At 36.3% G+C, this 129,587-nt stretch overlaps 9 protein-coding genes across 10 annotated transcripts; 5 read left to right on the top strand and 4 right to left on the bottom strand.

Moving 5' to 3' along the window:
• The first annotated feature begins 9,672 nt into the window (after window positions 1-9,672).
• LOC137410102 (probable glutathione S-transferase 7) lies at window positions 9,673-20,672 on the top strand. Its single transcript, XM_068095688.1, has 6 exons — window positions 9,673-10,078; window positions 13,415-13,552; window positions 14,796-14,888; window positions 18,531-18,646; window positions 18,745-18,846; window positions 20,347-20,672. The coding sequence occupies exons 1-6, from the start codon at window positions 9,898-9,900 to the stop codon at window positions 20,506-20,508; spliced, it is 792 nt and encodes a 263-aa protein (XP_067951789.1). The 5' UTR covers window positions 9,673-9,897; the 3' UTR covers window positions 20,509-20,672.
• Window positions 20,673-26,379: 5,707 nt separating this feature from the next.
• LOC137410577 (hematopoietic prostaglandin D synthase-like) lies at window positions 26,380-30,288 on the top strand. The gene is made up of 5 exons (XM_068096014.1): window positions 26,380-26,540; window positions 28,353-28,445; window positions 28,641-28,756; window positions 29,452-29,553; window positions 29,940-30,288. Exons 1-5 carry the CDS (start codon window positions 26,402-26,404, stop codon window positions 30,105-30,107), a joined length of 618 nt encoding a protein of 205 aa, XP_067952115.1. The 5' UTR covers window positions 26,380-26,401; the 3' UTR covers window positions 30,108-30,288.
• A 2,628-nt stretch (window positions 30,289-32,916) lies between these two features.
• On the top strand, window positions 32,917-45,819 carry LOC137388820 (PAT complex subunit Asterix-like). Its single transcript, XM_068075312.1, has 5 exons — window positions 32,917-32,991; window positions 37,627-37,691; window positions 43,328-43,424; window positions 43,923-44,020; window positions 45,614-45,819. The coding sequence occupies exons 2-5, from the start codon at window positions 37,648-37,650 to the stop codon at window positions 45,681-45,683; spliced, it is 309 nt and encodes a 102-aa protein (XP_067931413.1). The 5' UTR covers window positions 32,917-32,991; window positions 37,627-37,647; the 3' UTR covers window positions 45,684-45,819.
• LOC137386637 (prisilkin-39-like) lies at window positions 34,021-37,237 on the top strand. The gene is made up of 2 exons (XM_068072849.1): window positions 34,021-34,050; window positions 36,161-37,237. Exons 1-2 carry the CDS (start codon window positions 34,021-34,023, stop codon window positions 37,235-37,237), a joined length of 1,107 nt encoding a protein of 368 aa, XP_067928950.1.
• On the bottom strand, window positions 45,747-62,110 carry LOC137388661 (eukaryotic translation initiation factor 3 subunit M-like). Of its 2 annotated transcripts, none has more exons than XM_068075210.1 (10): window positions 62,074-62,110; window positions 57,925-57,982; window positions 55,731-55,869; window positions 55,196-55,331; window positions 53,752-53,875; window positions 53,111-53,205; window positions 51,702-51,885; window positions 49,274-49,355; window positions 47,727-47,870; window positions 45,747-46,027 (listed from the first exon to the last, which is right to left on the bottom strand). In XM_068075210.1, exons 2-10 carry the CDS (start codon window positions 57,967-57,969, stop codon window positions 45,834-45,836), a joined length of 1,143 nt encoding a protein of 380 aa, XP_067931311.1. In that variant the 5' UTR covers window positions 57,970-57,982; window positions 62,074-62,110; the 3' UTR covers window positions 45,747-45,833. The 2 variants fall into 2 exon arrangements, with proteins under 2 accessions (XP_067931311.1, XP_067931256.1); XM_068075155.1 differs by lacking the exon at window positions 62,074-62,110 and adding an exon at window positions 61,458-61,525.
• Window positions 62,111-68,177: 6,067 nt separating this feature from the next.
• Window positions 68,178-71,023, bottom strand: LOC137386621 (THAP domain-containing protein 1-like). The gene is made up of 3 exons (XM_068072848.1): window positions 70,994-71,023; window positions 70,391-70,610; window positions 68,178-68,437 (listed from the first exon to the last, which is right to left on the bottom strand). The coding sequence occupies exons 1-3, from the start codon at window positions 71,021-71,023 to the stop codon at window positions 68,178-68,180; spliced, it is 510 nt and encodes a 169-aa protein (XP_067928949.1).
• An 8,520-nt stretch (window positions 71,024-79,543) lies between these two features.
• Window positions 79,544-80,119, bottom strand: LOC137386605 (uncharacterized). Its single transcript, XM_068072847.1, has one exon. It carries the CDS (start codon window positions 80,117-80,119, stop codon window positions 79,544-79,546), a length of 576 nt encoding a protein of 191 aa, XP_067928948.1.
• Window positions 80,120-90,631: 10,512 nt separating this feature from the next.
• LOC137386574 (uncharacterized) lies at window positions 90,632-92,170 on the bottom strand. Its single transcript, XM_068072846.1, has one exon. The coding sequence runs from the start codon at window positions 92,168-92,170 to the stop codon at window positions 90,632-90,634; it is 1,539 nt and encodes a 512-aa protein (XP_067928947.1).
• A 4,546-nt stretch (window positions 92,171-96,716) lies between these two features.
• Window positions 96,717-128,564, top strand: LOC137386558 (uncharacterized). Its single transcript, XM_068072845.1, has 9 exons — window positions 96,717-97,401; window positions 99,700-99,926; window positions 102,214-102,364; window positions 107,309-107,535; window positions 112,826-112,988; window positions 115,233-115,459; window positions 119,251-119,413; window positions 128,100-128,326; window positions 128,547-128,564. The coding sequence occupies exons 1-9, from the start codon at window positions 96,717-96,719 to the stop codon at window positions 128,562-128,564; spliced, it is 2,088 nt and encodes a 695-aa protein (XP_067928946.1).
• The last annotated feature ends 1,023 nt before the right edge of the window (window positions 128,565-129,587 follow it).

Below are 129,587 nucleotides of genomic sequence, written 5' to 3'. Positions count from 1 at the left end.
TTGATCTTTTGACTGGGTTGGTTGTGGAAGCAGTCCACATTCGCGCAGCTGGATACAATGGAAATAAAAAGTACTTTGATGTAATCTCTGAGGATTTGGCTCTTGTTAACATAACACTGACCATGTCAAGAAATGGAGAAGTAACAGCGAGCAACGGGTGGGGTCAAATAGTTTTTAAGACAACTTCTCTTCTCGATAAAGGGCCATATTCCTTGACTCTCGCTGATCAAAGCGCACTCGGTGGATACAATGGCAGCAAGTTTCTCGATGAAAATCAGCAGGAGTTAAACTTTCAGATTGAGGGCATGAAAGTTGAGGACAATAAACAAATTTTTGACATCTTAGATGATGCATCAAATATGCGTGCCACAATTGAACCTTTTAATGAGAGTATCAAACTAAATATTGTCCAAGGACATGGTAATGACAACAGACTGAAAGCTTTGTTTTTATCCCACGCTTTTCGAGTGGCCATACAGGACTATGACTATCACATGCTGCCTATGCCTTGTATTACATACATATACAGGAACAGCTCTCAAGTTGATGTTGATTACCTATAAATTAAGTATTGCAAACGATTATTATTTTATCTCACTGAATTGTCTGCCTTGTATCCAAGAGATGAAAACTCAGCGTCATTTCTCGTCGTTCATGTATATGCATGTATATAGACTAAATCAGTAGGTTAAAGTTATGATGTGATTATGCTTTTACGCCAAAGTTATCTTTAAAAATAAACATATTCATGCACTCTCTTGAAAATAATTCTATTTCAGTGTAGAAGACAAAGCCCATCTATACTTTACGGATGCCTGCATATATATATATATATATACATGTGTATGTTGATATATGTATATACATGTACATATATATGAACTATTTGAATGCCTTGAGTTGAATGGGTAATAAAATAATTACCCAACGAGTTTGAGTAACTTACCTGGTGAGCTAGTTACCAAAAGCATATCTAAATCTACTATTATAACAGCCATGCTGAAACGGGGCTGAAGCCAGCTTAATAATCATTATGTTATGCATAATGATCAAGCGTGCTAGTTACTAACCAATAGTATTTTCCCAAGCACTTTAGGTGAACCTATTTTAACCGATGTAATGAATATGTACACTATTATTAATCCCCATGGCCAGTTGAACATGTAGTCTAATGGGTTGGCTCGCCTGTTTACATACCCGGAGGTTTTGAGTTCAAATCTTCGTCGAAGTGGATTTATAACACACGAATAACACTGGCAGACAGAAGCACACACAAGCTATGAGATTTATATGAATAGATGCACACACATTTATATATATACATCAATAAATCCTAATTTATCATTGTGTGAGCGTGTGGGTTCGTGTGGGGGCCCGTGTATGTATGCGTGTGAGTTTTAATGCGCATGCATATATTAGTTGGATTTAAAAGCTTTGTTTGATTCTTGAGAACCAGCTTCTTAAGCCCTCACCATTTAATTATCTATACAGCTAGATGACCAACGTTGCACTGGTAATAACAAAAAAGTTTTTGTACAGAAAATTTACTTTTGTTCAGCATATTCCACATCAACATTTACCATTCTAACTTTTAAATCAAGATGTTTGTTTATTTTTGTGAACTGTGCTATTTATGTTTACTGTGTTTATTTCTGTGTAATTCATACCGTACCAGCTGCAGTACCTGCTACAGCTTTATACTGATTGTAATAGTCTCGTTGGCTATACAAATTTAAGCATTTTTCTTCACTTATGGGCATGCATTTTTCTTCTGGTAAGGTTTCAAGGATTTTTCTTTTGGTATGGCTTCACACATAAAACTAGATGCAGTTTTTAACATGAAGCCATGAAAAATTGGCACATATTCCAAGTACGTGCCAAACTTATTTTAGGATATAGCAAGTTGGACAATGTAGGGTATTGGATAAAGACACTGTATTGACTATATTGGTGTATTTGCCGTCCGCAGAACTGGAGGTTGTGAGTGAGAATCCAGTTCACAGGGAATTTCTCATTCTTAAAACTTTACTGCTTGAACTGGACAGACGAATGTACAGATGGATGAGTGGATGAACAAACATTAAGATTTACCGATATATATATATATATATAAAATAAAAAAAATTGTTTCCTCACCCCGGTTAACCCGTATGGATGGTAGTTTCTGCTCTAACTCGGGTCTCCTACCAGAGAACTGGGAGTTTGAGCACTCGCCTCAAGATCTTAGCTGTTCCCAGTAGCGCACTTTTCTGCAACTCACCTGAGTTGATTGTTGTTGGTATTTGGGCAAGCCACATTTTATGCGCCGGTGTTATTGCGCCCAGTGTCCCAATGACTACTGGGATTACAGTGGTTCTTACATCCCTGCATTTTTCAATCTCTTCTCCAAGAGGGAGATATTTCTCTACCTTTTGTTTTTTTTGCTGGCTATATTGTAGTCATTGGGTACTGCGATATCTATTATAGTAGCCCTCTTGTTCTCCTTGTCCACCACCACTATATCTGGTTGGTTTGCTAGGACATGCTTGTCAGTCCGGATGTAGAAGTTCCAGAGGATCTTAGCGCGATCATTTTTATTGACCTTACCAGGAGTTTTCCACCAGTGTTGTGGTTTATTAAGGCCATACTCGTCACATAGACTTCTATACACAACACCTGCAACATGATTATGCCGCTCAGTGTATGCATTTCCTGCTAGCTGCTTGCATCCACTGATGATGTGTTGGATGGTCTCAGGTGCATCTTTGCACAGCCTGCATCTAGTATCATCTCTAGTGTGATAGATTTTTGTTTGGAGTTGCCTTGTTGGGTGCACTTGCTCCTGGGCTGCCATGATTAGCGACTCTGTATTGGCCGTTAGGTTTCCTTTGTTCAGCCACATATACGTCTGGTGAAGATCGCCAACCTTAGACATTTGTCGGTGGTAAGCACCATGAAGAGGTTTCGAGTGCCAGTCAATTTCCTCATCATCAGGGCGAAGGTCTATTGTAAGAGCAGCCGATTGAAATTCAGCTAGCAACTTATCTGAAGTGGCCATAGAGGCTGCATAGGCTTTGATGCTTTGCTCTTCCTCTTTCACTGTCTGCTGTACACTTTTGAGTCCCCTACCGCCATCTTTCCTATCGAGATACAATCTAGTAGTATCAGATTTTGGGTGGTGTGCTCCATGCATGGTCAGCAGTTTACGAGTTGCTATATATTTTTCTTTGATGGCTTCCTCAGTCCACTTTATTATGCCTGCTGGATATCTTATTACTGGCAGTGCGTAGGTATTTATTGCCACGACTTGGTTCTTGGCATTGACCTGGCTCCGTAGGACCTGCCGAAGGCGTTTCTTGTATTCAGTAATGGCTTTGTGACGTACCTCGGCTTCGTGGTTGATGTTGCTTTGCGTAATCCCCAAGTACTTGTACCCTTTTTGTATATCTTTGATGGTACCATTTGGCATTCTTAGGCCATCTGTGAGCATAGAATGGTTTTTCTTAAGAATTAGCCTTCCACATTTCTCAATACCGAAGGTCATATATATGTATATATATGTATATATATGTATATGTATATGTATATATATGTATATATATGTATATGTATATGTATATATATATATATATATATATATATACATATATATATATATACATATATATATAAAATACATATATATATATATATATATATATACATACATATATATATATATATATACATATATATATATAAAATACATATATATATATAAAATACATATATATATATATACTATATATATATAGCACAGCTAGTATATATATATACTAGCTGTGCCACCCGGCTTTGCCGTATAATAGAAGAGTCTTCAGACAGAAAATTGATTTGTATTTAACATATAACAACATTCTCCATTCTAACTTTCAAACTACATATCATGAGAGAAGTGTGTCCGTGTAGTTGAACTAAATTAAGAAAGAAATAAAAACAACTGTAAAGGTTTTAAAACTTTGTCAAACAACTGTACCTTTCAAGCTAGTGGCCTGGCATATTGCCAATGGAAACTCCACTAAGCTAGTTAATAAGGTTAGGCTTCCAATGACAGTAAGAATTCCATGAATTTCCATGAAATTCCATAAATTTGATTCTTTATTGTTTTCAAGCTCAGCTGTTCTAATAATAGCTATAGCCGGATTTCCAACCGACAGACATACAGACATACAGACTTTGAGAAATATATATATAGATATATAAGATATATATATATATATACTAGCTGTGCCACCCGGCGTTGCCCGTGTAATGGAAGAGTAGTTAGACAGAAAATTGTATTTAACATATAACAAAATTTGCCATTCTAACTTTCAAACTACGTATCATGAGAAAAGTTTATTGTCTTATAAACAATGAGAAGTAGTGAGAGTTTTGCTATTAGCAAGTTTAATAATGTGAGCGAACAGCTTCTCGTGACGTTATGCTATGACCCGTGTCACACGCAAAGCAGTTAGGTTTTGCTCTGATATAATGAGTTATATTGGCAGGCTAGGAATTCGACTTCTCCGTAGTCTTGTGGGCTAAGCGTAAGACTGGTGAACGGCTTGGTCCAAAATCGAAACCTCCTCGGTACGGAATACTTATTTCAAGATTTTAAGATCTATAGCCGGATTTCCAACGAGCACGCGTACACACGGACTTTGAGAAGTATATATATAGATATATATATAGATATATATCAGCTGGTAAATATATATGTATATATATATATATATATATATATATATATACCAGCTGAATGTCCGGCATTGCAAGGGTAATAAAAACAGCTCATAAACAGTCACAGTTAACATAGTTACCATTGGCCAAGTTTTACCATATTTTCACAAATTGGCGAACTGGCTAATTTGAGTAAATCAAGCTAGTATATTGCTAAACTTACTATAATAAAAGCGGAAAGTCGTTAACACAACGCCAGTATGCGTATTTTAAGCGATGTAATGAATAGGAGCACAATTAATCAATTTTATAGCAAATAACCAGTATAGCCTAATGGGTTAGCTTGCCCGCCTCAAAAACTGGAGGTGCTATGTTCAAATCCAGTGCAAAGCTAAACTTGTTGCTAAAACTTTGTGGCCATAACTCAACTAACAACAAATGCTGAGATTTATTATAGACACGTATATTCTATATATATATATATATATATATATATATATATATATATGTATATATGTATAAATATAGAATATATATATATATAGAATATATTTATATATATAATATATATAGAATATATAATATATGTATAAATATATAAATATAAATATATATATAAATATATATATAAATATATATAAATATATATATATATATATATATATATTTGATTTGAGCACTCTGGTGCCAGCACATTGACTTTCTTAAAGTCTGTGAAGCAACTTAGTTGTTTCGTGGCAGGAAGTCAACTCTCATTGGGAATGGGATTTGTGTCCCTTGCCTAAGCTCTGAGCTGCACTGATGAGGCTTCAATAGCCGAAACAGTACTGTCTGTAGCATGAGTATTATGCTCCCTCACTTCGGTTTGGTTGAGCGCTCTGTGAGAGGTGCGGCACTACTAGCCTTTGTGCAAAGCTCATCACTTTTGTGATTTGAGCACTCTGGTGCCAGCACATTGACTTTCTTAAAGTCTGGGAAGCAACTTAGTTGTTTCGTGGCAGGAAGTCAACTCTCATTGGGAATGGGATTTGTGTCCCTTGCCTAAGCTCTGAGCTGCACTGATGAGGCTTCAATAGCCGAAACAGTACTGTCTGTAGCATGAGTATATATATATATATATATATATATATATATATATATATATATATATATATATATATATATATATATATACATATATATTAAGGATTATTACACAGATATCAGCTATTCAGTTGATGGCTGTAAGGCTTAATTGGTAAGCAGTCTTACAATTTGACACTAAACACCAACTGAATTAAAAAGAACAGATTATATCTAAAAAGAATTAATCAACCAGTTTGAAAGAAAACCAACATTTCTTGAAGGTACTTGACTATAGAATTGGCCTGTTTTTTCATCATCATCTGATTTAAAAGAGCAAAGGGAATCGTGTTTATTAGTAAAAAATCTGTTACTAAGTCCTTTACTAGAATAGCTAAATTTAAACTCTCCAGATACGTAACCGAGATCAGGGATAACAGGCGTGCCACACTCTCACTTATTCAACTTTCACAAGCTAAATGTTGCTCATTCTTTACATTTCTTATCACACCATGACTTTGCATGTTTGTTCTTAATCTTATTGTTTGTTCATGAGTGGGCGTTGTATTTGATAAGTCTTTTCTAAAACTAGAAATTTTCTGAGCAATCATCTTATCAGCCTAGTTTATTCTCCAAGTGTCCGGTTATTATCAGAGTGGCAAACAAAGTGGTCAGTACTGCTCAGACTTGCCAACTTCACAAAAAGTCTATATTGTTTTATTCCAAAAAAGTTGTTATATTCCAATATTGTGTATTTAGCCAGTTTACTCAAAAGAATGAGTTGAATCAAAATTAAACATTTTTCACTCCTAGTAGTTCCAGCTATTTTTTTGTCTGTTTTCGGAGACAGAAAGAACAATATGGACAGTATGACAAATATGACAACAGGTACATATATCAACGCAGGCAGCAGCGGTACAGCCAACCGCACCTGCAAGGTGAAACTCACCAGCAATGAAAATGAGACAAAAACAAGGAATAACTAAGACTCACCTGTTTGTCATTACTATAGACTGTTTGAGACTATAGACCATGCATGGTCAACCTACGGCCCGCGGGCCAAATCTGGCCAGCGAAGGCTTTTCATCCGACCCACGGAGACCTTTGATAAATATAATTTTTATTCTTAAATTTAGAAAGTAAAAAAAAATGATCTCAAAAATAAAATTTCTCTTAATGACAATAAAACTCCCTCTATGAGAATCTCATCAGCCTCTGCATTCACGAGAAGTAATCACAAATAAATAAAAATCATCGTTTAGCATCCATATCCTGACGTCAAAATGATGTTTTGTTAAGTAATTTTCAGCAGTCAAGGACGATTTAGCGTGAAATCTCTACCAGTTTTCCACAAAGAAACAAATCTATATTTCTGATACATTTTTTGTTCTTTTAAATTTCTTGAACGCATCCAACCCAAAATGTCGTCATCAAAAAAGAGGAAAGTGGATAACGAATCTCGAGTGTTCAAGGAAAAGTGGATCAATGACTATTTTTTCACACAAATCATAGAAAAACCAATGTTTTTATTGTGTTCAGAGTCAGTTTCTGTCATGAAAGAATATAATGTGAGAAGACACTACATTTACAAACACTGATCTGTGTACGATAGTTTTCAAGGTGAACATAAAAAACAAAAGGTCGAAAAACTGATGAAAGAATTGAAAGAGCAGCAGACAATTTTCGTCATGAAACGTGATGATGCCGACAATGTTATTCGTGCTAGTTACACTGTTAGTGAGAAGATCGCAAAACATTCGAAAAATTATTCCGATGGCGAATTTGTGAAAGAGTGTCTACAAGCAGTAGTTGATATTTTGTGTCCAGATAGAAAAAAGAAATTGATAATATTAGCTTGCCTCGTAGAACTGTAACAAGACAGATTGATGAACTTGTTACCAATATAGAAACAGGCTTGAAAGAACTTGCTTCGAAATTTAAGTATTTTTCCTTGGTTAATGATCAAAGTTCTGACGTGGCAAATATAGCCCAACTTGCAGTTTTTGTACGTGGAGTTGATGCCAATTTCAATATCACAGAAGATATGCTTGGACTTCAAGCAATGAAAGACACTACTACTGGAGAGGATATTTTCCAAGAACTGAAATGTTAATGGCTAAATTTAATCTTCATCTTGATAAACTTCATGGTATATCAACAGATGATGCACTAGCAATGGTTGGTAGCAAAGCTGGCTTAACTTCTAAAATTAAGATGTAGTTAACTTCTATGAACATAGACACAAAAGATTTTTATGTGTTTCACTGCATAATTCACCAAAAGAATTTGTGTGCCAAATCCCTCAAATTTGAGCACGTCATGTCTAAAGTAGTTTCGAGTATCAATTTTATAAAATCTCGAGCATTAAACCACCGCCAGTTTAAAAAATTCCTTGAAGATATCGAGGCAGGACATGGAGATCTGGTTTACTACTGTGAGGTGCGAAGGTTGAGCAAAGGAAAAATGTTAAAACGATTTTATGATCTGAGGAGTGCAATTTTCACATTTATGGAAATGAAAGGCCTGAATTAAGTGATGATGGCTGGGTACGGGATCTCGCTTTTTTTGTTGATTTCACTTCATATCTGAACGAGTTGAATTCAAAACTGCAAGGAAAGGACCAATTTGTTCATCAGTTGTACAGTCATATCAGGACATTTCAAAACAAAATTAAACTGTGGGAAAAATAGCTGAGAACTGGTAATACTTTCCATTTTTTTACATTGGCAAATCATTGCAAAGCAGACTGTACTTCCAAAGATGATGAGCTTGTATTAATTCACAAAGAATTCATTAGTAGATTTCAAGATTTCAAATCGCAAGAAGCTAATCTACGTATTTTCTCTTCACCATTTGATGTCAATGTCGAAGAGGCTCCTGAAGAATTGCAGATGGAATTGATTGAACTCCAAGGAAATGAAGGCTTGAGACGAGAAATGAGAGATTATTTGTTACTGGAATTTTATAAAAATCTATGTAAAGAAGCTTTCCCCAGGATCACAGACTTTGCAAGAAAGAAAATGTCACTATTTGGGAGTACTTACAAATGTGAGCAGCTGTTTACGAAAATGAAACATGCAAAATCAAAAACAAAAACAAGGCTGACAGATAATCACCTTGAAAATAACCTTGATAAATAGAGTAGCCGCCTTCAGCATTTCACCAAACATTGAGGCACTGGTGAAGAAACACCAAGCCCAAATTTCCCATTAGAATAAGGTTTTGTTACAATTTTTCTCATTCGTAATTACAAGATTAATAAACTATGTGCTTCAATGTTTCTTTCTCATTTGTAATTATAAGATTAATAGTGTTTCCATAAAGTGTTTTTAATAAATATTTTAGCTTTTACAATTTTTGTTTTCTTACCTTTTCTATGTAAAGTATTAGAATTAGACAAATGAATAAAAAATCAGTAGTTTAATATATGTTTATCTGCGTATTATATATGAAATTATAAGTAGATATGTATACATATAGCCTATTGCAATTCTATAATTAGGACTCCTGGCCCGTGGTCAGTCTTGGAAAACATAGTCTGGCCCACATGTGAACAAAGGTTGCCTATGCATGCTATAGACTGTAGAGAGTTTGTCATTTTAGACTGACAAACATTTGTGGTTTTTTTCAAAAAGAATTACTGAAACAAAGTAGAAATGACAATGTGGCTTATCAACAAAGAAGTGGGCTGACAGGATTTTGACCTCACAGACATTGACTCTGACCTCACAGACATCGACTTTGACCTAAAAGAAGTCTAGTGTTTGTTGATGTGTTTTACGTAGTTACATGATTTTAAAACAGTTTTATGTTTTGCATGAAATTGCTTTGATTAGACATACAAGTACTTTATAGTAATACTGGAACCACAATTTGCGAGCGAGTTTGGAAACGTATGAGCTGAAATATCCTATTAAATATAATATTCAAAATAAGTAATTAAATAAAATGTAAGCTTAAAGTTTCACAATGAATAAACTTGACCATAATTTACAGTCTACAATCATGCCTCTTATGCTAGCCATCTCACCATTGTGGCACCGTCGAAGATCATTCGTTAAACTTTTGGCAAGTATGTATTCTTCAAGCGATGTGTATATAAGGTCATTGCTTGTTCATTAACCTTTATTTTTGTTTTCTATCCACGGATTCACCATGAATTGTCTTTACAGCCTCCTCCTCCTCCTTGTCACTGCGTGCACGGCGGAAATCATTGGCCGAGAGTGTATTGACTCGAGTGCACTCTGCACGATTAGGAAAGATGACTGCATGCTAGAGACCATCAAGGTTGTATGTCCAGCTACCTGTGGAGAATGTTCTAGAACACCAATAAAGGGTGAGTGCATCTGCTCAAACTTTCCATTTGTGCTGACTGTAAAGAACTGAAAGTATGAAAAAATGATACATGAATATAACATGGCAAGGGAAGGTGTTTATTATTAAATGTGCTAAAGGGGTAATGAGAGAATGCTAGAAATTTCAATGTTTGTCACCAATTTTATACAGTGACCAAAATCTGATTTGTCTCCCTTGACCTTACAATCACTCAACCCCTTTCAATAGCTGTCATTAATGCATTTTGATGGTAATATCATAACTAACCTTGAATGAATAAAAAGTTATGCTTTTTTTTATTACATTTTGTAAAATTAATTTTGAAACTTTATTTTAATTTACAACCAGGTAAACTACTGGACTGCGTGAAGAAGCTGCGCATAATTAATTAATGGTACTAAAGACGATACTAACAATGACTTGGCACTCTTCATACTGTCATAGCTACTTCTCACTCACTTTACCACAAAAATCTTGATTTCTGCCAATTAATATAATATCTCACAGAGTTGTGATTAGATTCAAAGATAGTATATTTTTACAAAAAACTTGATAACCACTGAGTTGGATTTAACATAAAATGCATAGCAGCTGCAGGAAATAAAAACACGCTACTTGCATTGCTGGCTTTAACAACCAGCTAGACTTAGAAGACAGATTGGGTTTTTAAGCAAATTATTACCCTTCTAATAATTGAAAAGTTTTGGGCAAAAGCTAGAAACACTAATGTTCAAATTTCTGGAATTTAATTATTTTAAACATGCTTGTTTGATCAAAAAACTTATAATATATGATAATGTTTATATAGCAAGTATCCAACTAGATACAGTTTACACTGAGAGAACTTATATCATATGATAATGGTTATATAGTGAGTATCCAACTAGATACAGTTTACACTGAGAGAACTTATATTATATGATAATGGTTATATAACGAGTATCCAACTAGATACAGTTCACACTGAGAGAACTTATATTATATGATAATGTTTATATAGCGAGTATCCAACTAGATACAGTTTACACTGAGAGAACTTATATCATATGATAATGGTTATATAGTGAGTATCCAACTAGATACAGTTTACACTGAGAGAACTTATATTATATGATAATGGTTATATAACGAGTATCCAACTGGATACAGTTCACACTGAGAGAACTTATATTATATGATAATGGTTATATAACGAGTATCCAACTGGATACAGTTCACACTGAGAGAACTTATATTATATGATAATGGTTATATAACGAGTATCCAACTAGATACAGTTGACACTGAGAGAACTTATATTATATGATAATGGTTATATAGCGAGTATCCAACTAGATACAGTTCACACTGAAAGAACTTATATTATATAATAATGGTTATATAACGAGTATCCAACTAGATACAGTTTACACTGAGAGAACTTATATTATATAATAATGGTTATATAACGAGTATCCAACTAGATACAGTTGACACTGAGAGAACTTATATTATATGATAATGGTTATATAGCGAGTATCCAACTAGATACAGTTCACACTGAAAGAACTTATATTATATGATAATGGTTATATAGCGAGTATCCAACTAGATACAGTTCACACTGAGAGAACTTATATTATATGATAATGGTTATATAGCGAGTATCCAACTAGATACAGTTCACACTGAAAGAACTTATATTATATGATAATGGTTATATAGCGAGTATCCAACTGGATACAGTTCACACTGAAAGAACTTATACTATATGATAATGTTTATATAGCGAGTATCCAACTAGATACAGTTTACACTGAGAGAACTTATGTTATATGATAATGGCTATATAGCGAGTATCCAACTAGATACAGTTTACACTGAGAGAACTTATATCATATGATAATGGTTATATAGCGAGTATCCAACTAGATACAGTTTACACTGAGAGAACTTATATTATATGATAATGGTTATGTAGCGAGTATCCAACTAGATACAGTTGACACTGAGAGAACTTATATTATATGATAATGGTTATATAGCGAGTATCCAACTAGATACAGTTTACACTGAGAGAACTTATATTATATGATAATGTTTATATAGCGAGTATCCAACTAGATACAGTTGACACTGAGAGAACTTATATTATATGATAATGGTTATATAGCGAGTATCCAACTAGATACAGTTTACACTGAGAGAACTTATATCATATGATAATGGTTATATAGCGAGTATCCAACTAGATACAGTTCACACTGAGAGAACTTATATTATATGATAATGTTTATATAGCGAGTATCCAACTGGATACAGTTTACACTGAGAGAACTTATATTATATGATAATGTTTATATAGCGAGTATCCAACTGGATACAGTTTACACTGAGAGAACTTATATCATATGATAATGGTTATATAGCGAGTATCCAACTAGATACAGTTTACACTGAGAGAACATATATTATATGATAATGGTTATATAGCGAGTATCCAACTAGATACAGTTCACACTGAGAGAACTTATATTATATGATAATGGTTATATAACGAGTATCCAACTAGATACAGTTCACACTGAGAGAACTTATATTATATAATAATGGTTATATAATGAGTATCCAACTAGATACAGTTCACACTGAGAGAACTTATATTATATGATAATGGTTATATAACGAGTATCCAACTAGATACAGTTTACACTGAGAGAACTTATATTATATAATAATGGTTATATAACGAGTATCCAACTAGATACAGTTCACACTGAGAGAACTTATATTATATAATAATGTTTATATAGCGAGTATCCAACTGGATACAGTTCACACTGAAAGAACTTATATTATATAATAATGGTTATATAACGAGTATCCAACTGGATACAGTTTACACTGAGAGAACTTATATTATATGATAATGGTTATATAGCGAGTATCCAACTAGATACATTTTACATTAGACGACTTCAGAAAAAGAACTAATGCTTATTCTTTTGCGCAATTTGAGCCAACTAGAAACTTAAAACTAGAAACCTAGAAACTAGGAGTACATTATTTCCAAAGAATTTTTTGCTAATGAATCTACTTTAAAAATGCCTAGTTCAAATGTTTAAACTAATTTTGAAGTCGTACTTCTTTCTTCGTATAGTCTAGTTGTACAAGTGCATCACCTAATCTTTGTCTTTTGTGTCTATGCCTTCGTAAATTATATATGTAACTTGACCTACTTGTACTTTATTTGATTTGCATTTTTAGACAGGATGCACAACTTGGCCTAATTTTTTCCGATTTTTGCTTCTAGACAAAGTGTATAACTTGACCTATTGTGTCTGATTTACACTTCTAGACAAAGTGTATAACTTGACCTACTTTGACCTCACCATCAGATCAAGAGGCGAACAGATAAGATGGATACTAGAGCAAGGAGATGCAAAGTGGATAGACACTCGAGTTCCAATTGCAGCGTGGGGTGCTCTCAAACCAAGTATGATTTTGTTACTGATGTTTTGAAATCTGTCTAGTAACTTTTCTTATTACAATAGAAAAACATCTTTAATGGCCAATAACGTAGCAAAAGATGCCCTGTAGCAAAGGTGAAGCTGCGGGGCTTAAAATAGTTGATATAAAGTGGCTGTCTTGGGGTCTTTGCGCTGTGTCTGCTCTCTCTTATTCGAGGTCATAAAAACATTTCTGATCAAGAATCCTGAGAATAATGGCTTGCTTACAGCTACCGGTGGGTAGATGTACGCTAGTTGTTTTACGAGCAGATATTGTAAGTAGAAAAGAATTCTGTCAAAATGTTCAATATGTAATTATATGCAAGTTATCATATTTTTGGCTACAGCGCTACATTGTATACATGTAAATTCAGTATAGACTTCTATTGACAGACAGTCCATAAAATGCGCACATCATGTTTGATAACACCTCCCCTGATATTCAACAGCCATGACAGTTAGGGCCTGCATGAGGGCAATTGGTCTTTAATATCTCTTATATCTTATAACACTAACATAATATGTTATAAGATATATTATATCTTTTATATAACATTCCATTGGAAATTATCAAAATACATTGTATATGCATTAGCAAAAAACCTTGCCAAATATATTATTTTGAAATTCGGTTTGCATTTCTAGCTATATACCGAACTTACAAAACAGTTTGCAAGCGTGCCACTCAAGGTGTATGGACAGTCCCACAAAGATTGAGTATTATATCTGCTTGTATTCTGCAAATGGCAATTTTAGTCTAAATGCTCTCTCTTTCACCAGCGTTTGCCTTTCTGTGGTGTTGAACCCCAAAACCATATTCTCAGAACAGGTGCTCCATACGAGGCTATGGGTGCTTTTTGTAGGTAGAGTTGAAATTTGTAGCAAACCAAATATAGCAATCTGGCTAAAATGTATTGACTGTCTGCTGTTAATTTTTTCAGTTTTATTGCGTTTATTGCCAACAATTCATGATAATAGGACCCTCTTCTGTAAATATCGTTGTCACTTATTTCAAAGACCCTTACAAAACACCGTCTTACTTTTCCTAAATATCATTACTCATTTTAGAGACACTTACAAAACACCTGTCTCACCCTTCATAAATATCACTACTCATTTCAAAGACACTCACAGGACACCTGTCTCACCTTTCATAAACATCACTACTCATTTCAGAGACCCTTACAAAACACCTGTCTTACCTTTCATAAATATCACTACTCATTTCAGAGACACTCACAGGACACCTGCCTTACCTTGAAGTTGAAGGACGCACAATCGCCGAATCAGGAGCCATTGCTCTTTACCTTGGCAGAGAATTAGGTACTTATATAAGAATTATCTATGGCTCTATAATTATACGGTCAACGCTCTACTGCAGCTAGTGAAATAGAGGCATTGTGTCCTTTTGTCTATATTTGTAAAGTGATGATAACTCCATTTGAGTCTTGCGATCAGTGCTTCAACCGATCTGATGTACATGTATAACCTGTCTGCTTGCGGGGAGCTATCAAATTAGAAAATTATTTAGTTTTATAATTAATATATTATATTTTCATATATTGTATATAAAGTATATAAAGTATATAATTACTGGTATGTATTACACAAAGTTAGGTCAGGGTCATAAATTGGGCGCTCAATGTTTAAAATAGATAAGTGTATATAGTGATATAAAATAATTCATACTGAAACTAGGAAAATCACTATATTATATTTAAAAGTTTCAAACATTTTCTTTGCACTCTTCCTGCATTTTATCTAGAAGGTGCAGAGTAACTGCCATAATTTGTAACAACTAAATAGCTTTTTTTCATTATTATATTGTTGCTATTATTATATACCAGGTACTTATAGTTAGAATTATATTATTAACTATTATTATATACCAGGTACTTATAGTTAGAATTGTATTATTAACTATTATTATATACCAGGTACTTATAGTTAGAATTATAATATTAACTATTATTATATACCAGGTACTTATAGTTAGAATTGTATTATTAACTATTATTATATACCAGGTACTTATAGTTAGAATTATAATATTAACTATTATTATATACCAGGTACTTGTAATTAGAATTATATTATTAACTATTATTATATACCAGGTACTTATAGTTAGAATTATATTATTAACTATTATTATATACCAGGTACTTATAGTTAGAATTATATTATTAACTATTATTATATACCAGGTACTTATAGTTAGAATTGTATTATTAACTATTATTATATACCAGGTACTTATAGTTAGAATTATATTATTAACTATTATTATATACCAGGTACTTATAGTTAGAATTATATTATTAACTATTATTATATACCAGGTATCTATAGTTAGAATTATAATATTAACTATTATTATATACCAGGTACTTATAGTTAGAATTATATTATTAACTATTATTATATACCAGGTACTTATAGTTAGAATTATATTATTAACTATTATTATATACCAGGTACTTATAGTTAGAATTATATTATTAACTATTATTATATACCAGGTACTTATAGTTAGAATTATATTATTAACTATTATTATATACCAGGTACTTATAGTTAGAATTATATTATTAACTATTATTATATACCAGGTATCTATAGTTAGAATTATAATATTAACTATTATTATATACCAGGTACTTATAGTTAGAATTATAATATTAACTATTATTATATACCAGGTACTTGTAATTAGAATTATATTATTAACTATTATTATATACCAGGTACTTATAGTTAGAATTATAATATTAACTATTATTATATACCAGGTACTTATAGTTAGAATTATATTATTAACTATTATTATATACCAGGTACTTATAGTTAGAATTATATTATTAACTATTATTATATACCAGGTACTTATAGTTAGAATTATAATATTAACTATTATTATATACCAGGTACTTATAGTTAGAATTGTATTATTAACTATTATTATATACCAGGTACTTATAGTTAGAATTATATTATTAACTATTATTATATACCAGATACTTATAGTTAGAATTATATTATTAACTATTATTATATACCAGGTACTTATAGTTAGAATTATATTATTAACTATTATTATATACCAGATACTTATAGTTAGAATTATATTATTAACTATTATTATATACCAGGTACTTATAGTTAGAATTATATTATTAACTATTATTATATACCAGGTACTTATAGTTAGAATTGTATTATTAACTATTATTATATACCAGGTACTTATAGTTAGAATTGTATTATTAACTATTATTATATACCAGGTACTTATAGTTAGAATTATATTATTAACTATTATTATATACCAGGTACTTATAGTTAGAATTATATTATTAACTATTATTATATACCAGGTACTTATAGTTAGAATTATATTATTAACTATTATTATATACCAGGTACTTATAGTTAGAATTATATTATTAACTATTATTATATACCAGGTACTTATAGTTAGAATTATATTATTAACTATTATTATATACCAGGTACTTATAGTTAGAATTATATTATTAACTATTATTATATACCAGGTACTTATAGTTAGAATTATAATATTAACTATTATTATATACCAGGTACTTATAGTTAGAATTGTATTATTAACTATTATTATATACCAGGTACTTATAGTTAGAATTATATTATTAACTATTATTATATACCAGATACTTATAGTTAGAATTATATTATTAACTATTATTATATACCAGGTACTTATAGTTAGAATTATATTATTAACTATTATTATATACCAGATACTTATAGTTAGAATTATATTATTAACTATTATTATATACCAGGTACTTATAGTTAGAATTATATTATTAACTATTATTATATACCAGGTACTTATAGTTAGAATTGTATTATTAACTATTATTATATACCAGGTACTTATAGTTAGAATTGTATTATTAACTATTATTATATACCAGGTACTTATAGTTAGAATTATATTATTAACTATTATTATATACCAGGTACTTATAGTTAGAATTATATTATTAACTATTATTATATACCAGGTACTTATAGTTAGAATTATATTATTAACTATTATTATATACCAGATACTTATAGTTAGAATTATATTATTAACTATTATTATATACCAGGTACTTATAGTTAGAATTATATTATTAACTATTATTATATACCAGGTACTTATAGTTAGAATTTTATTATTAACTATTATTATATACCAGGTACTTATAGTTAGAATTGTATTATTAACTATTATTATATACCAGGTACTTATAGTTAGAATTATATTATTAACTATTATTATATACCAGGTACTTATAGTTAGAATTATATTATTAACTATTATTATATACCAGATACTTATAGTTAGAATTATATTATTAACTATTATTATATACCAGGTACTTATAGTTAGAATTATATTATTAACTATTATTATATACCAGGTACTTATAGTTAGAATTATATTATTAACTATTATTATATACCAGATACTTATAGTTAGAATTATATTATTAACTATTATTATATACCAGGTACTTATAGTTAGAATTATATTATTAACTATTATTATATACCAGATACTTATAGTTAGAATTATATTATTAACTATTATTATATACCAGATACTTATAGTTAGAATTATATTATTAACTATTATTATATACCAGGTACTTATAGTTAGAATTATATTATTAACTATTATTATATACCAGATACTTATAATTAGAATTATATTATTAACTATTATTATATACCAGATACTTATAGTTAGAATTATATTATTAACTATTATTATATACCAGGTACTTATAGTTAGAATTATATTATTAACTATTATTATATACCAGGTACTTATAGTTAGAATTATATTATTAACTATTATTATATACCAGGTATTTATAGTTAGAATTATATTATTAACTATTATTATATAGTTCATCTTATTCACAGGTCTGGCTGGACGTGACAACTGGGAAACTGCTGAGGTTCATATGCTCTGGGATATGACTCAAGATGCATTTAATGAAATCGTTAATCTGGCCTTTGTACAAGACGCAGTGGCTAAGGTAAGAATTATGTATTAATAAAGACTCATTCATATAAACCCTCCAATTTTGACGGCTCATATATTATACATCCTTCAAATGTCCTATAATATATTCAGGCAGCCGGCTTAAAGAAATTCCACGAGCAATCGCTACCATTTCTCCTTAACTTCATTGCCACCAGATTATCATCAGGGCAGGAGTGGCTGGTTGGCAACAAGGTACATAATATTTATCACATCTTTTGCATCGCTTTACGACTTGTGTTCTAGAAAGTTCTTTTACGAGTGACATGTGAAGCTTGCTTAAAAGCTGGAGAGTAAACATACAATATAACGTGTAATATATATTGTCATCAGATCAGATCTAATTTGGTTTCCTGTTGGCTAAGAAAAAAATTTAGTCTCACATTTGGTGTTTTTATTATTTCATTATTCCACTAATATTTTATTTCATGTCTTTGTAAGGTTATACTGGTCAAATTATTTAAGCGCTGCAGATATAAGACTTAGCGATGTTTTGTACAATATATAGTTTTAGAAATCAGGGACTACTAAAATAATATTTTAAAACAAAGTTTTATGAAAAAGGATTTCTTCGTGAGAGCTGATAACGCTGAAGTGAACTTGTTTCTCACATGGTTGTGAAACCCATCAACTGCCCCCTTATTCTATGTATATTTAACTCAGAACTCGTCAATAGAGGTTTTTTGCTTTAATGATCATACATGTACATAGTAATTACAAATGATTATATGTATTAACCTCTAAGTGCTGACAATGTTCATGTAAATACATTTATATGATCTTTGTTTTACATGTTTCAAATTGTTCTAAATTTTCTTGTTCTTGAATTTGAAGTATTTTTTTAATACGGCTATGTGATTATGAAGTTTTGAGCTTATTAAAAAACTTGTAGCTTGCATGTTAATATAAGTTATCAGAAATATCAAATGATTGTTTTATTTAAATTGTCTGAGACAAGAGGTGTTGAAGCATCTCTGAAACACAGGCTTGATGACATACTCACTACATTGTGTAGCTACTCACTAAACTTGCCCCCAGCCTCCTCTCCCTTATCTCCACCCCCACCCTTCACTAGCTTCAGCTGTTGACCTACAGATCAATGTTATACATAGAGATCAATATTATGCTAAAAAACAGAAAAATTATTTCACTTTGTAATTTAAGTATATCCATTAAACATGAATTGTAAAAAGTAAATACTGTCAGGTCAAATGACAAATAAGAAATGCATTTAATACAATTATAAAATCTATGGTTTGAGCTGAAGAACTATTGTTTGTTCCATTAAGAGAAAATCTCCTGCACCGACATACCACACCCGCTTGAAACTCCCTTTTGTTACGGGTGTTAGTAGTTTTTATACATGAACAAGTAAGCTGAACAGATAAAGTATCCTCAGGTCTGCCATTATTTAGTCCATCTAATCGTATGCTTGGTCTTTCATAAATTGAAATGGCAGTAGATTTTAAGTGCGCACAGTTAATGAGGCGGCCAAGTTCTGATGGGACACAATACTAATACTAAACAAATTTATGCCAAGCTTGCCTCGTGCAACCATACATGTACATAGCTTGAAAATAACACCTAGTTAAGCCGTGTAAGTTAAAACCGTAGTATACTTGCCTTGTTAGTATTCCCTAGTGGTGTGTTTACCTACTGCCTAGTTCAATGACTTTGCTTGTTATCTGTTTATAGCTGACTCTCGCTGACATAGTCGTAGCTCATCTTTATGATTTCCAAGTTGGCAAAGCAAAGGAGCTCATCAAGAACTCTTCTCTGAATGCTGCCCTTTATGATAGAGTTGTCGCTTTGCCTAAAATAAAGCACTGGCTTGACACCCGACCACCGAGTCCCTAAATACTCGCTGGAGTTGTCTCACTTTGATAAAAAAATCATTTAGAATCTTCTGTTACTTTTTATCAATACAACTTCAAGCTTTCTAACATGATGAAATATTACTGTGGAATAATTACCTTCATGTTTTCAGCTTGTCAAAATACAGAGATACCTTTCAAACATGATGAGCATTTCTTGTGTTTATATGCTACAATATCTTTGTGGCCAGCTGCAAAAGTATCATAAGAGGCCATGCTTTGTAAATACATGCAGCCAATGCTTGACATCTATTGACATCATCACATGACATCTATTGACATCATCGCATGAAATCTATTGACATCATCACAGGACATCTATTGACATCATCACATGACATCTATTGATATCAACGTGTGACATCTATTGACATCATCACATGACATCTATTGACATCATTACATGACATCTATTGACATCATCATGTGACATCTATTGACATCATCGCATGATACTTATTGACATCATCGCATGACATCTATTGACATCATCACATGACATCTGTTGACATCATCATGTGACATCTATTGACATCATCGCATGATACTTATTGACATCATCGCATGACATCTATTGACATCATCATATGACATCTATTAATGTCATCACATGACATCTATTGGCATCATCACATGACATCTATTGACATCATTACATGACATCTATTGACATCATCATGTGACATCTATTGACATCATCGCATGATACTTATTGACATCATCGCATGACATCTATTGACATCGTCATATGACATCTATTAATGTCATCACATGACATCTATTAACAACATCGCATGACATCTATTGATATCAACGTGTGACATCTATTGACATCATCACATGACATCTATTGACATCATTACATGACATCTATTGACATCATGTGACATCTATTGACATCATCGCATGATACTTATTGACATCATCGCATGACATCTATTGACATCATCACATGACATCTGTTGACATCATCATGTGACATCTATTGACATCATCGCATGATACTTATTGACATCATCGCATGACATCTATTGACATCATCATATGACATCTATTAATGTCATCACATGACATCTATTGGCATCATCACATGACATCTATTGACATCATTACATGACATCTATTGACATCATCATGTGACATCTATTGACATCATCGCATGATACTTATTGACATCATCGCATGACATCTATTGACATCGTCATATGACATCTATTAATGTCATCACATGACATCTATTAACAACATCGCATGACATCTATTGACAACATCGCATGACATCTATTGACATCATCACGTGACATCTATTGACATCATCACATGATACTTATTGACGTCAGCGCATGACATCTATTGACATCATCATGTGACATCTATTGACATCATCGCATGATACTTATTGACATCATCGCATGACATCTATTGACATCATCACATGACATCTGTTGACATCATCATGTGACATCTATTGACATCATCGCATGATACTTATTGACATCATCGCATGACATCTATTGACATCATCATATGACATCTATTAATGTCATCACATGACATCTATTGGCATCATCACATGACATCTATTGACATCATTACATGACATCTATTGACATCATCATGTGACATCTATTGACATCATCGCATGATACTTATTGACATCATCGCATGACATCTATTGACATCGTCATATGACATCTATTAATGTCATCACATGACATCTATTAACAACATCGCATGACATCTATTGACAACATCGCATGACATCTATTGACATCATCACGTGACATCTATTGACATCATCACATGATACTTATTGACGTCAGCGCATGACATCTATTGACATCATCACATGACATCTGTTGACATCATCATGTGACATCTATTGACATCGTCATATGACATCTATTAATGTCATCACATGACATCTATTGACATCCTCACATGACATCTATTGACATCATCATGTGACATCTATTGACATCATCGCATGATACTTATTGACATCATCGCATGACATCTATTGACATCGTCATATGACATCTATTAATGTCATCACATGACATCTATTGACATCCTCACATGACATCTATTGACATCATCACGTGACATCTATTGACATCATTGCATGATACCTATTGACATCATCGCATGACATCTATTGACATCATCATGTGACATCTATTGACATCATCGCATTATACTTATTGACATCATCGCATGACATCTATTGACATCATTACATGACATCTATTGACATCATCGCATGACATCTATTGACATCATCATGTGACATCTATTGACATCATCGCATTATACTTATTGACATCATCGCATGACATCTATTGACATCATCATGTGACGTCTATTGACATCATCACATGACATCTATTGACATCAACCCAGGACATCTATTGACATCATCACATGACATCTATTAATGTCATCACATGACATCTATTGGCATCATCACATGACATCTATTGACATCGTCACATGACATCTATTGACATCGTCACATGACATCTATTGCCTCTGCAGTAGGTTCTTGCTTTGCTTTTCTCTTCTCATAATCACATTGCAAATGATGGCTGATGCGAGTGCATGCAGAAACTTTTTAAAGTGGGGATAAATCAGCAGGTAGTGGTTGTTGTAATGGCATGATGTGTAATCCCACAATACTTCGGTGATCCTCTTTGATAACAGTGTTAAGACTATCGCAGACCCATCCACGTTTACATCAGCGAATAGTTCACAGCATATTTCACTCTTTATACACTGCAGTCACGAAAATGAAGAAAGGCTAGTCCCGCAACAACTGTCCTTAAATTAAATATAGATCACGCAATCTGTGAGAGCCAATCACCATGTACGTACATATGCACATACATATGTACGTACGTATGTACATACGTTTACATATATGTACTTATGTATGTATGTACATAATTTATGTATTTAATTTTGTCAGGAGCTCAAACGGAGCTGCTGAGTGAATGGTGCAATCATTTAAACAAGCTTTGAGGAAGTCTAGCTTACCATCTAATGCAGCATTATTAGAATTCTTGATGCATTATAGAAGAACACCTTTAGAGATTGGATATTTACCAAGCCAACTGCTACATGGAAGGCAAATCCGATGCAAAATTGACACAACTATTCCATCACCAGCCCATTCAACTCAAGGGAGAGAATCTAGAAGTGCACAGCTTCTGAATGACACAGTAAACAAGATTCACAGCTATCAAGTTAGAGATCCATGTTAAGTGTTATGCTGTGGCCCTAGAAGATCTAATCAGCCTCGATGGGTTCCAGCATTAGTGACTAAAGTCTATGACCAGCGAAGTTTTAATGTCAGAGTATGGCCAAGTAGACCTACATGGAGAAGACATGTAAAACAACTACAACCTAGATTTAGCACAAAAGAAGATCTAGACTTTGGAAATATATCTCACACTTCAGATAAAGATACTGACAGACTACAGTACCTATTCCTGTACCTCCTGAAGAACCAGTGCATCAACTGAACAGACCAAATCTTAGACACTTTCTGGACAGTGATTATGGACCAGATAATCCACGTAGATCATCCAGAAGGACACAGCAAACACAATTTTTTTCCGTAACATTTCGTCTGTTTATTTTATATCCAGACTAATGAGGAGGTGATATATTGCTATAATAAAAAGCTTTGGTCAAGTTAACTTTGCCCTATGTATCTAATACAAGTTATGCTTTGTTTAGCTATTTATTAAATAGCCATAGCCAATGGTTATATAAACTACTGTAGGTTTTGAAGGCAACAGTTCCTTGCATACTATAATTGAGAGTGAATTAAACCACATTTGCTATAGCTTGTGTTCTTGTGTTATTATTCATACATAAACATAACAGTATGTATGTACTTATGTATGTACGTATGTATGTATATACATATGTTATGTATATACGTACATATGTTATGTACATACATAACATATGTACATACATAGATACGTATGTACATATGTATTTATGTACATAGATACGTGTGTACATATGTATGTACGTATGTACATTTGTATGTAAGCACCTACATACATATGTACATGTGTACGTATGTATGTACATATGTATATATGTACCTGCCTACATGCGTATGTACATATGTATGTACATATGTATGCTATACGAGAATGCTATGCAATAATCATAAAAAATATATATATATTTCTGCTCTTTTGCTCTCTAGAAATAAACAAACTAGACATTATATGGGTAGTGCTTCCCAACTTCATTGTTGTTTCATTGAAACTATTCTGTGCTTGGCTAAACCATTGTAGAAGCAATTTTGTTCGAGAACTCATCACCACTGAGATTGCAAGGTCACGCGCCTTGCTTCCAAACTGGGTGATAATGTCATTCACTGCTATTTCCATCAACTACGGTAAATGATGACAGCATCAGCAAGTTTGGAATTTGTAAGCTCAGCTGTGATTGAAATTTGGAACAAAAACAGCCCGCATCTTTAGGTTCATGGCTAGGAGAATAGAGCTATTAGTCAAAAACATCTTTAGGTTCATGGCTAGGAGAATAGAGCTATTAGTCAAAAATATCTTTAGGTTCATGGCTAGGAGAATAGAGCTATTAGTCAAAAATATCTTTAGGTTCATGGCTAGGAGAATAGAGCTATTAGTCAAAAACATCTTTAGGTTCGCTGTTAGGAGAATAGAGCTATTGGTCAAAAATATCTTTAGGTTCATGACTAGGAGAATAGAGCTATTAGTCAAAAACATGTTTAGGTTCGCGGTTAGGAGAATAGAGCTATTGGTCAAAAATATCTTTAGGTTCATGACTAGGAGAATAGAGCTATTAGTCAAAAACATCTTTAGGTTGATGGCTAGGAGAATAGAGCTATTAGTAAAAAATATATTGTTTTAATTCACTTTTTAGCAGCGTTTTAACTAAATACATACATATAAATTTCACATACCAAGCAGCATACATTGTAAATATTGACTTATATAGTAAGCAAAGGAGATTATGGTAGGGTGGGGTAAGAATAAATCTTCTACACCTCATGATACCTAGCTGGTTCGGCAATTGCCAGATAACTCTATGTTTTTATTTTATGACCAGTCATTTGTTGAATCAACATGGAAATATTTTAATAATTGTCAATCCAAATGAACTACCTAATACAAAAATACAATATTCATATCATCCTCAAATACTTTTCAACAAAATAAACTCTAGTAATATTTTTTATTTTTTATAGCAACTACCTACATGTAAATTACTGGCACCTTCTATGCGCATTGTTTTGTTTGTCTGCTGTACCCTAATCTAAATCGAGTTATGCATTCCTAAGAGTTAATCATTGCGCAAGTCACAGATATACCAACAGTGAAACTTACAAAACGCCATTATCTAGGAGCTCTAGTAAACGATCCTTGCTCTATTTACTTGTTGCTTGGTTACGTATAACTTAATACGCTTTTAATTGGCTAAACAAGCTTTCTTTTCTTTCTACAAATGTTGTGAATAATGCTGATGTTACTATGTACATTAGCTTTGCTGTGGTTTAGAAAAATGGCTAGTCATGGTTTTGCCAATCTAGCTGCTCAACCCTCCGTCTAATCTATTGTCAATATTGACAAGAAAGCCAGTTTTTGGTCTGTTGTGCTTTTGAATAATGGGGCGCGGTATTGCAATCTGAAAGACTGCGTCAGATCACGCCAGAGTCCTCTATCTTAAAATCAATGCTAATCTAGGATACTCAAATATTAGCTAAGAGCTAAGCCTTTCTATGTCAGGGTTTTGTTACTGGTAACACAAAAACACGTAACATTTTAAAGAGGTCATTTTGTCAGCAGCTGAATATCAATACACACGCTAGCATGGCTCCACCAAAGTGCAGCTTCACCTATTTTAATGGACGGGGACGAGGAGAACAGATCCGTTGGCTCTTTGTACAGGCGGGAGCAGAGTGGGAGGACAGACGGATAGAGCAAGATGCCTGGCCTGAGCTTAAGCCCAGTAAGACAAATTACAAGCAGCACATAAATATGCTTTAAGATTTCATTTGACAAGAAAATAGAACTAAAAAGAATCTTTTTTAACAGTTTTTAGATTTTTTTTGCGCTTCATTGAAAGCGTACAAATTATATCAGTTTTAGAGTGTGGTGGAATTTGTGTACTCATTGAACATCAATCAACTTTTCTGTTATCACAAACTTATATTTTTATAGAAAATTCTAGAAAATGAGTGTACTGTTTCTGTATCAATTATTAAAACAAAGCATATATTTATAAATTGTAATGAAAATAATATTTTGAATCTGGTATCTTTGAATCAAAATTTCTTTAAATAGGCTATATTTAAATTGTAGTTTGTGACATGTGTCATGTAATCTTACATAAACATCTGGTTTCTGGGTAGAGGAACTACAACCTTGTATAAAGGAGGCAGAAGAAAATAGAACTTAACAAAGCAGCCATGGTATGGGATAGTTATAGGATATGTATGGGATGGGTATAGGGTAGGTATGGGATAGTTATGGGATGGGTATAGAATAGGTATGGGATAGTTATGGGATGGGTATAGGATAAGTATGGGATAGTTATGGGTTGGGTATAGGATAGGTATGGGATAGTTATGGGATGGGTATAGAATAAGTATGGGATAGTTATGGGATGGGTATAGGATAGGTATGAGATATTTATGGGATGGGTATAGAATAGGTATGGGATAGTTATTGGATGGGTATAGGATAAGTATGGGATAGTTATTGGATGGGTATAGGATATATGCAAAATAGATATAGGAGGAATTTGGGACAAATATGGGATGGTTAATTGATGGGCATAAGATGATAATGCGACGTAGGATGGGTATGAGATGGGGGTAGACCTAATATGAAAAAAATATACAAAATATTGAATGATTAAGGAATATAAACATAACAGGTTTAGGATAGAATGCTGGATTTGGGATGTGCATAGAAAATGTTTAGGTTGAATGTAAGTGAGTACAGAATATTCTAGTTCTATTCTAATAATTCTAGTGTAGAATATTCTATGTATAGAATAAACATAAAAGGTGTTGTCGACGGTTCAAAAACAAAGTGATAAGTTCCTAAAGGAGTGAAAGTTCTAGAAGAAATGAATGTTATCTAAGATTGACCTGAAGTTGCAACATGCTGAAGTAGCAATGCATAGAGGTGATTAGATACAATGTACATTAAACACCTTATCTTTGTTCTTCTCATGCAACAGATTCTCAAATACCGTATACGTAGGTCAATTCAAAACTTCAGAATACATTACTTCCATCATTGAATACCCTTGGAGTAAATTGCTTAGAAATCATTTTATTTCAAACATGAGTTTGTGAATACGTAAACTTTGCACATTATCTTCTACAAAGTAATGGGTTTTGTGTTTAAATATAAACTATGAAAAAACAAAGTTAACTAACCAATCGGAAGTTCCTAAATGTATGCGCTGAGCTTGAGGTCTAATCTTTCACGTACGTTCCCTCTAATTGCAATGCACCCGATCTTCGCATTATGAAAAAATAAATCTTTCCTTTTCAGCTAGATTTCAGCAGACTCATACTGTTTGACATTACTCACATTTTTTTACTATAATAAAGCCGTGTCTGTAGGTCTGTCTGAACCACACTAAAAGTGCCACTTGCCATATCATGGAATAATTGTGCACATATAGCTTATACATGATGATCTCTCATGGCGTGTGGAACTGCCATCGTGCTAAGATACATTGTAATATAATACATTATTATATTGTTAGATGCTGTTCGTTATATACATAAACATTTGTTGACAGAGGCTCCTACTGGAGCACTGCCATTCATTGAAGTCGCTGGCAAGGCTATTGGACAGTCTGGAGCAGTGGCTATGTATGTAGCTCGAGAAAATGGTGAGCAACATTTACCATATCCACTGACAGTTCTTGTATAGGAACAGACACCTTCAATATTTATTCACCTATTACCTTGTGATAGCAAGCTAATTACGTATATAAAATTTACTAGTTAGGTGTAAACAAGTACAGTACTTATATATAAAACTCTAAGAGTGGTGCCAGTTACTGTGAATCATATAATTATTGCAGGTTTACTTGGCAGCTCAAATTTAGAGGCAGCACAAATTCACATGCTGTGGGAATGCACGCAAGATGCTCTCAATGCCATGTTTAAAGCCATGTTTTGCAAAGACTCAGACAAGCAGGTATTTTTACATTTAAAAAAAAATCATTATTTATACGACTAAAAGAAACTTAAAAAGAAGCAGACTATAAAGTTACGTTACAGATAAGTTAGACACACTAAAATAAAAATTACTTTTAACTTTCTCTGTTATTTTATACAACTGTGCATGATTTCAGCAATTACATACTCTAAGTCACCCCTCTAAGGGTGGCATTTTTAGTATTTAAATTCAAGCAAAAAATTCCTTAGCTGTTTCCAAAAATAAAATTTGTGTTTAATGACTGCCAGTTTACCAATAATCCATTACAATGGCATTTTTTGATTTACCTTGTTAATCCTTTAGCAAAAAGACTAAAATATTTTTGCATTTCTCAAGCTGTAGTAACAGATATGTAATCTTCAAAAATACTTTGTAATTTTTATCTACTCTGTTCTATTCATGCGTAGAACTCATTAAATTTATTATTGCATTATCAACCTTTTAAAATCTAAATGCACGGTCTAAATAAAATATATAAGCTATTTAAATATAAATTGGGAATGCAAATATGTAAAAATATGGCGCCATTTTTGGAACTGCCATTTCAGTGTACACCCAGGCAGTATCGCACCTCAAACCCTGAGTATTTGATACAGAATCAAAGGCTCTACTCGTACAGCCACAAACTCATAGCGTTTATTCCTAACTGATATCTTCACCTTTGCTATCTCCAGGCAGCCATGTTTAATGACTACTATACTCAATCGCTGCCAAAACTTATTAAACTGATGGCAGCTCATCTTAAGGGAGGCAGAGACTGGCTTATAGGAAATAAGGTTAGTTGTTTTCTTCTTGCTAAGTTTGTCTGGTACAATGCAAATAAAACAGTTTAAATTAATGCTAAAGCGTGTACAACGTATCACTGATCAGAACAATACGTTGTTGTAAAAACTGACGCCTTAGTTGTTGGTTTACAATGTATTGTCAAAGAATATGGCTTGTAAATACATATTTTCTGGCATATATTAAGTAACATGCTCAGTATTTTGCAAACAAAATAACTTTATAGAAGGCATACAGAGAATCGACAGCGCTGTTTTATACTAACCAACTATTTAGTAACAGTTAATGTTATCATTTTCTCATGAACCTTGTTTATGTACTCATCAGCTAGGAAAAAGTTGAAAAAACCAAACCTGAGGCGAACTCTTTCATGTTGCAGGTTTCCATGGCAGACTTAGTAACTGTTTGCTTACTTGAGAACTACACAGATGGACCAGGTCTAGCAGCTATCGAAGCAGAACCATCAGTCAAAGCTCTCATTGAGAGAGTTAAAAATCTTCCTAACATAAAGAAGTGGATAGCGACCCGACCTGCCTCACAGTTTTAAGCAAAGAAAACAGGCTATCGGTTAAAATTTCTCATATTCAACTAATTTGTCACTTGTTCCTTTTTAACAAAGCATTTTGTCACCCAAGTAAAATCTTATGTGGCATATATGTAAGTTTTGAAACATACATGTTAGTTATGTGACATACATGTAAGTTAATGTAATATACAATCAACTTGTACTTCTGTTTTATATTTCTTTAAAACTAAATCAAAAAACATAATCCTAAAATTAAACTCACTTGCACAGCAGATCAACACAACATCAAATTACACTGCAAATAACAATTGTGCAATTGAAGTTGTCTTTTCTCAATATAAACTATGGAAGGCTTATGAAATTACAGTGGCAAATTTTCAGTAAATTCTTGCCCTGCTAATTTTGGTGGTTTTTTGCTAATGTCTCATCGAAAAGCTATGTTTATTTTAATTTTATCCTAACAGACATATTCACTTTCTCTGAGGTCATTCAACAACTTACAGCATTATTCTGCCCTCAACCAGGTGGATAGCTCAAGTTTTGTGAGCAAAAAGAAAGTGACTCTTAATACTTTGCTAGCCTGCATTTCTCATTTATGTAATACTGAAATTGCATTAATAGGAAAACTTCTGTTAGTTACAAAGAAACTTCTAGAAGATCATAAATTTTCTTGACCAATTATCATTCTATGCTTTACGAGATTAGAAGCACAAGTGAAAGTTTAACTAAAATTACAAGTGCAGTACATATTAGAAAATATTATTAAAATACAATTAAGATACATAATTAGCAAGATTTTAAAACAATAATACTAATAACAAAAGGTTAAAAATAGTCAATGAGAGTTACACCCTTACTCAAATGGTCATCCATGTTCTTTCACTCATTCCCATATGCCTACGAGTCTCACGATCCATGACAGTCTAATGATAAAGAGGGTCAGCAGTTGTAATATAAAGAGCTTTAACAGTTGAAAGAGTAAGAGGCTCCAAGGTGGAGGCAAAAGAGGCTGACTCATTGGAGCTGTTTTCTTTTATAGATGTCTCTGTTAGTCTGTGAGCAGGTATTCAGGTACACAGGTTCTGTTCTTTATGTTGTACAGGGTTGATATTTGAGTGGACTTGTAGAACTGTACTAGCTGAAATGATGACTAGCTCCTGTTATTTTGGTTGTGTCTGATAGAAGTTGGCTGAGCAGTGTGCATGTAATTGCCACTAATTCCTTTTGAGAGTTTTCTGATAGGCCAAATAATGCTTATTTTCTTATGGATTACTTTCGCTGAAAGTTTCAAATCCACTTGTGAATGGGTGTAAGATGATTGCTTTCCTTGATAGTCCTTTGATCAATGATATACAGCCCCTCAGCCCCCACAGGTGGAGGCTGTATATCATTGCTTTGATGTACCAGCCGTCTTGTATTAGGTGTCTTGTTCGTTGTAATTTTGCGTATATCTCCTATGGTTTAGATGTTGCTCCCTCATGGTATCTGTGTTTGTTAATGTTTCCATGCAAAATTATAATACTGCAAACAAGATATATTCTTGTTTGCAAAGCAGATGCGCTGTTTATGAGCAAAATCTGACTGTCAACTGAACTATCATGTTCATAGTGCATTTATAAAACAACGATGCATTGTAAATGGGTGGCCCAATGGGTGATGTCTGAGCCAAATATACAAATACACGTATGATGCAGATACAGTGTAAATAGTTTGCGAGTAGATAACTCCCTCATCCTGCAAACTAGTACAATCATACAATGTACTGTACATGTACACTACGTACATGTATTTTTAGTAATTTACTCATATTGTTGTAGCTTATTTTGTTGTAAATGAGCTATCTACCTTCAGTATTAGTATGAGTCCAAATCTCCTTATATATGGATAGTCTTGGCTTCAGTTGTGTTTGTCGTTAGGTGCAGAGGACTCTGGTTAGCTTGTGCTATAGTGTTATTCACCGTCTATGTGAGTGTCGATGCCGAGGTGGGAGGTAGTCTAGGGATGGTCAGGTTACGGTTCTACAACAAGGCTAATCCAATGCTATAGTTCATGTAACGATGCCTCATATATACACTACTGTACATCCAACCAACCCTCTAAAGACTGGGTTGGGGTTAGATTAGCAGTCTAGACGTAAGATATTATGATACAATATACATGTTGATCGATCAACTATTAGTATACAATTAAATGATGTTGCTTCCTTAGTTGCTAGACATGGAATGAATATAACTATAAATCTGCTTCTATATAACTGGATAGACTGAATAGGAGTTGTGTTCCTACTATAGTGTTGCTATGGACTGAGTAAGTAATTCCCAACTCAACAATCATATGGTAAGAATATTGTACACGTATGCAGCGTGTAAACAATGGTTGTTGATGCATACTTGTTTCCGTTAGTGGGAGATAATATATGCTGTAGGAATGTATTGTAACTGCTAAGTTTCCTACCTATTAACTAATCTCTTGACATTTACGTTTGTGGGAACATTGCTAATATACAGCTATTTCAAAAACATGATTTTCAGCTATAACAATATGACAACTGACGAAATTATCGTATTTTATTCGTAAACTAACACCATAGACGTCAATTGCAACAATTAACGGCTTTGTAAGCCCAAATACGCGTACATAATTCGTTTCAAAAAGCTTCACGAGTGACAATTAGATAGACGCGTAGATATATAGACATACCCCTATTACGGTATATGCATACATACCAGAGCCATTGAGTGTTACACTCAATGGCTCTGATACATGCGTGCGTGCATTTAGTACGTATGATAATAGCCTTCGTAAATTATGGAAGTGGCGTACCGTATATCATGCGCGCTCCCAATTATTTCTTTTTTATTACTGCTTCCAATTGAAGGAAAGTAATGACTAAGAAATTGTTACGGTATGTAAACTGCTACTGTCGAATAGTTTGAGTAAAATTTAAACGTTACCTGACAGTGTTGTCAGCTATAAGGATTGTCATACAACTAATGGTAGTTTATATATTTATTGCTTGTAACGTTGTGACACAACATTGTAGATATGCGACAAACCTACGAACCACCTTACCAAAATAGTAAAAAACAACTTGAATAATTTCTAGAATAAAAAATAGTTTTCTGAATAGTGCTTTACTATTTTAATAGTTTGCTTTGTTTGTTTGCTTGTTTTATTTTACATTAAATCATAACATAACAAGACTTTGACTGAAATGTTTTGCTTTAACAATGCGCTATGGGTGGAACTTTATAAAGCTAAGTTTAAAGATTTTAGTAGTTGTAGGTTTTTGCTTACAAGACGTACTCTGTGTCTAAGTTTGTCCTTTTTCTATTTGAAGAAATAGTGTGTTGTCAAAATTGAAAATGTTTTCTACTCATAAAACCATTTGTAACCAATCATTCATTATTTCTCTGATAGAATATTTAAAAACTTAGCCTCGGTCTAAGCAATGATATACAGCCCCTATGTGGGGGCTGTATATTATTGGTTTGCTTATATATATTATTGCTTTAACATTAAATTATAAGATTTTTTAAATCTTAGCGTGTAATGTAGATAGACAGTCATAAGCTGTTTTTGAATTTTTATGGACTCTAAAAGGAGTAAAAAAGACAAAATTTATGCGTTTAGGCCAAATAGTTAGACATCTTTATCAACAGTTATCTCCTTGTGGAATAGTTCATTATTACTTGAGATGCTTGCACACAAACATTAGCACAGGTCGATGGCAACCACAAATTTTTTCATTATAGCAGACTATTCACTTCAAAACTTCGTTAGTTCTAACCTTATATTACCATCTTTGTGTTTAGTCTTTTGCAAAAGTTGATTTAAGATAACAAGATATTTTAATCATGAAAACAAATTTAAATATTAAAATGTAAATCATATACAAAGTGGAAAAATTCTCATTTTGCACCTTTGAAGCCATATGATATGGGTAGCGTATGATAGAGCTCAGGTTTGCTAGGTCACACCTTCAAAGCAGTATAATAAGAAATCTTTTAATGAAACAATAGACACTGCATAATGTGAAGTGTGCAAAGAGGGTAAATTAAAAACAAGCATTACACATGAATGCTTTAAATATCAGATATCAATATGCTTACAATAATCAATAAGCAGGTTGTCATTCAGAAAAAATTCCTATCCAGATATTCTTCATGTACCATGTCAAAAACTGCTGTGTTCCAGGAAGGATCATTTTATCATTCAACAAAGTCTAGAATGCCATTAATTCATGGTAGATGTAGATTGGTCATTAATTTACTGTGTGTTTCACTATATTGACACTAACATGGAACCAGAAAAGTGGGGCCATGAAAATGACAAAACTATTGAGGCCATCTTCCACTAGCATGAAACTTTTTCGTTTATACTTTTGGCATGAAGATAATTATAGTAATGCAAACAAATTTTAAGACAAAATGGTCAAAGAAAACTATTAAGCTGCTGGAAAATCTTTTGAGATGCAGAAAACTTTGTTGTTAGACCAGTCTTTCGCATACAAATTTGAAGAATTTGGAAAAAATAACGTTTTCAATAGCGAAACATTACAAAATATTTACTGAGTTTCCATGCTTCAAATAGATTCGGAATTTCTTCCACTCCGGAATCATAAAAATGGTAAAGTCCAAACGGATTTGACGCCGTTTCACTTTGCAGAATTTGTGCGAAACTTTCTGTGAAAGCGAAAACATTTGGAGTGAAACTGCTATTCAACGTCGCAGAAACATTTACTGCCGATGGATTCGAATCGATAATATCCAGTTAAGCTTTCTCCAGTGGAGGTAAACAAGTTCTGCGCATTTCATCACACTACCACACCAGTATATTCTAACTACTATTGTCAATGATAGGTTGCTCATACGACAATGATGAGACAATTACTTCTTTATTCATTCTATTAAATTATTCATTAAATAACTAAACTTACCAATTGTACAGATTCTCACTGCACTGGCGCCAGCCTCTTCTTATGCTTAACTCATCTAGCATAGAAAAAAGGTTTTTTATTAAAAGCAATTGCCGTTCATGCAACCTTTGAAGTAATAACTGTGTACCAAGTAGTAATTTCTGTTGCTGTTTTGTAATGTAGAGGGATATTAGGGGAATGCCTGGCATTGCACGGTATTAAAAAACAGCATATAAACCGTGGCAGGTAATGTAGTTGCCTCCCATTAGCCTGGCACATTGCTATTGGCTAATTTGAGCAAGCTAGTATCCGTATTGCTATACATACTAATAAGAGCCATGAGAGCAAGCTTTGGTGACATTGCGCCGTAACGCAATGCAGAGTTGCTATGCGTATTTTAACCTAGATAACCGCTCATATCACCCAATGAATTTAATGCATCTCGCGTAGCTCAATTAGTTAGCTTATCACCTGGTGAAAGGGAAGTGCCGAGATCGAATCTTCTGTGAAAGGATTTCTTCATTGTTAGATACTAATCAATATAGCCGAACAGAATTAATCACAGACCGAATCACAGACGGACAGATACTGAGATTTATATATATATAGATTAATATTATTAATAATAAAGAAAAATTTTATCAAGTATCCTGGCTGAGTTAGTGCAACAAACGTACGAAGCGTGAATTAAAAAATGACCGTTACCCAGAGCCAGTGCACTTTAACAAGTTCTATTTTGAAGAGTACATCACTAGTCTTGGCAAAATCGATAAAGTGCAATGCCGAATCATTGAAACGGTAGGGGGCAAATTTGTTGGCAGAGGTCAACTCCGAATCCATTTGAAGCGTGGAAACCCAGTGAATGTCTCAGCACATTTTTATAAGATTATCTTTTGAGATTGGAGTATAGTTTGAGAAGCTATAAAGCTCAACACTTTTATTAATATATGCTCAGGCAGATGTTTTCAAAATCCATATAGCCAATATAAACTGGCGCAATTGTATAAACAAATTCCTGGCTTATAACAATGCTTTTCAGACTTATGCAGATTGCTGGAGTTTTGACAGATTAACCTTGTTGTCTTTCTTAGACAACTTCAAGATTTTAAATGTTCCTTCATGGTCTTAGTAGCATTTTGAGGACATTCTAAAATAGGTTTCCTGTTTCACTTTGCACTTTGTTAAACTTGGCAAATATACCCATACTATATCGGGAGGTTCTGGCAAATATACCCATGCTATATCGGGAGGTTATGGCAAATATACCCATGCTATATCAGGAGGTTATGGCAAGTATACCCATGCTATATCAGGAGGTTATGGCAAATATACCCATGCTATATCAGGAGGTTATGGCAAATATACCCATGCTATATCGGGAGGTAATGGCAAATATACCCATGCTATATCGGGAGGTTATGGCAAGTATACCCATGCTGTATCGGGAGGTTATGGCAAATATACCCATGCTATATCAGGAGGTTATGGCAAATATACCCATGCTATATCGGGAGGTAATGGCAAATATACCCATGCTATATTGGGAGGTTATGGCAAATATACTCATGCTATATTGGGAGGTTATGGCAAATATACCCGTGCTATATCGGGAGGTTATGGCAAATATACCCATGCTATATCAGGAGGTTATGGCAAATATACCCATGCTATATCAGGAGGTAATGGCAAATATACCCACGCTATATCGGGAGGTTATGGCAAATATACCCATACTATATCGGGAGGTTATGGCAAATATACCCATGCTATATCGGGAGGTTATGGCAAATATACCCATGCTATATCGGGAGGTTATGGCAAATATACCCATGCTATATCAGGAGGTTATGGCAAATATACCCATGCTATATCGGGAGGTAATGGCAAATATACCCACGCTATATCGGGAGGTTATGGCAAATATACCCACGCTATATCGGGAGGTTATGGCAAATATACCCATACTATATCGGGAGGTTATGGCAAATATACCCATGCTATATCGGGAGGTTATGGCAAATATACCCATGCTATATCGGGAGGTTATGGCAAATATACCCATGCTATATCAGGAAGTTATGGCAAATATACCCATGCTATATCGGGAGGTTATGACAAATATACCCATGCTATATTGGGAGGTTATGGCAAATATACCCATGCTATATCGGGAGGTTATGGCAAATATACTCATGCTATATCGAGAGGTTATCCAGAATACGGCATGCCATAAATTGATTTGGGCATGAAAACAGCCTGGCAACAAACAATAAATTTATACCAAACCCAAACTACAGCTGCTACCATATAAATGTTAGGTTACAATGAGTTCTCCATCTTGCGACTCCACCTATCCAGCCCACCAGTACTGATAATATAATTCTAGCTTGACTGCACTCACCTACACTAGCATGATAGGTAAAGGAGAATGCGCCTCTTTGTTCCTCATCGTCTGAAAACTTGGAAGAGGCATGATTTATTTTGTTATTATGAATGAAAATGAAAACTTGATTAGAAAGACATTTAGTGTTCAATATAATTAGTTTCCTTTTTCATCAATTGATGCGATAGCATGAAGAGCTGATATGAAAAGATTAGCGTTGGACATTTGGTGTGCTGTAGATAGCCGATTGATCACTCAGCATGAATTCTCAGACAGACCCAAGAAGGCCAGACAAAGTTAGAAGGTAACCCTGTTCTGTATTTGTATTTATCATCCATAGCCATTCCTATGCTTCCATTTCCAGTAGCTTGGCATCTGGTGTCCATGAATGTGCAAATCTTGTGTGGTATGCGTTCTATCTGGACATTACTAGATGACCATTAACCTAGCGGATAACCACTTTTTCTAGGACTACTAACAAAAGAGTTTGATTAATTTTTATCTCAGGTTTTTCTCTCTCAATATTTCATACTTGTGTTTTAATTGTAACATTCTTACTCACCTACTTGCTTATATATTCCTGTATATCTTTCTACGTCACCAGGAAAACATTTGACCAATGCATGAGTTAATTAGATATATGGGCGTATCCATAAATAATAATTTTACATTTAGAGTTATTTGATGCCAACTACACATGCGTATTTACTCTCATTATAAAATTCTTTGAATTAATTGATGCAGTATTTTCTTGGCTTTCAGATAATATAAAATTTACTGCTTTCAAAATAGTAGTTCTTGAGCTATGAAGTGCAACATGTGATGTCCCATCATTTACGCATGTTTGTCCGTTGTTTTCCGTCATAGCCATAAAAATATAGCAATGAAAAACTGTATGGCACTGGAGTTGAACTCACCAATCGCAGGTCTGCTACCAGCCGAGCCAAACCACTAGGCTAAGCGGTTCTTATCCTTCTCCACCATCTTATTTATCATGTTGCGATTTATTATGAATTAGTATTACTTTTTGTATTTGTTCTTCTTTTGAAATTTTTTTAAAAGCCATTCCAAACTCCATTATTAATTTTTTTAAATTTTCAAATGTACGGTCTCAATTTCAAATTTGTCGTTATGCGGTGCCTTCAATTTCCTGTTCTTACTAATGTTATTCTGTAAAAGCTAAAAACATTTAACGTGGCCAGTTTTAAATTGTGTTATTTTGAGTAGGAATGGCCTCTACATTCTCTCTTCGTTTGGTCAGACAAATTAGCCTCTTGTGCTTCACTGCTATGCGTTTGTACCAGTATTGAGAGGTTCCAATATCGTCCATCAAAACTTTGAATACAACAAGCTGCTGCAAAAGTAATCTTTTTTATATACACACTTTACGTACTCATTGTTATTATTAGTTCAACATATGATTTTTATTTCGTTTTCTCAGTTCATATTAATTGTATTAGTATTAACAATGATATACAGCCCCACAGTGGGGGGGGGGGGGCTGTATATCATTGGTATTAAATCATTTTCATAGTAATTATTGTAGCTAAACGACCATCTGGCCATTACTTGCTAATTATTTTACATTTAAACACCTTTACAGTTGTTTCATTTTTTCTCAATTCATTTGAAGTGCACAAAACACTTTTCTCTTAATGTGAAGTTTGAAAGCTAGAATGGTAAATGCTGTATATGTTAAGTAAACATAAATATTCTGTGCAAAGACTTTTTTATCATCTCTTTACGTATTTATTACCTTTTTATTACCTGAGCATTCAGCTAGCACAGTCATACCTCTACATACAAGTGCCCCAACATATGAGAAAACTGAGATATGAGCTGACTTTCGCGCAAGTTTCTTCCTTGAGATACGAGTAATCTTTGAGATACGACCCGGTTGTCGATGGTCACTATATGACTGCTATATGGCCAAGTATGCGAGAGGCCACTTGTGAAAACAGCGTCACCTGGTCTTTCTCTCCGAGTCCATTTGAAAATTAAAGAAAAAGTTGGCTAAAAGTTATAGTCTATGCGAGGCAAAACCCAGCTGACCAGAAACAGATATTAAAAATAAGATGTCAAATTGTAGTAAATTTAGTGAAAGATTAAAACTTAGCTTCAAATGTGTGTTTAGTAAGCTAAATTCTTTAAAGTTAAATTCAAAGTTTCTATTACGTAGGGTCACAAAAGTTTAGTGTACCGAACGCATTGCTCTCGACTCTTTCTCAACTCTTTGCTCACTACTCAAGGTAAAAACTACATTAAGTAGTGTACATACGATTTAACATTTAATTGCATATCATAACAAATAAAAAGGATAGGTATTTGTTACTTTTTGAATGCATGTACCTCATTACCATAATTAAAAACACATTGTTCCCACTTTAATATACTGCTTAGGTGTCTTTTATCATGGTATGCTAAGGGATTTATTTGTAGGGGAGGGTGGGGCACGTTGCGACAAAAATGCATTTGTGGGTATAACGTTTTCTGAAAATATTGGAATATAATGTAGATAATCACAAAGGATGCAGAAGTATGTTTTCTATTTGTATGCCGAATGTCAATTCTGCTGGATGTATACTTTGGAAAATATCCCAAAAGTACTAATTGCATAATTGGTGTGTCAACGTGCCCCGGTAGGGGGCACGTTGACAAACCAATTACGCATTATTTCAATGTGCCCCACAGTTGAAACACTCTGTGGGACACGTTGAAACGTCTTTCATTTGCATAATAATTTTTTTGTTTTACAATTGTGTTTTCTTGAATTTATTTTTAGCCAAATAATTCAAATTTGTACCAATTATCTGAGCAAGAAAAACTTGAAAAGAATTTGCTATGAACTTCAAAACACTGTGTATAACAATCACAACAAACAAACTTCCACAGTAAAACAAAACCTATATACAGTACATTAATATATCTATCAAAGTTTATCTGTTTCTGTGTGTTTGTGTATGTCCATCTATTGCTATTAAAATCTTTGCATTTACAATTTCGCGTTCTGATGGATTTGAACTTGCGGAGATCGCAACCACAAGTTTTAAATTCAAGCGCTCTACCACTGAGCTATACAAGGCGTGTTGACCAAACACATCATATATTGTATCGCGTATGCACACGCTAAATGACGTATTATTCGATTATTGTTATTATTCGTATTATGAATTATATTACTCTGTGAAACACAATGCTTTTTCGTGTTTTCTTGAACTTCTAATTTTGGTTCAATTGTTAAAAATCGCAGTCAAAGCCGATTCTTTTCTCACGGACAATTTTATTATTTCCGGGAGAAGAGCCTCGACATTCTCTTTCTGTTCAGTCAGACAAAGAGAGTATGATATTTCATTTTTACATTTGTACCAGTATCGAGAGGTACCAGTATCGTCGTATTCAAAGTTTTGATGGATAGCTTCTGGTGGAACAGTAGTATTTTTTATACACGCACACTTTTATTTATGCAAGAAATATTATTACTAATTCGACATATTCAGGATTTTTATTTTGTTTTCTCAGGTCGTGTTAATTAATTACAATTGATAATTGTATCATTACCGAATCATCTTTTATTGTAATCATAGCAAAACAGACTTAATTTAGCGATTACTTGCTAATTATTTTACATTTACATTTAAACCCTTTTATATCTGTTTTATTTTTTTTTAAATTTATCTGCCCTACAAAAAACATTTTCTTCATGATATGAAGTTTGAAAGTTGCAGTTGTTTGACAAAGTTTGAAAACCTTTACAGTTGTTTGTATTTTCTCTCTCAATTTATTTCAACTACACAAAATACTGTTCTCATGATATGTAGTTTGAAAGTTAGAATGGCAAATGTTGAAATATGTTAAATACAAATCAATTTTTTGTCCAAAGGCTTTTTTTTATTACCCGGGCAATGCTGGGTAGTACAGCTAGTGTTAATATAAAGATGAAACTTTTCTTGCTATATGTTAGCATTTGCAGTCATGGTATCAATATTGTCCAGAAATTTAGGGGTTCATCGCGAGGATAAATTTTTTAGCTACTTCATCAAGGTTTGTATCAAACAACAGTTTCAATGCTACTCGAGCTGTTCCCTCTATAAGAATAGAGGGGTAAATTGCGACATGTTGCAACTTGCCCCCCTCTATTCTTATCATTAAAACGTGTTGCAACTTGCCCCATACCCTTTGCGTTTCAACGTGCCCCACTTGACACTGAGTAACCAAAATGTACATCTCAACTCAGGATGATGTAACATCATGAAGTTGCTGAGTGCATTGTGAAGAGAACATGTCTATAGCTGCCTCCACTGAATTTTGTTAACATGGGATGATGTACAAAACAGATATGCAATTTTCTAAATTTTGATATCGGTATAAAAATAAAAAGGGCAAAATATTACCATTAAATTTTACAAAATCTAAATTGCTCACCTAAATTGCTGTTCTTTTTATTTCATGTAATAGGATATCTCATAAGATGAGCTAGAAACTAGAAAGCTCTTTAATTAGTGAGATAAGACTTTAAAAGGATGTAAACAAGCAAGAAATTTGAGGAGTGTTTCAACGTGCCCCGTGTTGCAATGTGCCCCACTCTCCCCTACTTGATTATCTTATATAGGAAATAGTGCCTTAAGATGCAAGTAAGTTGACATACAAGCTCAGTCTAAAAAGCATTAAGCTGGCATGTTGAGATATGACTGTATATATATATATATAAATCTCAAAGTCTACAAATCTCAAATATCTAGCAAAAAAGAATTCTATACCGAAAATAGAATTTCTGTGGAGTAAAATTATAATATGGGTAAGATGAAAAAGTACAGAGCCATAAGTCACTACACATCTGCCTTGCGCAACTGCACTCTTTAGGTGACGAGTAGCAAAAATATCCTGGTAGAGTTATATATATATGTACATATGTTATATATACATATATATATGCATATGTTATATATATATATATATACATATATATTGATGAGAATGTAGATCATACAATTGTCCGCGTGAAAAGAATTGTCTTTGACCACGATTTAGCAATTGAACTCTACGAAAAACCGGAAACAGAAGTTCACGAAAACACCAAAAAGCATTGCGTTTCATAGAGCTAAAAGAGTTCATAGAGTTTCAATTAATACGTCATTTTGGGCGTGCAAACGGAAAAGGGTGTATACATTATGTATTAAGAGCTATGAATTGTAAGAGCTTTTGTAGTCTCGTGGTTAAAGAATTGGGTTGCAATCTTCGTGAGTTCAAATCAAGCAGAATGCAAAATTTTAATAACTATAGCTGGACATACCGAAAGACAGATGACAATCTGAGAAATATACCGTATATGAATCAGATAAAGATACATAAAATGTACATGTCAGGTTCATCAAATGTATTTAAACTGATTTTCTAATTAATTATATGGGAAAGGTAGTTCATACTTATGAAAAAAATAGAAGCTATCTCTCAAAAAGTAATTCTACGGAGTAGCCAACACACCAGAAATAGCAAAAAATGTTAGGAACCTGAATATATGGGACCAAAAATTATGAAGAATTTGTAATCCAAGGTTGCTCTTGTGCAAAGTTTACTATTAATGGTTAGTGCCCTAAGGTGATGGCATAGATATAGTGATGGCATAGATATAGTAGGGTTTACTATATCTATGGGTGATGGCTAGAAACATTGATGTGGTAGATTTATTATCTCATTAAGGAGTAATATATTGTATCAATTGACAGCTTATTAATGATAGAAACATCATGGATGCTTTTCACAGGTATTCCTGATTCAGTCACCCAATAACAATGTCGTGGCATCCCATGCTTTCAAATGCGCTGTTTAATAGGTGTTTATAAAGGAAGTATTTGTAGAACAATCACTAATAGATAACTAGTTATGTAGTATGCCAGCCACTATGAAGTAACTGATGTTATACAACTACATTTTATTTGGTAGGTTCAAGCCCATCCCAACAAATCCTTTAGATGATCCCGTCTCAGACTATATGAACCTGTTAGGCATGGTTCTCAGCATGTGCGGCCTCATGATGAAGGTTGGCTTGTATTGTTTGCCCATAATTTTGTTAACATGTTCATGTTACCTGTTTGAGGAGTCGTATTGACGCGTTGTCTTCTCATATAGTTTACACTATTTGCTAAGAGCACACAACTTATAGTTCAACTTATAGCACTTATTAAACATTGCATTTCAAACAAAGTGAAATTTCTAGTGCCAATCAAAGTAGATGCTTGGTGTGAACCAGCAGTTCCAGTGATGGTCAAGCCGCCATGCTTGGTGGCTTCCATCACTTCCTGTTGGTCAAGCCAGGAACTTCAGAGGTTACAATTGTGAAGCCGAGTATTACCACCCTTCTTGCATAAAAAGATGATTTTGTTTAAATTATTCTTTACCTGTGAACTTTGATTTTCTTACCCAACCCCTCTGGATGAGATAGTTTTTTTTACAACTATTCAACAACTATCACACTATTTCAAACTTGCCTCATCAGCACTGCTAATTTTAATTATCACACACTGCAAATATTCTGTAGATGAAATGGTGCTCCTGGTGTGCAATCTATTGCGCTCTTATCGGATTCGCCAACAACAAAACTTCAGATGATGCCAAACAAATCTTTAGCAGTTTTATGTGAGTAAATCCCAATTTATGGCATGTTTACTATCAGCGCTATTTGTGCTGTTTGCACATGCAAACCTTGACATATGCTGGAGCAAATATTCATAGAAGGATACACTGTAATTTGTTTAATTCCCTTCAAATACCTATAAGTATAAGCATTTGAAACAATTATATAAATAAAATTAAAATGTATTATATACAACTATGTAAAATTGAGTTATATTTGAAAAACTAAACGAATTAAGTAATAATCAGCATAGAGGTTTCTTATGGCCATTTCGCATAAATGTTAAAACCGGCATAATTCAAGGTGTAACCCTTCGCTTATACCAGTGCTGGGACGATATTACGATATTTCGGTATATCGTCGATATCACTTTCTGGTATCGACCGTACCGAGTGCGTTCTGCCCATATCGAAATATCGGATATCGTCGATATTTGACGATATCGACGATAATATAGATCCATCGGTTTTTTGACGTCATCGCCCTGTTTGCAATGCGCTCGTCTACGAAGAAGCCGCCATCTTTGTAGAAAACTATCGTCATTCTCTTGATTAATAGTATGTTAGTTGTAATATTTAATTTTGCTGATAACAAAATAACAAAAAGCTTCTATTTGCAAGCAAATAAAATGGAAACTGTGAAAGTATCCTGAATGCAAAATAGTAATGAACAATTCATGTTTAGTTTGAGATTATTATCGTAAAAATTAAAAGAAAATTTATATGAGATGATGACTTCAAGTAAGTAATGCAGGATAACTTTTACAAAAATAAATTGATTGATACTATATACAAGAGTTCAGGTCTGAAGAATAGATCTTCTATGAGTATTGATTGTGGCAAGATTGATTGTTATTAATAATTTGATGACTATAATATGGTCTGTACCATCTGACTGTGTAAGTATCGTTGATGTTTACATGATTAATAGTATTTTTCGATGTTGTTTTGATACTAAAATAAAACATTTGCAAACAAAAGCATTGTTTGCAATAACTAATTGCAGAAGCTTCGTGTTTTTAACGATAAAGGTTCTCCATAAAGATGGCGGACAGCGATAGAGTGACGTCACGAAAAACGAAGGATATTCCACTCTATTTGATACCCGATTCTTCAAAGAATTATACTAGTACAAAGATTCTTTAGGGAGTTGTCCTCCCATGTCAACTTTTTCTAGCAGACAAGACAACTCCAAATAACATAACCGATATTTCGATATATCGGTTCACTACGCCATCATATCGAAACGAATTTTTGATATCGTCCCAGCACTAGGTTATACAGAGGACAGTTTGACCAACATTTTATAAACATAATGTATCTACTTTTTGGTGTTATACTTCTCAATATTTTTATCTCTAACTATCAGGCCAACCTCTACACTTTTGTCTTTCTTTTTTGCATCACTTGTGTCTCTATGGGTATTTACCATACAAGCTGCATTACTATCCATACTATATTGTTGAAGCAGAAGCGTCTACAATATAGTATGGATAGTATACAGCTTCTCTACCTTATTATTCTTACAACATTTGCTCAGCAAATGGAGAGCCTCATCTGTTACCACCTTATAAGTGTCACTATGATTTATTACAGGTTGTCAATATCATCAGTGGTCATGTCCTATATGCACAACCCTGAACCTCTCACTCCTCCATGGCAGTAGCCCTGCCTTGTCCCCGAACATTAAAAGGAAGAATTGTGGACTTGTAAATTTTACTATCAACCATTAGTAAATTAGCTGTACAAATTTATTTGGACTGTATTTATTTACTGATAATAAATGACAGTTGGTTAAAGCATTGGAGAACCTTCATCATTGCTGAGCAGCTTGCTGCATAATGAGACGGAAGCTGTCACTTGTCTTTTCCAGATTGCTTCTCCATAGTTCCAGCTGATTGCCCAGTTCAAGCCAGTTCTGTTTTTCAAAGGTTCGGTGTGTCGAGGATGAGATGAGTACCTTTCGGTTCATTTGATCCAACTTAGCCGTCACAGTTTTCGTCTTCACCGCTGCAAGTCGACAGTTTCACAAATTCAAAACATGACAATTACCTAAAAGCTAACCATATGCCAGGAGATAGTGGTTTGATAAAGTTGGTCGATCTTGCATAGCTTCGCTAGTACAGTGCACCCTCAGGATACGATTACAATGATATACAATTTTTCCACCTTACAAATGTGGAACATGATTTTTTTCACCTCACCATAGAAATCTTTTTTAACCATACAAACTCACCAAAATTTTCACCCGAATTCAAACTTGGCAGTTGGTGTGATTATAATGTAGGTTAAAATAACAAAGACGCCAAAATGCCGTTCATTGAAAATGTTTTCACAATGCCTGAAAGGAACACGATGACCGGTTCCTTTGTGTTCTGCAATTCTCGTGTGTACTACGGTAATATTCTCTCTTTAAAACAAGTAGCAAAGTTGGAGTTGCGATCTCTTCAAACAGAAGATGAGCGGTCAGACAACTTCTTTCAACCTGCTAACAAAAATCCACTTCATGAAAATAGCATGAACATCAAAGTAAATAACTTATCTATTTTTTGGTGTTATACTTCTAGATATTTCTATCTTCAATTATCAGACCAACTCCCCTTGTGGCTTTTTTTTGCGTCACTTAGAACTGTCTCTTTTTTGACAGTCACTACTAGAGGGCTTTGTTGAAGTCTTTAAATATTTGACTTGGATGTTTGTTCCAGATTTCTATAATTTTTCCCATGTTTTTTCTGCCGCTCCCACTAGTCTTGGAATCCATATTATATAATCCCACTAGTCTTGGAATGTTTTTGTAAAAACAAGAACGTATGACACACTGCTTAGCTTCATTCAAACACCGAAAAGCCACAATATACATGTAGGAGAACGGTATAAACAGTATGCATATACAGGATGTATTGTATAACCATACGGCTAGTTCTCATACCCATACAGCTAGTACTCGTACCCATACCGTTCGGGCTTTCTTGCCGAATTGGTTGAAAAGGGTTTCAAACCGGTCCGCTAAAAGTTATAGTGAAAGCAAAGACAGAAAGTACTGTGATAAAATTTTAGTGATAAAAAGTTGCAATTCAGTTAAATAGTTAACAATACTTACTAAATTTAGCTTTATGCGTATTTTTAGTAAGCTATACTTATTTGAGGTGAATTCAAAGTTAATGTTATTACGTACGTCTGTCTTGAAGGTGAGAACTCCCTACAGTACATTCTAATGTTACATTTTATTGCAGATCATAACCAATAAATACAATAAAGTTACTGTAGGTAACTATAACTGTTAAGGTTAACATACTACTTTGTTACGAATTTTTAATATGTACTGCACGTATATAAAATTTTGGCGATTTCTACCAGGGGATGTTTGCATTATATAATTACTATGGTTTCTATACCCCTACATACGATTTTTTCACCATACGATGCCAACCCTGAAATGGATCAAAATTGTATTCTGAGGGTGCACTGTAACTCACAAATCCTTGACCAAGAACTGAATTGTATTGAATACGGTAACAACAGACAAAACTGAAAGTCATATTCCACCGTGATGATAATACCACCGACAGAAACCTGTACATTTGACAGGCAAAATTATTGGCACACCTGCAATTAAAAAGTCCTGGATGGAAGGTGACCATAACATTCTAAGCTGATGGTTAGCTAATTGCGAGACACATAAGACTCGGCCATAAGACATGTCACTAACCATCTATAATGAACTGCTCCACTTCTTCTGCTGGTATTTCAATTTCCTTCTGTATCGTCTGAAAGTCTATGCTGCTACGTCCTTCCGCCAAGTGCAAAAATGTTAGAAGCTTCATTTTCTGAACATTTTGCGCATCATCAAGACCTGAAAAAGCGCAGTTTTTTTCTATACTACAATAGTAACAATGCCTGCAAATATGCATCCAGCACTCTAATCCATAATATCGCATCACAGATAAATCACACAGCCAATACCATCACATTCCTTCAGTTCCATTACCTACTATTTGACAACTTGTTTCACGAAGCTCTCACCCACCCAAAACATTTTCATGAATTTATATTTGATACTTCTCCACTTCTTCAGCAATAATAGCAGCACTCATAAAATAAAGATGAACAGTTAGGTGCCATTTCCAGAGCAATCTGCCTGTATATGAACTCATAGTAACTGATATAGATAAATAACATATTGATTTGATGCTTCCAAAAAACTTACCTTTCAGGTAAGCAGGAACAAAATATTATTGCTCGGGGACACACAAACTCGGAATTATCCCAAACAATCCAGTTTAAACTCTCAAGTGATCGGCAAAGTAATCAACTTATCGTATGGAAGAAACCTGCTCATGAACCTCACAACACCTTCAGCATTTACCAAACCCTCAATTAAATAACAACTCACTTTAAGAGTTTAGTCATAGATGAATATTTCAGGCTGTCTTTCAATGATATGCAATGGCGACATGCAAATCCACTATCGACAAGGCTTCTAGGACCTTTTGCTCATGTCTTATCCACATCCCCTTATTATTGCAACAGCTAGAAGAATACTACTTACTACTAATAAGTAAAGAATAGACGATTGGCATCCCTTCAAGTGCAGGTAACTTTGAAACCTTAATAGACTTATGACAGTCATACATACATGTATAACCCAACCATCAACATTACTAGTGCTTTAACCACAACTACTGCTATAGATCTACTCCAATTCTCCCACCACTACATAGTTTTCACACAACATTCTGTCATCTACCAAATGCTAAAAATGTGCACATACACCATTCTTCTGCAATTTCTCTCTCTCTTCCTCTTTTTTCTCTCTCTAACATAAGCATGTCACCCAATCATTACAAACCAATGACATTTGATTTTTTAACTGTTATTACGTTATACCACTTATATATAGGCTATGGCTACATTGAAACACACTGATTGCCTCTCAAGACATCGACATAAAAATCAGGACTTTGTTGTATTTCGGAATGCTTTTTGCGACTGAACATAAGATACAATTGTTGAAAATAGCTTTGAATGCGTAACCTCGTCCAACAATATATTGCAAGTAGAGAATTATTCACAAATGTGTAGTAAAAATGTTAATGAAAACAGCGGAATGCATGATCAGTGAATGCGACTGATACAACTTCAGCCCTTTGTTCAACTTTAAAACAGCCTTACCATGAACATGAGGCACTAAAAATAAATTATGACTTGAGCTCGAAATTGAACATCTAGTCTCTATAAGCCTAATCAAAGTCCTACCTAATTTTTCTATGTAGTCCTTGTTTTTCTCTGAGAATGACAGGTAGTCAGAAAGCCTTCCAGTTACAAAGACCATCAGCAACTGTTCAACATAAACAAATATGCTTCAGTGTGGCAGATGTGAAACAAACAATGGCACATTTAGACCTAAAACATTAACTTGGACAATCAAATTCATCTCGTTCAGATTTTTGAAAGTGGTAGTGAAATGGCATTGTATGACACAGACTCTATCAGCTGTGGCACCACTGAAAATTACGCAAATACAACACCTTCACGCTTAAAGGTGTGAAAATTTTACAAACTTTATGCGGTAGTAATGTATTCATATTTTATTCACGCTAAAACAATGGTTTTCAGTATGATTAGTTAGAAAGTGAGAGTTTTTAATATGCTAATTAATTTGAATGGATAGTTTGAAACACCTGAGTGTGATATATATACCCCACTCAGGTTACATCCATGTACTAGGTGAATGCCCGCGTTATCCGAGTAATAAAAAAAATCTTTGCATAGAGAATTAATTTTTATTTAACATATAACAACAGTTACCATTCTAACTTTCAAACTTCATATCTTGAGAAAAGTGTTTTATGTTGAAAAAATTAAAAGAAAAAATTAAACTACTGTAAAGGTGTTTAAATGTAAATGTGAAATAATTAACAAGTAATGGCTAATACAATCTGTTTTGCTTTGAAAAATTATATGGGATACAATTACTGTAAAACCTCTAATTGATTGCCACCTCTATTTGAACGCCACCTCTAATTGGCCGCCAACCTGAGAGAAGAGTTGAAAAATAGACCGCCACTCTCCAATTGAACACCACCTCCATTTGACATTATTTGATCTTCACGAACCCATAATATCAACTGATCAATAAAAAAATGTCCACAAAATCATAATAATAATGAATCGTATAAATCAATAACAATTCATTTTCTCGTTGTCCAATTTTGAAACTTTTTGATTTTTGTTAAAACTTTAAAAGCAACACCATAGCAATAACCAATAACAGTCTCAGGCTAGCGGTAGCTCTCTGTCTAATACGATCTTTCTTTTTCGAAGTAGCCTACACATGTAAAAAAACTGCTTAAATTTACGATGGTAGATGAACTTTCAAAGCAACGCTATGGAAATAATTACTGTCTTAGGCTAATAGTGGTTTTTGTTTAACATGGTCGTAATACTTCGAAGGACATGCGTATAAAAAGCGGTTCGCAAGTTTTGAACCAAAGTTTACGTTTATTGTAAGCAAAACTTTTACGCGTTGCATTAGTGCTAAATGAAGAGATATTGAGTAGAGATATTTCTCGATTTCTTGATGCACATTTATTCAGAGATGTTTAACAAGTTGGTGGTAAGTTAGCAAATTTATTGCATTCAAAGTGCTTAATATAGATCCACCGGAAAAAGTAGGCAAAATATAGGCGACATTCACTTCACCTAGGATAGGGCTAAATTTATCTTCCACAAATTCTGACGAGCCAGTTGAAAAATAGACCGCCAGCCTCTATTTGACCGCCGCCTTCAATTGATCGCCACTATAGAGCAAAGGTTGAAAAATGGAGCGCCACGACGTTCAATTAGAGGTTTTACATTATATGTTTTTAAATTGTTTCAGTGTTGGCATCGTAAAGCGAAAATGTCGCACAGAGCGGTATGAAAATCCATAGTAATTATCTAATGCAAGCACTCACTGGCAAAAATCATCAAAATTTTATATAAGTACTGTACATATTAAAGATTAGTAACAAAACAATAGGTTAACCTTAGTAACTATAGTTACCTACAGTAACTTTAGTGTATTTAGTGGTTGTAATCTCCAAGAAAATGTAACACTACAATGTACTTCACTTCGTGCAGTATGTACAATTGGGAGTTCTTACCTTCGAGACAGACGTATAACATAAACGTTGAATTTAACTTGAAGGAGTTTAGCTTACTAAACACATACTCAAAGCTAAGTTTTAGTATGTATTTTACTAAACCAATTTACAACTTTGTCAGAGGCTAAAATTTTATCACTTACATGTAGGTATATCTGTTTTCGGCCTCGTTTTTACTATAACTTATAACGAATAACATTATAAGCTATAGTAAAAACGCTGAACTGAGATAACGAGCGTCGTATCTCTTTCAGGCGTTGTGGGAGAGAGTTTGGCGAATAGCACACAAGCATTTTCGTTATTTTGTTGTACGCAGTACGCCGACTTGCAAAATTTAATGGAAATGGTAAGCAGGGCTTAAGCCTTGTGGTTAGGTGCATGTGTTTACAAATTTCATGAGTTCATATCCAGTAGGGAGTTCATTTTTCATTCCTGGATTACTAGACCAACATATATAATAGATAAATACACAATGAATATAACTAGCATGACCATGCTTGATCATGCTAGTTATATTTACCCAAGTATGACCAACCAACCTCATATATTTGGAGTCCTTCCAGCAGCTTGACAGGCTTCAGAGTGAGGAGATGGTCGAGAAGGAAGGTCTGTGGATCGGCGATAGAAGACACAATGCACTGCACAGCGTCATCAACTGCTTGCGAAGCTGTATTTTCTGTGTAGGAGCTGAGCAGCTCAATCATAACCTTGCTTGCATTTTCTCTAGAATGAGACGATGGTGCAAGATGAGCTGTGCCAGAGTCATCTTCATCAAACCATATTTGCATCACACTAAGGTACTTGAGTGACTCTAAATGACTTCATGCTTGACTGGGCTTGACTTCATGCATCACACAAACGCTATGTTTCCATGGTGCGCAGTACTGCCATGCAGCCCCTTCCGAAGTCGAGGGGATTGTCCGTTTCCATGCTGCGCAGTGGTTTTCAGCAAATTAGCCACAGAAGAGAAATTGCATAAATCGAATCGCCTAATGGAGAAATTGAATCGTTCATGGATACCGAACGCCAGAAACGCTCTTTTTATGCTTCTGTCATCATTATACTTTTATTTACAATACACATTTACAAGGTTTTACAAACCTTAACACAATTTTTACAACGTGATATATTTTTAATAAGTATTTTTAAGCAATATATTATTTAAACGTTAACTTAGGAATTGCCACCTATTTTTCGAAAAGTGTTGGCATCAATAACAAAGTCTAGGAAAGTAATCACCTCATCATCTCCATGGGTGCAGGCCATAATTAAATTTAGGGGAAAGAAGATCGGAAGAATAGAAAAAAAAAACAAGATTAGCGGGATAACATTTGTATTAGTTCATGGCCCTCGAAGAATCCGTCTCCACGGCATGAGAGCTATGCGCAGCCACTGCGCAATTGCTGTTTCCTTGCTGCGAATTTGCACTGGCTTCGCACTGATCAGTGCGCAGTGATTTCAGTGCGAAGACGCCGTTTCTATGATTCGGAGAGGGCACAACTCTGAAGCGCTGTGCATCATGGAAACTAACCTCGTTATTTTCACTAACCATAGTGAAAATAACATCTGCTCACACCCTATGTATGCACCATACAAACTCAACTCTGCCCACATCCAATGCATGCGCCATACAAACTCAACTCTGCCCACAACATATGTATACACCCTACAAACTCACCTCTGCCCACACTCTATGTATGCACCATACAAACTCAACTCTGCCCACACCCTATGTACGTATGTACCATACAAACTCACATCTGCCCACACCCTATGTATGTACCATACAAACTCAACTCTGCCCACACCCTACAAATGCACCATACAAACTCACCTCTGCCCACACCCTATGTATGCACCATACAAACTCAACTCTGCCCACACCCTATGTATGCACTATACAAACTCACCTCTGCCCACACCCTATGTATGCACCATACAAACTCACCTCTGCCCAGACTCTACGTATGCATCATGCAAGCCTCGCAGAAGCTCTTGTGACTTCACCTTGGACAGGCCCCAAAGCTCTGAGAATTCTCTCACCTTTGAACATAACCAGCGTTAAATGTATCAGAAAAGGTTTTTTCCATACACAAATGCAAAAATTAAAAAAACAATACGAAAATGCTTTAGTGTGAAAGTTTGAAATAAATTTATACTGGCGAAAACAACACTGTTGTTAAATTTCCGTTAAATCCTTTTCAAAAGACTGTGTAAGCAAGCAGGATGAGATAGGGAATGTCAAGTTTGTCAATTGGTTCCTTGTCATACCACTTGCGAAATAATGTGTGCTAGAAGGGGGACTTTGGTGGTTTCTTAAGATTTATAAACCGTGAGGTGTAATGTTTTGTTGGACATGCTTGGCAGGACATACTTGAAGACATAACAAAAATATCAGACTGAACCACTCGCCATTAAAACAAAAGAGGCTGTGTCCAAGCGAAGGGTTGAATAATTCTTCAAATCTAATTTTATCAATTTTGCTATCTTTATCCAAGCTTGATGCCGCAGCATTGCTTGCAACTAAACCTCAATTTCAAAGGGCTCTGTTTGTGATGACAAAATAGAAGTGAATTAAATGTGAGCCACCTGCTTAATGTCAGCTGGAATCCAGCTCATGAGATTGATGTGGCCGGCAAACTTTACCATTGCGCTGTAGACAGGAAGTCTGTGGACTGACTTGTCACCGAAACCATTAAATAAACTTAGAAGTCTACAAAGTCCAACAGAAAGAATGGTTGACAATGTTGTAGATGACTAGAAACTGAAATAGAGGCAATGTACAGCAGTACACAGTAGTATGAGCCACAAGGTAGTAATAGATAACAATGAATTCTTAAGCTCTGGGAGCTCTTAGGAAGAAAACTATAGATAAATACATAGATATAATAAACCTTTACTATATCTATGGATTTATCTATGGGTTTACTATATCTATGGATAAGTACTTATGCTAGGAAAGACTAGGGAAACCCATTAATCCTGACCTATAATTTTAGGCGCTACAAGGGACACGACATTACAATAATCGTTATTAGGAGTCATCAAGGCAATTTTGGCAAGAAAATTTGCTATAAGAAGTTACATGCAAGACAATTCGCTAATATTATATTCTATAGAAAGCTAAAAGAGAGATAATTTACTAATATTATATTCAGTTGGAAAAGATGTTGCACCATACCGACAGGAGTTCTATTGTAAATGCAATGCCCAGCATTCATATAATATAGATCATCGAGAAACAGCATTAAAAAATTCTCGCTTTTCAGAGGCCGGTAAGCAGTGAGTGCAAATATGTGCAGTGCATGAAGGATGTCCAAGAAAAACACAGAAAGCAAACATGCATGAAAAAGTACTAACTTCGTAACGTTGTGCACGCTGTTCACAAGAATCTTAGGACACAAAGGGTGGCGCTGCGATATCTTCAAGAGTTAAAAAGCAATGCTTGTACGCTTCACAACCGCCATATTAGACATGAATGGCCAATGATGAGAGACCGTCATGCATCGCTTCAAGCAATACAATAGACATGCATAGCTTGTATGTCTATTGCGCCATGTTACAAATTATTTGTAAACCAAGCTCAACAGGAACACACTAATATGCCTCTACAATGTGTTGCTGTTACAGAGATGAAGCTGAGGATAGTGTGTGAAAGTTCAGCCAAAGTTATCGCAGCGGTAAAGTTGACTTATTGTTTGACCTCATGCTAAAAACTGCTTTGAAAATTTCAATCATTTTCTGACCTTGACCTATAGCTTCCACATTACTTATTTTGTAGATAGTAAGAGGGGAACCAATAAATTTTCACTAACCAAAACTCTACGACAGTTAACTGATCTCAACATGACTCTTTGTTCCTTATTATTATCATTGTTATTGTTACTTCCCTTGAAGCACTTGCAAAGGGAGAAATTATTTTGTCCACGATAAGACTCTCAGAAAACTCAAGATAATGCTAGTTTGTGCTGCAGGAAAGACCGCATGAATGTAGCTGGGTATAGGCCCTAGCCAACATAGGGGACTAACTCACACCCTGAGTCGAACTTCATCCCACTGGCTCTTCTTGTCTGTGGCAGCAACAGCCTGACAGAACAAGCTGACCATCTCATCACAGTCTGGTACGAGAATGACAAGTGATATCAGGCTGTTCATCACCGCTTCAATTTCTACAAAATTACAATAGAATTACAATCGCAAGATGTTCATACAGATTCACCCAAACAAAGGTGAACATCACAAGTAAATGTCACAAGAAAACGACGTCACAATTGAATGTCACAGGTGAACGACGTCACAAGTGAATGTCACAGGTGAACGTCACAGGTAAATATTAAAGATGAATGTCGGAACTGAATGTCACCTGCAAAGATGAATTCTGTGGCTAGGAATTTATGTGAAGCACGAGAAATGTCATGGATTGGTTAAAAGTCACAGTGAGTGAAAGAACACAAAAATAGCAGAGATACTCTTAAATAAGTTTATGTCAAGCAGCCTCTGCCAGTATCACAATGGAAGGAATATTCACCAATGATGGCAGCAGTACGAAAGTCTACACTAAATTGTACCTGCTTCTGATGCCTCAGTACTTTTCCATAAAATGGTGCAGTTTTTAATGAGCTGCTTCAGATCTGCTACAAAGTCCTCGGGCCCATCCTCACATATATCTGCACCTTTCGATTTTAAATGGCACCTCAGCTCCTTGGCCTAAAACGCCGGACAAGTTGTTCAATTTCATAGGCAGAGCGCATAAGATTTCTAACAGTTGAACCTTATAAATCATGGCGCACAGATAAAACCATAAAGTAAGGTTGACTTGAAATGGAAAACCCGCAATCAAGGTGATCTTGCCATCAGCATTCAGGTCACTGAATGATACAATCAGAAAAAAACATGTAATTATAGTGGTCTTAGCTGACCTTGACTTCAAGGTCAGTGAATACTAATGTATATTAACCCATTCAGGACTGTTCCCGGTTACTACGGGAAAAGTTGTGCTCTCCAGGGCCCGTTCCCGGAGTCTCCGGGTTAAACTTTGATTTGCTCTATTGCTTAGCTGTTTAGGTACATCGGTTTTATTCATTCAGCAAACGAAGTTTAAGAGTCTGGGCATCATTTTGATACCAAATATGTGATTGGACAAGAGTTTTAACTAACAAATTACGTGATAGATATCAACTGTTTTGAAATTTTGTTGATCGCCATTTTGGAAAAGGTTTATCCGAACGATGGCAAAATTTCTAAGTGAATTAGATGTAGTAATCAGCTCAGGGGAAGAAAATAGCAACAAAAGTAATGTTCAAGAAAATGAGAATTTTCTGATGGAAGAAGGTAAGTTTTATGTGGCTATTTATAGAATTTTACCAAAAAAAAACCGACATTTTTTGTGTGAATTTCTAACAAACTTTATTCTAACAGTGTAAGATATGGATTTTTTCATGATACACATGATTAAAACATTTTCAATCCAATAAAATTTAGATCTTTTTGCAGCATGAACTCATCGCTCTATTACCCCATAATAAATAATAGTTTTATGATTTCCTTGAAGAACTACAAGATAATAGAAATTTCTTATTTCATTTATATCCAATTGTTCAACCCACAGTTAGTCAAGCATATAGTTCTCAGCCTCAACATCTACTATAAACTAGCCCCAACCACTAGGCTCTAATATTGGTTGATAGGGGACACTTACCACAGTAATCATCTTCATGACTTTCTGTGTTTATGTCTACAGTATCAAAAAATATTTGCAATTTGTATTACCAATGGTTAGCTGCAGTAGACTACTTATTTTCAATTTTTTATCAGGTATTTACCCTGAAAAGCTACAAAAGCACAATTTTTTCTAGGCTGTACGAGAAGTTTGAAAGCAAATAGGCTGCTTACTACCGATCATATTTGCTACATGTAGGTGAAGACAGTCAAGGGCTTATGAGTGATGATGCCATTGATGATGAGCCTAGGGCTTCAACACCAATATCTGATGAATACTGCATCAACTAACTTATAATGGGAGCAAATATGCATGTGTAGTTGGCATCAAATAACTCTCACTGTGTCATCATTTTTTTTATGAACACACCCATATTATACATGTATATATTGTTTCGTTTTCATGCATATTCATTTTTACTGTATTTTTCACAATATATTTTACTGTATTTTTACACCTATTTTTTTGCTGGTGATTGTCTGTTAGCTGGTAACTTGAGTATCTTATTTTATGCATAATATATTCATAATAACCTCTTCAATGCATTTCAATATAAATTAACAAATTGTTTGATTATATAATTGATGAAACTGTCAGTGACGTAGTGTTGGTTAAAAGCTAGTAACACCTGTTCTATTGCTTGGAATTGAGAAATCTTTTTTTTATTTGCTGCTGATAAAGTTTGCTATCAATCTAACATAGGTCCAACAATGTCAGTACCAAAAAACGGCTTGTGAGCTGCTATAAAACAAAAGAAATAATTTTGACCAAAAAAAGTTCACGGAAGTATTAGAAATTGTGGTTAGTAGAATTTGTAAAGGTGCACAAAAATTTATATCAAATTGTAGCCTGGAATGTCTTTGTTAAGCTGCAAAAAACAAATCAAGATTATTTTAAAAAGAACTCTAGTTATACTCAATTTTGTGTAGCTCTATTTTAATTGTAAGGCTACTGAAAAATTAATTAGGCTGGGGGAGCAGTCAACCAATAACTAATTAGTCCTGAATGGGTTAATGAAGGAACTGTTATAATAATGGTCTTACCTGGTCTCGTTCGTTCAGGTCAATAAATGATAGATTAACACTCATATTGTCTTTGTATCTAAAATAAAATGATATGCGGTAGAATAAGATCACACACCGTAAAACCTCTATAATTGAACGCAACCTTTATTTGACCGCCACAATAGGAGAAGGGTTGAAAAATAGAGCGCTACCCTTTAATTGAACGTCACCTCCATTTGACCACCACTTTGACACTGTTTGATCTTTACGAACCCATAATAGCAAGTGATCAGTAGAAAAGTATACACAAATATTACTAATAATGACTGGGTTACATCAATAGCGCTAAATTCTTTTGCTGTTCAACTTCCAGGCTTATAGCTTTTTAATTAAAACTTTGAAAGCAACATCATTAATAGAAATAATCAGAAATAATTAATAACTGCATCAGACCAATATTAGTTCCTTGTTTAACGTGGTCTTGATACTTTGAGGTATGTGAAAACTGGTTTACATTTACATTGGTATATGAATGACCAGTTTTAGGTAGTGCTAAATGCGCCTGCGGCTAAAAGTATGATGATTTGTGCAAAATGCAATGCGTAAAAGTTTTATTGTGATAAAAAAACTTTTTGGATGCTAGTATCGACAAGTTCAGCAGTGCAAAAGAAGAGTTGAGGTTAGTAGACATTGTGGAAGGTATTGGACAACCAGAAGATGATCATTCCATCGAAAGCAACAATCAGAACGCAACTAGCCGAGCCAGCGATGCAAACACTTTTGTTTCAAAAATGTTAATTTTTGTTTCTGCATGTATTATATGTATGGTTTGTTCTTGAATATACATTTGTGGCATTTGATAGATTATTGTTACGTAACTTATAAATTTGCAGATTTATAGCACATTATTTGATAGCATCATTGCGGTAATCTGATCTTACAATAGATCGACGCTCGTAACCCCTCTTCTATTGCACATAAAAAGTCAGTTTTGGCTGCAAACTGTAGCAAACATTTCAATGAGTGAAATGAGCTTTTATGCAACATTGGTAAGTATAGATACAAAATAAAAGTATGTTTTCAAATTTAAAATAATATAAAAATTAAAATCTCCAACAAATTGCAAAGCAGTACGCAGGCCATAATATCATCGCAGGTTAATTGCAAGCAATAGATATCAACTGGTAGAGATATTTCTCTGCTTCCAAATGCATATTTATTAAGAGATCTTTGACAAGTTGGAGGTAAGTTAACAGATGTATTGCATCCAAAAGAGGTAATGTCGCTCTACCCGAGGAAGAGGGCAAAATGTAGATGACACTTGCTCCGCCCGTGAAACTGCTAAATTTATTTTCCCAAACTACTGACAAGCTATTTGGAAAATACTACGCCAGCCTTTATTTGAACGGCACATTTATTTAACCGCCGCTATAAAAGGATTGAAAAATAGAGTGCCATGGCATTCAAATAGAGGTTTGACGGTATAGGTACAACTTCTCTACTGGAGTAATCGTACCTAATGAAGAGTGCCTCTTGAATGGCCATTCCAAAATAGCAACATTCTTCCAGTGATTATTAAAATATTTGGGAACCTAGTTGGATAAATAGACCAGACAAATAATCAACAGATGTTTGATACAATGGCTCAAACCCATGGCAGCCTGCTGACGGAGCAAGTGTTCCGTTATCTTGTCGCCAGCTTCAGACCATTGGAGTTAGGCAAATAAAAAATGAGTGGTTTTTTATCAGAGTATAATCCACAGAAGAAACAGATTCAGAAGGGCACACTGAACGGTGACACAGACCATGTGTTAGTCTATCAGTATGGTTCAACAACTTGCCTTCTGAAAGAAATACTATAAACAAAAGCAGCTTTGATGCATCTTGCTGGTGCACTATAAAACAAAGCAAGTTTGAGTGCCGATAATGACCCTCTCGCTTCCTCCTCAAATCGAAGAATTTATTAGCACTTTGGCCACTTGAGAAATGTGATCCACGCATGGTCGCCCAGTTTCAAGCGACAACTGAAGAAAAATAAAAGTGAATTTAACTCTATTAATCACAACAGACTCAATAAAAAGGCGACAGTCTGATACACTTTTATTTCGCTAGTATTTCGTTTCGTGAGTAGCACACAGAGTAAAATTTCGCTGCAACTTAATTTCGCAGTTCTGATGAGTGCGAAAATATAGTGATGTGAAAATAAATGCAGTGAAAAAACAGATTACATTCCTCAAATCCAGTTTGCTAATAAGAAAAAAAATTCAAATTGGGACTAGTTCATATTTGTAAACCGCAGGTTGAAATGTGTGGGTGAGATCGATAATTCAATTTGATCACTTGCTGCCATTTGTTTCTTGGACTATCAATGTCGTTTAGGTCCCTCCTGCCGTGACTTTCACACTCGAATCCCAAGAAGAAGAAAATAGATAGGTAACAACCAACATCACAACCAAAACTGTATAAACCTTTCGCTGCTATAAACGCATTTATGCGTTTTCTAGGGGCCACTGCCATAAACGCATTTTTGGACTTTCTCAGCGTGGTAACCTGATTTTATTATTAGTTGACCACATAACCCACGGTCTTTAAGAGTTTTATGAAATTGACTGTGCTGTCCGGAGATTTCTCTATAAAATCAGCCTAAAATAACGAAGCAATTTCAAACTTTTGTTTGAGAATTTCTAATCTAAAAACGAACATTTTTTCTGTGAGTTCATTAACTACCGCGCGCGAGTCATAAAACAGGTAATTAGTTGTTGATGACAGTATAGCCAATCAATATTTAGATTTTTGTGATTATACAGATAATTAAAGTAGCAGCACTGTCTTTAATGTGTCTGTTCACAACCAAAACTGTATAATGTGGTTGGACCTGGTGAGGGTTGATATTTTTTTTTGTTGGTAATAAAATTCATCACTACAATAATCATTATTCAATTTTATGACTTCACCTACCAGACTTTCATCCTCATCAGTTACAAATTCGGTGACTAAACTGATATCATCTTAATTTGCTTTGCCATGCTGCTCAGTCGGTGTATTAGCTATAATGAGTTTACCAGAAACTTCCCAATGAGCCCAACCACAGACGAAAATTGCCTGCATTTTTAATATGAAGATTTTATTGTGGATATCAATGAACAAAGCTACTTAATTTCGCGTTTTCGCTCGTTTGTTATGATAGTTTAGTTTCGCTCATGAAATTTTCGCGAGAGGATGACACCGTGAAAATGCAAAAGTTAGATGACGCGAATACATAAGTGTCCTAGGGTACCAATTCTATCTACCATAAATTTTATTTAAAAAAAAGTTGATGGAAACCAAAATGCTGATGCAAATCACCGTTGTGCCATCAAAGCTGGTTTTATTGCTGTACACAACAATGATCTTCAACTGAATAAAAAATTGCCTAAAGTAGAATTACCAAAGGCGAGCTTATTTGGCAATGATATCTAAACTGATACAGAACTGTTTCACATGAGAAATTAGTTTTGTTTATGGGTGAAGGCTCATCACACAAGGCTGAACTATCTGTGTTATTAAAACGAGGTAATAGTTGTGAAACTCACTCCTTCAAAAATGACAGCGTTCTCACAGCCTCTGAGAACACCCTCTTGAAGAGAGCTCTGCGTGCTTAGTAGTAGAAATGGTTGAGATGGTGAAAATGAATACACTAAAAATACACACCACATTGGGCTATTCTACCAAAAGTGTTCGATTTTGTAAACCAGGTTGTTAGTATTCTCAACAAAGATGCCACTAAGTGCTTTGGATGCTGAGAATTACTCATAGTGGACAAAACATCAGCTAAAAGGTTAGTGTAAAGTGCACATTCTCTCTATTGAAACCAAAACCTCCAAAATTTTGACTATCTTCCCGATTTCTCGTCTTCTTTAATATCTCAGTTCAACAGCGCACATTTTACGACTTGTATGTCGATGTCTATATATATATGTACTTGTATATCAAATGTATATCTTGATGCAGGACCCAAGCCCTATTCTAAAAAAAACCATTAATCTGATCTATTTGTGTTAATACTTCAGGATTCCGGTCAAAAAATTAATGAATTGTCTCAATGCTATATTAAGAAGGCTAAATTCTGAACAAAGATTATAGCACAAAAAAGGACGTAAGCATTTAAAAAACGGTAGTATGACAATATTGGCGTATACTCAGCAGTACCAATACTAAAGCTAATATTAATTCCATTAAAGATAAGTGATTCTCCGGAAAACGTGACAAACGGAAACACTTGAGAAATGTTTTCACGTTGATGCGCCGTTACAACCGATTGAAGAGAGCCCTTCACGCGAATGGGTAATGCCAGTGTCGTATAGGAACAGTCCCTATACGACACTGGGTAATGCAGCTGCTATGGGATTATCCGAAGTGAAACACAGAAAAGTCTATGAATAGTCTACAAATAGTCTACGAATTCGACAAATAGCCTGTCGGCAACAACGGTTTCGTCCATATCCCACCATCAAGCGTATAATCGGAAACCTGTGTATCGACTGCGATTACGTATTGGCTTATTGTCAAAGCATTGTCGAATCAAAAGCTTAGTCTGTTAGGAACCTTTGTAGATTCAGAGCCGTATACCTAGTTTCACCATAGACCTATTAACCATGAAATAGAGTATAGGTTATAGTATAGTTAATAGGTCTGTGAGTTTCATATGAGTTTCTATGTGAAACTATACGACACTATGTAGATTCATTTCAAGGGATTTTCCAAAAGATGGAAGTTCAAACAGATACATGTATATAAGTATGTAAAAGACGCTACCCGGTCTTTCACGGCACACTAGCTAATTACACTTTTCAGGCTTCGAAATAATTATGCATAAGAGTAGAGTGCTTTAGTATTTATTTTCATATAACTGGCACATTCTCAGCCATACTGCCATCACAGATAAAGTGCTGTTATGAGTGGATGTGGAGAAATTATGTTAAGCATAACTAATCCGAATCCACACACAATATCAGTGTTGAAATTGTTTGTCATATTATTCTCTTCTGACTGTGTTTAGTTTGTGCACTTTTGCTTAGCTTGTGGGAACTAATTTGATTATTACTAGACACTAGTTCAAGAACAAATGAAGGTGTTAAGCTGTTGTAAGCAATACTGATATTTACCACTAGAAGTTAATACTTTATTCTATGTGTCCAACAATTAAAATACACAACTGACAAAATTCTACACAATAATATTAATGACAAGAAGTTAAAATAGCTACTAAAAGTTACACCCTTACACGAGCGGTCGTCCATGTTTGCTTGCTCGGTCCATACGGCTGAGAGTTTCAATAGTCAGATGAGAGTTATGGCAGTCCTTACGTAGAGGCTCGGTAGTTGAGATAGGGAAGTAGAAGAGGATCAGCTGATGATGGCGAAGGAGGCTCCATAGGTAGAGAAAGAGTAGAGGCTCCAGAGGCAGAGGGAAGAGAGAAGGAGGCTCTAGAGGCAGAGGGAAGAGAGAAGGAGGCTCCAGAGGCAGAGGGAAGAGAGAAGGAGGCTCCAGAAGCAGAGGGAAGAGAGAGGGAGGCTCCAGAGGCAGAGGAAGCCTCAGCAGGTCCTTGAGAAGGAGAGAGAAGTAGATCAACCGACAGATAGAGATGCTAAGTCGTTGAAGCTGTTCTCTTTTATAGATGTAGGTGTAGCTAGGGTGTAGGTTGTGTGAAGATATCTTAGTTGTGTGAGTCTTCAGCTGGTGCACGTGGTTTCGGCATGTAGGGCGAGCTTGTGACTTACTTCTGGTATTTAGGCCATGTTTGACAGGAGTGGCAGATCTGTATGTGACTCATTTGATTCGTCTCTAATGTTTCTCTGGTGGTTTTTTGGGGATGGTGGTTGGTATGTTTAATTGCTTTGATTTCCCTTTGACATGTTCTCCATCTGGTATTGACGCAATTTTTATGATTGATTCTTCCAATTTTGAAGTTTCTAATTTTCTTTCGACATTTTCTAATTATTGGATCTTTTGATGTCTTTGGGCGTCTTGCTGCTTGTACGTATTATATGCTTATCCTGTGGTCTGGCTGCATTACCTATTGGTATGTTGTTTTCGCCGTATTTTCATACAAAAGCGCCAACCTTTTGTATGGTTGGCCTACGACGACAACAAGTATTACAGAAGTTAGTGTGGTCAACACTCGTGATGGCGATTTCATGAGTCGTGGTAAGTGTTTTATAAGCACTCAGGACATCTTCACTAGCTAGGAGCAGGAAGAAAAATCTCCCCAATACATCTTTCTCTATATCTATTTAGCTTTTCCTTAGCTTTCTCAATAAGCTGAGAAAGCTACATAATCCTGCAAGCTTGTGTGAGAGGTTTTGCCTTCTAAAGCCCATCTGGCTTCCTTAGCCCAAGTTCCTATAACATAGTCAGGCGCTCGAGAGACGCATGTATATACAACAGTAAGGCATTATCTAATATACAAGGAAAATGATATGATTACATAAATTGAGGTAGATGTTATTTAATAGACAAAAAGATGATAATAAACGACTAAATACGTATATACATATAACTATTGCTACCGAAGATTACTAAAATAGAATATAAGTTTTTTCCTTAGATGCAGCCAGCAATGTCTATTTCACTATGGCCACCACACACACCCATTGGAGGTACCGAGGAGCCTTCAATCACAGCTCGGTAAAGGCCGTAGTAGTTTGGCTAGGTCGGCTTATCGTTTGCTCCAACTGTCTAAGTAGTCTAGTTCCTGGGTCGATAGTCGTTTATCGTCAAAGCTAAGTGTCTTGTCGTGATCGCGTATATCCTTAGTTGCTTCTCGAGCTTTTCTCTAATAGGTCGCGTTTTCCAGCAACTGTCTTCAGCGCCATCCGTGTCTTTCACCCATAGTCTGACTGGGCGATATTGTAGTATGGTAGTAAGTCTTTTGAGGAGCCGAAGAAACTGTCTTCTTCCGTAGCCTAATATGGCCCACTCTAGCCGGTTCTTCCGCTGCCACTTTTAAGGCAGGCTCTATACCACCTACCAATACCGCCACTTTTAAGGCAGGCTCAGGGCTGGCAGTGTCCCAGTCCTCCGAAAAGTTTGTGTCCTCGGCATGCATGATGGTATGGTTTGCCCAGTCTCTGTACTGATTGGGTTTTGCAGTAATCCGGTTGTTCTGCTCTTCAGTTTCTGGAGTTGTCTCTTATTTTTCAGAAGTGCTTGCTTCATCAGGCAAAGTCGGCATTGTCAACATCCACTCTCTTGCAGGCAGAGGGGCTCCTGGGCCTGCCGGGATGTCCTAGTTCCCTCTATTTTTGGTTTACTCCTCGGTTTCTTCTCTGCTGGTCCCATGGCAAGCTTGGCTACTTGGAGGAATTCATGTGCCTCTTTAACTTCTCAGTTTCTTTAGCACATGCTGAGATGTCGATCTCGCCTTGGTGATAACAACCCCGTCGATCTGGCAGCCGCAGTTCTCTCCCCTATGTCGTTCTTTGAGCGGTTTCCTCCATTGTTGAGCGTGAGGTTTCACGGCCAGCTTTCATCAGCCATGGTCACAGCTCTTTTTGTCCCTTTTGACGCCGGGGTCCCATTTGACAGGGGCCCGCCACTTTTAAGGCAGGCCCACCGCCAGGAACCGCCCTATTTAAAGGCCAATTTACACTATGTTGCTGTTTGTCAACGTTTCCTTTTCGGCGTTCATCGTCGATTATGGGAACCATGAATTGATGGCATCGACGAAGCATCGCGGACACGTCGGGAAGGTTTGCAGCTGTCAAACTTTCCTGATGCTTTGCCGAGCATAGACGACCGCCTTTCAAACGTGAACCATTTCCGCGAAGGTAATTCGTGGTCGTCGATAGTGTGATTTATTCATATCCGTTCATGATAGTCGCTGCGGGACTAGTTTTTGATTCCCGCATGCGAAAACAAAGAGGTTTCTTCGTGAAAACGAGAACTGTCACAGAGTATTTCCTGATGCAAATGCAGATGAGTTTGCGATAGTGTGAACATGGTTATCATCGACGATCACCGAAGTATGGTGGCACAAACGTTGAAATGCGGCGATATAGTGTGAACCATCCTTAAAGGTTGACTTGCAACAAAATTCACATTACAGTTATTTGGTATCAAGAGATTCACCATGTCTTACTCTGTTGTGTTGTAAATGCCAAATATGTGGAAATGTGATTACAATCTCTTGAAAGCTCAAAAACGAAAAGTGGCCGTAGATTGGAATCACTCTATTTCGATGACGTAGCCACGAAATTTGGTTATCGTCTTGTCGCGTGATATTCTCACGTGAATTGAAAGGCCAATAAAAAGCTCAATATAAAACTTATCGTAGCCCTAGTTTATGACACACACTTCGGGTTTTACCGAAGACCCCGTATCAAATATAGATGCTCGCAACTTTACAGTTTTGTTTCGGCATTATTCAATTGTCAAGTCGTAATCTGATCATGTGACCCAATACTTCGCAAATAGTTTTTGCAGCACGTTTCGATTATCACAGATGACCAACAGGCTCGTCATAATTATCAGACAATGATATGTACTCCTTCGAGCTAAGGTTAAAAAGTTGAACGATTTTTTATGGTAAGGTATAAGATATCAGTGCTAAAAGTTACAGCATTACAATGACGATAAAACAGACGCGTAAGAACAATAGACATAGTTTTATTGATTGCGTGAAGTATAATTGTGAAAATATTTCGATGAATAAGGTTGCAATAAAGTGTAAACAGAAACCATCTTTCACAACTACACCACATTTGAGCCGTTTTGGGAAGGGAATCCAAACTACGGCGGTCTCGTGTGGCTGCGATTTTCTGTTTGTTTTTGAGCTTTTAAGAACTTGTAATCACCTTTCCACATATTTTGCACCTACAACACAACAGAGTAAGGCATGGTGAATCTTTTCATATCAAATAACGGTAATGTGAATTTTGTTGCAAGTCAACCTTCAAGGTAAGTGTTCTTTAAGGATCAGTCAGGTGTCGTACCCAGTTCTTATTTCTTCGGGTTGGTTTGGGCATGGTTGGGTCTGTCCATAAGAGCTGAGCCTCAATTCTGTCAACTCCCCTCTAGGCTTCTTGCACTCCTTCCTCCTTAAAAGGCAACATGAACTATTCTGGATGATCTGGTGCAGGTGTGGCACCGCTCCTCGTTCTTTAGCTTGCAGTGGTGTTAGCTTGCTCGATTCTTGGGCTCTTCCTACAGATTCCTAGATGGCCTCAGTCGGCCTCAAGTTGACCGTTTCTACTGTTTTTAAAGCAGGACCGTGCCTCAGAGGGCCGACTATTTCGCGCACGGTTTTGGCAACCTCAACCCAGTTTCTTTGGAAACAAGGAATCTGGCCCTGCATACTCCAGGTCATCACCTGCCCAATGCCGGGGAAACTCAGCGTGGTTTCTGTCTGCGGCAGTTTTGGCTTACTCAGCTCTTGGGCTCTTCCTGCAGGTTTCAGGGGGACCTCAGCAGTCCTTGAGTCAACCGTTTTGTCAGCTGTTTCTAAAGCAGGACCGTGTTTCAGAGGGCTGAACATTAGGACCCAGGGTGGCCTTGGCCGGCCTCGAGTCAACCGTATCTGCCACTTTCAAAGGCAGAACTGAGTCTCAGAGAGCGGACCGTTTCTCGTGTGGTCCTAGCAGTCCCAGCCCAGTTTCTTTGTGGAGGAGGAGTCTGGCTTGGCATACTCCAGCGCATCACCTGCCCAATGCCGAGAGATCCCAGTGTGACCTTGGCCGGCCTCGAGTCGACCATGTCTGCTACTTTCAAGGCAGGATCGGGTCTCAAAAAGCTGACCATCCCGTGTGCGGTCCTGGTGATTTGGGGCTGAGCTTGGCTTCCTACTAAGTTTCTAGCTTTCTTTCCTATCATCTCTTGGGTAGTTTTTTGCCGGGAAGAGTACTTCTGGGTCCTTTCCGGCCGGTTCATATTGAGGGCCTTAGTGTGGCCAGTAGCAGATTCTACTGCCGCAGCCCCTGGCCGTTTCTTGGCACGGGTCTCTTCAAGCTAGGGCACTGTTTTCGTACGTGTCCCTTTCTTCTACACTCCCAACAGGGTGGGAGGGGTTTGTCTGCGTCATGCTTGGAAGGAGTCAGTCTAGCCTTCAATTTCTTAACCTGCTCTGTCGACTGCTTTATGACTAGCATCAGCTGTCCTAGCTTCGGGGTCTGACTGGCTTAGCCTCTACCACCTTTTCCTCTGGCTTCTACAGCACTCTAAGTGGTCATGCTGCAGGGATCCTGTTTAGCTTTATTAGCAAAAAAACCTCTTATGGCATTAGGTAGTGTCGGTGTCGGCACAGTCAGTAAGTGTTGTTAGAAAGCTGCCTTGTTCAAAGATTTTGTGAAGTGTTCCTTGGCCAGAATCCTCCTAAATGGCTCTGGCAGCTTGGGATATGTGACGCTCACCAGTCTTTCAATTTCCATTGGATGCTCCTGCACTGAGGTTTGGCTAGCCTTTTTCAGGGTACTGAGTTCGGCCTGTGCTTGTTGAGCAGACAGCTCGAACTGGGCCTGGATGGCATCGACGATGCCCTCGACTCCAAACGCTTGTCCGCAACTCTCAGCTTCCTCAGCTTCACGCAGATGTAAGGAAACCGCGGCCTCTGTTATTTATTGGCCCTTGCCACATAAAATCTATAAATAAAATAATCTGGGTCTCCTGTACCGGAGTACTGGGGTGCCCGGACCTGTGGTGCCGGCCTTCGTGGTGCCGCCGCCAACCTTTGCAAGGTGTCGGCTACCTGATCTGTCTCTCGGTCAGCACTGCGTGCCCTGCGGTACATCTCGTTCGAACTCCGTGGTTTTGTGTGGACACAGGTTACTACCAGCACACAGCTTCAATTCCATCCTTTGTCCGGTCACTCTCGGATTCGATGTTCCTACTCTAACTGGATCTCAACAAGTTCAGGGTACAGCCGCGCTTTTTCTTGGCTCTCAACCTTTTGTTCGAAAATCACTGTATGAGGGGGCTAGGTACTAGTTGGTCCTCGAAAACTGAACAGATGTTTAACCAGCGCGAAGCTTGGTCTCGTCATGTTTCGAGGTTTCAGCCCCATCAACTTCGATTTTCTCCCAACCGCCACTTTTAAGGCAGGCAAAGGATATTCATCGAAGCCGAATCGAATCGCTGCTAGTGCTAGATCCGACTTGATCCTACTGTTGCCACCAATGTAAAAGACGCTGCCCGGTTTTCACGGCACACCAGTTAATTTCCCTTTGTCAAGCTTCGAAATAACCACACATGAGAGTAGAGTGCTTTAGTATGTATTTTCATATAACTGGCACATTTTCGCAGCCAAAGGCTCCTCTACCACCACAAAAAAGTGCCAACCTGTTATATGGTTGGCCTACGATGACAACAAGTATTACATACATGTAAGTTTGTGTGGTCAAAACTCGTGATGGCGATTTCATAAGTCGTGGTAAGGTGGTCGTGGTAAGGCCGTCGTGGTAAGGCCGTCGTGGTAAGTTATCTAAGATATAAGGAAAATGATAGGATAACACATAGATATAGTAAAGCCTAGATATACGAATAATCAAAACAAGTGAGGCCTATAATTAGCATGACGCAACGTAATGGTGTGTAAAGTGAATCAGCTGCTCTATGAACTCCTATTGACTTAACACTAAAAACTGCTCAATTTTTTCATAGTTTGTGCATGTGAGACTGCATATTTTATTAATAATATATAAAACTGACTTTGGATGAGAAAGGTAAGAATCTTACACACATGGTAATGGATAATACCAATGATTTAGAAGCTTCTATTTCATTGATAATACAAAGAGTGACCAAATAGAAATTAAACTAATAACAAACTAATGAATCAAATGAGATTTAGAATCAGTTATCTGCGGATGGCAATCTTCAAATTCTTGATGACATCTATTAAAAAGCCAGGCTGGCACTCTACTGTTTCAAACCATGATCGGATAGTGCATGAATTTGGCAATGTAAATTGTGTCCGCAGGTATTCATAAGCTTTGGGAGAATAATTGAACAATGTTCTGGCAAACTCTTTTACCTTTTTGCTGTAAGTATCTTTAGTCTTTCTAGCTTTGTTTGTGGTTTCATTTGACAATAATTCTCCTAGACATTTATCCATCGATGTAAGCTCTATATTATTAAGTTTATTGTCCTTTTTCAGTATTGTGATCAAATTATTTTGAATCCTATTCCTCTGCTCTAATCGATTCGTCTTTTTAATATGGAGATACAAGTGACAGTAGTCTGTTTAGGTCTACCACCACATTGGCAGCTCATTGTGAAGGCTGTAGGTGTGTCCTGATTGTCAGAAGCTGCAGGTTGCTCATCATCATGGATAGTAGTATCACCAGGTGTAGTATTTTCAGGGTCAGGTATTTTGGTGCTGGCTGCTGTCTGAGATGTTCTTCCACGTTTCGGCAGGCTTTCTGTTCTTATGGTTGGTGTCCGTCTTTTCACAGCTTATGGCTGAATGTAGGTTGGATAAGCTGTAAATATTGTAAGTATCGCATCAGATTTTAGAATTGGTTTTTTCCAATACCTGGTGGAACCTTGTAGCAGTCTTTCTGAAAATATCCACTGCATAATACAGAGCTTGATGTTGGAGTCCAATCCTGTCTTCGCACCGCCTTTACCCAAGCATTACGGGTTTCAGATGATTTCTTGTTTGGAAAGCGGTGAAACGCTAGATCTGGGCATTTCTCAAGATTGCTTGAACATCCATAGGCACAGCACCAGCTGCGGCTTGACTTTTTCTTAGCCTAAACATTAACAATACATACATGTAGTAGAATGAATATCATTACATTACTCGGAATGAGACAAAAAAGGCATTCGATCAATCATGCCAAGCTAGATTACAACCTTATCAGCTGAGAGACAAGTTTGTAATATGTGTTGTTGTAATCAGTCTAGACACTCTTTCTTTTGATAGTCCAAAACATTCATTCACTTCACTTTCAATTCAGAATATTCATTGAAAGGTGTGTTCGTTGTTATGAGACCATGATAAGACAAGTAAGTTCAGTTGAGTTGGTAGTTGATTTGTTTCCAGTAGTTTCTTACAACGTGAACTGATGATATAGTGCACGTGCAAAGGTTACGTTTACCAAGTATTTAAAATTTGTATTGTGGGTTCACATACCTGGGGTGTTGTAGTCTCCTCTGATGACATTTCACCAAGAATTTCGTCTTATTGTAACGTTTATGACTTAAAAACTAGTTCGACAAGCATGCTTTCACTACTAAACTCATTGCTCAGCTGAAGGCTCTGTTGCAATGATGCACATCACTGTGACGTAACGTCGTGAAAACAACAGCCAATTATAGGCCTCACTTTTGCTCCATTTTAATGATAGCTATTCGCCAATCTAGGGTTTACTATATCTATGGGATAACATAAATTGAGGCAGATGTTATTTAATACACAAAAAACGATAATAGACGACTAAATAGATATATACATACAACTACTGCTACCAAAGATTACTAAAATAAAGTAGAAGTTTTTGTCCAAATTGTAGGCAGCAATGCTTATCTTACTACGGCCACCAAAAATTTAATATTTCTTGAGACAATGAAGCAAGACCATAAATGGTAAACAAAATTTGTAAATAATTTAAATCAGGATCATTAATTTTTTTGGTGTGAAGTTTTTTGCAATAATTACACCAAAAGTAAATACAAGCAGGTTTTATCTACAAGTATTTTCTATATCTGTACCTACAAAAACAATTGGAAACAACTTTCTGTATCTCAGAAGTAATCAGACAAGTTTACAGGCATGTTTTTAGGACAAATGCCACAAATTTGGCATTAGTAGGCAAACGTAGCATATTAGCTCTGTTATCTATGCTAAAATGGTGTCTAGAAATCTGGGAGATAGAGGGTGTGAGCAGGCATCTCTTGCTTTTGTTACCTAACAGTTTTTTGAAATCTTAAGCCTTTAGATAGTCTTTTATTGTCATGTTGTTATCAATACCATTTTAAGATGACATTAGCAAGTCTGATAGTGGTAATTACTAATGCTACAAAAAATGGTGAGCGAAAATCTAATAGTGAAATGGAACAGTAGCGCGATAATTTTCTTCTACTCCAACACCTGGTAAGTATTTACCTATTAATAATTGCAATCAGCATTTCTGATCATACATTTTGGCATAGTATCAAGTCAATAACGTAAAAATGGTATTTACGCTTGTCATATATTGCAAGAAGAAAAAGCCTTAGATAAAGCCATAGATATAATAAACTCTATTTACTATATCTATGGATAAAGCCCTCAGTAAGAATGTATTTGCTGTACTTCATTTAACAGCTTTTCTATTGTGAAAACCTGCTCTAAATCTTGCTCAACTTTTTTACCAGTTGGCTGTGGGTCAAGTGTTCAAAGTGTAATTGTTTTTTAAGGTTTTTAAGGTAATTGTAATAAGGTGTACGGTTTGAAGGCGAGGTTGGATTAGCAGTGTTTGGCAGGTCAATGTTGTACAGCTGACTTTTTTAATTTTTAGAACTGTAAAATGGAAAAGAATTATCAATTCAGAGTGTTGTACAGGTAGACAGATAGTTCAACTCGAAAAATCCTTATAGAACATTTTGAAAATGTATATTCAATTGACAGCAAGTGATTTTGCTGTCACATTCTGCATGCAATACGAGAATGTAAGCATGAGTATGTACTATATTAGATTAAAGAAAAAATGAACTTGTTATGAACCACTCATATGATGAAAATGGGCTTGACTTTTCTTTCCGACGATGTACTGCAGATATGATATTATTCAGAAATAATTGTTTCAAGTTTCTCAACTTTAGCATTGTAAAAAAATTTTAAGTTTTATTGTTAACTATGATGAGAAAGAAACTGCAAACTTTTTTATCAGCTACAACGATCAAGTGCTGGATTTATACTAATTCATACTAATCCAATTGTTTGAACTTCTCCGATCGTATTAAACTCAAAAGTGTAAAAAAAACAAAAACATTTTCACATTAGTATGAATTATTTATCAGTTTAGCTTACACTACAATCAAAAATCACAACCCTGGGTACTTTATCAGATTAAATACAGTTTTGGTTCATTTTCTAAGATACTCATAAACAGATACATGTTGCTCTTCTACCAATTAAGTTCATCTGAAAATGTTTCAGATTCACTGGTCTGCTCAAACGGTGCGAACTCATAAATTTGGAATCATTACAAATAAATCTCATTCATAACTTTTTGATACGCACTTAACTCGATAGCGCTAAAGATTGATAATACCTGTTTTATGTTAAGTCTAGGTAATTTCAGCACAAAATGTGGCATTTTACTGAGTGCCATAATATTGAGTGGTCTTTAACTCATTGCATACCACGAGCTGCGTTGTGCGGATTGGCACAGCGTTTGTGTTTGGCCAAGAGCCGCATGAGAAGGAGTTAATTAATTAGCCTATTTTTGTGTATGTACTTAAGCAGGAGGCAACAGATGAGCTAATAAAAAAATATTCACATCCCACCCTGAGCCGAGTTTCACTTTGCTGGATCGTTAACATTTTATCACAATTACTTTGCAATGACCAGCCGTGTCAGATGCATTACAGCTACTGAGGTTTCACAAAACAGATATCTATAGACTATAGTTGGTTTTCTATTTAATAATAGTATTAACAACAGTGATAATTTTATTTTTAATAATAGTAAGAGTGTCAAACCCATAGTAATAGTGAAAATAATAATAATAGTAATAATAATAGCAATGCCAAAACCTGTGGTAGTCGTGAAAACTATTGCGACTCAGAGCATGTTGGTAGTAGTATGTAGTAGGGTAGCGCGTGAAAAAAAGTCAGAGTTTATTCTACAGCACATTTGTAGATTTTTTATGGCATAAGCTGAAGTAAAAAAATGTTCTAGTTGATTTGACATTAAAATCTTTTTCATAGACCTTATAGTTCAAAAGTTATGACAACTTATATGAGCGCCATTGTCAAATATTAGGTTTTACCGAATATTTGAATACATCCAGGTATAAAAATTAATTGAGTACTTATTGTTGGTACCCATGAGAGTTAATCTCACACTATGGCTTTAAGCAACATTTCTCTTAACTTTCGGGATGTGTTAGTAAACACTAGAGAACATAAAAAAGGGTTTTGATTAAGGAGAAATGTATCAGATACATAATTTTGATAAATTTGAAAGGAGCACCATTCTGTTTATGTAAAAGTACCGTAGCAGTGAAAGGCTTGCATTTGACTAACAATCATGTCATTTGTGGTTTTTCTATTTTTCATCTTTGTTTATCATCACATATGCTCACCTACCGCACTTCTACCTTTTTAATAAATCTTTTTGAAATATTTCATAAAGATATCAGCTGTTTGTTGTTGGGTATATTATACTCATTCCTAGCAACCATGTTTTTTGGTGATAAAAATAACGTTGGATTTGCTCTGAAAACTCCGCTTGAGATAGGCAAATTTTGTCACGCAAATACATTAAGATATCATCATTCAAAATATATTGTCTGGAAACTGTTTCACTGCAACAAATCTCATTGGTTAACTTTTTAAGACATTTGTACTTGTAAATGTGTGCAAAAGTTGCTATCAAATATTCTTACTCCTCCTGCACCTCACTTGAGTCATTGAAGCATTTAACAAAAACGACAAGCTCACAATCGATCTCGTACTATATTTATCGCTTCAACTTTATTCGAGCATAATTAAATGAAATCTCTACAAAACCATTACTTTCTCTATGTAAATCCTATATGCTCACTTGTGTTGGTTTAGACTAGTATAAAAGTAAAGCTATGAGAAGATTTGTAGAACTGTATATCTTCAGTATGGACATTGTGAGAATGCATAATGCAGTAATAGTTGCACTCTAAAAGTAAAGTTAAAAGTATACATAGTATACCATGTGTACTGTATACATCTATATATATATTTCTCAAGGTATGTGGATGTGTGTGTTTCTCCAGCTATAGCGCATGCTGATTATTTTACAAATGCGGCCACGCGTTACGATGCCGCTGTTAAGAAATATTTTTCGTAAGGTTAAATTACTATATCTGGTGTCAAGGTCAATTCTTCTCATGCGGACATTTATATTGTTTCCGTGGGAAGAGCGTTGACATTATCTCTTCCTTCGGTCAGACAAAGACATGACGATATCTCATTTTTACATTTGCACCGGTATCGAGAGGTACTAGTATCGTCATATTCAAACTTTTGATGGGATAGCTTCTGGTGGAACAGTAACCATTCTCATACACACACACTTCTATGCAAAAATTGCTATTATTAATTCTACATATTCAACATTTTTATTTTGTTTTCTCAGTTCGTACTAATTGTATCATTATCGAATCATTTTTTATTGTAATCGAAGGAAAACCGACTTAATTTAGCTATTACTCGCTAATTATTTCACTGTTACATCTAAACCCTTTTATAGTTGTTTTATTTGTAAAATTTATTTGACCTGCATGAAACATTTTTCTCATGATATGAAGTTTAAAAGTTGTTTGACAAAGTAAGTTTGAAACTCTTTACAGTTGTTTTAGGTAGAATGGCAAATGTTGTTATATGTTAAACACAAATCAATTTTCTGTCCGAAGACTTTTTTATTACCCGGGCAATGCCGGGTGTACAGCTAGTAGTATACTGTGTATATGGTATACATATAGTATCGCTGCATTGATGCATTTTACCCTTCATCATTACTCACTATAGTTATTGATTCCCATGGTGTACTTTTGTAAAGTACTCTTTCATGTCCATGAGTATTATATATATTACCAATTATTTCTACAGAGCAAATAATGTTTTGCTCTAACATTTGGCAACATCTTGAAAGAGATTCACAGCGATTAGAGTTACCTAACTCCTATATTTTTGTGCATAAATATAATCATATTTCTTATTAATGCTGTGAAATTGATCAGCCAAGTTGAGCATATGTATATAATATATAAATGTAGGTCATGTGACTCAATTTAATACAAATAGTATTTTCGACACTTATGTTGCGATGGTTTCAGTCACCAACAAACGTCCTTCAGATTAAGTGATTTGCAGAAGGTTGTTCAGAGCTATACAAATTGCTTGTACCAATAGCCCTCATTTAATCTTAAGCTAGTTACCTTAAAGGTTGACTTGCAACAAAATTCACATTACAGTTATTTGGTATCAAAAGATTCACCTTGTCTTACTCTGCTGCATTGTAGGTGCAAAATATGTGGAAATGTGATTACAAGCTCTTAAAAGCTTAAAAGCGAACAGTTAATCGTGGCCATCACGAAACCGCCGTATATTGGAATCAATTTATTTATCTGACGTAGTCAAACGATTTGGTTATTATTGTGACACGTGATGTTATCAAATGAATTGAAAGGCCAATAAAAGGCTCAATATAAAACGTCTTGTAGCACTAGTTTATGACAAACACTTCGGGTTCTACAGCAATGCTATCAAATATAGATGCTCGCTACTTTACAGTTTTGTTTCGGCTTGGTCTAATCGTCTAGTCGTAATCTGATCATGTGACCCATACTTCTTACCAAACAGCGCGAATAATTTCTGCAGCAATGTTCGACTATCACAGGCGACCAACAGGCTCGTCGTGTTTATCAGGGAATGGTATGCACTCCTTCGAGCTAAGGTGAAAAGATTAAATGAATTTTCACAGTAGGTTTTGAGATATCAGTGCTCAATGTGACAGCATTACAACGATGATGAAACAGATGCGTAAGGACAATAGACATGGTTTTATTGAATGCGTGAAATATATTTGTGAAAATACTTTGATGAATGAGATTGCATGAAAGTGTAAACAGAAGCCATCTTGTTCAACTACGTCCCATTTGAGCCGTTTTGGAAATATTTTCCTACCTATGGCGTTTTTGTGATGACTGCCATTAACTGTTCATTTTTGGGCTTTTAAGAGCTTTTAATCACATTTCCACATATTTTGCACCTACAACACAGCAGAATGAGACATGGTGAACCTTTTAATACCAAATAACTGTAATGTGAATTTTGTTGCGAGTCAACCTTTAAAGGAGTAGCTATTCAAAAAGGAACAATTTTTGTTTTAAATGAAGATTTTTTATATTGCACATGTCTTTTATGGTTTTCGAATGATTATAACACCTGCAGTGACTTTTTGTTGCGAAACTATTAAAAGAACTGTGAAGATCATTGAAGAGCTTTTGCTCATATTTTTGGTGTAGTATGTTAGATACTCAGCGATATTGTTTTTACTTTCAGGAAATTTAGTGGACTTTCAGGAAAATGTAGTGGGCGGCCTTAAAACTGTTAATCTCAGCTCTGGTAATCAGGAAAATTACTTTAAAATACTTTGACTAGTGATTTAGCTGTTTGATGGGTTAATAATTTCTTGAAGCTGTGTCACTATCGTATCCTACACACCTACTTCTTTTTTTTTAGAAACAAATGTGAGCTGCCTTGAAGCTGTTTTAAGGGTAAACTATCCTATTTAGTTTTAAGAAGATGTTTGCCAATCCAGATAAAAGTTAAAGTCACATAAAATGTAAAGATGATTGGGCCAGCTGACAGAAGAAATATACCAAAACGTGATCAAAGTTTAGAAGGCTTTTGTCAAATATACGATCAGCAGTTAGAAGATGGTAGCTCAGTTCAGCTATCTTTTGAAAACGAATCGAGGTTTGATAAAGTTGTGGGCAAATTGAGGGATTTGCAAGAAGGAGACGAAGTGTGTCGTAAAGAAGACCATTCCCTCACCGGCACTGTTAAATGGATAGGACGTCATCACCCAACAACTTTTTCCCCTACAGCCGATACAGCAACCTTTATAATCGGAGTGAAGATGGTTCGTAACTCTCAGTCTCCTACTCTCATCTTATATAGTGCAAACTCTGACGAATATTATGTCGTAACATAATGTAGTTCTTACTTATCATAGTTCAGTGTCTCTATGACAATTATTAATATACTTACTATGATTTTACAGGACCCAGCATGTAGGAGCCGTATAAAATGTACTCATGGAGAGTTACATTCTGAACAACTTGTGCACACTCCACTACAAAACATAGTCTTTGCTTCTTTCAGCGATTGGGCAGCAGTTCGAAGTAAGTTGTCTTTTGTAGACATTATACTATACGAATGTCTGTGTCTTCCAGTTGTTCTGTGATTTAGAATTAGAAACTTGTTGTCCTCTAAGGCGCATTTACCTCATAATGATTTGTTAGGGTTGTTTTCATGTCGACAGCTGGTTTGGTGTAAAACAAAAAACCGGTTGAAAAATCGCTTTGTCACCAACACAAAATCGGTGAAACGCTTCATAGTATGTTTGTTATGTTTGTCCATTTTGACAGCCATCATTGACAGAATACAACATAGAATTTACCTTGCAATAGCCCTAAAAATACTAGTGTAATGGCAGTATATTCTGTTCTCCCAAAGGATCAGTGAAAAGGGTCACATTGAATGTTTACAATATGAATAGCATAAGCAAAGTATCAAAACTTTAATATACCTACTTGGTTTTCGTTGATTTCATCTGAAGCAATAACGGTTGTAGCTGCAGCGCAACACATTAGTAGGTTGTTGTCATGTTCAGTCATTGTAAAAGCCTATATTAGACTAAATTTTGCAATTTATATTAGTAGTTAATAGTTGCCTATTACTATAATTGTTACTCATTCATGTGCATGGCATGTAACAATGAAGTGACTTCTTCTTGTATTTGTGGTTATAACCGATCAAGATGGAATGGATATCATCAATGTTGTATTTCATAAACAAAAGAAGTGACCCGTTTTACTCTTTCACTATTGAGTATCAATCCTCTAATTTGTTACAGTTTTGTGCATCTGCAACAGTTGAATGCTTTACCAATATACTGTAAAGCAATTTTTCTTTCAGGTATTAAAATTTGTTTGCGAGTGTTATAAAGTCATCTCTACGATACTGTATGCCAACATTTTGTAACAAGGATTGCAAAGTGTCAAAGAATTTGTTTACCTACCAAAAACTTCATGTGTTTTGCAATGTATCCACCAGCCGAAAAGCTCACTTCACCACTCACTAAAGGAAATCCATCACCCAATCACTGGCTTCCAATTTTAATGTAAAAATTTAATGTGTATAGTACTAAAGCAGAGTTATATTTCTTTAATAATGTTTATTCATAGACAAAGAGTTTGCAAATATAATTGGTCATTATTAGGAGCTTAGAGAAACCACTTTGCATTCCTATGTGGAACTCTGTAGCAAAAAAATTCATCATTCAGGATAAAGACTTCAATTTACTTGTTTGCTTGAAGTCGTTGTTTTAGTTTGTCTGCTGCTTTCTAATGGCTGACTATAATTTATTCTATACATTGAATCCAATTGTGGGTACATTCAGCCTTCCTGACACATAAACCAAGCATTTTAACTATATGGCATACAGGAGTAGGTACTATAGCTACTGACCTGCATTGATTACACCATTGTTATGCAAACCAAATTGTTGAAAATGTTTTTTATTTAACGGAAAACTAATAAAAAATTCTGAAGTTTTGAAGCCTAGCCTTGTTTATAAAAGTAAGTCTCCTGATCCTAGACTATATTAATAACTCTCTATTGACTGTGGAAGCACTTTAAATAGCCTAATTCCTTTTGAACTGAAAATCATTTTGAAGCTCCGAGCTTGTAGAAATCAATGGAAAAACAGAAATCAAATATCACAAAGATATTTGATGGAAGACTGGCCCTGCCGTTCCACCAGATATGTGTGGTTCCCCCAGGCCTTCAGGACCTGGTATGGTCCCACGAACTTTGCCTGCAGCTTGGGATTTTCTCCCCGTCTCCGGCGTTTGTTCGTGAGCCATACCCAGTCGCCTTGGGCATACAAAGATGACTCTTTCCTGTCTTCTTGCCGCACCTCCATCTGGCTTTGCTGTAGTGCCTCGTGCACTGTCTGCAGTCTCCGCTGCACCTCCAGAGCGTGCTCGTGGGCAGGAAAGAACTCGGTCGGTGGTGGGTGGCTTTCCAGTTGGTCTGGCAACCTCAGCTCCCGTCCCAACATTAGCAAGTTAGCCGTTTCTCTAGTCGCAGAATGGGGGGTGCCTCTGTATGCCTTCATCAGCTGGGGGAGCCATAGGTCCCACTTGTCCTGTCCCCGAGCCAGGAGCAGCGCCCTCAAGGAGTCTCCAAGTCCCCGGCTATTCCGCTCCACGATTCCATTTGCCTGTGGATGATACGGAGCCGTGTGGGTCTTCCTCACGTTCCAGAGTTGGCACAGTTTGGCCATCAGTTGGCTCTCGAACTGCGCTCCCTGGTCTGTGTTGAGCTGCTCAGGCAATCTCAGGTAGCAGAAGACCCGCTCATCCAGTGCGTTGGCAACTACCAGGGCCGTGGCGTCAGGTAGTGCCAAGGCGTCCTGCCACCGGCTGAAGTGGTCGGTGAGAACCAGCACCCACTTGTTCCCCCGTGGCCTGACAGGAATTGGCCCCATCAGATCCACGGCCACCTTTTGTCAGGGTCGTCCTGCATAAAGCCTCCTTTTTCCTCCGGCCGCCTTTGTCCCTCCATGCTTTGCAGCCTGGCACACCTCGCAACTCTTGATGGGCCGTCTGACTGTGGACGTCAGTCCGGGCCAGTACCACGTCAGTTGGAGGCGACCTATCGTCCTTCCCACCCCAGAGTGAGCCAGGGGTGTGTTTGCCATACCGTGGTTTCTCGTATGGCCGGAGGGCAGATGGCGCACCATCTGGCGTGGCCCTGCGGGGCCACGCGTGCTTCCAGCACGCCGCCCTGTTGTATGCGCAGAGAGCCCCGCATGTGATGCAGGATGTCCAGCTCTCTGTTCCTGACCTCCAGGTGTTTTGCTGGCACCTCCTCTCCTGTGGCGATAGCATAGTACATGATGGCCACTGGTCCCTGTCCGGTAGCCTGTGTCCTTGCCAGTTTGCCTTTTGGTCCTGTCACTCCTGGCGGGACTGATAGCCCCTCGGGGAACCTCCGGCAACCAGGTTCACTCCTGCCATTGATGTAGTGGGAGTCCCATGTGGGTTGCCGGCCAGCCCCCCGGGGTATGCGACGTTGCTCAGGGTCGATCCCGCTCTATCGAGGGCGAAAGTCCCATTCAGGCAACTGGTCGGTACCCACGCGGCTAACGGCCCTTGTTCCCTTGCCAGCTCCTTCCGTGAGGGGCCCCCGTCTCTCTGTTCAATGCTTGCGCATTGCCGGCAGTCCTCGCAGGTTTGCTTGCTCAATCTATCCGCATTCCTGTGGCGAGTCCCTGACTGGTGCTCCAGGATGTAGCGGAACTCCGCCAAGATCTCAAGCCACCGGGCTACTTGGTTTGAGGGTTCCCTCCGGCATAACCACCGGAGTGACGCGTGGTCCGTCCGTAGGAGGAACTCCTGGCCATACAGATATGGCCGGAAGTGCTTGACCGCCTTCACCACCGCAAGTAGCTCCCATCGAGTGGCGCAGTAATTGCGTTTTGAGGGGTGAGGGTCTTGCTGTAGTAGGCAATGACCCTCTCGCAGCTCTCCTGTACTTGGGACAGCACGGCCCCCCACTCCACATCCGCTGGCGTCCGTGTCCAGGATGTACTGCCTCCGAGAATCCAGATAGCCTAAGATCGAAGCGGTGCTGATGCTTTCCTTCAGCGTGTCGAAAACGGCCTGTTCTCCCTCCGTCCATGTCCAGGGCTCTCTCTCTGCAGTCAGTCGGTACAAGGGGTGCGCTATAGTGGCGAACTCCAGGATATATTGCCGGTAGTAGTCGACCGTCCCGAGGAATCCTTGGAGTTCCCTCACTCCGCACGGACTCGGCCACTTTGTGACTGCCTCCACCTTGTCGGGGTCTGTAGAGACTCCGTCCTGGCTTACTATGTGACTCAGGTAGCGAACCTGGGATTGCAATAGTTTGCACTTGGAAGGTTTCAGCTTTAGTCCGGCTTTGTGGAATCTCTGGAAGACCTCCTCCAGCCGATGTAGATGCGTATCGAAATCCGGGGCGATGACGATAATATCATCCAGATATAGCAGCAGCGTTCTCCAGTGGAGGCCATGCAGAACGCGTTCCATAAGTCTTGGAAAGGTGGCGGGGGCAGACGTCAGTCTGAAAGGCAACACCTTCCATTTCCACAGTCTGGACCGTGTCGAGAAAGCCGACTTCTTCTGCGCCTCTGCATCCAGGGGTACCTGCCAATACCCGCTCACCAGGTCGAGCATGCTAAAATAGCGACCGCCGGACAGGGCATCCAGGATGTCATCAATCCTAGGTAGCGGGTAGGCGTCGTGCTCCGTGACGGCGTTGAGACACTGGTAGTCAATACAGAAGCGCCACTTCCCATCCTTCTTCCGGACCAACACCACGGGGGAGCTCCAAGATCCTCCGGCTGGCTCGATGAGCCCTCGTTTGAGCAGATCCTGGACCTGCCTCTCGGCCTCTGCCTCCTTCTCCGGTCCGAGTCTGTGAAGGGGTTGTTGGATTGACCGAGTGCCCTCTTTAAGTGGAATAGAATGTTCCACCTCCGAGGTCCTTCCCACGTCGTCGCTACCCATACTGAACACTGGCATACCGACGCAGCAGGGATGCCAACCTTGACATTTGTCCCATGTTCTCACAGTTCGGCCGGGCCGCCTGAAACAATTCCTCAAGGTGAGCCGGCACTCAGTTGATTGAAGTCGGACCGGCGTCACACAACAAGGGATCGTCCTCGACCTATGGGGTCTCCACTCCCGTGTAAGCGCCGATAATGGCTCCGGACCGGAAGGTCAAAGGTCGCTCCGTAGTGTTCATGCAACGGGTGATGACTTGTCCCTTGGTCCCGGCTGGTTCAGGCTACTGGCTACTAGAGGTCCGTCAGAAAGTCCTTCGATTAGTCCCATGAGGCTATAGTTCCGCGTGGTGATACAACAGTTTATCGCCATCTCTGTCCGGGCGGGAACCACTACCCCCTTTATCACCTGTACTTTGCTCTGCAGCAGTCGCCCATGCCGGTCCTTGCAGACTAGCTGTCTGCCATCTACTCGAACCACCGGTTGCTCAAACCCGAGAGCGCATTGATGGGCCACGAATAACGGCATTCCGAGTATGGCATATTTGTTCAGTCGGCTAACTACGAAGACTTCCTCTGTTTTCACATCCCTCAAGCAGATAGTCAGACAAATTATTCCATAGAAGGGGAGCCGTGTTCCGTCAGCCAGTAGTCCGTGGCTGTCACTCTCCTCGAGTTGGTCAAGCACGGTTCCTGGCAATCGATCAAATATTTATTTATTGATCAGATTGGTGGTGCATTCGGTGTCCAACAGGAACTAGATGGGCCGCCCCTCCACTTTTCTCGGGAGGAAATAGCTGGTGGAATGGGGTTGGCTGAGGGCTTGCGCCCTGGTGGGATCCTCAAGGACATCCTCCGTTAGGCCTGCAAGGCTTCCTTTTCGTGGCGGGGTGAGGTCGGTCCCTCGGGCCGTCCCACATCCGAAGTAAATCTGCTGCTCTCGTGATTGCCACCCCCAAGGTGAAGAAGGGATCGACCTTGCCGCTTTTAAGGCAGGCTTCCGACTGTCCGGTCTGGTGGAAATGGTTCTCAGTGTCTGGGGTGGAGGGGATTTGGGGGTCACCCTCCTGCGTTTTGGGTTACGTCCCTGCCATTCGCACGAAGGGGCGTAGGCTGTGTCTGGGACAGGTGGCTGTCCAGACTAGTCTCACCTAAGGACTGGTAATAGTTTCGTGTCACCACAGGCCCTTCCTGTGCACGAACTTCCCTTGGCCTACTCCTTGCTGGTTGAGACCAGTCGTCAGCCGCCGCCGAGTCCCGTGAAATCCTATTGTTTTTCTGTGTTTGCATGGCCTTAACACAACCAGTAGTCGGAGCTACTGCTGTGGCCGTCCTTCGTTTCCCGAAGCCGGTTTGTTGTGGCGAGGGCAATTTTTCCGTACGTGCCCCAGTTGACCACATCCCCAGCAAAGAGTAGCTGGCTGGCTCCTCTCGATTTGAGTGCGAATCTGCTCCTGGAGCCGTTCCACATTGTCCGCGAGAGTTTGGACCAGCTAGGCTATTTGTCCTATAACATCGGTCGTGGCTGAGTTCACCTGGTTAGAGGCTCCTTCTTCCAGGGCTCGTACTGAAGATCCGGTGAGTCTACGCTCGCCTCCTTGAATTTGGAGGTAGTCATTCCCGGCACGTACAGCGTCCGCCAGTGTGGGCGTAGGTACGGCCAACAGATGTCTCTGCTGGGCAGGGTCCCTCAGCGAGCTGCAGAAGGTCTCCATAGTCATGTTATTTCAGTGGCCATTCGGTAGGTTCCCATACGCAATGCGCACCAACCTCTCGACCTCCATAGCATGCTCCTGCAGCGTCGTCCCTTCCTCTTGCCTAAGGGTGTTGAGCTGGCTTAGCGCCTGCCTGGCGGATAGCCAGGAGGCAATCTTGCCCGGAGGGCATTGAAAATGGCCTCCTGGTCATCGGTCCGCCCGCAGTCCTCAGCCTGTTCGCCCAGTGTTTCCCGGAGGTGCAATAACGTTGCTCCGTCCGTCCACTGGTTAGCGTCGGCTACCTCTGTGAAGCGAGCAATTAAATACTCCACATCTCCTTTCCCAGAAACAGGGGAGTCCTGAAGTGTAGTGCCGGTTCCTCAGCTCTTGGCATCAGTAACACCCGCTCTAGTGCCTCGACTAGTCGGTCGGGTCTCGGGTCAGCGCTCCTGGCTCTCCTGTTGGCCATGTCTGGCTTCCAGTAGGTTTTTGCTTTTCTCCAAGAGCAGTGCCTCTACTGTGTCTGCGGCCGCTGGCTTCTTTCTGGGTTTCTTCCCGTAGGAAGTTCTTCCAGTAGGAGCACACCACTTCTTCAGGCAAGTCCTGTCGGAGCCCTCAGTAGGTTTCTGCTCCTGGAGCAGTGCATCTACTGAGTCCGATTGGCAGGCTTTCCACAGCTCTTCCTGGGTTTCTTTCGGTAGGAGGTTCTTCTAGTAGGAGCTTGCTGCCTCCTCAGATAAGTCCTGTCAGAGCCTTCAGTAGATTTCTGCTCCCAGAGCAGTGCATCTACTGAATCTGATCCTGTAGGGCTTTCCACAGCTCTCTCTGGGTTTCTTCCTGTTGCCAGGAAGTTCTTCCAGTAGGAGAAGTGTCGCCGTTTTTCAGACAGCCCAGTTCATCCAGAGTCCAGTGATCTAGATGCGAGTCCTGTGGTGCAGTTCTTGGGATCGTTACCAATCCCACTGCTGCCACCAGTGTAAAAGTTTTGTGCGACCTTCACTTTCCTCCACAATACCTATATTTCTGCTTAGTTCATCAAGGTGTACAAGAAAGAATCAAGTAACAGGCAATGAACAGGCCCAGAACAGCTCTGCTCTTCTACACAAATGTTCGAGCTTATATAGCTAGTAAGCTCCGCCTCCGTTCTACTTGGCTAGGACCCGGCATGGTTCTGAGCGGGCTTGGCTGAACTTCGACCTCTTTAACACGCCTGACTGAACACAGCTTGGCTCGGCTTGACTCAGCCCCCTATGAACCACATTCCACAACAATATATATATATTTACACTCTGAAAAGTGCAGAGTGGTATAACTAACTAGAGTGTTTGAATATTCCAACACTCTAATTATGTATATATAATCAAATCTATTTCAAATGTATTTATATTGATTTGATTATATATAATCAAATCAATATTTCTCAATTTTGGTTGTCTGTTGTCCATCCTTCTGTATGTCCAGCTATAGCTGTTAAAATTTTGGAAGTAAATTTTCACATTCTGCTGGACTTGACCTCACAAAGATTGCGGCCGCAGTTTTGCAATCCTGTTCACTAACCACAAGACCACATAAGCACTTGCTATTCAGCCCTGTTACTACATAACGTATACATCCTTTTTCGTTTTCACACCCAAAATGACGTATTAATTTAAACTTCATGTAATCTATGATGCTTTTTTGTCCTCGCCGTACTAGGGCTAATTTGTTTTCAGCAAAACGGTATCAACAATAGATTCTCCCAAAATTAAAATTTGGTGATTGTTGTACTGATTACGAACGAAATTGTTTGAAAAAGCTTGAAAACCTTCACAGTTGTTTTTTTTTCTTTTAATTCATTTGAGCTGTACAAAAATATTTTCTCATGATATGAAGTTTAAAAGTTAGAATGGTAAATGTTGTATATGGTATGTTAAATATAAATAAATTTTCTGTCCAAGGACTTTTTTATTACCCGAGCAACGCTGGGTAGTACAGCTAGTATTTATATATAACTAGTTGTGCTACCCTGCGTTGCCCAGGTATTAACAATCAGCTTATAAACAATGAAAGGTAATGAGAGTTATCTGCTACTTGCTATTAGCCTGGCATATTGTCAATGGATAATTTGAGTAAGCTTACTAATAAGAGCTACCGCCTTTCATTGCGTTACGCCATCAGGTCACGTCACGACGGAGAGCGGTAGCGTACTTGCTCCCATATAGTGACATATATTGCCTAATGAATACATCAAGCTCATGTTGCTGAATTGGTAAGGCAATTGCACTGGTGAGAAAAGGGTCTGAGATCAAACCTTCTGCGATACAGATTCTTTATTCCAAGATTTTAATAGCTATAGTTTAACAATCACAATGACAGATACACGAATACACAGAAGACAAATTGAGAAATATAAATATAGATATATGAATGTCTGGGTAATAAAAGAATCTTTACACAGAAAATTTATTTTCAGTTACCATATACAACATTTACCATTCTCACTTTTAAACTTCATGTTATGAGCAGAGTGTTTTGTTGTGCAGTTCAAATAAATTAAAATTATAAAACAACTGTAAAGGTTTTCAAATTTCTTCAAACAACTTTTAAACTTCATATCATGAGGAAAATGCTTCGTGCAGGTCAAATAAATTAAAAAAATACAACGACTATAAAAACGTTGAGATGTAAATGTGAAATAGCTATCAGGTAATAACTTATTTAAGTCTGTTTTGCTACGATTACAATAAGAGATGATTCAGTAATGATACAATTAATACAAACTGAGAAAACAAAATAAAAGTTCTAAATTAATAATGTTGAATTAATTATATAAATTAATAATAACAATTCTTGCATAAAAGTGTGTGTATAAAAAAGTTACTGTTCTACCAGCAGCTATCCATCAAAACTCTGAACACGACGATACTGGTACCTCTCGATCCTGGTACAAATGTAAAAATGAGATATTGTACTTCCTTTGTCTGACCGAACATGAGAGAATGTCTGACCGAACGTGAGAGAATGTAGATGCCATTCCTACTCGAGATAATACGATAGTCTCCGTGAAAAGTATGGACCTTCACTGCAATTTAGCAAGTGAACCTTATGAAAAGCCGGAAGTAGAAGTTCATGAAAACGCAAAAAGCATCGTGTTTCATAGAGTTAATAGAATTTAATCGCCAAATTTTAATTTCGAGAGATCTATTGTTGATATCGTTTTGCCGAAAACAGATTTGCCCCAATACTGCAAAGACGAAAAAGCATCGCGTTTCTTAGAGGTAAAAGAGTTCGTAGAGTTTAAATTAATACGTCATTTTGATGTGAAAACGGAAGAGGATGTATACATTATATAGTAAGAGCGAGGAATTGTAAGAGCTTTCGTGGTCTTGTGGTTAATTAAGCGCTGGATTAGCAAACTGCGCTTGCAATCTTCATGAAATCAAGTCCAACAAAATATGTAGTTTAAATTCCAAAACTTTTAGAGCTGTAGCTGGACATACCGAAAACAAAAAAAACAGACGACAAACTTAGAGAAATATATATATACTAGCCGCACCACCCGGCGTTGCCTGGGTAATGAAAAGTCTTTGGACAGAAAATTGATTTGTCCTTAACATATAACAACATTTACCATTCTAACTTTCAAACTACATATCATGAGAAAAGTGTTTTCTGTAGTTGAAAATAAATTAGGAGAGAAAATAAAAACAACTGTAAAAGTTTTCAAACTTTGTCAAACTGTAACTTTCAAACTTTATATCATGAGGGAACGATTTTGTACAGAACAGGTTCTTTTCTTTGGAGGTATTACACAATGTGTAACTTCTGAGAATACATGTATTTAACAGATTAAAAAAAGTATGACAGAATATGGTAGTATTTTGTGGTTGAAATTTTATTAGAACAATATCTGCCAAAAATGGTTGAATGAAAAATTAATATTAATAATAAAGGCCGGAAACTAACTAAGTAATAATAGGTAACAGTGATAGGACAATGAATAATGGTTAAACTTCAAACAGATATTAAACTCAATATATATATATATATATATATATATATATATATATATATAAGATATCCAGCAGGCATAATAAAGTGGACTGAGGAAGCCATCAAAGAAACAGATATAGCAACTCGTAAACTGCTGACCATGCATGGAGCACTCCACCCAAAATCTGATACTATTAGATTGTATCTTGATAGGAAAGATGGCGGTAGGGGACTCAAAAGTGTACAGCAGACAGTGAAAGAGGAGGAGCAAAGCATCAAAGCATATGCAGCCTCCATGGCCATCTCAGATAATTTGCTAGCTGAATTTCAATCGGCTGCTCTCACAACAGACCTACGCCCTGATGATGAGGAAATTGACTGGCATACGAAACCTCTTCATGGTGCTTACCACCAACAAATATCTAAGGTTGGCGATCTTCACCAGACATATATGTGGCTGAACAAAGGAAACCTAACGGCCAATACAGAGTCGCTAATCATGGCAGCCCAGGAGCAAGTGCTCCCAACAAGGCAACTCCAAACGAAAATCTATCACACTAGAGACGATCCTAGATGCAGACTGTGCAAAGATGCACCTGAGACCATCCAACACATCATCAGTGGATGCAGACAGCTAGCAGGGAACGCATACACTGAGCGGCATAATCATGTCGCAGGTGTTGTGTATAGAAGTCTATGTGATGAGTATGGCCTTAATAAACCACAACACTGGTGGGAAGCTCCTGGTAAGGTCAATGAAAATGACCGGGCTAAGATCCTCTGGGACTTCTACATCCAAACTGACAAGCATGTCCTAGCAAACCAACCAGATATAGTGGTGGTAGACAAGGAGAACAAGAGGGCTACTATAATAGATATAGCAGTACCCAATGACTACAATATAGCCAGCAAAGAAAAAGAAAAGGTAGAGAAATATCTCCCTCTTGGAGAAGAAATTGAAAAATGCTGGAATGTAAGAACAACCGTAATCCCAGTAGTCATTGGGGCACTGGGCGCAATAACACCGGCGCATAAAATGTGGCTTGCCCAAATACCAACAACAATCAACTCAGGTGAGTTGCAGAAAAGTGCGCTATTGGGAACAGCTACAATCTTGAGTGACGAGTGCTCAAACTCCCAGGTCTCTGGTAGGAGACCCAAGTTAGAGCAGAATTTACCACCCATACGGGGTATCCGGGGTGAGGAAACAATTTATATATATATATATATATATATATATAGACTAGGTGTGCTACCCAGCTTTGCTGGGCAATAAAAAAGGTTTTGGACAGAAAATTGATTTGTATTTAACATATAACAACATTTGCCATTCTAACTTTCAAACTACATGTCATGAAAGAAGTGTTTTGTGTAGTTGAAATAAATTAAGAGAGAAAATTAAAGCAACTGTAAAGGTTTTCAAACAACTAAGTTTAAAATTTCATAACTTGAAAGAAGTGTTTCATTGAAATAAATTAAAAGGAAAATAAAAATGTTAAGGCGTTTAAATGTAAATGTGAACTCATTAGAGAGTAATGGCTAAATATAGTCTATTTCGCTCTGATTACAATAAAAAATTATTCGGTATACAATTATATGATTTCAGTTCATTTCAGTGTTGGCATGCGAAAATTGGCATGCGAAAATTGTCATGCGAAAATATTGAAGGCTATAGATGTACATAGAATGGTATGTCCATAGTCATTATCTGATGCAATCACCTCCTAGTAAAAATCATCATCATTCAAAAAAGTACCAAAATACTATGTTAACCCTGGTAACTATAGGTACCTACAATGACTAGTGCATTTTGTGGTTACGATTTGCAAGATAGAACATTACAATGTACTACATGGAAAGTTCATACTTTCGATACAGATGTGCAACCTAAACGCTGAATTTAACTTGAATGAATTTAATTTACTAAACACATATTTGGAGGAAGTTTTAGTGTGTATTTTAGTAAACTTCAAACTTTTAAAAGAAGTTTATCATTTACGTTAGCGAATCGTGTTCATTATAACGGATACCAGATATACCGGATAACGAATATGGATAACTCGCCATGGCGAGTTCAGTGACGTGTATCTTTTAATAATGCCTATAATCGGTATACTAATAGGCAAATTTCAAGTTCGAGATAAATTATTGTTGATTTCGCGGGCCGAATTGTAGTTAGAATGCAACACGTTTATTACTGTACTCACTTCATTCGCTAGCCAGAGCAGTCTGCCTAGCCAGAGCCCAGCAATGCACAAAAATAGTAAATCAGTCTGACCAATCAGATACTAGTAAGCAAGCCAATATGCAACGGAAAAAAGGGAATCCCCTTCAAGCTAAACAGCAACACAAAATAGACTGGGTTAACAAATCATGCTAAAACATAAATCGTCACACCTCCCCTCGATTTCTAAATCAACAAGAACAGAATTAGTAAATTTCAAAACTTGAAATTCAACACTTAATACATATGATAGTCAGCAAGCCATGAAAGGGTTTGTTTGTTTCATGTTGGTCGCGCATAGTCACTGGAAACCACAACATTGTTAGCTAGATTATCACAGTCATCTGGGATCTGAAACTAATCTGGGGCGTATTGCAATTCATCATTGTCATGTTCTAGGCTATCGTCTTCTACTTGCTGTTCGGTGTCTGGCTCATGCACTTCTATGTATGTGTCGCCCCTCTCAGCTGCTGAATGTGGGTTGCAAAGCCTCAAATCACTAATGTGTGTGGATATTGAGTCCACTTTCACCGCCGTGTTTGACACTAATGATGTCACCTTGCCCTTTTGCCATTGTGTCGTACACCTTGCCTGAGGTGGCTTCACATACACAACATCTCCTGGTTTAAAAGGATTCAGCTCAGTACTCCTGGGCAGGAAGGAATTTCCAGAAACATCTGGTTTATGCTGTCCTTCATACTTGTACACCTCTTCAGCAGGAATGGCCCCATCAATCTTTGGAGAGAAATTATGCCAATATAACATCTCCTCAGCACTGCGACCTGTTCGAGCCATCATCCTTTTCACTGTTCTGTGCTGTCGTTCTGCGATGCCATTCCCTTGCTGTCGATAGGCACAAGAGAATATGTGTTCAATACCCCGCTTCTCTACCAGTTTTCTCATTACTTGGCTGCGATAGCATGGGCAGTTGTCTGACAGAAATTCCTTAGGAAGACCCCGTTCATAAAATATTTGTTCGAGCTCTTTCACCACCACCACCTCAGCTGTCTCATTTCTTAGTTGTCTCCACAAAGGGAACCTGCTAGGTCCACAGTCAACTACTGTCATGTAAGGGGTTCCTCGGTATTGAGTGATGTCTGATGCTAATCTTACCCACGTTTCCTCAACAGCCAGTTTACCACAATCCCATCTCACCGGTGAGGGATCTACCTGCCTACAGACCTGACACTCTTTGACCGCCTGTTCGACATCTTTCTTTGACACTGAGTCACCCCATTTTCGGCGGGCTAAATAAAAAGTCCTGTCGACTCCTAGGTGATTAGTGTCATGTAGGTCTCTAATTGCTTGGACTGGGTGCATACTGACAACAGCTGTGGCACACACTCGGGTCTTCAGCCATTTCTTGGAAACTCTCGTCAGCGTGTCTGCTAAGTTCTTTTCTGACTTTGCTAACTTCATTTTTACATCTAGGTCGTACAGTTCTACCAACTCGGCAATCATTCTGAGCCTCCTTCGTGTAAGCATTTTCTCCAGGCCGCATACTTTTGGTCGTTTACTGTTAATGATAATGGAGTTGACCCAACCATTCACTGTAGCTGAGTCGGGGATCACACATACTGATGTGAGGCCCCATTTCCCTCCACAACTAACACCTCGTATTACTGTGTTAGGAATTACTGTGACATTAATATGGTTGCCATCATCTTTGCGTAACCAGCAGCCATCTTCCACCTGTTGCCCATCAATCTCCACAGACACACCAATTGCCAGGTTACTTGCGTCACACCATATTGATCCACGTCTCTCGTCAGGTACTGATAACTGTCCACCTACGGGGTCTTTTTCCTTCAGCATCTCCATTGTATGATCTATCATCACCTGAACTGGCCCTGGAACTGTATCATCCCAGCCACAATCATTACTTTCTCTCTTCATATAACTACAGGCCACCTTCAATCAACCACCAACTGGGTAGTGGCCTATGAGCCTCCCACACAGGGAAAACAATTCCCTTTTTGTCATGCTCTCTGTCTTTTCACCAGTATCATTGTCTCTGCACCACTGAAGTCTACCAGACTCATCTCTTTTAACACAGAACCCCAGAACTCTAGCATCATCAATGCACTCCGGCTCCTTAGTCACTAAACCATACTTGGCGAGATGCTCCCTTACATGTGCGACTGAAACTTTATCGTTATCCACAATTATATTGCCTATGTAATGATCAGTACCAGCTTCAATCTTGCTATCCAATGAAAGTATCTTGCCTAGCACTTTTGACATGATCTTAGGCGCCACATTAAGCCCGAAGCCCATCCATGTCATCACAAAAAGCTTTTCTTTGTACCTTACAACTTGGAATTTCAAAAGCTCATTATTCACATACAGCTGCAAATAGGCTTTCTTCAAGTCGAGCATACAACAGTTGGGTCCAAACTTTCGCCATTTTAGCAGCTGTCTTGACAGACAGCTACATCTGCACCTGGATTGCAGTTTATATGCTTGTTCAATTCCCGACTGTAGTCCATCACAGGCCGAATTTCTCTCTCCTTGTTTGGTTGTTGTGCTGCCATGAGAGGTATAATGCCTTGCACTTTGCCGTGTACTGTTTCATCATGCTCTTCCAACCATCCACTGTCAATCCATGCTTCAACTTCCTGCTCATAGCCTTCTCTGCACTCATCTGAGATGCTGTACTGTCCACATTGATTTTTCAGAATGAGTTCTCCGTCCTTCCATCGCCATGCCACCGTCCACTTCTTTCCATCAAATGTGGCTATGAAATCAGTGTCCTCAACTTGTAATCCGACAAGTTTACTGCATACGCCTACTGCTACTGTTGGCTCTGAACCCTTGCAAAACCCAAAAGACGGCACACCTTCAGCGCTCACACTCATGCCGCCCAATCTTTTCACTGCATCCATCCCAATAATCGCTAAACAGTCGCACACTAAAGATATGGAAACCAAACAGCGGAGCCTAACTGTGTTTTTCCCTGTGCCAATGTACAAATCTACTTCCCCTAAGCACTCTGTGGTTTTACCACCCAACATCATCACAGTTGTACGACGTGCGCTGTATCTGACACTCAGCAGCTGCAGAGCCTGGGCACTCACTACAGATTGTTGACAACCAGTGTCTACTAATGATCGAATTTCTGCACCATTGATTAGGAGATTCATTATTGGGAGCGCCGTATCTATTGCTGTGGTGCGGGGCAAGAATCCGGCGCAAATGCTCCCCCTTTCGCATTTCCCGAGCACTCAGGACACCTGTTGGCCAGATGAGCGGTCGAGTCACAGACATAACACTTACGAACAGACTGGTCATGATTACTTGCAGATTTGTCAATTCTTCCTGTAGGGCACTGACGAGCCATGTGCCCGTTTCTAGAGCAATTGTAGCATAGCATGGCTCTACCTTGTTTCAACCCAGCACACACAAAGCTGGTCGTTGCTCCCCTTGACGCCAGCATAGCTCTGGCCTTACTCACGAGGGCAGGCAATTCCATACTATCAACATCTACATTTGATTTTAGTTGCAAAGCTATATCAGAAGGTAAGCCACCAACAAAAACACATCTGAGCAAAGGATCTGGATTTGTCTGTTCCATTAAATTTACCAATCGCCTCAGGTCAGCAAGATATACCTCCACAGACTTGCTTTCTGACAGCATCCTGCTTTTTAACTGCTCATATGAAGAAAAGACATCAATGCTGAATGCAGTCCTCAGTTCATGTTTCAGCTTATTATAATCAGCCTTTACTTCATCGCTCAACTGCTGATACAATGCAAACGCTGGTCCTGACAGGAACAATGGCAGAAACTTCAGTTTTTCAGTCACACCCTGCAGTTCTGCTACAAGCTCTAATTTTTTAATCCACACAGAGAATTCCCCACTAGTGTTGTAGTCCTCATAATTTTTTATAATGTCCGAAAATCTTACGCTCTTAGCCATTGTCTTCTTGTAGTATCGCCGAAATAGCTTGTAGTTAGAATGCAACACGTTCATTACTGTACTCACTTCATTCATTAGCCAGAGCAATCTGCCTAGCCAGAGCCCAGCAATGCACAAAAATAGTAAATCAGTCTGACCAATCAGATACTAGTAAGCAAGCCAATTCGAAACGGAAAAAAGGGAATTCCCTTCAAGCTAAACAGCAACACAAAATAGACTGGATTAACAAATCATGCTAAAACATAAATCCTCACACGAACAAATTTGCCCTAACGAAAAGAAGACGAAGAAGCATCGCATTGCTTTTACTTAAACCCCAAAATTTTTCTGAACAGAAGCATCGCAACGCGTTGCCGCCAGGCTAAAATAATTAGCATGCTCATGGGGTATACAGCATATGAAAACGTCATTGATTGATATGCCGTTCTAGCTCAGTGGTAGAGCGTCCGGATAAAAAACTTGTCAATGCATTCGTCATTAGTTCAAATCCATCAGAGAGCAAAATTTTAATAGCTATAGCTGAACAAACTAAACGACGAATTCACGAATACACACACACACGACCAACTTTGAGAAATATATATATATACATGTAGATTAATTAAAATGACAGTTTAAGTGCGGTTTAAAACAATTTTAATGAACTTAAACCTAATTTTATATCGCTTTATGTTGAGCACTTTCATGCAAGAGACTGTAAATACTACATTCATTGTGTGTATTTGTATATACAGACCAAGAGAGTAAATTCAAAACCACTAATATCATTTTATTAAGAAAGAGTTTTCTACATTTCTATGACCTATTAATATAGGCCCAATAAGCTCAAATAAACAACTGTGCCAGTAATAAAAATATCAACCTTTTAAAGTCTCTTTTTACAACTACAGATAATATTTACAGTATAGTACAGATCTGCTTTACTTCTTCTTTTGTAACTCACAGTTTTACCATGCATTAGTGTCTCGAAGTTGTAGACAATCTTCGCATTATGTGATTTTCATTATTATTCGATCTGTCATTTACGGATAAATTGACGGATATTAACGGATATTTGACAAAACTCTAAAATTTGGGAGGGTTATAAGGCCTTTCTTTCAATATGAACTTGTGGGTTCTTCATAAGGCATTTCTAAGTGCACTTGGTTTTTTTTATAAAGCTTCCATTAACAGAAATCTCCCTGTAAAAGTCTGCACACGGGAGCACTCAGTACACCCATTTTTAAACAATGTGTGTACTGAGTGTTTTTGTGTTAGATTGCCATCTAAAGCTTAAATCTATTGAGGGTTTTGCAGCCATTGTCAGTCATACACAAATGGATTACATGGATAGAGTATTTATTATGTTAATCAAGCATGCGTATAATATTTAGCCATGAACAGAAAAGAGTGAGTAAGCAATCTCAATGCTATATCCACATGCGTAATGCAATGTAATGTGTTATATTAACGTAACATAATATTTAACCCATAATATTTAAGTCAAATAGAATGTGTAATAAAATATAATATGTAACAATTGAACTGTAAGAGTGGGCATCAGACAATGAGTATATATATCTATATATGAATCGGAATGATCTCTAATTAGTAGCGATATCATCAGGTAACACACGTAATCAGGTATACTGAGCAATGTAAACAAGTATGGGATTGTCTTCTCAACAAAATCAAGCCAACTTTGCGCTATCTATTCTAATATAGCTAAATATTCTAATACAAGTAATGCTTTTATTTAGCTATTTATTACATAGCCATAGCTCAGGCTTATATAAACTAGGTCTGGAAGGCAACAGTGCCATACATACTATGAGAGTGAATAAATCACATCTTGTGTTATTATTCATACAGGAATATAACAGAAGTTATTGGTGACAAGGATGGGATAACCGTAATAAATGTTACCTGTATGAATAATAAGACAAGATGTGGTTTATTTACTTTCATATTGCACTGTTGCCTTCCAGACCTAGTTTATATAAGCCTGAGCTATGGCTATTAACTGTTGGCTTTTATCTTGGTCATAACCTTTTAGCAAAAGGACTAAAAGCAGATGCTGTTAAACAGATGCCTGCATCTACTAACATAAACAGTTTACGTTCATTACTTGGATCAGTGCAGTTCTACAGCAAATTCCTACCTAACCTATCAACGATTACAGAACCATTACATCAGCTAACTAGAAAGAATGTGCAGTGGAAGTGGAGTGCAGAACAGGAAACCAGTTTTCTTCAGCTAAAGCAACTGCTGACTGCTGACACAGTTCTTACGCATTTCAACTCAAAGCTGCCTATAGGAATAGCATGTGATGCTTCCGAAAAGGAATTGGAGCTGTTTTATTTCACAGATATGAGGACAATAGTGAAAGACCTATTATGCATGCTTCTAAAACATTGACGGTTACCCAAAGAAAATATGGTCAGATTCAAAAAGAGGCACTAGCTATATTTGCGTTGAAGAAGTTTCACCAATTTCTCTATTGCAAAAAATTCACCATCGTTACTGACCAGAGCATTGACATTAATGTTTGCACCTAACAAAGGAACTCCTGCACTTGCTGCTAATCGATTAGCAAGATGGGCTCTTTTATTTAGTCAATATGAATATGAAATTGAATATAGAAAGACTAACAAACATGGGAATGCAGATGCTTTTAGTCGGCTACCTGTTGGACCAGATGTTGAGTTTGACAGAGAGGAAGATGATGCTGACGTAGACATTATTTGCACTATAAAAACTATTGGAGCTCAACTAAATCCTACAGATCCAGGAGTAATAGTCAAAGAATCTTCTAAAGACATTGTTATCTCTACAGTAATGAGATACACAACAGAAGGATGGCCACATCGAGAAAAAGAAACTCCAGCTACTTCTGAAATCAAAGAATTTAAAAAGTTAGAAAACTCACTATCTGTGTGTAATGATTGTCTACTCTATGTACACAAAGTAGTAATTCCTACCAGCCTACTAAAAGAAGTACCGAAGATATTGCATCTCGGACATTTTGGGATACAAAGGATGAAGCAGCTAGCACCCACAGCAGTATACTGGCCTAGAATGGATGGTGACATTGCGGAGACAAGCAAGTTGTGTACATCGTGTGCTGAAAATCAGAGACTACCTTCAAAGTATCCTGTACATCCGTGTATGCTACCAGAGAAACCATGGAGTCGTCTACACTTAGATCATGCTATCAAGTTTATGGGAAGTAACTGGCTAGTTCTCACAGATGCTTACATTAAATATCCCTGCATTCACAGGACCAGTTCTACATCGACAAAATCAACTACTGATCTTTTAGAACAAGATTTTTCACACTTTGGCTATCCACACACATTAGTTACAGACAATGCTACTACCTATAAATCAGTAGAGTTTCAACAGTGGTGCAAAGAAAGAGGAAATACACATTTATAAGGAGCTCCTTATCATCCTACAACGAATGGAGCTGCTGAGAGAATGGTGCAATCGTTTAAACAAGCTTTAAAAAAGTCTACCCTACCACCTAATGCAGCATTATTAGAATTCCTGATGCATTATAGAACACCTTTGGAGACTGGATATTCACCAAGCCAACTGCTACATGGAAGGCAAAACCGATGCAAAATTGACATAACTATTCCATCACCAGCCCATTCGGCTCAAGGAAGACAATCTAAAAATACACAGCTTCTGAATGACACAGTAAACAAGATTCACAGCTATCAAGTTGGAGATCCATGCTATGTGTTATACTGTGGCCCTAGAAGATCTAATCAGCCCCGATGGGTTCCAGCATTAGTGACTAAAGTCTATGGCCAGCGAAGTGTTAATGTTAGAGTATGGCCACGCGGACCTACATGGAGAAGACATATAGAACAACTAAAACCTAGATTTAGCACAGAAGAAGACCTACACTCTTGAGATATATCTCAAACATCAGATAAAAATAGTGACAGGCTGCCTATCCCGGTACCTCCTGAAAAATCAGTGTGTCAACCAAAGAGACTAAATCTTAGACATCCTCTACACAGTGATTATGGACCAGATAATCCACGTAGATCATCTAGAAGGAGACAGCAAACACAAATTATCCGTAACGTTTTGTCTGTTCATATTATCTCCAGACTAGTGATGTGTTAGATTGCCATCTAAAGCTTAAATCATACTAACTCTGCGCTATCTATTCTAATATAGCTTAATATTCTAATACAAGTTATGCTTTTGTTTAGCTATTTATTAAATAGCCATAGCTCAGGCTTATATCAACTAGGTCTGGAAGGCAACAGTGCAATACATACTATGATAGTGAATAAATCACATCTTGTGTTATTATTCATACAGGAACATAACATTTTGTCTAGATACTTTAGAAATAATACTTTCCTAAGTTTATTGTTTTACAATTTAGCAATCTCTTTTTTGTTTAATTTGCAGCTTTATTAGTAGTCAGTTCTTACCTACTTATTTCAGTGTTTACTAGTTCAAGTTCAGTATAGGATGTGCTTATTTGATGTTCAGTATCAGTATATATGCTTACCATTTTTGAGAACTTATATATCAGGTACTAGATTACTAGTATAATTATTACTATGACTATCTGAGGTATACAGATTTATGAATAGGGGCTTTAAAATACCCATACAGCTGAGCAATCTTACAGTCTTCCCATGTCAGAAAAAATTGAGGATTCACCAGAAACCTAGGTCCCTAATTTTGAGTTGAATTTTTTATATCAACCTGCTAGCACATGTTCTTCATTCTGGTAGCCCAAAAAAAAAAAGTTGTGTTGACATTACAGTGCGAAAGTGGGAAGGACCCGTTGAAAGGAACAAACACAAACATTAACTAGCAATAAGTGACAAATTTGTCAGTGAAAAAATATCTACAGGCATCGCAGGTAAAAATGATAATTTTTAAAGTTTTCTGCCAGAGATTTCGGTGCAGATGTACCTGTTCAGCCTGTTTAGAGATTGACTTGTTTTTACATTACAAAGGCAAGTTCAAGGTTGTGGTTAATAACCTGTTTTTTTCTATTTTCCTTATAGTGCATCAATGAAGTTTTTCTTTCTTAGCTGTAATGCAGCCGTGTTTACCGGTAATTTGATGGATGGTGATAGCTATAGTTCTTAATTGTCATCAGAAGTATGTGAATTTTGTTTATGTATTATATCGGAGGGTAAGAAACCTGTAGAAATTTCACAGCATGGTGGATTATAGAGTAAAGCAGATTAAAAAAAAATTGGCCAAAATAATGGCTTGTATTGCAAATTTGCACTCGTAAAAATTTAATTGCAAACATTTTCTGACCTACACAAAGCTTAACTTGTGGCATCTCTTAGAGAAGCTATTCTGAAGCGCCTGTCAATATTTTTATTGTAGCGTAAATGACATACCTAATCATACCTTTGCTCTACAGAAACCCTTTTGATCATTTATTTTCTGACTAGCAAGAAATTAGTTAGTAGATAGCAAGCCAGTTTCCTCATCCATCCAATTTCACTTAGGTTTGTTTTGGATTTTGCAGGGCAGACAACTCAGACAACTGCTGATGGTCATCAGATAAAAATTCGTCATCACTCCCGCTCTAGGTATGATGAAGTAGTTGGTGATGGATTAGCTGGTCTCGTTGTTGGTGCAAAGGTGTATATTCTTTCGGATAAGAGTCGGAGCGGTACTGTGAAATGGATCGGTTGCTATCATAACCAAGCGTGTGATACACATAAAGAAGATTTTATCGTTGGTGTGAAACTGGTAAGCCACCATTGTGCATTACAACCGTTGGCAGTGTATTAGACTTTGCATGCTTGGGTTTCCACCACCCAAAAGTAAAAAAGTGAGAGGTAATGGTGAATTTTAGTTGTGTATCCACATACATGTAGGTGTGTGGGACAGCCTGACGCACACCACAGTGTGGGCCACGTAGGAAATGGTAGCTCAAACTAAACTAGGCTCAGTTACACAAGCAAAGATCAAGATGCAACACTATGGTGTCTACTACCAAACAATCTGATGGGTTAGCAGAGCTGAGTCTCTGCAGTAAAAATGACTACAAATGACTACAAGAGTTAATTCCTGGAAAGATCTTCAGCTGAAGGTGGTTTGCACTAGTCATCTAGTCTCCTTCTGTATTCATGAACAATATTAAATTGGAGTCGTCTACTACCCGTAGTGAGTTTAAGATTGCAAAGTGAATTATTATATTGATGAACAGTGAGCATCTACCAGTTCACAAACAGAGCAATGCAAATGGAATAGAATACAATGCTCACCATTCGTCTGATGTATGTAATATTACCACATAAGTAGTTACAGTACAATGAAGAAGTTGATAGTTCTAAGATTTCAAATTAAACCACAAATGTTGAAGGTATCTATGTAATATAGTTGAAAACTTTCATAACAAATTCGTTGAAAATGAATCTTCACATCAAAAAATGCTTCAGTTGTAGAGCAACAGAGCAATGGTACAGCAACTCTATTATAAGGCTGTAGATCAAAACGATGTTGTACACTACCCCATGGTGTTTCTAAAATCTGAAGAGCTTCTAGGATTGTCTGTCTCCTCATCAACCAACCCATACAATACGTGCTCCTATCAAAACTTAAACTCACCAAAGCCTTATACTAGAGCAAGATTAGTAGCGAAGACGTTCTTTGCTTACCTATATCATAGAAGCAACTATACTCACTAGGCATGGAACAGGAGAAGATGTCTTCATACCAGAAATTTCTATAATTTCTACATTTAGGCCTTTTCAATTAAGTTTTGTCATGTCCTCAAACAAAGCCCAAGACAAAGATTAAAAGTAGGCAAACTTCGTTTACAGAAATTTTACTTTTTATATTAGTCCTTTATAATAGAGCTGGCAGCTGCAAAAATATGTTTGCTCTTGTCCCAAATGGAAATACAAAAAATTCCATCTACAATATAGCTGTCTTAAACAAAAATATTTGTTGTCATGATAATATTAGTATTATATAGTATAATGTAGTATTATTTATCTGAATTAAAGGTTGACTTGCAATAAATTCACATTACAGTTATTTGATATGAAAAGATTCACCATGTCTTACTCTGTTGTGTTGTAGGTGCAAAATATGTGGAAAGGTGATTACAAGCTCTTAAAAGCTAAAAAACGAACAGAAAATCGCAGCCCCGCGAGACCGCCGTAGTTTGGATTCCCTTTCCAAAACAGCTCAAATGTGATGTAGTTGTGAGAGATGGTTTCTGTTTAAACTTTCATGCAATCTTATTCGTCAAAATATTTTCGCAAATATACTTCACGCATTCAATAAAACTATGTCTATTGTTCTTACGCGTCAGTTTTATTGTCATCATAATGCTGTCGCTTTTAGCAGTGATATCTTATAACTTACCGTAAAAATTCATTAAACATTTTAACCTTAGCTCGAAGGAGTACATATCATTGTCTGATAATCATGATGAGCCGGTTGGTCACCTGGGATAATTGAAAAGTGCTGCAAAAATTATTTGCGAAGTATTGGGTCACATGATCAGATTACGACTTGCCAATTAGACCAGGCCGAAACAAAACTGTCAAGTAGCGAGCATCTATATTTGATATGAGGTCTTCAGTAAAACCCGAAGTGTTTGTCATAAACTAGTACTACGATAAGTTTTATATTGAGCTTTGTATTGGCCTTTCAATTCACGTGAGAACATACGTGACAAGACGATAACCAAGTTTCGTGGTTACGTCATCGAAATAAAGAGATTCTAATCTACGGCGGCTTTTCGTTTTTGAGCTTTTAAGAGCTTGTAATCACATTTCCACATATTTTGCACGTACAACACAACAGAGTAAGACATGGTGAATCTTTTGATACCAAATAACTGTAATGTGAATTGTGTTGCAAGTCAACCTTAAAGAGAAATGCTTCTTTAAAAAGCCACCATATTTCACAAATTCACCATTCTTTTCTGATTCTTATGTAACACTAAATAATTCTGCTGCGTTCTAAACTAGGTTCATCATTGATGCGCTTTCTCTCATAACCCCCGAGTTCAATGATACAGGACAATCCAAAGCAAGAAGTTATTTCTGAAGGACTGACCTATGGTGAACATGATGGAGAGCATATGGTGAACTCTTCTAGACCGGATATAAAGTTCCTCAAACTTCAGTACTGCTTTCTATTTAAAGACACTAAGACTGCGGACTACAGCGGTATTTGCAACTATTCTTCACTATTCTTTGTCATATACTGCTGAAAAGGGATCTAAAACATGTCAAACTCAGTAACAGTCTTCTAAATATTCTCTGACAATATCAATCTTTGCACTATAACTACTTCTTGAAACAGCTCTGACTCATTCAATTGTCGCAAAGTTTTTTTATATGTTTATCATTCTGGACTTCTATCAAGTATAGGACAATCCATAATTTTTGTTGGTGAGTTATAAATTTTGCCTAAATTTCCAAAAGTACCGCTGAAAAACAGATTTTCAAAAAAGTAGGCTATAAATGTTACTCTGAGCTGGAAAACCTTCATTAAAGTTGTACAGATGGGAGATTTTTTATTCAGAATTCATTTAATTTGTGTTCATCAAACAATTGTAGCATGCCTTTCATAGAACATGTTTGAAAGGTTATTTTTGATTGGCCTTTGTCACCTAATCGAAAATGGAACATAAATATAAACATAAGTTTATAAATTTATATATCTATGTAAATCTCAAAGTTTGTGTGTATGTATGTACTTCGGTTTGTCCAGTTATAGCTATTAAACTCTTTGAACGAAAAGCTCGCTGGATTTGAACTCACGGAGATTATAATCGCAAGTTTCAAACCACGCATTTAACCACTGAGCTATACAGCTCTTAGCATTCTATCGCACTTGTCATATATCGTATACTGTATGCACATAGTAACTGTGCTCTTTTGATTATTGACTAATATTACTTTTTGCATTTGTTTTTTTTTTTAAATTGTTTAAAAAATTTTTTGCTACCATTGCCAATTTTTTTAATTTGTTATTTTTAAATGTGCCGTTTCAATTTCAAATGTGCCGTTACACTTCTATTTCCAGTTTTTTTCATAAGGTTCGATCGCTTAAACGGTGAAGGCTAATACTTTTCACGCGGACAATTGTATTACCTCGAGTAGGAATAGCCTCTACACTCTCTCTCCCTCTTTCTCCCCCTCTCTCTCCCCCTCTCTCTCCCCCTCTCTCTCGCCCTCTCTCTCGCCCTCTCTCTCCCCCTCTCTCCCCCTCTCTCTCTCTCTCTCCCCCTCTCTCTCCCTCTCTCTCCCCCTCTCTCTCCCCCTCTCTCTCCCCCTCTCTCTCCCCCTCTCTCTCCCCCTCTCTCTCTCTCCCCTCTCTCTCCCCCTCTCTCTCCCCCTCTCTCTCCCCCTCTCTCTCCCCCTCTCTCTCTCCCCCTCTCTCTCTCCCCCTCTCTCTCTCCCCCCTCTCTCTCCCCCTCTCTCTCTCGATCAGACTAGGTACCAGACAAAGACAGTTCGATACCTCATTTTTACACATGATATTTATCGAGAGGTACCAGTATCGTCGTATTAAAAGTTTTAATGGATAGCTTCTGCTGGAATAGTAACCTTTTTTATACACACTTCTAAGCATCAATTATTATTTTAACATATTCAGGATTTTCTTAGTTCGTATTAATTGTATCATTACAAAATCACCTTTCATTGTAATCATAGCAAAACAGACTTAATTTAGCCATTACTTGCTAATTATTTCACATTTACATTTAAACACTTTTATTGTTGTTTTATTTTGCTTCTTAATTTATTTGACCTGCACAAAACATTTTCCTCATGATATGAATTTTGAAAGTTACAATTGTTTGACAAAGTTTGAAAACCTTTCCAGTTGTTTTATTGTTTTCTTAATTTATTTAAATTGCACAAAACACTTTTTTCATGATATGGAGTTTGAAAGTTGGAATGGTAAATGTTGTTATATGCTAAATATAAATTTTCTGTGCAAAAACTTTTATCACCCAGGTAACGCCGCACATTCAACTAGTATAAATACAGTCAAACATGGATAACTCAAACTTCACAGGACCGAGCGAAAGTGTTCGAGTTATTAGAGCGTTCAAGTTATCAGACCACTGTCACAAGTCCATGTATTTACTAGTAGATACATGTACATATACAAACTATAATATAAATCAAAAGCATAAATGGCTTGTTTCAAATTAAATGCTTCTAATGTAAAGTTTAAAAGACTTTTATCAGAAAGTATAGAGATTTTTCTATTACTTGAGATTGGTTTGTTGTTTGAGGTGATGTGATTGCCAGAGCGTTTTTTAGATTAAAATTGGCAAAACTTGATCGCTTTTGAAATGCTCAGAAGAAAAGACATCTTTTTTTTGAGCGTTTTAACCAAGATCAATTTTGCCGATTTTTCTTGAAGTTTATGCGACGGTTACCTCATTTTTCCTTGCTTCCGAAGGGCCATCGCTAAGCGGATGTTTGGTAAAAATCAAATTTCACCAAACCTTTAGAAAAGTCGTTGACAAAAAGATGATGGTAATAACGAGGCCTAAGAACTACTAAAAGTTGATGTTTATCTCTATGGCTTGGAATAAAATGATTTTCTAAAGCGATAACAACTGTTTCGGTAGCCGTTGGGCAAAAAACTGTTCGAGTTAACAAAGTTGAGGTCTAGTTATCTAAAGCAATTTATCATTACGTGAGAACGGACCAAACAGAACCGTTCTAAAATAGGTAATAGATTTATATATATATATATATATAAATCTATTACCTATTTTTAGTCTATGCTTTTGCCCTACTATGAAATAATTGTAGACATATTGTTACTTTTGTTATTGGTTATTACTGGCACGCTTGAAGATCATGATTGCATGAGAGATCATGGCGCGCAAAAATTATAAGCACAATTATTCCAAACTATGGCAAGCTGGCTGCATGGTTTAGTGGTAGGACACTTGTTTCAAAATCTGTGCATCCGAATGTACAATTTCGATTCTCGTGAGATGCCAACTTTTTTCTTAACACCCAGACAGAAGGATGGACTTATTATAAAAAAGGTTTAGACTAGCTTAAGTTACTCAAATTCATTAGAATAAGAAACATAGTTAATGGCAACTACATTGCCTGCCACTGTTCATAAGCTGTTTTAAGTCTTGAACGAATGTGTAACATAAGAAGTTATAAATGTTTTTCAACAATCTGTGTTAGCTATGCCTCGAGCTTTTCAATATTTGAATCATGCATTGGGCAGACACACATAGAAATAAATAAACAACTTCATTTAAGTTAGAATGGTAAAAATTGTATACCATAAATTCTGACATACAAGTCGACCCAGCATATAAGTCGAGGTCTAAAGTTTGGTTTAAAAATCCTGGTTTTGACAAGTACCTGCCGTATAAGGCGACCCTCTTCTCTGGCTCAAATAATTTATCGCTAGTAGTTCAGTTTGCATTAGGGGCGGGCGATGTGTAGCTGAGGAAGTAGCATTCAAAAACACCAACAATAAAAATGCACATGTTTTTTGTGCTGTCGACAACATGTATAAAAGCGACAACTAACAAAAGAGCTAAAGATGACAGTTCTAGTAAAGACCACGGAATGAAAAGTGTTCTATTGGCCCACTTCGCCAATAGAACGCAACTGCCACCTTTGATAATTGTACGTTTTTAACAGAAAAGCCATGCCGCTAGAAAGATTTTTGTCAGGAATTGTGATTTATGTACAAGAACAAGGATGAATGGATCTCAGAGGATGTGTCAAATGGATTACTGAAGTGTGGGCTTGTGGGCAGATACTATGAAAAAAGCATTTAATTTTAAAACACAAGTTGTTCCAGAAGAGAGTCTTAGTGGTGACAATTTGAATGGCTAAAAATGCGACTTGGTGTTTGATCGATCTCATGTTGAGTAGGGTTGCTAGTATTTTACAAATAAGTTCCTATATGTTCATTTTGATTTGCGATGGTCTTTTTAAAGTTAAATTTCACTAGAATTGGTTTCATGAAAAACATGACTGCCGTTTAGGCCAAGAATGGATTTTTAAGCTTGAAATTTTGTGTCAAAGTTTTGACTTGATGCCGGAATTTGTGGTATGTTGATGACAAATAAATTTTCTGTGGAAAAACTTTTTATTCCCTGCAACGCCAGGCATTCAGATCGTTGTTTATGTGTTATGTCCAACACTCTTTGTGGTTTTCGTTGCATTACTCAAGTACAGTTATACGTGTTATGTCATCATATTGTGCCGCTTTGTTTTGTAGTTGTGCTTTACGTTTTCATATTTTATCTTCTCTTTCACACCTGTAGCAGTCAATATAAGTGTGTCTTGGAAAGCAGTTGTCACCCAGTGCTTTTTACAGCAATTCTTTCATGTTTAATTTTCATGTTGTCAAGTACCAAATATTTTATTCACAAGGTTTTTTGAAGGACGTTCAGATAAGTTAATCTTTTTTAAAAAGATATACGACACATATACCACACATTTAATTGTCTGTAAAATTAGTGGTTTTTCTTCAGCATTAATTTGGCTTTGTTGGTGCTATGAATTAACAGTTGAAGGAGTAGTGTCTTGCTAAATGATCAGTTTCTTGATAAAGGATTAGTGTTATGATAAAGGATTAGTGTTATGACAAAGGATTAGTGTTATGATAAAGGATTAGTGTTATGATACAGGATTAGTGCTATGACAAAGGATTAGTGTTATGATAAAGGATTAGTGTTATGATAAAGGATTAGTGGTATGGCAAAGGATTAGTGTTATGACAAAGGATTAGTGTTATGATAAAGATTAGTGCTTTGACAAAGGATTAGTGTTATGATAAAGGATTAGTGTCATGAGAAAGGATTAGTGTCATGGTACAGGACTAGTGTCACGATAAAGCATTAGAGTTTATCACATTAAACTAAGCTACCTAGAGAAGACTGGGTGTCATCTCATTTCGATATGTGTGTTGAGACCTGCCGCTATGCTGAGTACTTCTCTATATCTGGGTTACAATAAATATCTACTCTCAATAACCTTATCTTTCACTCATGCACACAAAACATAGTAACCTTCACCCTAGTGACAAAGAACTTCTATAGATTTTAGAGAATTTCATAAAGCGTATAGTTGTTCATCAGTAATTTTTCTTTGATATTGCAGAGCAAACAGCCCAAACAACTGCCTCCGGTCGTCACATAAAAATTTATCACTCTCGTGGCTCAAAGTTCGATGAAGTAGTTGGTGATGGCCTATCAGGTTTCGCAGCTGGTGTGAGAGTTTACCTTAATTCAGACAATAGACAGGGAGGTACAGTGAAATGGATCGGCTGTTACCACCAACAAGCACCTGTGACCTATGAACCAGATTTCATCGCTGGAATAAAATTTGTAAGCGCATACAGCTTATACAGTTAGCTTATATATTCACTTATGCTCTCAGTATGCATACACCATGCTAAGATGTTTAAAGATTTGAATTGACCAGACTTGATCGCAGCTAAAACGATTCAAGAAGATTCAAGTGAGTGCGATTACGACGTCTATACATGTAGTTGCATTTTGGCAAAGAGACCGACAGAATGGAGACGTGTAACGCTGCAACATGAATGCAATAGCCGATAACAATAACGAGATAGACAAGCTGCCACTCAACTGGTGCCATCATTTTGGCATATGTTTCTCTTCTGAGTATTTTGACTGCGATCAAGTTTTGTCGATTTTAATATTGAAACATCCTGGCAGTCAGATCACCTCAAACATCAAAAACGATTGCAAATGATAGCAAAATACCAATACTTTCTCATAAAATCTACTAAAATTTTGGTGAGTTCATCATTAAGACTAATATGTTGATCAGTACAAAACTGAAAACGGATAAAGTACCTTTTTGGAAAATCTTCACCATGAATTCAGTCTGTATTGTGCTTGCATAGGTTTGCCAATACTAAGACAGAGTTGTCAATACTTGCCATTACAAATCATATACTGAAGAAGCCAACTAACATATTGCTGCATTATACATGTGAAACTATACTCCGTGTCGTCAGCTGACCACCTTTTTAGTTTTCTTGAAAAATCTATGTCGAAAAATATCACTTTGTCATTGTGAGGGTCTGTTAGTCCGCCAAAACGCTATACGTTTCCACATACATGTATTTTAGCCAATTTTATCCAAACTTTACAAGCGTATGCTCTGTGCTATCCGACAGGTTGCTAAAAACGTTTGGTCTCAAAATTCAATGCGGCTCATGTGAACCAGTTTTTAAACACTCACAAAATGCAAATACAAAAAAGAAATCAGGCTTACTGCTAGCCCGGCAGTAAGTTGGAAAGCAGTCGATTAGCGCAGTTGGTGGAGTGTCGGTCAATGAAGTGGAATGTCATGAGTTCGAGACCCATACAAAGGAGTATTTTATGAAGCATCTTAGTTACAGTCTGTATCATTTCTTCACTTCGAGGGTTTCAAGCAGAATTACTAGATCAGAGTTTTACAAGTTCAAGTAATCCACTCACTACTACTCAATACTTTGCAGAATAATCTTTACTTTAGTATAATATCAGTGTTTGTCGTTAGTCTGTTAGTTATGGCTACTATTGTTTAAGAATGAAAATCCGCTTTGCACTGGATTTGGACTCAGAACCTCCAGATCTGCGAGCAGTCATGCTGAACCACTAGGCTAAGCGGCTATATTGCTATACAATAGATTAATTGTGGCCATAGTCATGACATTGATTAAAACACTCACGCTTCAAACACTTGGGAAAATACTATCGGTTATTACTAGCATGCTTGAAAATCCTGATTGCGCGAGAGATCATTACTCGTAACGTAATGATTATCAAGCTGGCTTCAGACACGACTCCTTTTATTATTAAGATTTATATTAGCTCAAGTTACTAGCTTAAGTTACTCAAATTATTTGGGTAATTATATTATTACCCAATAATAATTTGTATTGCATATTAATAATGCCGGGCATTCATCTAATATTTGCTATAATAAGAGGGGTGTTTCATGACAAAAAAAATTTGCTTGAAAGAAAGCTTATAAGAGCATACTGCCGGAGCTCCATACATTACGTCCAGCTTATTTAATGTAAAAAAGCAGACCAACTACAAGCAACGCTGAGCTTAGTTGGAAATCTTAGAACTTCTGTTTTCTATATAAATGCGGCATGATCTCTCTGACTAGAAACTCAATAATTTGCCTTTGTACTGAAGACATTAAATACAATTTCCCCCAGTGAAGCATTCATGGATTGTTGCCGTGAAAGCAGTGTAGCAATTTGCATTAAAAATCTGCAGGCAACAATGCTTGCTGCTAGTAATTTATATAGCCTAGGACACTTTTATTTCGCTAGTATTTAGTTTCGTGAGTAGCACACAGAGTAAAAATTCGCTGCAACTTAATTTCGTGGCTCTGATGAGTGCGAAAATAGTGATGTGAAAATAAATGCGATGGAACAAACAGATTATATGCCTCAGGTCCAGTTCGCTAGTAAGAAAAAATTTTCAATTTGGGACCAGTTTGTATTTGTAAACCGCAGGTTGAAATGTGTGGGTGAGATTGACAATTGCTGCCATTTGTTCTTTGGACTATCAATGACGTCTAGGTCCCTCCCGCTGTGACTCTCACATGTCTTTCACACTCAAGTCCCAAGAAGAAGAAAATAGATAACAACCAACTTCACAACCAGAACTGTATAACATGGTTGGACCTGGGGAGGATTGTTATTGTTTTTGGGTGGTACCACCACACACGAAAATTACCTGCATTTCTAATATGACGATTTTGTTGTGGATATAAATGAACAAAGCTATTTAATTCCGCATTTTCACTCGTTCATTATGATAGTTTAGTTTCACCCATGAAATTTTCGCAACTGGATGACTCCTCGAAAATGCGAAAGTTAGATGACGTGAATACATAAGTGTCCTAGGGTATATATACTAGCTGTACTACCCGGCATTGCCTGGTTAATAAAAAAGTCTTTGGACAGAAAATTGGTTTGTATTTAACATATTGCAACATTTGCCATTCTAACTTTCAAACTGCATATCATGAGAAAATATTTTATGGATAGCTTTTGATGGAACAATAACCTCATGATATGAAGTTTATAAATTAGAATGGCAAATGTTGTTATTTGTTAAATACGAATCGGTTTTCTGGCCAAAGGCTTTTTTATTACCCGGGCAACGCCGGGTAGCACAGCTAGTCTGTGTATATAAGTGTAAATATAAGAGAGTGAGGAATAACTGATACTTCTAATCTTACATGATAGTCCAGTAAATCTTACTGATAATCTTTTAGATATTTGTTGTAAAATGTGATAGGATAATGAATAATGTTTAAACTTAAAACACGATATTCAAATTACAAATATTTATAAAATGTAAATTGAAATAATAACGATAATGAAACAAACTTTAAAAACCTATATTATAAACTTGATAAGTTATAACAAATTTATAAATATAATAAAAGAATGTTAATCTGTGTATATAAGTGTAAATATAAGTGAGTGAGGAATAACTGATACTTCTAATCTTACATGATAGTCCAGTAAATCTTACTGATAATCTAACATTTAATCTTATAGCAATTTTACAAATGTTTGCTATAAAATGTGAAATTAATCATTAATTACTAATTGGTAAGGTTTAAATGGAAAGATGTGTAAGTTATTGACACAAAGCGGGCACTGGTAGGAACTTTCGTGAAACATGTGTAACAACAATATTCGTCTGTTGAGGAAAGGAAATTGCGGTTGTTAATATACTATATCGCTATTAAAATGAATGTTGAATAACAAATTGAAAAATATTCATATGAACAAAGATGTTTTAAATAGAACTTAAAGAAATAAAGTAGAAGCCATAAATAAAATAATGAATGTGGAATGCAAGGTACCAAATGAGAATCAAGGAAACATACTGTAGCTGGAAAAAAGTATTCCGAGCAGCGGGAATAAGTGCAGAGCTAAATGTTGATGTGAAACTAATGGCAAGTATGATATATATATATATATATAGCATCGTTAGATATAAATGTAAAATAACACTATGTCTTTAAATTTTGAATGAAATAAAAATTGAAAGCTCAAACAAATAGCAAAGTAGTACACAGGCTACAATATTATCGCAGGTTACGTGCAAGCAATAGATATCAACAGGTTACTTGCAAGCAATAGATATTAACTCGTGAAGATGTTTCTCAGTTTCTCAATGCATGTTTGACAAGTTGGACATGTTAGCAGATATATTGCGTTCAACAGGTTTTATGTCACTCCATCGGAAAAAGAAGGCAAAATATAGGCGATATTAGCTTCGCTCGTAAAAAGGCTAAATTTATCTTCCCAAAATTCTGATAAGCCATTTGAGAAATACAACGCCAGCCTCTAGTTGAACGCCACCTGCAATTGACCGCCACTAGAAAGGGAGGGTTAAAAAATAGAGTGCCATATGGCGTTAAATTAGAGGTTTTGCGGTGCTCATTATTACTAATAGTTCAGCATATTATAATTATAAATTATAATATTAGCGTATTATAATTGTATAAATATGTTGTATTACTATTGTAATTGTATATCAAATCATTACAGTTGTAATCATTGTAGTAGAACAGACTTTATCTAGCCTACTACTTGCTTATTATTTCACATTTAAAGATATACATATATAGTTGTTTTATTTTTTCTCTAAATTTATTAGCTGCACTAAGCACTTTTCTAATGGTATTATGTTTAAAAGTTAAAATGGTAAATATGTATGTAAATGTTAAATAAAAATAAATCTTCTGTGCAAAAACTTTTATATTACTGGGCATTCACTTAGTAATAGTATACATTTTGTAAAAGGGATATTGCAAATGACGGAGATTCATTACAGATAAAAGTTGACTACTTGGCATATCGCAGATTGCCAAATAGCTTTACTAAATAGCTTATGGTTAATGTATACTTATCATATGTATATATGTATATGCATTATATTTATATGTATTCGTGTGGCGAATCGAACAGACGCATGCATTCCTGTAACTTCTTTTTAAAGACATGTAGTACAGATGATTTTATACTTTCAATTTCATCAAGTAATTTTGTAATTTTAATAAATTTTTTAACGATTTCAATAATACTTGTGCACACACCATCATGCAAAGTACATACAGGCGCACATATTTACATACATCTGTATATATATGCATCTATTTTTAGACCTTTATGCACTTGCATATGAATAATATAGGTTTATATGCCTTAACTTATCATAGCAGTCATCATCCTTTCTAATTTATGGCTAACAAAATTATATTATTGTAACTTTCTGTTGGCTGCTGATATATTGAAAGAGATGATTACTAACTTACTTGTCAACCATGTATGAACTAGAGCTGTCTAGTAGGTATAATAAGTATTTCACTATCATATTTTTATCTTGCTTTGTACTATTTCTACTGATCTCTGACTGTCTCACTGAACCTTGAAGGTTTTATTGAATTTGGGTTTAAAATCATGGCTATTGAAAATTAAAAAATAAACACATAATATACAAAGATATATAAGATTTGATCTAAAACTAACTTGTGTACTTTTTAAGATTGTTACAGGGTTATATAAAACAATCATTGTTGTCATAGTTAACTTCTAAAACTGATCTATGTTTAATTATACAGGACAGACCAAATTTAGTGTCACTTCCTGAGAGACTGACTGACGGTTTCTATGGTGGAGAAGCTTTGGTTTGGTCTTCCAAGAAGGACATGAAATTTGTTAAGCTTCAGTACTGTTCTTTAGCTGGTGCTCCTGCTAAAGACGCTGCGCCAGTAGGGGTCAGAGGTAATCACCCAATACCTTTCATGTTTTATACTTTTCACAAGTTCTAATATCTAGATGGAAGTGATGCAAAAATCAACAAGTTGGATATATTACATGTACCTACTCTAGTTTGGTTCAGTCATCAAGTTTTTGTACAGGATCATAACCGCAGCATGCATGCGTTACCATACTTTAACGAGTATCAGCTTATTTGCAGTTTAGGAGGTCCTCATTGGCTCATTAGGAGAGACGATGAACCTCTTTCCTAAAAAAGTGTTAAAATACTTTCCAAGTTTAAAGAATTAAACCGACTAAGATATAGATTGTGTACTTTGATAATTTACATTATGTGTAAGATAGATGGTACGTTTAGGAGAGGCGATACGTTTAGGAAAGGAGACACTTTTAGGAGAGGAGATATATTTAAAATAGGAGATACGTTTAAGATAGGAGATACATTTAGGAGAGGCGATACGTTTAGGAGAGGCGATGCGTTTAGGAGAGGCGATGTGTTTAGGAGAGGCGATACGTTTAGGAGAGGAGATACATTTAAAATAGGAGATACGTTTAAGATAGGAGATACGTTTAGGAGAGGCGATGCGTTTAGGAGAGGCGATGTGTTTAGGAGAGGCGATACGTTTAGGAGAGGAGATACTTTTAGGAGAGGAGATACATTTAAAATAGGAGATACGTTTAAGATAGGAGATACGTTTAGGAGAGGCGATACGTTTAGGAGAGGCGATGTGTTTAGGAGAGGCGATACGTTTAGGAGAGGAGATACTTTTAGGAGAGGAGATACATTTAAAATAGGAGATACGTTTAAGATAGGAGATACGTTTAGGAGAGGCGATACGTTTAGGAGAGGCGATGTGTTTAGGAGAGGCAACACGTTTAGGAGAGGCAATACGTTTAGGAGAGGCGATACGTTTAGGAGAGGCGATACATTTAGGAGAGGCGATACGTTTAGGAGAGGCGATGCGTTTAGGAGAGGCAATACGTTTAGGAGAGGCGATACGTTTAGGATAAGACAAATGTAAGAGATGACTTGAAAACATGGAAAATACTCAACAAGGCATGAATATATTTTGTCTAGTCACAATTAAAGTGTCCAGTTAGTCTTTGCGTTTAATGTAACTTTCAATAGTTTATTCATGCAGGATTGAGCACACTACATGTACAGTATATTCATAAGGAACTCTATTATTAAATTTCAGGTGCTGAGTTTAATGTCATTAATGGCATTACCAGCTCCAGTTTATCATGCATTGGGGCATGTAAATGCCCCAATGCATGATGAATTGAATTGATTTACTTAGAAGTTCCAGGTTATATCTACATGTAAATGCCCAAAATCATTTACAAGTTGGTCTAGCTTTGTGTATGGTTTCATAATAGTAGCCAAGTATATCTTTCATACCAACTTGTTATTAACCAACTATATGGTTGGTTTATAATGCTATCAGTTGCAGCTAAATTGTGTTTCATAAACCCGCTAACTTGCCGACATGGGCCGAAGCTTTGTTTCTTTTCCTAACAGTGCTTCCTCAAAACTAAATGGGAAAGCTAAGTGACGCGTTGAGATAAAAAAGTTTCGGTTGTAGTTATACATTTGCAAAATGACAATTGTTAATACAAGGCATTAATTACAAAAAATACTTTTGAATTTCTCTCCAACAAAAAACTAATTTTATAATAATTTATAAATTTAGCAGTGCATTGAGTGGCTAGGCTAATTTATTACAATGCGATATTTTTAACAAATGTTTGTAGATTTTACAAAACCTAAAATGACCTTCGTGGCCATATTATACTTTCAATTCTTTTGCTGTTCAATGAATCATTTAAACAGGCTTCAACATAGGCAGACATAAATTGTTGTAACAACTTATGCTGTAATACTGAAATGTATTTTAACATATTGATTTTAGTTTTTAAAAGCACAATGGGCATAATTTCGTAGACTCGGGCTATAACTATCTATATGAATAGTAAGTTATAAGTTTCGTTCACACACGCTGATAGTTCTGTAGCTTCATACAAATACAAAAAGAGCTCTTAGTAATACATTCTTTTTATTGAAAGTGAACAGACATCTTGTACATGTCCAAAAGAAAACGCAACTGAAAAGCCTGAAATGAAGCACTGCCCTAACAGTTTAAAACGTGAAATAACCTGAATGGTACATACATTCACTGCCAAGTATGGAGAATCCTGGTAAATTCATATATATGTGCAGTTATGAGATATTCTGTGGGAATGTTGCAGAGGAGATAGCTCAAGCAACTGCAAGCGGAGCGCGCATATCTATTCATCACATTCCTGGCTCTAAGTTTGATGAAGTAGTTGATGGCGATATAGCAGGTTTTGCTCGTGGTGTGAGAGTGTATCTCAATTCAGATGAAAGTCGGAGTGGTAGAGTGGAATGGATCGGCTGTAGCCATAACAGAGGATGTGATACTCTTGAAACAGACTTTATCGTCGGTATAAAAATGGTATGTATAACCTTTTATTGCCATTTGTGATCATCTACCAAATGATGCTTTTTATTACATGCGAAAAACACAACGAACAAACAGAAATCAAGAAATATTAAGTGAGTTGAACAAATGTGTTTTAAAAGTTGGTAATTTATTAGCATTGCGGAGGAGTCAGGATAGTAAATTGAAGGTTGTAGTAACAGAAAGTTCATAAACTGAAACATATGATGGTGGATGTAGTATGTTGGTGTCACGAAATAGAAAGCGATGTTTGTCATGCGTGTAGAAGGATAAATACAAATATTGGTATATGGTTAGTTTGTTATACTTGCTAAGTATGTTTATGTAAACTAAGTTGTTTTACCTAGAGATTCTTAATATACTGTAATTTTCTTGTATATTCCCTTTTTTCCTCTCACTTCTGTTAAATTTTGGCTAGTGCCTTGTAGGACAAAAAAGCATCAACTGTTCTAATAGATAGATCAAATGGATCTGAATCTGACATTTTAAAAAGCTATTTTTATACAGTTCAATGTTGTTGTGCATGTTTCTATGTTAGCTTGCGAGGTTTCTCATAATCACTTTATTATTTTGAGCTGTTAGCTCAAAGTGTTGCACCACTTTAAAGATGAATGACTATTATTTTTATATGTAAAAATGGTTTTAAAGGAACACAAGGTAAAGTCAATTTTCACCCTCCCGAGCATTACTTTATCCCAATCTGTCACAAGTAGTTACACACTGCTCGAGCAGTCATGTGATTTTAAAATTTAGGTGTGGTGTTGGTGTTCACAGTGTTTGTTTGAACTGTGGAATTTATTGAAATACTTGTTTGATGTTTAAGCCATTCAAGTCATATTCTAAGCCGTTATCTGGTCTGGAAATGATATTCAATGATGTTGTGAATACAACCATTCTCATCAATTGCATAAAATGCTTTTGTCATCACACAAACTGAATTGTCTGTGATTATTTGAAAGGCTTTTAAAAACCAGGCAATAGTGACATTAACATTGAGGCTCTGCCTAGGGTGGCATTTGCTCTGTGTTTTAGACCACAGGCTATGAACGTGTTCTACCTTTAGCATAGCGCTATTATATAGGTAGTCCCTTCCACAGAAAATTACAGTCATTCATATAAGTACTCAGCGATGGACATCGGAATGAGATGCCAGATAACATGTCAGATAACATTTTTGCTCATAGTATCCACTTGTAAGAAATTAACAAAAACTGTCAGCTACAGCTAGTTGAAGTGAAGTTTGGTGCAAAAGACAATGTATCTGCTGTTGTGTAGTTTTGAGCGATGACAAGTGTGAATGTGCTTTACCAAGATTATGGAGAAACACACTTACATCACGCATCAATCTTGATCTCAATAAAGTTTCTTACTACACTATATTCTTTTCTCAAATTTACTTTATACTGTCACCTTGTGATGATAAAACAAAAAGTTATGATATTTTGCAGGTATGACTTATTTAAGATTAGTTTGATGATATTAGTACTGATACAATATAAAATTCAATATTGTTTATAACAAGAACTTTTTTCTAGATTCGCTGTTGAAAACTTTAAAATGAATTATTGTTAACAAATATTTATAAGTTTTGACTATATAAGTTAAAGTTTTTGTACAATAATGATATAAATAATTGCTACACTCTAACATTATGCCAAACGAGCTTGAAAATGAGGCTACGCAACGTTTATGTAACATTGTCACATTTCTTTTATTTCTATTTAAACTAGAAATTCTCCTGTCATACAGCCCACGACCAAAGTGATAATGGAAAAAGAAAGGGTACTGCTGGTTGAGAAATGCAATATTAGCAGTCAAATGGCACTGCAGTGCAATAGGAGAACTGCAATGGTAGCTGTAATGTACTGGGTGTTATTATGTACAACAAACAGCAATAATGAATGGAAAAGATTATATGTGTATATCTCTCCCCTACAATGGGAGAAATGCAATATTAGAAGTAAAATGGCAAGCTGCTGTGTACTATACACAGGCTGGGGGGCTGTATATCATTGGTCATAGCAACCAATATCAAGAAGTTGTGATATTTATCTAGATTTCTGTATTTACATGTATATCTAAAAATTATGCTGAATTTAAAAATCTAAACAGACTTTAGTTGGTTGTCATAAAAATAGATGTATATCTATAAGCAAATGTAGACCTATTACTTAATTTTGCTGATATTAAAAACGGCTTGGCAGTACCGCGATCTTATAAAATCGAATAATTATTCTTACAATTAAGTATTGTAATAATCTTATAAGAATCGTTAGAAAAATATCATCGTCATTTCCTTTACTTTCACTGCTTTGGACATCAGTTGGAATACCAAAGTACTCATTATAAGTGTCCAGAATGTCCAATAGTCCGGTAGAATCGGCAAAAAAGAAACGATTACTTTTCAGTACTTCTACGTTAATTACAGAAATCTTCGGCAATTGGACAATGCCATAGACTGGTGAAATGTTCACGTTTTTCTCATGAAATGCGCACAACTTAATAGTTCTACTCTCTGTCGCACGGCCTTATCGACGTTTTGTTGGCCGGTATTAATTTTGATTAAAAAAGGCTTGTCAGGTTTTAATAACGATTTTAGGCCTAGTTAATCTGTGTATTCATGTATAATCCTATCAGATGGGTTAGTTTTAAGATATTGTGTCAACTTTTCAAAGACTTGATAACATATTTAAATAGGTTTATGTGTTTTGTATCATTATTATACTTAAACGACTCTACACAAAAATGGTTAAATTTTTTGATGGGATTTCGGTAAAAGGGTTTAGTAGCGGCCATTGACGGATAGTTTTTCGGGAGTTGTGTGTGCATATGCATTTATCACAAAGCTCCCAAACAATCGCTTCGCTTGTGTTTGGTCGTGGGATTATGTTTAAATGGCACATTATGAAATGCATTTTGGGGAGCTAATATTAATACAAAATAAAGTTTCAAAAACATTCACTTAACAATAAGAAAGTAAGTTTTATGCGTTAATAAAACATTTTAGTCGAGAAAGCCTAGTTCTAAACTGGTGCCGCTTGCTGGTCATTGTTGACTGTTAATGACTCACTGATGTCTAATGCGCGATCTAGGTGATCTCGAATCTGCATATGCTGAGCTCTTTATTTTAATCTCATTTGATGACCACTATACTATTGGTTTTAGTTTTAAAAATAAAGTGAAAACTTTACATGTAAAATTACTTTGTTCCAATACATCCTTTATTTTTGTTAAATACTTGGTATTCTAATAATTTGCTGCAGAGTTTTAAAAACAGTGATAAATGCTTAAATAGTCAAACATTGCATTAAAGCAAAGACAATATACTATATACAATTATATTAAAAGACAAGTGTGAAAGCTTAAAACTTGAAAACGAATTGCTCGATTTAGTCTTTACCTATGTTCAATGGTGAGACCTTTACCTATGTTCAATGGTGAGACCTTTACCTATGTTCAATGGTGAGACCTTTACCTATGTTCAATGGTGAGACCTTTACCTATGTTCAATGGTGAGACCTTTACCTATGTTCAATGGTGAGACCTTTACCTATGTTCAATGGTGAGACCTTTACCTATGTTCAATGGTGAGACCTTTACCTATGTTCAATGGTGAGACCTTTACCTATGTTCAATGGTGAGACCTTTACCTATGTTCAATGGTGAGACCTTTGTCGTTAAAAGTGTGCTGCTTGTATTTGTCATTTTACTGGAGCAGGCAGCTTCTTATGTAGGTTTGCAATCAACTGTCTTATTGTCTGAGCTCTGTCAATCTGTTTAAATAGGATAAACCGGAGCAAGATTCAGTTCCTGAGGGACTGACTAATGGTTTCTATGAAGGAGAAGATTTGGTTCAGTCTTCCAAGAAGGACATGAAATTTATTAAGCTTCAATACTGTTCTTTAGCAGGGGCTTCTGCTAGAGACACTGGGCCAGTAGGGGACACAGGTAATTACCCCTACCTTTCATATTTTATAACAACTGCCTCGAGGCCGTTGTTAACATCAACTTTCGCTATATTTTTCTTTTTAATTTGTTGTAGTTGGTTTAATAACAACCGATTTGGTTTGAAAGTCTTCCAGCCAAGCGGTTGAATGGTATCAACAGCTCTAGTGTGAATATTTTCATCTAAAAAGTATTGAGAAAAGCTCATAAACAAACTAACTAACACACAACCTAGCATAAATAGATTATATTACGGATACATAGAGCAACCTGCTTGCTTTACTGGGGAGACCTCTGAAGTATGAGTCTGAACACAGGCTAGAATTAGCTACAGTATATATGCAGCGTGTCTTGGCTGCGTTTTAGTAGTAATTGTCCACTTTTGTGTAAACTAACGAGTTCTGAACAATGTATACACCGTAAAACTTCTCATAGAACGGCACCGCACTCTTTTTTCCGTCCCTTCCTCTATAGTGGCAGTCAATTGGAGGTGGCGTTCAAATAGATGTGGCATTCAATTAAAGGTTTAACGGTAGATGTACCTCTACTTTTAAAGTAGTTACTTATTGACATGTAACAAGAATGCTCACTGTTACTAAAGTCTCAATACGTAAATGTTTTCTTTTAATTTCTAGAGTGGACAGTTGAAAAAACTGCTGAAGGTCTTCCAGTGAAATGATCAGTTTCTTGATAACGGATTAGTGTTATGATAAAGGATTAGTGTTATGATACAGGATTAGTGCTATGACAAAGGATTAGTGGTATGGCAAAAGATTAGTGTTATGACAAAGGATTAGTGTTATGACAAAGGATTAGTGTTATGATAAAGATTAGTGTTTTGACAAAGGATTAGTGGTATGGCAAAGGATTAGTGTTATGACAAAGGATTAGTGTTATGACAAAGGATTAGTGTTATGACAAAGGATTAGTGTTATGATAAAGGATTAGTGCTATGACAAAGAATTAGTGTTATGATAAAGGATTAGTGCTATGACAAAGAATTAGTATTATGATAAAGGATTAGTGCTATGACAAAGATTAGTGTTTTGACAAAGGATTAGTGTTATGATAAAGGATTTGTGTCATGAGAAAGGATTAGTGTCATGGTACAGGACTAGTGTCACGATAAAGCATTAGAGTTTATCACATTAAACTAAGCTACCTAGAAAAGACTGGGTGTCATCTCATTTCGATATGTGTGTTGAGACCTGCCGCTATGCTGAGTACTTCTCTATATCTGGGTTACAATAAATACCTACTCTCAATAACCTTATCTTTCACTCATGCACACAAAACATAGTGACCTTCACCCTAGTGACAAAGAACTTCTATAGATTTTAGAGAATTTCTTAAAGCATATAGTTGTTCATCAGTAATTTTTCTTTAATATTGCAGAGCAAACAGCCCAAACAACTGCCTCCGGTCGTCACATAAAAATTTATCATTCTCGTGGCTCAAAGTTTGATGAAGTAGTTGGTGATGGCCTATCAGGTTTCGCAGCTGATGTGAGAGTTTACCTTAATTCAGACAATAGACAGGGAGGTACAGTGAAATGGATCGGCTGTTACCACCAACAAGCACCTGTGACCTATGAACCAGATTTCATCGTTGGAATAAAATTTGTAAGCGCATACAGCTTATACAGTTAGCTTATATATTCACTTATGCTCTCAGTATGCATACACCATGCTAAGATGTTTAAAGATTTGAATTGACAAGACTTGATCGCGGTTAAAACGATTCAAGAAGATTCAAGTGAGAGTGCGATTACGACGTCTATACATGTAGTTGCATTTTGGCAAAGAGACCGACAGAATGGAGACGTGTAATGCTGTAACATGAATGCAGTAGCCGATAACAATAACGAGATAGACAAGCTGCCACCCAACTGGTGCCATCATTTTGGCATATGTTTCTCTTCTGAGTATTTTGACTGCGATCAAGTTTTGTCGATTTTAATCTTGAAACATCCTGGCAGTCACATCAACTCAAACATCAAAAACGATTGCAAATGATAGCAAAATACCAATACTTTCTCATAAAATCTACTAAAATTTTGGTGAGGTCATCATTAAGACTAATATGTTGATCAGTACAAAACTGAAAACGGATAAAGTACCTTTTTTGGAAATCTTCACCATGAATTCAGTCTGTATTGTGCTTGCATAGGTTTGCCAATTCTAAGTCAGAGTTGTCAATACTTGCCATTACAAATCATATAGGTATACTGAGTAAGCCAACTAACATAATGCTGCATTATACATGTGAAACTATACTCTGTGTCGTCAGCTGACCACTTTTTTAGTTTTCTTGAAAAATCTATATCGATAAATATCACTGTCATTGTGGGGGTCCGTTAGTCCGCCAAAACGCTACACATTTCCACATACATGTATTTTAGCCAATTTTATCCAAACTTTACAAGCGTATGCTCCGTGCTATCCGACAGGTTGCTAAAAACATTTGGTCTCAAAACTCAATGCGGTTCAGGTGAACCAGTTTTTAAACACTCACAAAATGCAAATACAAAAAAAGAAATCAGGCTTACTGCAAGCCCGGCAGTAAGTTGGAAGGCAGTCGATTATTTTAACTGATGTAATGAAAATGACCATGATTAGTTCATTATATTGCAAGTAGCTTGTATGGTTTAATAGTAAGCCCGTTGCCTCTAGAACTTGAAGCGCCGATTTCAAATCCAGTACAAAGCGCATGTGTTTTTTGTAAACTTTATCGCTCTAGCTGGACAGACGAACAGACACTCAGATTTATATAATCAGATAGTTCTACAGTTTTGAAAAGCGGATGATTAGTGCAGTTGGTGGAGTGTCGGTAAATGAAGTGGAATGTCGTGAGTTCGAGACCCATACGAAGGAATCTTTTATGAAGCACCTTAGTTACAGTCTGAGTCAATGAAGTGGAATGTCATGAGTTCGAGACCCATACGAAGGAATCTTTTATGAAGCACCTTAGTTACAGTCTGAGTCAATGAAGTGCAATGTCATGAGTTCGAGACCCATACGAAGGAATCTTTTATGAAGCACCTTAGTTCCAGTCTGAGTCAATGAAGTGCAATGTCATGAGTTCGAGACCCATACGAAGGAATCTTTTATGAAGCACCTTAATTACAGCTGAGTCAATGAAGTGGAATGTCATGAGTTCGAGACCCATACAAAGGAATATTTTATGAAGCATCTTAGTTACAGTCTGTATCATTTCTTCACTGCGATGGTTTCAAGGGAAATTACTATATCAGAGTTTTATAAGTTCAAGTAATCCACTCACTACTACTCAATACTTAGCAGAATAATCTTTACTTTAGTATAATATCAGTGTTTGTCATTAGTCTGTTAGTTATGGCTACTATTGTTTAAGAATGAAAATCCGCTTTGCACTGGATTTGGACTCAGAACCTCCAGATCTGCGAGCAGTCATGCTGAACCACTAGGCTAAGCGGCTATATTGCTATACAATAGATTAATTGTGGCCATAGTCATGACATTGATTAAAACACTCACGCTTCAAACACTTGGGAAAATACTATCGGTTATTACTAGCATGCTTGAAAATCCTGATTGCGCGAGAGATCATTACTCTTAACGTAATGATTATCAAGCTGGCTTCAGACATGACTCCTTTTATTGTTAAGATTTAGATTAGCTCAAGTTACTAGCTCAAGTTACTCAAATTAATTGGGTAATTATATTATTACCTGTGCAATGCCGGGCATTCATCTAATATTTGCTATAATAAGAGAGGTGTTTCATGACATTAAAAAGATTTTGCTTGAAAGAAGGCTTATAAGAGCATACTGCCGGAGCTCCATACATTACGTACAGCTTATTTAATGTGAAAAAGCAGACCAACTATAAGCAACGTTGAGCTTAGCTGGAAATCATAGAACTTTTGTTTTCTATATAAATTCTATATAAAGATCTCTCTGACTAGAAACTCAAGAATTTGCCTTTCCACTGAAAGCATTAAGTACAATTTCCCCAGTAAAGCATTCATGGATTGTTGCCATGAAAGCAGTGTAGCATTAAAAATCTGCAGGCAACAATGCTTGCTGCTAGTAATTTATATAGCCTAGGACACTTTTATTTCGCTAGTATTTAGTTTCGTGAGTAGCACACAGAGTAAAAATTCGCTGCAACTTAATTTCGCAGCTCTGATGAGTGCGAAAATAGTGATGTGAAAAGAAATGCAATGAAACAAACAGATTAGATTCCTCAGGTCCAGTTCGCTAGTAAGCAAAAATTTTCAATTTGGGACCAGTTTGTATTTGTAAACCGCAGGTTGAAATGTGTGGGTTAGATCGATAATTGCGGCCATTTGTTCTTTGGACTATCAATGACGTCTAGGTCCCTCTCGCTGTGACTCTCACATGTCTTTCACACTCAAGTCCCAAGAAGACCAACAACAAACTTCACAACCAGTACTGTATAACATGGTTGGACCTTGGGAGGACTGTTATTGTTTTTGGATGGTACCACCACACACGAAAATTATATGCATTTCTAATATGACGATTTTATTGTGGATATAAATGAACAAAGCTATTTAATTTCGCGTTTTCGCTCGTTCGTTATGATAGTTTAGTTTCACTTATGAAATTTTCGCGAGAGGATGACTCCTCGACAATGCAAAAGTTAGATGACGCGAATACATAAGTGTCCTAGGGTATATATACTAGCTGTACTACCCGGCATTGCCTGGTTAATAAAAAAGTCTTTGGACAGAAAATTGGTTTGTATTTAACATATTGCAACATTTGCCATTCTAACTTTCAAACTGCATATCATGAGAAAATATTTTATGGATAGCTTTTGATGGAACAATAACCTCATGATATGAAGTTTATAAATTAGAATGGCAAATGTTGTTATTTGTTAAATACGAATCGGTTTTCTGGCCAAAGGCTTTTTTATTACCCGGGCAACGCCGGGTAGCACAGCTAGTCTGTGTATATAAGTGTAAATATAAGAGAGTGAGGAATAACTGATACTTCTAATCTTACATGATAGTCCAGTAAATCTTACTGATAATCTTTTAGATATTTGTTGTAAAATGTGATAGGATAATGAATAATGTTTAAACTTAAAACACGATATTCAAATTACAAATATTTATAAAATGTAAATTGAAATAATAACGATAACGAAACAAACTTTAAAAACCTATATAATAAACTTGATAAGTTATAACAAATTTATAAATATAATAAAAGAATGTTAATCTGTGTATATAAATGTAATTATAAGTGAGTGAGGAATGACTGATACTTCTAATCTTACACAATAGTCCAACAAATCTTACAGATAATCTAACATAATTATAATCTTATAGCAATTTTACAAATGTTTGCTATAAAATGTGAATTAATCATGAATTACTAATTGGTAAGGTTTAAATAGAAAGATGTTTATGTTATTGACACAAAGTGGTCACTGGTAGAAACTTTCGTGAAAAATGTGTGTAACAGCTCAATATTCGTCTGTTGAGGAAAGGAAATTGCGGTTGTTAATATACTATATCGCTATTAAAATAAATGTTGAATAATAAATTGGAAATTATTCATATGAACAAAGATGTTTTAAATAAAACTTAAAGAAATAACGTAGAAGCCATAAATAAAATAATGAATGTGGAACGCAAGGTACCAAATGAGATTCAAGGAAACATACTGTAACTGGGAAAAAGTATTCCGAGCAGCTGGAATAAATAAGTGCAGAACTAAATGTTGATGTGAAACTAATGGCAAGTATGATATATATATAGTTGAAGTGAAGTTTGGTCCAAAAGGCAATGTATCTGCTGTTGTTTAGTTTTGAGCGATGACAAGTGTGAATGTGCTTTACCAAGATTATGGAGAAACACACTTACATCACGCATCAATCTTGATCTCAATAAAGTTCCTTGCTACACTATATTCTTTTCTCAAATTTACCTTATACTGTCACCTTGTGATGATAAAACAAAAAGTTATGATATTTTGCAGGTATGACTTATTTAAGGTTAGTTTGACGATATTAGTATCGCTACAATATAAAATTCGACACTGTTTATAACAAGAACTTTTTTCTAAAATAGGCTGTTGACAACTTTGAAATGAATTATTGCTAACAAATATTTTATAAGTTTTGACTATAGAAGTTAAAGTTTTTGTATAATAATGATATAAAAAATTGCTACACTCTAACATTATGCCAAACAAGCTTGTAAATGAGGCTATGCAACGAAAAAGAAAGAAAAAAGAAACGATTACTTTTCAGTACTTCTACGTTAATTACAGAAACCTTCGGCAATTAGACAATGCCATAGACTAGTGAAATGTGCCCGATTTTCTCGTGAAATACGCATGACTTCATGGTTCTACTTTGTGTTGCACGGCCTTATCGGCGTTTCGTTGGCCGATCTTAATTTTGATTAAAAACGGCTTGTCAGGTTTTAATAACGATTTTAGGCCAAGTTAATCTGTCTGTTCATGTATAATCCGATCAGACGGGTTAGTTTTAGGATATTGTGTCAACTTGTGAAAGATTTGATAACATATTTAAATAGGTTTGTATGAGTTTTGTATCATTATTATACTTAAACGACTCTACACAAAAATGGTTAAATTTTTTGATGGGATTTCGGTAAAAGGGTTTAGTAGCGGCCATTGACGGATAGTTTTTCGGGAGTTGTGTGTGCATATGCATTTATCACAAAGCTCCCAAACAATCGCTTCGCTTGTGTTTGGTCGTGGGATTATGTTTAAATGGCACATTATGAAATGCATTTTGGGGTGCTAATATTAATACCAAGTAAAGTTTCAAAAATATTCACTTAACAATAAGAAAGTAAGTTTTATGCGTTAATGAAACATTTTAGTCGAGAAAGTCAAGTTATAAACTGGTGCCGCTTGCTGGTCATTGTTGACTGTTAATGACTCACTGATGTCTAATGCGAGATCTAGCCGATCTCAAATCTGCATATGCATATGCTGAGTTCTTCATTTTAATCTCATTTGATGACCACTATACTATTGGTTTTTGTTTTAAAAATAAAGTGAAAAACTTAACATGTAAAATTACTTTGTTCCAATACATCCTTTATTTTTGTTAAATAGTTGGTATTGTAATAATTTGCTGCAGAGTTTTAAAAACAGTGATAAATGCTTAAATAGTCAAACATTGCATTAAAACAAAGACAATATACTATGTAAAATTATATTAAAAGACAAGTGTGAAAACTTAAAACTTGAAAATGACTTGCTCGATTTGGTCTTTACCTATGTTCAATGGTGAGACCTTTACCTATGTTCAATGGTGAGACCTTTACCTATGTTCAATGGTGAGACCTTTACCTATGTTCAATGGTGAGACCTTTACCTATGTTCAATGGTGAGACCTTAACCTATGTTCAATGGTGAGACCTTTACCTATGTTCAATGGTGAGACCTTTACCTATGTTCAATGGTGAGACCTTTACCTATGTTCAATGGTGAGACCTTTACCTATGTTCAATGGTGAGACCTTTACCTATGTTCAATGGTGAGACCTTTACCTATGTTCAATGGTGAGACCTTTACCTATGTTCAATGGTGAGACCTTTACCTATGTTCAATGGTGCATGAGACCTTTACCTATGTTCAATGGTGAGACCTTTACCTATGTTCAATGGTGAGACCTTTACCTATGTTCAATGGTGAGACCTTTGTCGTTGAAAGTGTGTTGCTTGTATTTGTCATTTTTACTGGAGCTGGCAGCTTCTTATATAGGTTTGCTATTAACTGTCTTATTGTCTGAGCACTGTTAATCTGTTTAAACAGGATAAACCAGAGCAAGATTCAGTTCCTGAGGGACTGACTGACGGTTTCTATGAAGGAGAAGATTTGGTTCGGTCTTCCAAGAAGGACATGAAATTTATCAAGCTTCAATACTGCTCTTTAGCTGATGCTCCTGCTAGAGATGCTGGGCGAGTAGGGGACACAGGTAATTACACCTAGCTTTCATATTTTATAAACACGGCCTAGAGGCCATGACATTAACTTTTGCTGTATTTTTCTTTTTAATTTGTTGTAGTTGGTTTAATAACAACTGATTTGGTTTGAAAGTCTTCCAGCCAAGCTTGAAAGTCTTCCAGCCAAGCGATTGAATGGTATCGACAGTTATTGTGTGAATATGTTCATTTAAAAAGTATTGATAAAAGCTCATGAACAAACTAACTAACACACAACCTAGCATAAATAGAATATATTACGGATTCACAGTGCAAGCTACTTGCTTCACTGGGGAACCTCTGAAGTATGAGTCTGAGCACAGGCTAGTAATTGCTACATATGCAGCGTGTTTTGGCTGCGTTTTGCAAAGCTTCTTTATTTTCTTATGATGTCATCCTTGAGTCTTGGACAGTTTGGCTCTTGGATGCTAGATTGCTAGGAGTAATTGTCCACTTTTGTGTAAACTAGCGAGTTCTGAACGATGTATATACCGTAAAACCTCTCATTGAACCCCACCGCACACTTTTTTTCAACCCTTCCTCTATAGTGGCAGTCAAATAGAGGTGGTGTTCAAATAGATGTAGCATTCAATTAAAGGTTTCACGGTATATGTACTTCTACTTCTAAAGTAGTTACTTATTGGCATGTAACAAGAGTAGTCGCTGTTACAAAAGTCTCAATACGTAAATTTTTTCTTTTAATTTTTAGAGTGGACAGTTGAAAAAACTGCTGATGGCCTTCCAGTGAAAACTTGGCACTCTCCTGGCTCCAAATATGATGAAGCAGTCGGTGATGGTCTAAGAGGCTTTGCTGTTGGCGTAAAAGTCTGCCTTCTTTCGGACAAGAGTCGAAGTGGTACAGTGAAATGGATTGGCTGCCATCACAACCAGGCGCCTGAAACACCTGAAGCAAATTTCATTGTTGGCGTAAAACTGGCGAGTGGCTGTTTCTATAATATTTACAGATCAGTTTATCATTGGAGTACTTGGAGAGTTTGTATTCATGTAGTATGGTATTAAAAGGGCAATCATCTGATGCATCGCTAATCCTATGGTATTATATATGTCTACTCTATTGCATCATTTATATTCGCTATTAAACCATGCTGAACATTAGGTTTAGAGAAAATATTGCGCTAATGGTTCTGTGCTACAGGTGTTTTATATGTGTTAATCTAATGTTGGGTCAACAAGCACCTTAATAATTGGTTACCAAAATTGTGTTTACTGTAAGATTGTTCAATTTGGCCTCTAATATTCAATGGTGAGACCTCTATCATTGAAAGTGTGCTGCTAAGGAAGTACGATGTGTGCATGTAAAATGCGCAACAATAGTTCACATCCGACATAATGAGTCTGATTTAGTTCATAAAAGATTCAGGATTCAAATAAAACTATTTGCCATGGTTTTACTGAGGAATGTAAATGAGTCAGATGCCTAGTTTGTTAGTGGTGAAAATACAGAGTATGGGACCTGCCTACTCTTATAGTATAATTTGTAAATAACTTCAGCGTGTCTGTGTTATCAGTGCTTAATATACATAATATATTTCGTACATTTTTGTGTAAAAACTTGGAGCTCTAAAATAAGGTTAATAGAATAATAATCAGTAAGAAAGGGTTTTCATTGTTACACTTAAACTTTAAGACACACGAACTGAAGTATAGGCTAGACAATGGTTAAGATCACTGGTTCAGTGAGCTATATAAATTACTTACTCTAGATATAATTTAAATTGATTTGAATTTACATCGTTTTATTATTTATACTTTTTTTTTTAGTTTCAACTTTTTGTTATTTACAAAATTTTAAAGTTTTGAGAAATTTACTAAAAATTTGAGGTTTTATGTCTAAAGCTTCAAATGTAGCAGTGATCTCATAAGTCAAAGTTTATCTCAACTCTGTAAAAAAGTAATGTGAGAGGATGGCTTTGTGTATTTTATGATATTGGTTCATTGTCTGATTGTAATTTAGTGAAGTAAAGGCTTATGTTGTAAGCCCTAAAAAGCAATGCTGTTATAACTATTGACATGGTTTTATACCTTTTGCCCTATTGACTGACTTTAGGCGCGGAACTCTAAACAGTAAGGTTTTCAACAAGCTGTCAATGCACTTTGACAAGTATTTGTCGTTGAAGTAAATGCTCACTATTTCTAGTGCACTATAAATGATGGCAATTATGTAAGATTGTTTTTT

Source organism: Watersipora subatra, chromosome 1 (genome assembly GCF_963576615.1).
Source record: "Watersipora subatra chromosome 1, tzWatSuba1.1, whole genome shotgun sequence".
Lineage (NCBI taxonomy): Eukaryota > Metazoa > Bryozoa > Gymnolaemata > Cheilostomatida > Watersiporidae > Watersipora > Watersipora subatra.
This window is presented reverse-complemented; position numbering and strand designations above follow the sequence as displayed.

Excerpts from the sequence above, each read along its gene's own strand:
- LOC137410102 (XM_068095688.1), top strand. The coding sequence starts at position 9,898 with ATGAATTGTCTTTACAGCCTCCTCCTCCTCCTTGTCACTGCGTGCACG. Across the intron at positions 18,647-18,744 it reads TACAAGACGCAGTGGCTAAG|GCAGCCGGCTTAAAGAAATT; the intron begins GTAAGAATTATG and ends TAATATATTCAG. Across the intron at positions 18,847-20,346 it reads AGTGGCTGGTTGGCAACAAG|CTGACTCTCGCTGACATAGT; the intron begins GTACATAATATT and ends ATCTGTTTATAG.
- LOC137410577 (XM_068096014.1), top strand. The coding sequence starts at position 26,402 with ATGGCTCCACCAAAGTGCAGCTTCACCTATTTTAATGGACGGGGACGA. Across the intron at positions 28,446-28,640 it reads GTATGTAGCTCGAGAAAATG|GTTTACTTGGCAGCTCAAAT; the intron begins GTGAGCAACATT and ends TAATTATTGCAG. Across the intron at positions 28,757-29,451 it reads GCAAAGACTCAGACAAGCAG|GCAGCCATGTTTAATGACTA; the intron begins GTATTTTTACAT and ends TGCTATCTCCAG.
- LOC137386637 (XM_068072849.1), top strand. The coding sequence starts at position 34,021 with ATGATATGGGTAGCGTATGATAGAGCTCAG. Across the intron at positions 34,051-36,160 it reads TAGCGTATGATAGAGCTCAG|GTTTCCTGTTTCACTTTGCA; the intron begins GTTTGCTAGGTC and ends ATTCTAAAATAG.
- LOC137388820 (XM_068075312.1), top strand. The coding sequence starts at position 37,648 with ATGAATTCTCAGACAGACCCAAGAAGGCCAGACAAAGTTAGAAG. Across the intron at positions 43,425-43,922 it reads TGTGCGGCCTCATGATGAAG|ATGAAATGGTGCTCCTGGTG; the intron begins GTTGGCTTGTAT and ends AATATTCTGTAG. Across the intron at positions 44,021-45,613 it reads CAAATCTTTAGCAGTTTTAT|GTTGTCAATATCATCAGTGG; the intron begins GTGAGTAAATCC and ends GATTTATTACAG.
- LOC137388661 (XM_068075210.1), bottom strand. The coding sequence starts at position 57,969 with ATGAGTGTTAATCTATCATTTATTGACCTGAACGAACGAGACCAG. Across the intron at positions 55,870-57,924 it reads ACCTGAACGAACGAGACCAG|GCCAAGGAGCTGAGGTGCCA; the intron begins GTAAGACCATTA and ends CCGGCGTTTTAG. Across the intron at positions 51,886-53,110 it reads TACGTAGAGTCTGGGCAGAG|AGAAAATGCAAGCAAGGTTA; the intron begins GTGAGTTTGTAT and ends GTCTCATTCTAG.
- LOC137386621 (XM_068072848.1), bottom strand. The coding sequence starts at position 71,023 with ATGTCATCAGAGGAGACTACAACACCCCAG. Across the intron at positions 70,611-70,993 it reads AGGAGACTACAACACCCCAG|GCTAAGAAAAAGTCAAGCCG; the intron begins GTATGTGAACCC and ends GTTAATGTTTAG. Across the intron at positions 68,438-70,390 it reads CTGCTACAAGGTTCCACCAG|CTGAGGAAGCTGAGAGTTGC; the intron begins GTATTGGAAAAA and ends ATCTGCGTGAAG.
- LOC137386605 (XM_068072847.1), bottom strand. The coding sequence starts at position 80,119 with ATGGCCAAACTGTGCCAACTCTGGAACGTGAGGAAGACCCACACGGCT.
- LOC137386574 (XM_068072846.1), bottom strand. The coding sequence starts at position 92,170 with ATGAAGAGAGAAAGTAATGATTGTGGCTGGGATGATACAGTTCCAGGG.
- LOC137386558 (XM_068072845.1), top strand. The coding sequence starts at position 96,717 with ATGTTTGCACCTAACAAAGGAACTCCTGCACTTGCTGCTAATCGATTA. Across the intron at positions 99,927-102,213 it reads TTATCGTTGGTGTGAAACTG|GACAATCCAAAGCAAGAAGT; the intron begins GTAAGCCACCAT and ends TCAATGATACAG. Across the intron at positions 112,989-115,232 it reads TGCGCCAGTAGGGGTCAGAG|AGGAGATAGCTCAAGCAACT; the intron begins GTAATCACCCAA and ends GGAATGTTGCAG.